The sequence below is a fragment of the Arvicola amphibius genome, chromosome 2 (genome assembly GCF_903992535.2).
Source record: "Arvicola amphibius chromosome 2, mArvAmp1.2, whole genome shotgun sequence".
Classification (NCBI taxonomy): domain Eukaryota; kingdom Metazoa; phylum Chordata; class Mammalia; order Rodentia; family Cricetidae; genus Arvicola; species Arvicola amphibius.
In genome coordinates, this window is record NC_052048.2 from 23,191,920 (window position 1) to 23,336,098 (window position 144,179).

At 46.2% G+C, this 144,179-nt stretch overlaps 1 protein-coding gene, 1 non-coding gene and 1 pseudogene across 3 annotated transcripts; 2 read left to right on the plus strand and 1 right to left on the minus strand.

Annotated features, from left to right (window-relative positions):
• Positions 1-9,135: 9,135 nt before the first annotated feature.
• Positions 9,136-19,322, minus strand: LOC119807119 (annotated as a pseudogene).
• Positions 19,323-40,879: 21,557 nt separating this feature from the next.
• Ntf3 (neurotrophin 3) lies at positions 40,880-110,810 on the plus strand. Of its 2 annotated transcripts, none has more exons than XM_038319985.1 (2): positions 40,880-40,975; positions 109,831-110,810. In XM_038319985.1, exon 2 carries the CDS (start codon positions 109,852-109,854, stop codon positions 110,626-110,628), a length of 777 nt encoding a protein of 258 aa, XP_038175913.1. In that variant the 5' UTR covers positions 40,880-40,975; positions 109,831-109,851; the 3' UTR covers positions 110,629-110,810. The 2 variants fall into 2 exon arrangements, with proteins under 2 accessions (XP_038175913.1, XP_038175912.1); XM_038319984.1 differs by lacking the exon at positions 40,880-40,975 and adding an exon at positions 42,254-42,461.
• Positions 49,681-49,753, plus strand: Trnak-cuu. Its single transcript has one exon. It is a non-coding gene; the product is annotated as a tRNA-Lys (tRNA).
• Positions 110,811-144,179: the final 33,369 nt, after the last annotated feature.

A 144,179-nucleotide genomic window follows, 5' to 3' on the forward strand; every position in this document is an offset into this window, starting at 1 on the left:
AAGGTAGCATGGTGGGTTATTCTAGGCTAAGCAATGATGTGCACAGATTCCTCTATATGCATAATAGGCCTTAAGTCATAGATCCTTGGAAATCTGTTGTCTTAGTTAGGGTTTCAGTTGCTTTGAAGAGACACACATCCACAGCAACTCATATGAAAGAAAACATTTCATTTGGGTGGCATGCATTTTCAGAGGCTTAGTCCTTTATCATCATAGCAGGAAAAATGGTAGCATGCATGAGGGCAGTGCTGGAGAAGGAGCTGAGAGTTCTGCATCTTGATCTGCAGGCAACAGGAAGTGACCTATGTCACTGGGAATAGCTTGAGCATAGGAGACCTCAAAGCCTGCCCTCAAAGTGGTACACTTCCTCCTACAAGCATACCTACTCCAACAAAGTTATACCTCCTAATAGTGCCACTCCCTTTGGGGACCATTTTTTCAAGTCAATACATATATTGAGCCACTAGATACTTCTGCCCAATTTCTCAACTTTGGCATTTTACAGTGAGCTGCACAGGGACACCTGGTACAATGTCAGTCCATCATCATATCACAATGCACAGTTGGCTTTAGTGGAAAGCTGGTAAAGATGGCATCAACCAGGACATGGAATGGGGGATTATATTAGAAGAATGAGTGGGAAGGATTCTAGAGGTTTGGCTCTTCTTCAGGACTTGGGGCTCTTCTTTCTGTTCAGCTTCCATTTCTTGTTTCCCTAAGACTCTTGCTTTTGAGACTAAGGGTTGCTTTATGGTCACACCCTTTCTCCTTTCCTTTTGCTTCTCCATGTGCCTACTACAGTCCTGTTTCTTTGAGATCCATCCACAGCATGGCTATATTTACTTTAAAAATAAAAGAAAGTAAAGAATGAATTTCACATTAAAGAATTTATCTCTATATAAGTAAAGTCTTTTCAGGGATTTTCCAAGCCACCTGCTATAAGAGCTTTGATGTGGCCCTAAGACTTGAGGTTCAAAAACACTACTACTACTACAGTAGGCCCCTTTAACAGCCTGGTGACATCTATGGATGGAGCAATCTTCTCAAATACATAAAACAAAATTCATCAAGTTAAAAATGGATATTAGTTTTATTGATACACAGCTGTCAATACAATAATAAAACAAATTAATGATTCACCGACAGCTATGCTTTTTGTAACACATGAAATAGTATGAATTGCAGCAATACTGAATGACTTTAAATTCTGAAGCAGAGAAGGAAATAAAGAATATTTATATTTTAATGTATAATATATATGAAAACATTTTATCGTTGTCAGTCTCAGTTACTGCTAATGGATTGTTGCCTATTTAATAATTAAAGGGAATGCTAAATTTGGGGTAGAGATTAGTGAAAAGGGGGTGTCACTTTCATAAAGTAAAGTTATTAGTCTCCTGGATTGTCTGAGAGAAACATGTGATTATTTTCCTCACAATATTAGGTGCTGAATGCAGACAGCTTTCTGGTGACACTTGCTATCGTGTGAAGGTGTCCTTAAAGCCCACATATTGGAACTCAGTCCCAGTGTGTTGAGAGGTGGGACCTTGCTGTCTAGACTGTCAAAAATAAGTGACAGTTGAGTACTTAGCTCTGAACATTCATTTAGGTCCGCCCTTGTAGGGCTCAGGTGACACCTAGGAAGAGGAAAAGACAACAATGTAAGAGCCCCAAGGCAAGGAGGACTAAGAGATTTTCTGGGAACGAGAAATCTCACAGGGACCCGGCTGCCTATACTGAGCCTACACAAGACTCGGCCTGGCAGAAGTCAGTCAGGGATCAGGGAGGGTTCACTGGGCCCTGCCCCTTCCAGCTGGGCTATCAGCTACTGATAAATTCTGAGGGAGGGAAAGTCATTGTTGCAACTGCATATCCAATGTGAACCCCATAAGCTCCAACCTTCTGGTCACAAAGAAGGCCCCAGTTAAAGTCAGTGGATCAGAAAACAAAACAAAAGGACATAAACATGGTGAAAGGGTTATGAAGGGAGGGGGAGAAGAGAGAGTGGAGGTGAGAGCAGTCAATATGCATTATACTCATATGAAATTGCTTAAGAACAAATTTAATTAACAAAAAAGAAGTGTGCCCTTGAATAGAGGAGCAGTGCATGACGAATGGATTACTGTATCGCCGCTGGAGCCTGTCAATTATAAAAGTGGGCTAAGGGCTGACAAGATGGCTTGGCAACTAAGGTGCTTGTTGCTCAGGCCTGGCGACCTGAGGATGATCCCTGGAACTCAGGTGAAGGTAGGAGAGAAGTGATTCTGGGAAGTTGTCCACTGGCCTCCATTCAAGTTCCTTAACACATGAGTCCCCATGACACACACAGCACACACACGCACACTGATGATGATGATGATGATGATGATGATGATGATGATGATGTACAATAAAAGTAGATTCTATCCCTTTTTGTTCTCTTGCCCTCTGGCATAAAGATGCTATAGTAGGAGGACCCTAATGGCGCATGGGACCCCCAGTCTTGGAGTTTCCCACCTCCACCCATTTAGTATGTAAATCTCTGTCCTCTGTAAGGGAACCATCCTTGGGCATTGTGCTCATGGGCACAAAGCAGACTATGGGCATCTGATGTGAGAGGGTCTTCTCTTTTGTGTTGATTCCATTGGTTAATAAAGAAACTGCCTTGGCCATTTGATAAGCCAGCCCTTAGGTAGGTAGAGTAGACAGAACAGAATGCTGGGAGGAAGGGGGAAGTGAGGCAATCGCCATGCCTCTCCTCTCTGGACCAGACGCCATGGATCCAGCCACCAAGTCAGACATGCTGAATCTTTCCCGGTAAGCCACCATCTCGTGGTGCTACATACATTAATAGAAATGGGTTAATCAAGATGTAAGAGTTAGCCAATAAGAGGCTAGAGCTAATGGGCCAGGCAGTGTTTAAATGAATACTATTTGTGTGTTGTTATTTCCGGGGTTAAGCTAGCCGTGTGGGAGCTGGGTGGGATGAAGAGCAGGCCTGCTCGCCTCATCACTACAGGCATCACTCTTTGTTGGAAGCTGTTACTAGAAGTACAGGGAAGGAGGCAAGCATACGGTGCCAAGTGCACCAGCTGCCTCTGTTCCCTCTAGATCGCATCCTGACCTTTCAGCCCCTCACCAACCAGCCTCAACTGCCATTTTTTTTCCTGTCTATTGGGCCCTGGGAGTAGAAGTCCTTGAGTATTCCTTCCTCAACAATCCAGTCTCTCCAGGGTTGGATGAGTCTCCATAACTCTGTACCATCCACCAGAATCAACTAACAGATGTGAGAGGAGGTCACTAGTTAGTTCCCAGCTGCTTAGCCCCAAAATAATCTTACAGAAACTATATTATTTAAATCACTGCTTGGCCCATTAGTTCTAGTTTCTTATTGGCTAACTCTTACATATTGATTTAACCCATCTCCATTAATCTGTATCGCTCGTGGCTCGAGTTCTGGCATCTGTCTCTGGCAGGGCTCCATGGCTTCTCTCTGACTCCACCTCCTTTCTTCCAGCATTCAATTTAGTTTTTCCCACCCACCTCTATTCCCCTATAGCTCTGCTATAGGCCCAAAGCAGTTCCTTTGTTAACCAATGGTAATCACAGCATACTAAGGGGAATCACACATCACAGATGCAGGGCAAGAAAGCTAGAGGAGTTCTATCCATGAAACCTACTCACTGTGAACTGGATTGCTGAACTCTGCACAGCCTCAAGTTCCTTGTCTGTTAATGTTGATAGCGACCTCTGCTCCACCTGTGTGCAGGGCATTGTGAGGATCCCATTATATCACATAAATCCTGCTCAAATGCAAATGGTACTAATAGACATTTGGTAAGTCAATGGCAGCAGATAGTGCTGACCCTTGTTCAATAGCAGCGCCAGAGAGGTACAGAGAGAATACAGAATCCTCAGACCAGCCCTTCTGCCTTCCTGTGGTCTCTTTTGTGGCTGCATGTCAGATGTTAAGTTGAATTAAGATATCAAGCTACAGGCCATCCTTCAGTCTGCTTCTGCACTCCACTGGCTCTCCGAGAACCAGAGGAAAGAGGCCCCAGCCTAAGCCCTCTCAGACTCAGCCTGAAACTTTCCAAAGGAGAAGTGCCGCTGCACTCCTATGGAGACTAGGGAAAGGCTGCACTGAGTCAGCACCACCACTGACTGTCAGCTGTTGAGAAAGGACACAATGAGGGGAACAGGGCCACAGGCATCACATAGGAAGGAGGCCAGCTTCCTGAAATAACTTCCTGGGTACCTGTAGCTATACTTTTGAGCCTCCTTTCCAGGCCCCATTCCCCAAAGGATCCACAACCTTCCCGAACAGCCCATCAACTGGGGGCCCAGTGATCAAACCTGAGTCTGTGGGGGACATTGCAGATTCAAACCATAACACTGCTCCGTCTAGTCTGTCATCACCCCTCAAACCTTCCACTGCTTTAAACAGATGCAGCAAATAGAGGCAAATTAATAGTATATTTTAAAAAGCAGACTAATCAAACCAATAAAGCAAACAGGAGAAGGTTCTCTATAAACAGAGCGAAGATAGGCAAGAATGGATTGTTGCGTTATCTTCTACTATCGGAAAACTGTGCCCTTGTTTAAAAATGATTAAGTCTCTCCCTGAGAGGGTCAGGTGCACTTTGACCCACATGTCTCAGACAGCAGGGACCTGTGATTCACAGCCCATGCCACACTTGTTCTGGGCCAGTCCCACCCACTTCTGTGGAGCAGTGTGTCCCACTGAACTGATCGATGTTTTCAGAGACCCCTAAGACCTTTCTGGGAGCAAGGTTGTTAGTAATCAGGCATCTGCACTAGCCTGCCCTTAGGGTCCTGGAAGGATACATCCTCAGCAGCAGCCACTAAGAACACATTCTGTGCACATTCTCTCAGTTCCCTTTTGAAAGGTGGCCCTTGCCCATCTCCTGTCTCTTCATTTCTCTCACTCCTTCTGCATCTCTGCCTATCTTTCTGTCTCTCTCTCTCACACACACTCTCTCTGTCTTTCTTCTGCCACTCCTGTCCCCAGAGGCCAGTCTTCCCTCTCCCCTCCTCCGTTTCTCATTCACTTTCCCCCAATAAAAACCCTCTCCACCTGAGCTCTGTGGAATGGCGTCTTTCTCTCATGCACTACTTTTTTATTTTTTTCTAAATTCCAGTTTCAATGAAGCATTAATTAATGGAAGATTGTGATGTGAATCCCACCTCAGGATGCACTGACACTGTGTGTGCCTCAGTGTGGGTCATTGCACCCGGGTCCCATGGACCATGGGCCCCTGTCACTGACACTGTGTTTGCCTCAGTGTGGGGCAATACACCCAGGTCCCATGGACCATGGACCCCTGTTTCTGCCCCTTGCCTCCATCTCCCACAACTACAATGTCCAATATTGATGGTCACATCACTTCCCGAGAATGGTTTCACATTTGTGGGCAGTCTTGGAACAGGGTGCTCCTTTGCCCTGAATCTCTGTTTTTCACATGCCCGAAGCAATGCAAGTTGTTAGATGGTGAGAGTAAAGAAACTATATTTTTCTTTTTTAAAAAAAATTTTTTGTTGTTGTTTTTGTTCTGTTTTAGTTTTTCTGTTTGCTCGTTTGTTTTTGAGACAAGAGCACTCTATATAGCACTGATTGTCTTCAAGTTTTCTGTGTAGCCCAGAATGGCCTCAAACCTAAGATAGCCCCCCTGCCTTAGCCCCACAAGTATTAGAAACACACATAGGAGCCTCCGTCAACAACACATTTATGCAATTAAAACATAACTCGATAGACAAGAATTAGACCAGTTGTTCAAGAGACTGCCTAGCATATGTGAGCAGGTTCCACCCCCAGCATGAAAAGAAAAGGAGAGAGAGAAACGGGAGCTTTGTGAAGATATGCTGATGCCAAAGATCTGAAGGTAGGACTATCCGAATTTCATGCAAGAGAGTTCATCCTGAAAGCAAGGAACCAGGCTTGTAGCCAGATGAAGACAAATGCCGTAGAATCAAGCTGCCCCAGATGAAGAAAACCTCAGGTTTTTTGAAGTCACAGTGGGCAACAAACAGGCAATGGAGTATTCCTGTTTGTTGGTGATTTCAGACTTCTGGTCTCTGGGGCTGTAAGACAACATATCTGTTTTCTTCAAAAACAACAAGTTTGAAGGCACGCATTATGACAGTCATACACAGCCACATATGGAGAAGATACTCAGCACCAGACAGGACAATTTCATCTTACTAAACACCCCAGGCTGTCAGGGAAATGTGAACTTGGATCTCCGCTGTACCATTTCTCAAAGAATGTTCTGAGATGAGTTACAAAAATCCCATTTGAAGGAAGAGGAAATAAGGTTTGTCTTAGTACATTATGGATGCTAAGGGCATGCTGCTTTTCCTCAAGCTTCCTCCTCACTTCCTCTTCTTTTCCTCCTGCTCAGAAAGCCTTGTTGGGTCTCCTGGTAGTTTGTAATATCAAATTCAAATGTTGCAGGCTGTTGTTCAGAACCCATGTAGTTTGGGGTTCTCATTTCCACCCATGTCTCTTTAGACACCTCTTCAACAAGCACTTACTTATGCCTGAGCTATGGTACCAAATGTCACCTTCAAGTCTTCACACATGTTTACCTGTCCCTGCCAGTATGCTAGCTGTACCCTCTTCATCACGTCCCCCCTCAAGATCCCCTGCATCGCTTCCTGGGTATTTCAGAGTTAGAGTGAATGGCCTAAACCCTGCCATGGAGCACTAGGATTGACATGGTAGGGAAGCAATGTGTCTGCATCTGTGTTCTCATCCCACTTGCTCCTCTGTTAGTCTCCTCTTCCTTTCCCCAAACACAGCTTCTTCCTATGAACAAAAAGCTCCTCCCATAGTTTTTTCACACTGTGCTGCTTAATAATGACAAAGATGTAAAAGACAGCTCAGGGAAGAGCTTCAAAGTCCTAAACATAAGTAAGAAAGTTGATGCATCGTCAAACACGGAGATGATGGGGATGATGGAGATGATGGAGGTGATGGAGGTGATGGGGATAATGGGGATGATGGAGGTGATGGGGATGATGGAGAGGATGGGGATGATGGGGGTGATGGGGATGATGGAGATGATGGGGATGATGGGGATGATGGAGGTGATGGGGATGATGGAGATGATGGAGGTGATGGAGATGATGGGGATGATGGAGATGATGGAGATGATGGAGATGATGGGGATGATGGAGATGATGGGGATGATGGAGGTGATGGGGATGATGGGGATGATGGAGGTGATGGGGATGATGGAGATGATGGTGATGATGGAGATGATGGGGATGATGGAGATGATGGGGATGATGGAGATGATGGAGATGATGGAGATGATGGGGATGATGGAGGTGATGGGGACGATGGAGATGATGGGGATGATGAAAATGGGTGATGGAGATGGATGGTGGTACGAAGAGAGACAGGAGAGTCATCCTAAATCCCACTCAGCTGCCCCTGCCCTCTAGATACTCCTATTAGGACTGCAAGACAGCCACTCCTTCCCCACCCTCTACCTCTGTGGCTGGGATGGTAAGAAGACTTTAAGATCTGAACTTCACTGTTTTATTCCAGCTTCTGTTTCTCTTTCTCAGCTCAGCCTTTTCCCTCCTAATTTTTTTCCTTGCTAGTTCATGTTCTAATTGCTCTCTGGTGGAACCATCCATCTTCTTCACTGGGTATTCAATTAGAGCAAACCTTAGCAGCCCATCTTCCTTCCCCCCTCCCAACATGCTACCCTTCAGGAAGCAATATATAACACCTTCTATCCACAGCAGTCTACTGGCCTCCCGCCATCCCCACCCCAAGTCCCCATTAGCTTCACGGAGGCAACTGAACAAATAAATCTCTCAAAAGGAAAGAAAAGGGAGGAAGTACTGCTTCAGAACTAATGAAGGTCACCTCCCAGCCAGACTTCCCACTCCCACTCCTGTGAAATGGAGCCCGGGACGAAGGAGGCAAATTCCTCCTCAGACAAGAATCCGGCATGCATCCATCTGTGCATGGATGCCCTGGGTCCCTTCCAGGACTGTATTATATTATCATGGCCCTGCTCCTGAGAACGTGACTGAGTTTGGCCATCACCCGCAGCACAAGCTTAGGTGTTAAAAGGCACACTGACTCTTCCAGAGGCAGAGCAACATCTGCTCAGAGGCCCAGGCAGACATGCACCTGGTGATGTGACAGAAAGGAGTCAGTGTGCCACTGTGGACTGGAAGCTGAATCAATACCTTCATCATGACAGGACAGAGAACATCATCCCACCCAAGACTGGAGGGGATGAAAAATCAGATCTATTTATTTATTTTGACTTGGATTTTTACTCATTGACATTTCTCAGATAGGGCGGACTCAACTCTAGGCATGCTTAGTTTTCTGCCAGGAGTAAGTAAGAGACCAGAGTGTCAATAAAACATCTCTTGGCTCATCAGTTTCCTTTGTTATAAATAATTTGAGACAATTTATTACTAATGATGTCGATATTCCTATATTATAGCTACACATTTTGCAACAGGTCATATATACATAGAAAACAGAAAAACATGGGGCTGGGGAGATAGCTCAGCTACTAGCTACTCTCACAGAGGGTCTGAGGTTAGTTGGAGGAACCCACACAGCAGCTCACAACTGTCTGTAATTCCAATTCCAGAGGATCCAAAGCCCTCTTCTGACTTCGGCAGGTACCAAGTTGACTTACATACATGCAAGTAAACACACATCCACATAAAATAAAAATAAATACAACTTTAAAAGTTAAAAAAATGTATCTATTTTTATGATAAAAAGCAAGCAATTGCTAGCTGTTTTCTTTCTGTACACCAGGAGTATAGCACAGATTTCCAGGGGATACCTGGTTACTCTCCCCTGACTTGCTGACAGCAGTCAGCCCTGGGCTGATCCAGTAAAGGAGGCAAACCCAGAGTCTTTCTACATAACCTAATGCAGCTAAGAAGCTAAGTCTTCCTCCATGGGCCCATGGCAGATCTCCCTGTTGAAGCCAATGTTGTCTCCCTTGCTTTCTCTCATGGCATTGCCCTGAAAGTACTTGGCCTGGTTCACACATGTGCAGCTATTCCTATTGGTTTTTTTTTTTAAGTCCAAGTTCCATTTTATGTTTCTAAGGTGTTTTCTTCTGTCTTTATGAAGCCACATCTTCACATGGGCCTTGGCGGAGGTCGTGGTGCAGCACGAGCAGGTCTAAATCGTGCTGGGGCTGTTCGGTCCTTCCCAGCTTCCCAAGATCGATTCCTGACTACCTTGCTATGAATAGCACAGCTCACACAGTAATGCAGCCTGACATAGGGTTTGGGGAGCACATAGGCGTCGAAGACACTTGCTTCGGATATGTCCCTGACGGCAGCCACCTCTGCGATGTTCCGAATGATGAACTTTTTTAATGGCCTTGTCCTTGGGCACACAGCAGGCACAGTTAGTGCAGCAAATTGGCTGCACATGGCTGCGGCTCTTTTCGGCACGACCGTTGTTTCTCCTTTTCTGGTCATCTTGGAGCCAAGAATCGAAAGAGGCTCCAATTGATGTTTTTATTTGTCCTATTATCAATGTGCAGATCCCCTTTTACTTCACAAGGTCCTAAAGAACTCCGACCACATCTGATTAGCTCAGCATTGAATATAATGCTACTATTAGCCTTGGACCTATCACAGGGGTACAGTGTTGTTTGTGATGAATGGATGAATGAATTGCCTGAGTGCCATCTTGAAAGCACAGGTTTCATCAAGTGAACCCACCATCCTAGCACTTTTTAAACATGAAGAGGAAGTAGAAACTGAGGAACAGCAGGGACGGGATGGTGGTCTGAGTCATCTTACTCCATAAGAGTGGTCAGTCTTCATGACAAATCTTAAAGAAATTTATATATCAAAGGTCCAGATTTCAGTGTGAGTCCTGAACTTGTCATTGGTTGATTCAAAGCCTCAGTTTCCCTGAAGGAAAATAAACAAGTGTCTAAGTTGCAAGGTAATCATAAGCATTGAATGTTATAATACCTGTACAACACTCAGCCAAGGCTTTGGCTTTCACCACACAGTCAGGAAAGAAAACCACTGTTGCTTCTCTTATAAATAAGGCTCAAAACAATGCATAGTTCCTCAGTTGCTGTGCTAGCATGAGACAACTGCACAGCTGCTTATTTTTTCATTTGTTTTAATAATGGGACCAATAGCACAACTTTTCACAAAACACACATACACACACACACACACACACACACTCACACACATACATTGGCTGAATACATAGCCAGTCTGTAGATAAGAATAGTCAGTGTTTCAAGTGCACACACGTGATTTCCATGCCACTCCATTAAAGACATTTCCTGACTTCACTTATTTTCTGAAAGAGAGACATAGTCAAGACCGCTTCCTAGTTCACAGGGAAATGGCAGAGCCACAATAGGAAAAGGATGTGGCTTCTTATATAACCAGAAGTCAAATCTTGCCAGCATTACCTGCTCAGTGCTGGACTGTTGAGAGTAAAGAAGACACTTCTAGCTTATTCAAGAAATGCATCTCCAGGATACCTCATGATGGCAAATAGCCTAATTTATTGGAATCCTTACTTGACCAATCTCACTCATGAACCGTGATGCAAAAATACTCAATAAAATGCTGGCAAACCGAATCCAAGAACACATCAGAAAAGTCATTCACCATGATCAAGTCAGCTTCATCCCAGAGATATAGGGATGATTCAACATATGAAAATCTGTCAATGTATTCCACCATATAAACAAGCTGAAAAAATCCACATGATCATCTCATTAGATGAAAAAAAAGCCTTCAACAAAATACAATATCTCCTCATGATAAAGGCCTTGGAGAGATCAAGGATACAAGAAACATACCTCAATACAATAAAGGCAATATACAGCAAGCCAACCACCAACATCAAACTAAATGAAGAGAAACTCAAAGTGATCCCACTGAAATCAGGAACAAGACAAGGTTGTCCACTCTCTCCATATCTATTCAATATAGTACTTGAGGTTCTAGCTAAAGCAATAAGACAACAAAAGGAGATCAAGAGGTACAAATCAGAAAAGAAGGAATCAAACTCTCACTATTTGCTGATGATATGAGAGTTTACATAAGGGACTCCAACAATTCTACCAAGGAACTTCTACAGCTCATAAACACCTTCAGTAATGTAGCAGAATACAAGATTAACTCAAAAAATTAGTAGCCCTCCTTTACAAAGATGATATAAGGGCTGAGAAAGAAATCAGAGAAACATCGCTCTTCACAATAACCACACATAGCATAAAACATTTAAAAATAACTCTAACCAAATAAGTGGAAGACCTGTATGTCAAGAACCTTAAAGCTTTGAAGAAAGAAATTGATGAAAACACCAGAAAATGGAATGATTTCCTATGCTCTGGTGTAGGTAGAATTAACATACTAAAAATGGCAATTTTACAAAAAAAATCTACCAATTCAATGCAATGGCCATTAAAATCCCAGCAAAATTCTTCACAGACCTTGAAAGAACAATACTCAACTTCATGTGGAAAAGCAAAAAACCTAAGATAGCCAAAACAATCCTGTACAATAAAGGAACCTCTAGAGGCATCACAATTCCTGACTTCAAACTCTACTACAGAGCTACAGTACTGAAAACAGCCTGGTATTGGCATAAAAACAGACAGGAGGACCAATGAAACCGAATCAAAGACCCAAATATCAATCCGCACACCTACAAACACCTGATTTTTAACAAAGAAGCAAAAAAATATAAAATGAAAAAAGAAAGCATATTAAACAAATGGTGCTGGCATAACTGGATATCAACATGTAGCAAAATGAAAATAGATCCATATCTATTGCCATGCACAAAACTTAAGTCCAAATGGATCAAAGACCTCAACATAAAACCAACCACACTGAACTTAGTGTGAGAACTTAGAAGAGAAAGTGGGAAGTATACTTGAACTCATTTGGTACAGGAGACCACTTTCTAAATATAGCCCCAATAGTACAGACACTAAGAGAAGCAATTAATAAATGGGACCTCCTGAAACTGAAAAGCTTCTGTAAAGCAAAGGACAGAGTCAACAAGACAAAATGGCAGCCTACAGAATGGAAAAAGATCTTCTCCAACCCCACATCAGACAGAGAGCTGATCTCCAAAATAGACAGAGAACTCAAGAAATTTCTTTTTTGAATTGGTCATCAAAAGAATAAATAATCCAATAAAAAATGGAGTAAAGACCTAAACAGAGAACTCTCAACAGAGGAATCTAAAATGGCTGAAAGATACTTATGAAAATGCTCAACATCCTTAGCTATCAGAGAAATACAAATCAAAACAACTCAGAGATTCCATCTTACATCTGTAAGAATGGCCAAGATCAAAAACACTGATTACAACTTATGCTGGAGAGGATTTTGGGTAAAGGGAACATGCCTGCATTGCTGGTGGGAGTACAAACTGGTACAGCCCCTTCGGGTTTCAGTATGATGATTTTTCAGAAAATTAGGAAACAACCTACCTCAAGACCCAGCATTTGTGGGTATATACATAAAGAATGCTCAGTCATACCACAAGGACATGTGCTTAACTCTGTTTATACCAAAATTGTTTGCTATAACCAGTACCTGCAAGCAACCTAAATGCCCCTCGACCAAAGAATGAGTAAGGAAAATGTGGTACATTTATACAATGGAGTACTACACAGCAGAAAAAAATAACAACATCTTGAAATTTGTAGGCAAAGGGATAGATCTAGAAAACATCATATTGAGTGAGGTAACCCAGACCCAGAAAAACAAATATTGTATTACTCACTCATAAAGAGCTTTCAGACATAAGGCAAAGAAAAACCAGCCTATAATTCACAATCCCAGAGAACCTAGACAACAAAGAGGACCCTAAGAGAGACATACATAGATCTACATACATAGGAAGTAGAAAAAGACAAGATCTCCTGAGTAAATTGGGAGCATGGGGACTATGGAAGAGGGTAGAACGGGAGGGGAGAGAAAGGGAAGGGAGCAGAGAAATATATATATATATATATATATATATATATATATATATATTATAGCTCAATAAAAACAATTAAAAAAAACAAAGAAAATGGCTAGGAACTAAGAACATCTGTATTGGAACCCACAATTCTTCCAGTCTAACTCTGTTTCTCATACTGTGCTGTTAAGGAATATGGTATGGAAGGTATTCGTCGTTCTTTTGACACCAGCCCTGGACATTAAAGATGTCCATTCATCGTAATAAGCATCTTAAGTCCATCATCAAGGCTGATCCTCATTCTACCATAGAACCATATGATCATGACCAGGTCACTCTGACTACTGGGCCTCATTAAGGGTGAGTTGTATTATTCTTGCCGACCTCACAGATGCATGAGTAGCCTGAGAGGGAGCAGAGGGCTGGAAGGTGCCATGCACTGAGGGATGGCCCTGATGCTTTCTGTTGAATCCCTGGTTCAATCCTCTGAAACTGTGAGGGAGCTGGCTCGCACTCATGGGCCCCAGCAGTTAGAGGGAAAACAGGCGTGTCTTTCAGTACACACGATTACCTGAGCTGTGCCCACCTGCCATTCTCCCAGCTGCTTAAGCTGCTTCTAATGAGAGTGCCACCCTGGAGCAGACCACAGCGTGAGCTTGCAAAGTGACTCCTGGAACATATTTTCCAAGTTGGGAGCCAAGGTGAAAGACATTCCCCGGGGAACACACAGAACAGGGGGATGATAGAAAAACTCTTGCTGCTGGAATCCCGTCTCAGCCCCGACACTGGGGCATCCTCTGACCATTTACCCCAATTATGCTGTCTCCAGACTCCATTCTGGAAGGACACATGGGTTGAATCTTGTAATCTGGAAGTTTCTCTTCTAGTTTTACACTTCTGTATGGTGCACCATGGAGAAAAGCATTTAGGATTTAGAATTCGGATGCCAGCAGCTGGCGACTCGTTCATTCCTGTGCTTGTTTAGTTTCTTTAGTAGGGTCCTATTAGTTCTTACTAAGTGGGAAGCACTGTGTGGATGAGAAAGAGGGGACCAATCAATTTCCTAGGGACTGAGGTGGGGTGGAGGGGTGGGGGGTGGGGTGACTACTCTCAGCCTGACACATAAAAAAAAAAAAAAAACAGAAAAAATACCTGAAAAAAAATTGTTGCTGTGTAATTAATTATATCCATGGAAGTAGCCACACAGCACATCTGTGTACCCGATTCGATGACTCCATTCATTCATCTGTTTTTCCGCATGACCCTGAAGCAATGATGCCTGCAATGAGAGAAAGCACCCATGTTTAACGATCAGCGATGGCTACGAACCTCAGCAGGTTGAAGTGCAAAGACTAGAGAATTTCCATGCAAGAACAGAAGAGATAAGACCATAACACGTGCACGACGGCGCCGGAACCAGACTTCTGGGCTGCTGCCCGCGATCTGTCACTAGTTGTGAGATCTATGCAACCCTGACCCGAGTACTTTCCCTCTTCGAGCCTTGGCTTCCTGTCCTTTAAAGTTTGCATTAAACTCGGTGGTCTCCTAGGACACTTTGGGGTCTGATGTTACATGAGGCGGCCCCTGATGTTATCCTGGGAGGGACGGCTGCCTTCTAATAACAGCAAAATGGGAGCTCCCCAAAGCCAAGGGCAACACTTGGGCTTCCTATACATGCCTGATTAAATTACTAAAAGCCGAGCAGGTCCTGACTGGGGAGTCTAGGAAATTGCTGGCTATCCGGAACAGATTTCTGAGGTTAGTGTGCGAGAGTTGTCCTTGGCTCACGTGCACAGCCCTCCAGAGGTCCCTTGGCGTTGTGATAAAGTGTGATGAAGTTCAGCTCCGCAGAAAACAAGCCTGAACTTCCTCTCAGGCGGAACGCTCCTCTGCTAAGGAGCCCTTCACTGCGTGGAGTGAAGGAAGTGGGTTTATACTTTGATTCTGTTTTTTTTTTCCTCTGTAGTCATTTTTTTTTAATTGTACAGAGCTACAGAAGCAAACCTGAAAAAAGGGCTGTGAGTCTCACCTGACAGTTACAGGTTATTTGTGTTGTACCAGGGACTGCCTTGGAGCATCTGGTAACGGTGTACATGCGTGCGTGAGTGCGTGCGTGCGTGCGTGCGTGCGTGGGTGTGCGTGCGTGTGCGTGTGTGTGTGTGTGTGTGTGTGTGTGTGTGTGTGTGTGTGTGTGTGTACAGACATGCTCATGCGCTGTTGTTGAGAGAAGGACTGGGTGGGAATCTCCTGTGAGATTCTCCGAGATGGTGGGACATATCAAGCGGGTCACACAAGGACTTCCAGCATTTTGTTTTTGCTGGCCTTCAAGTCCACATAAAAGCCAGCTAAAGCCAGGGTGTCAGTCCTGATACCAAGAGGGAGATGTGGATTAGGTTCATTCCGACTCAGGATGGAAATTTGGAGGACACAGCAGTTCAGCATCATCAGAAACCTATTGTGCTTTTACCTACAGAGATAAGAATTTTGTAGGCATTTTCTTGTCCTTAAGATTTATTTTTGTGTTATTAAATGAAATATATGTATTTGTGTCTGAATGTGGGCATGTGCACATGACTATCATTGTCCCTGGAAATGACAGCATTTGTCAAGACTGACCCAGTCACTAGCACAAAGGGCTTAAGGAAGGGAAGATTTATTTGGGATCATGGTCCAGAGGGTTCGTTTGGTCTATGTCTGCTTGGCCTCATGTGTTTATGAAGAGTGTCCTGGTGTGACAATCTGTGTTATGGAACATGCAACAAGCAGGAAACAGAGACAAAGAGGAAAGAATCATTAAGAAGATATCCCTAAAGATCCACACCTCTCCCCCGGCAGTGACCTTTGTAGATGCAACTTCAAAAGCTTCCGGTGCCTCCCCAACAGAGTCATCACATAAAGACCAAGTCTTTCATACACGTTTTTTGAAGGATATACATTCTATCTAAATCACAACATCACATTGACACATGCACTTCTTTATAGCTCTTCAACGTGTGCATATTTGTGTTGATTATACAGATAAGGAAACCAGAGCTTAGAGATATGATCTGAAATTTGTAAAGGGAAAAAAATGAAACTCGTACCTTGGTGACTTGTAAACCTGAGTTTTCCTACAAGACCAACCCAGTGTACAATGAAGGTGTGGGGACACAAATTTGAAGAAGCCATAGACACCACAGCATCGGTGATCTAAAAGATGACCTGAACTGTCTGAGCCCGTGAGAACAACTGGCAGGAAAAGAAGGCAGAATGGGACATGTCCTCATCTGGCAGAGTTAAAATCAGGAGGCCGATTTTTAGTCTTGCTTCTTCTGCCTCTTATTTCTGAGCCCGGCAGATTTTGACTTCTCTGTATTTCAAGGCTATGTCAGGATCTCCTTGACAAAATGAAAACAAAGGTGCTTGTGGGTAAATAGATGGCGAATGAATGAATTACCATAAGCCGTTCGTTCCGAGTTCATTAATTAATGTCGCCTCATTCATCAGCTATGCTGCCTAATTTACTAGAGAGGGTCAGCTGTCATCAACTCCCGAGAGTTTACACAAGATTGAAATAATTAGTCCCCGAGCCTGGGGGGATGTGGAGACTGTCTTGCTCTTTTAAAGAACTGCACCCTACAAAACCGGAAGCCAGTATCAACATGAGCTATTGCTTGACAATGAGTGGAGGGACTGACCCTTATGCAATTTCAGAACTGCACGGATCTAGAAGAGGGTATGTTTTGAAAAGATGAGATAGGATGTTCACTTCAGTATGTTGAAGGACATGAATCTAATTAGCCTTCTCTCCAAATTTTTACTAGGGCAGAAGAAATTTTGTGATAAGCTACCCATAGCCTAATGTATTAAAGCCAGGCAACCTACCATGCAAGAAACAACTCTGGGATGGACTGAGGAAACCCCTTCCCATTTGCTCCCTACAGTAGTTGGCTGCCAAGTCATTCCTTTGAGCTGAATTTTTATTGTTATTCTGGAACAGGGGCAACTGATGGAATAAGAAGTAGTGAGAGGCGAGTTCTAATGGGATTGAAGGTGATGGAGGAGGGTCATCTGTCTATGTGTTACTTTCATTGGTTAATAAAGAAACTGCATTGGCCCTTTGATAGGACAGAAAATTATGTAGGCAGAGTAAACAGAGCAGAATGCTGGGAGAAGGCAATGAGGCAGTTGCCATGACTCTCCTCTCCGAGATGGACGCAGGTTAAGATCTTTCCCGGTAAGCTACCACCTCGTGGTACTACACAGATTATTAGAAATGGGTTAATCAAGATGTGAGAGTTAGCCATTAAGAGACTGAAACTAATGAGCCAGGCAGTGTTTAAAAGAATACAATTTGTGTGTTGTTATTTTGGGGCATAAGCTAGCCAGGCATGCGGGAGTTGGGCGGGAACGCAGCCCGCTGCTCCTTCTACATGAAGGGGATTTGCAGTTCAGAACATAAAGCCTGGGCATGTTCAGAGACTGCCAGCACTGACGGGCAGCTGGCTGGGAAACTTCTCAAACTGTTCAAATGTTGTTCTCTGCATTTCTCTCTGTCTCTCTCTCTGTCTTTCTCTGTCTTTCTCTCTCTCTTTCTCTCTCTCCCTCTCCCTCTGTCCCTCCACACAGAAACATACACACAAATAGTTGTGCATTTTGTATTTGTAATTTGCTTGCACATTACTCTCCCACTTGCCCAGCAGAGTCTTGGCAACACGTCCCCCAACTGTGTGTAGAATCACTTGAAAGCATATTACATAGACTTCAGGAATTCTGCATGGTAGCAAACTAGTTCCCCAAAACAAGGTAGGCTTTAAGGACCGGCAGAGCAAGCCCAGAACAGAATAGGAAGTTAAGAGTTTTCTGTCAGGCTCTTTGAATGGTGATGAATAACCTTTGCTCCTCGAAAGCGTTTAATGACTGTTGTGGTTATTTTTTTTAATCAGCATGACACAAGCTGGGGTCATCTGAGAAGAGAAAACCTCACCTGAAAAATGCTTCTGTCTGACTGTGTTGTAGGCAAGTCTGTGGGCAATATCTTAATTAGTGATTGGTGTGGAAGGGCCTACCCTCCCACGGGTGACTCCATCCCTAGGTAGGTAGTCCTAGGTTGTACATGGAAGCAAGTTGAATAATTCATGGTCTCTACTTCAGTTCCTATGTTCAGGTTCCTGCCTTGAGCTCATACCATGACTTTTCTGGGTGATGGATGACTATGATCAGAAAGTCCAAACCAAATGAGCCATTTCCTTCCCAAGTTTTATCATAGCCTTGGAAAGCAATCTAGGACAATGGCACTCACTGGGTATGAGCATCTCTGTTCAATGTTTTCCACAGTGTCTTGAGGATATACATTTGAACCAAAACAAAATGCTTCTAGCTGTAGGCAAAACACAAAACTAGGGTGTGTATACAGAAGTACATAATCGTGTGTGTGTGTGTATGTGTGTGTGTGTGTGTGTGTGTGTGCGTGCAGGCACACATGCATAGTATGGACACAAAAAAGAAAAGCTTAATCTTTCTTTCATTCATACTGTCCATGTTCACCTGTGGCCATCAGATGCTACACTAAAGCATCACCTTAAAACTAGATATCTGTGAGGCTGTTTTGACCATCCTAACCTGTATAGAAACCTGCAGAACTTAGGAGACTGCACAAGTGAACTTGGGGTAAGGGCATATGTAGAAGAACATTGTAATAGACAGGGTGAAATAGGAACAGCAATCCCAGAACACATTCTGGAAATGTAGCTTGAGGAGGAAGAGAGGGAAAGGTCACTCTGGGCATAATTTGGCTTCAACATCAATTTTCCTTCTAGGAGAAGTTGGCCAAGTAAAAAACAGAGTCCTTGCTTTTTCCCTATAAATGGGCTGGGATATTTCCCCAAAGCACCATTATGCCTTCAAACATTCTTTTACTATATTTATGTGGGAAAGAAAGAAAATAATTCACAGCCTCCCCAGTTCTTTTTCTCGCTGCTCTCCATTTGTCTGTGTTGCTGGCATGTTATTTCACTGGAGAGGAATGTCCTATTTTAAGGGGTGGAAGGCAGTATGTGGGGTGGAGGTTATACTAATAAATTTTGACATGGAAAGAAAAGAGTCCTTCTCTTGTTTCCTTATGATAAAGGGAAATGAATCCAATAATCTTGAAACCAAATGTCATCACAAAGTGATGTGAGGACCTTCAGAAAGAAGGACATGTCTCTGAGCATGCCAATGATGTGCTCAGATAGCAGGAGGGGACAGCAGTACCTGAAGTCCCTCCCCCATTTCATTAATTCTCTAGATCCCTGGGGATCTTCTGGAAGTCCTCTGTTTTTCCTTCTCCCCAGAATGTGGTGCCTCTCTGCAACTCACCTTCAATGATGCCCATCACAGGTTCTCAGTGTCATTTGCAGTAGATGCCTTGATTGTTTCCAGGGGTCTGTGAAGCTTGAAACATTCAAAGATTAATTAAGAAAAGTTTTCCAGTAGTTTAAATGTAGTGGTTTGCTAGGGCTACTGTGGAAAACAACACAGAACCAGTGACTTTAGCTAACAACAGTCTCTATACAACAATTCTGGAGGCTGGGAATTAAAGATGAAAGTGTTGGTAGTTTTGGTTTCTGTGAGACTTTCCTCCTTAGTCTGCAGAGGACTGCCTTCTTGCTACACACTGTGTCCTTTCTTCTCTTTCTTCTGTCTGCATGCATCCCTGGTTTCCTTCTCTACATACAAATGTCCTCATCCTCGTGTGTGTGTGTGTGTGTGTGTGTGTGTGTGTGTGTGTGTGTGGTTACAGGGCCTTGTGTGTTAGCAGGCAAGTATTGAACCACTGAGCTTAAATCTCTTACCCCTTTTTTAAAAAGTGTTAACTAGTTTTGAATTTGAGACAGTGTCTTGTTACATTTCCCAGGCTGGTGTTGAATGGGCTGTGTAGCACTGGCAATCCCTGAACTCATAGCTACTCTCTCAGGAGGCTGATTATGGGGCATATTTCCTCTTCTTGTGAAGATCCAATGTAGATCGGATAAGGCCCATGTGAAGGGTTTCATTTTAACTCAATCCACCCTTTAAAAATCGTCTTCAGCCAAACATGTCACGTTCTGAATGCCAACATTAGAACTCCAACATGCAGGTTGAGAAAGGGCACAATTTAGCAATTCAGTGATAAGAGGACACTCTCCATACTCAGCAAAAGAGGCATCTTCAGCCAACTCACATGAAAAAGGAAAACAACAGCCTCAATTCTGTGTCAAGAGCTGACAGATGGAATGGATCTTCTGGAAAGAAGTGGGTGTTTCAAACAAATGTGGTGATGGTATCTGCACAACTCCAGACAGTTTCTGATTATATTACATGTTTAGTGTGCAAAGACAGCTCCACCGAGGGAACAGTAGATACAAAACACAGAGAGCTCCCTATGAGAAAATGAGGGTTAAACAGTGTCATGTAGTGGGAAGTGGGGGTTGGGTGACTAGGTTGGGTACAGAGTGTAAAAGTCTGTAAATATGCTAATGATTCACATTTACCCTCTTTATGTAGTGAGGCTGGAGCTTTGGGCCCACATGCCTCTGACTCTCTAGGCAGATTTTGATGTACAGTACTGTGAGAAATGGGCCAAAGAATGAGAGGACCTAGACAGAGCTCTCATTTAGAAAGTGGCCCACCAAGGCCAGAATGAAGGCAGAGGTCTCCCTCACTGCAACAGTGTCTAAGTAGTGATGTGGGATAACTTTCTTTTTGTGTTGCTTTTATTGGTTGATGAATAAAACTTCTTTGGCCTATGGAAGGACAGAATATACCAAGGCTGGAAGAGATATAGAGAGTAAGCAGAGTCAAACAGATACCAAAGGAGGCAGATGCCATATAGCTGCCAAAGGAGACAGACACTCAGAACTTTTCTGGTAGGTCACAGCCTCGTGGTGATACATAGATTGATAAAAATGGGTTAATTTATATGTAAAAGTTGGTTAATAAGAATCTTGAGCTAATAGGCCAAGCAATGTTGTAATTAATATAGTTTCTGTGTGATTATTTGAGTCTGGGCAGCTGGGAAATGAATGAGCAGGCTCTGTTTATAAAATGGTGCCCAATGTGGAGCATGGATTCACATAAGACCTAAAAAAAATGCTTACAGAAAAGGCTTCTAGATGCACAAGCCAAGCCAAGTGCAGTTCCTTGATAGCTACATTTTTTTTTCAGATAGGCTCTGTTTGCTGGTGGCAAGCAGAGGCACAAATTCTTTTTTTTGTTTCCAGTTTATTTATTTTTTATTAAAAATTGCCATCTCCTCCCATCTCCTCCCCTCCTCCTCTCCCTTCCCTCCCCTCCCCTCCACCCATACCCCCACTCCCTCCCTCTCCAGGCCAAAGAGCCATCAGGGTTCTCTACACTATGTTGAGTCCAAGGTCCTCCCAACTCCCTCCAGGTCCAGGAAGGTGAGCAACCAAACTGACAAGGCTCACACAGAGCCCGTCCATGTCGTAGAGACCAAGCCCATCGCCATTGTCCTTGGCTTCTCGGTCAGCCTCCACCATCAGCCACTTTCAGAGAGTCCGATTTGGTAGGCTTCCTGACTCAGCATTAGCAACAAAAACTGTGCAGCCTCTTTAAGATCCAGCTTCCTGGTTTGTGCTGATGCAGTTGTAGAGCATTTGAATGGGGTCTAAGAGCAGAATGTTACAAATTGCTTAATGGTGACAGAACTACTGCAACCCTGAGCTATGAGCATGGCTCACAGAGGTGGTGAACCTACCTCTGCCATGTTGGACTGGGTGTAGCAAACAGGTAGGGCTGCAGAGTTGGTCCTAGCCACACCTGCTTACCATTTCAGAAAAGGCACTCTTGGTTAGAAAATGATTACAGATACACAATAAAGACAGATTCAGATGACAAAAAAAAATTGACCTCTAAATGGGTCACAGTGCTGGATAAATGTAATGGATTTTAGAAAGAATACATAGATTAAAGGAGTAAAGATAACAAAATAAATATTGAAAGTAATAAAATAATATTTTTAAGCCACATAAAGATGGAATATATAAAGAAAGTCTGGATTATGTATATTGTTGTGTTTTCTTTGAATTTTTGTTTGCAGAGAAAAATTTAATTCTGGGGGCTGCAAAGCTAAACCAACACATATATTTTAAAGGTACCTTGACTTCAAAATTTAAGTCTAAGTATATGTTACTTTGGAAAAGAGGTTCTGCTTTTTTTTTCACAGAAGATGAGAATCTATGGATTCCTCCCAAGATTATGTGGTTTGATGGAACAAGACCCCCTAAAAGATCTCTGTGAACCATAAGAATATTTTCCCAACAATAAGCAGAAAGTAGTCTAGAAAATGATGCCCAAATTCCCAAATATTGTTTATAAATGTTTGTTTTTAATTAAAGGAGGTTGGTTATAAACTGTTAATGGTCACAATCAAGGTTTTTCTTAAGAAAAATGGGGGATATAATACAGAGATGAATATTTTGCATTAGTATGAACTTTGGTCTATTGATACAAATTTAAGGTCAATTTTGTCACACTGTGTACATGTATTTCTGCTCTTGTTTAAGATATTGTGTTTATATAGCTCATTTAAAGTGTAATACATATTTAAAAATACAGATTAGTAGATAGTCATCTGTAATAATCAAACTTATAGTCATGTTAGTTAGGCTTTCTAGAGGTATAAAAATATATTTCAGATGGATAGGTATTCTCCAAATCTTTCAAAACCTACACAATATGGCATTTAAAATGTTTTATGATTTTTAGACTTTTCTCAACAATGAGCATGACTGATTCTGGCAGCACCAATTACTTCAAGAGGATAATGGGCTTCAAAGAACTTTCTTATACTGTTTGCTAGCCATTTGGGAAAGAAAATATTCTTACCTGGACTGCTTGATGTAATGCTGTGTGAACTGGACATGCAGGACCCACAGAAAAAATGACTGTTGAACTTGCCTAAAGGTAAAACAGACCTTCAAGTTTCTTGTTTTATGGAAGAGTCTGTATGACATTCTGCAGGACACAGAAGAAAGTTACTTACAAACTGCCAATATAGGAAAACAGCTTTTCAAATTTCCTGCTTCATGAAAAAGTCTGCCAGATACTATGAGCCTGTAGGCTAATGATGGATGACTGAACATTACAGAAGAACTTTGGGTGACTGTCTAGGCAGCAAGATAGCTCTAACAATTTTAGAATTTCAGAAGTTGCTTATAATGCACTTCCTGCTTACTTAGGTAATATTATATTCTTCTGAGGTCTTTGAAGAGTTGAAGACAGATAGTTATAATTATAGTTTTCCTTAATTATGATAAAGGATAAATTATATATATAATTTAAACTCATAAAGAAATATTGTAACTCTAATTCTTGTTTGATACCTATTTTGTTATACATAGTTTTACTGTTTTCAAGTTAAAGCCTTACTTTTTATTTAGGCAGAAAGAGGGAGATGATGTAGGATGTCGTTCTGCATATGTGTTACTTTTATTGGTTGATGAATAAAACCACTTTGGCCTATGGCAGGCTGGAATAGCTATAGAGAGAGAGTAGGCAGAGTCAAAGAGATGCCATGTAGCTGCCAAAGGAGGCAGATGCCATGTAGCTGCCCAAGAAGCAAGAGGTAACAAACCATGGGCCTAATAGTAAAATATAAAATAATAAAAGTGGGTTAATTTAAGATGTAAAAGCTAGCTAAAAATGCACCTAAGCTATTAACCAAACAGTGTTGTAATTAATAAAGTGTGATTATTGGGGTCAGGGCATTTGGGAAATGAATGAGTGGTCACCTACTACAAACTGGAACTCTTTTATTCTTTCAGACCAGACAAAGGCCTGTCAAGTCAGAGTTTGGGAAGATCATTGGTAGAGATGATACACCCTTTTCTGTAGAGGCCAATAGGCAGAATACCATCAGTTTCCCTTATATTTGAACTAAAACTATAAAGAATAGAAAGGAATAAAATCAGAGGCCCCTAACATCTATATGGAGAATCTCCATGGTCATGTGAATACTTTGAATTAGTTTCTTGGGAAGTGTCATATAATGTCTCTTTCTTGTGTAGCACTCTTGGGAGAGAATGTGGATCTTCTACTGAATATTAGCTCAATTTAATACTAAGCTTCCCCGCCAAGTCCTAACATCAGGGTTTGAAGTTCATTTGTCTATGATGTGGGTCAGTATGTGTCTTGCCTGCCAGATAAGATGAGGCTCCTCTACTTCTAAAAACAAATCCCATCCCATGTTCTGGGAGTTTCTATGCTCCATCCTGTATGTGTCAGCACCAGTGTAACAATGATGACAGTGACTCTCAGGGCCCTGGCTTTGTGGTAGGAATCAGGCAGATATCAGTGGGTGACACAATGTCCTGCTGAACCTGTCTTCCAAAGGACCCGAGGAAGAACCAAACCTGAGCAGTGGCTGTCTTTAAACAAAAGATATCACAGGGTTTGTGTAACAGTGATCCTCCAAGGTGCAAAGGCCAAAGAATTATTGGTTGGCCTGTGAAGGTGCCTGGAAGTTCAGTTTAGTCTCTTAAAAGAACCATGTACCCAGAGTGTATCATGACAGCTAACCTCGGATGTCAACTTGACCACATCTGGAATCCACGAAAGCCCAAGTTGTTGGGTGCACCTGTGAGTGATCTTCTTGATCACATTGCTTTCTGTGGGCCCTGTTTTCTAGTGCCAGCCCATATAAAACATGGGGAAGAGGGAGGCTTTTGCTTTTTGTCTGTTTGCCCTCACTCTTACTGAAAAGTTTGTCTATCCTATTGCAGCAGAAAGTAATTGGTGTAGGTGTGTCTTCTATCTATCTGTTGATTTCATTTGTTAATAAAGAAACTGCCTTGGCCAGCCCTTAGGTGGGTGGAGTAGACAGAACAGGAAGAAGGAAGTGAGGCAGATGGCTCAGACAGTTGCCCTGCCTCTCCTCTCTGGGGCAGACTGCCATGCCTCTCCTGAGAGAGACAAATGCGATGAAGCCAGCTACCAGGTCAGACATGCTGAATCTTTCCCGGTAAGACACCATTCGTGGTGTTACATAGATTATTAGATATGGGTTAGTCAAGATGTGAGTTAGAGGCTGGAAATAATAGGCCAGGCAGTGTTTAAAAGAATACAATTTGTGTGTTGTTATTTTGGGGCATAAACTAGCCAGGCAGCCAGGAGCCGGGCAGGATGAAAAGCAGGCCTGCCCGCACCTCATCACTACAAGTAATAAATGCACTTTCTTCAGAATTCTACCATAGCCTGAAAAAAAAATAGTTCTTTGGGAACCCTCCCGGACTCCAGCACCAGATCAAGACTGCAGAGCTTGGAAGACTGAACAGGATTCTTGGCCTTTCCGTTGTGAAACAACCGTTGTTAGACTGCTGGGACCATAGCCTGTAAATCAGTTGTAGTCAGGGGCTGGCCACATTCCCGCCACCCCGCTCCTGGCTGCCTGGCTAGCTTATGCCCCAAAATAACAACACACAAATTGTATTCATTTAAACACTGCTTGGCCCATTAGCTCTAGCCTCTTACTGGCTATCTCACATCTTGACTAACCCATATCGAATAATCTGTGTAACACCACGAGTGGTGTCTTACTGGGAAAGATTCAGCATGTCTGACCTGGCGGCTAGCTCCATCGCATCTGTCTCAGGTCAGAGCATCATGGCGACTGCCCCAGGGAAGAGAGGCAGGACAATTGCCCGAGGCATCTGCCTCACTCCCAGCATCCTGTTCTGTCTACTCCACCCACCTATGTTCTAACCTCTCAGGCCAAGCAGTTTCTTTATTAATTAACCAATGAAACAGCAGATAGATAGAAACACTCCTACATCAATCAAACAAATCCCCTATATATTATATTATATTATTATATTATACTTATTATATTCTTATATTCATTCTATCACTTCTGTTTCTTTAGAGAGCCCTAGCAATTCATCTACCACCCATTATATAACCATTGGCTGTTATACAAAGTGAACTGGAATTTAGCACTATAGGGGATAAGGGACACAGTCAAAATGAGAAGAGAATGGAGAAAAGTTGGGGAGTTGGCCCCCATTAGCTCTTAGACATTCCATGGAGTATTTGACATATACCATTTACTGATGAAAGGAAGGCGTGACTTTCTATTCCACACAAGAACTGGGGAACTGACGCTACATGAATTGTGCAGGTTCACGTAGGCATCAAAAGGTAAGACCTTGAAATTTCAAACCCACATTTAGTCTATCACCTCTGGTATGGAATTATCAGGGTTATGTTTGATAATAAAAGGGAGGGGGTGGAAAAGCCTTGCCTTCGAGGACTGCAGAGCCCACTCCCACTGCAGCTAAACACACAGAAGTGTATCCATCAGCCAATGTATTTGTAGTCTTCCTGGGGTCTTATGTAAGTGTCACATTTATTTCTTTTTATTGCTGTGACCAAATTGCTGACAAGAAGAAACTTAGGGGTAAAGTCATTTATTTGGTTTTGTCATTCAAGAAAGGATACAGACCATCATAGAATAGAAGGCATAGAGACAGGAACCTGAGGCAGACGGTTCTGGTTTTGTCCCCGTTTAGGAGGAGAGAACAGACGAAATAAACCCAGGCTGTCCAATCTCAAGCTCTGCCATAGCAGCTCACTTCTACCAGAGAGGCTCCCCTCCCCACACCTCCTCAAGTTACAGTCTTCCAACCGGCATCTCTAGCTGGGGACCAGGTGTTCAAACACATGAGCCCAGTGGGGCACATTTAACACGCAAACCGCAGTGCCGGGTGTGTGGACTGCTACAGACATGTCTATATGGTACTCGCATGCATGTGTTACTACTTTGTAGCAGCTGTACTTGCTGGGATTGCCAAGATCAACATCTACGTGAAAGAGCTGTTAAAGGGCTTGTTCTCATCTTAAGCGTTCCCTGTCAGTGGCGATTAGCAGACCACTTGCTTTCCGGATAAGATAACAGTGCTTTTTATGAATTTTGACGCTAGAACAGTAGTGTTATTTTGGAAGAGGTTATTTGCCAAAGGCCTAGGGCATAGGTGTGGTTTCCTTCCATTAGAATTTATCAGGCTTACACACCAGGTGCAATGGCTACAGCCTTGTGTTGGTATCTTACTGGCCGGACAGTAATTGGGGAAAGTAGAGCACACCATCTTTAGTTTGTGTGAGAAGCAGCTCAGGGCAGATATGTGAGTCACTTGAGGCCCTTCAGCTTATTGCCTCATTGAGACAGAACTCACAGGAAGTTTGTACTATTATCACCCACCTTCCTTCTCTCAAGGACTTGCCCCACGCCACACGGCTGATAAGACCTTGAGCTGGAATTTGACCCCAATGTCCATCAACCTCATTTCTTTACCTTAAGTCTCTTGCCAATCCAATAAGTCAAAACCTCTGCTTCCTCAGACTCTAGATGATGGGTGGTTTCATGTCACAGCCTGCCTTCCCTTTGAGAGTGTGAAAAGGACCCTCCTCCACATCCCCTGAGCTAGAGAGCACCTTGCTTCTAAAGCTTATTGGCGTCGCATCTAGGCTCTTTTCAGAAACAGTCATTCAGTAACCAGGGCCACTTTCCGTATGATTCCTTTACCATTCTAAGGGGCTCGAGCACTAGACATATTCGTACATGAGATAACATAACCAGGTACCAGAAGAGGAAATTCTTTGCCTTCAAAGCCAAAAGACATCAAGATGGACTCTGGACTCTTAAGGACTCTTTACTAACTGATTGTGGGGGATTTAGGGACCCAGAGACCTCTGCCAGGAGATCAGCCCTAGCTCCAACATTTGGCCAGTTCAGGGCCCCCAGAGATCAACTTTTGTTCAGTGGACCTGAGGTTCTTTCAACACAGCTGAAGGTCCCACTTGCTTCAGCCTGGGTCTTCTACAATCTGCTCATTTCCAGGGAACTGCTCACCAGCCAGCCAGCCTGCTACATGCCCTGCCTGGCAGAAGTGCCTTTTAAATCTAAGCCTGGATTTGGAAGTGTTATCTTTTTATCTCATTTCAGCTTGGCGTTGCTAGTTTTTTTACCCCACCTTACAAATCTCAAGATTATTTTTAATACTCTACTTGTAATTCACTATATCCCTATTGCTAAGAACTGAGCAATCTACAAGCTTAGAAATCAAGAACTCTGTTCTTCTTCCAAGGCCCTGATGAAAAGTAAGAGACGCAGACACACATACAGGGTTCCCTAGATGTTGCTCACACCTGATGCAAGCTGGCCCCAGCCTTTGAGACAAACCAGCCTCAAGCCAGTCCGTCTTCTTTGGCACATTGTCTAGTGTACACTCTCTAGATCTGGAGAGCCACAGCTTCTAGTCTAAGAACTAAGAACCGCTGATTAATCACCTAGTCCAGAATAGATCTACAACCTCTGCTTCTTTGTCTCATCAGGAACAGACTCATAAGATTTCATAACATTCTAGGATATTTGCCAATGTGTAATATAATATTTAGCTATTTAATTTAGTTTGTGATTATCTTTCTTTCCATTTGCCCATTTCCAGTATCCATTCAACTTTGTGGCACACTTCAAAGCTTGTAAGATTCTAACCCCTGATTCACTCAGTATGTTGATAGATGCTTTATCAGATCAGATCTGCCTGGTTGTTCTTGTGGCTGTTTGTCTATTCTTCCATGGCGGGCTCTAGTAGACACATTTGGAGTCTATTAATTGGACTCCAGCTCGCGCACAATGCACATGGAAACTTCCCTCCCTCCTTGCTCTCTTTCTGGGGAGCACAAAGCTGTACTCTCAGGACCACCCAGTGAGGTCAGCAGGCAGCAGCATCCTCTTGTCAAGCCATGTCCCCCACACCTTCATTAGTTTCCACCCTGAAACCAATTAGCAAGTTATAAAAGATTCTACAATTTTAGGAGTGGGAGGGGATTCTGAGAATCTTAGTGCAGCCCTCGCCTTGGGTCCCTCACAGAGGGAACAAGGCCTAAAGAGTTTTACACAGTGCATCCATGATGGAGACAAGTGCCAGTCTCTTTCACCTGACTCCTGGCAGGTGCTTCGCCCTATACACGGACACTTTGCTAACCTTAGCAGTTGGCCTATTAGATATAGTTCATTGCACGTGTCTGTGTTTGATTCCCAGATCCCAGTGGAAGGAGAGAATTAGCTCCCAAAGGCTGTCCTTTGACGTCTGTGTGCCCAACCATCGCACATGTACTGTGGCGGGGGCACAACATACACAAACACAAAACATTTCTATTAAGTAGAATAGAAATGAAAAACTCGGTAGTATGTTAGAAGCCGTTATCAATGAGGCAACTGATTTTGGTTGAGTAAAAGTAACATTTTAAGAAACTCTGACTTGAGGACACTCTAAGTAAGGGGCCTGAAGCAGAAGCAAGCACAGCTGTGCTAAGACTGGCCCTGCTCCTCCTCTTCACTCCTCCAATTATCCTAGTCTTTCCTCACTAAAGTAACAAACAGCTGGGAAGTACTAAGTGCACAGCAGGCGCTGTTTCTGGGTTCTTTACTGTAATAATCTATGTTCCGTTCCTAACACCCTTGTGAAATAAGCATTGGTATAATCATTTCTGCTTTATAGATATGGAAAATGGGCCACAACAAAGGTCAGTAAGTGCTCTAAACCGGCACAGTGCTAAAGGGATTCCTCCCCGCAAAGGCACAGATCCCCACACTGTGATTTTTAACTGTTCTGGAAAGGGCTTCCTCCTGCTCATAGGTGACTTAGAAGGACATCCTTATCAAGGTGTCTGTCTCTTCCAACAGAATGTGGCTTCAGCTGATGCAGCTGAGCTGATAGGTTGCTGGGCACTAAGGAAGGCAAAAGGTGTGTCTGAGAGGGTGTCTTCTGACAGGGGCTGCTGGAGCAGTTGTGCCTGAATGAACGTCTTAGTCGACCTTGCTCGCATGCTGGTGCCATGGGGGACATAGGGAGGATTTTCTCAGGAGAGCTAACCTTGCCTTCTTCCTCACATAATAATGCCACATGCCCAGTGCTCTGAGAACATAAGGCCCTGTGCCCCAAATGACCTGACGATCATTTCTTTCTTCTTGAATCCCTCCATGCAAGCAATTTCAAACTGAAGCAATGCAGTACCTTCTCCTCAGTGGTGCCCAGACATTGACCAAGGCATCATGCGTGTTGACTAAATATGACCTTCACAACCTCATTTCACACATGGGGGACTTCTCAGAGAATCCACTACATGTTATCAAACATCTCCATCAAGAGCCACTAGGTTTGGTTTTAAAGCCCTGGCTTCCCCCTTTCCTCTCATCCCCCCACTTCCCTTTCTCTCTTTTCCCCATGGTTCCTCCCCCCTCTTGGCTGCTCCGCTGCCATTATTTTTGAATTCTCTTATATGGTCTCACATCTCTTAGCCTACTTTAGGGCGCAAGTCCTCCAGGTGTGTTCCTGGTACCCACAGAGGACGGCTCAGATAGCCTCTGGCACTGGCTACAGTGAGCCTCCTCATGGGTGCTGCAAACTGAACCTGGGTTCTCTGCAAAAGCAGCAAGTGTTCCAAACCACTGGGCATTCTCTCCAGTCCATAAACTCCAGTCATTAAAGTCTAATACATACAAGTGTTCTTATCACTTCCCAAGGAATGCAAGGCCACCTGAATCCTCCACCCATTCACAGCTGACTTCTCTTTCATGCTGTTATGGTCATTTAATTCTACAGGACATGGCACAGCTCCGTCGCTAACACACAGTCATATTCCTCTCATCCTTAAATTTTATGTTGCCTTCTGTCGCTTTCTTTCTCATCTCTATGAAATCATTTTCCCCATGCTGGAACAACCGCCATTAACATTCCATTACTGCATATCCTTTAGGAATGAACTACTCCAATTTCAATAGTCTGGGAGGAACTTTATTTCAACTATTTTGAAGACTACGTTTTCCTAGATAAAAGACTTGAGATAGCCAGGTATTTTCTGTTGTACCTTAATGCCCGCTGTTGTCTCAGCACTGAATCTTCTGGCTGTAATCGAATATAAGGTGTATTTTACCTTTGATGGCTTTTTCTTTTTCTTTTTGGTTTCAATAGAGTTGCTAAAATTTACCAGAAGCAATATGCTTTCCTTTTCATTTATACAAATTCAGCATGGCTTAATCTCCTGGGTATATGAATTGGTGTCTTTTGCCAATTTGTAAACATTTTGATACTGTCTGTTGCCTCCCCTAGTGGGACTCCGATTATACATGTATTAGCCCTTTGCTCTGTGCATCATGTTTTATGTTTTTTTTTTCTGTATTTTCTAATGCTTTTGGGTAATGTATTTGCCAGGATATTTTCTACTGACCTTTTGCCTGCTGCCTAGTCCTTCTTCCATGTTACAATAAAATATGAATGATTAATTTCTGTTGGAGCTTTTCAGCTCTAGTATTTACATCTTGTTATGGTTTAGATAAATGTCTCTCTAAAGATCCACATATTCAAGGGTGGGTCCAAAGAGTGGGGACAGTGGAAGGTGGCGAAGTCCATATCTGATGAGGACTAGTTAGAGACCTTAGGTCACTGGGGAGCCTAACCCCTCTTCATTCATAGTCACTGTTTCTTGAAGCAGGTAGTTTTGTTCACCCACATGCTTCTGCTGTGATCGCCCTGAAACTGTGGCAATAGGCAACTAAACAACACACATTTGATTGTTTTACATTCCTATTCTCATTAAACTCTTCATCCTACTATACATGGATTTTCAACATGGTAAATTGCTTTAAAGTCTGTGTGTAATAAGTTCAATATGGAACTATTCTGAGTATTCGTTTTGTTGTGAGATTTTTCTTTTCCTTTTGGTCCTCAATAATTTGGAGCTATTTCTTGATGAGTCATAACTAAGGATAGAGATTGCATAGAAAGAATTATACAAATCATTTTAAGTAGGCTATTCTTTTTTTCCTTAACTTCTTTTTTTTTACTTTACCACACAATAAGACTGAGAAAAATTTATCTTTGGCTAGAAATGGTTAATACCTGAATTTCTTCCATTGTAAAAGTGTTTCTGCTTTGTTTCCCTGCTGGCACTAAAGAGTGGTGTCCTCAGTATTCAACACTACCAAGAGCCATTCCTCTTCAGTGACTCTTAACTCCAATTTCCATGTCTGGATCTTGGGGAAATTATTCAAGGTTCATGTCGGTCATGTGTTCTCGGTCACTACTTACAAATCCACTGTGTGGTGAGGTTGACCCTCCGTCTTCCTGCACCTCCCCTTCCCAGAGTTCCCATTCTCTCACATTCATGATACTTTGGTTGCTGTATGCTTGTTTCAAAATGCCCTAATCTTCACTCAACTCTTTATTGTGGGAATTTCAAACAGAAGGGAAAGGTTATATTATAACGAACCATCATAGACACAAAACAGACTCCAACATTTGAATTTTATAGTTCTCGAATTTGTATGTGCCTCACCATCTTCTTATCCCTCTGTTTACCAATTCACATCATGTTTTGGTGAATTTCAGGATAAATAAATGACATTAAGACTTTTCTCTTTAAATACTTCTGTGTGCATTTAATTAAGCTGAGTTCAATATTGCTTAATGGATATTTCTCATTAGATACAACATATACATAAATTAAATTGCACAAACCTAGAGGAATACTGTTTTGACAAATGTGGGCACTGCAATCTAAGGCTCTATCATTCCAGGAAATACCTTAGCGCCTCTTTCCAGTAGATTCTCACTCCTTGCACCACAGAAGTAGAAATATAATATTTTTGCACACTAGATTCCTCCTGCTGGCTATTATAAGAATGGCGTCCTAAGAATGACACTGGGGAGTTAGACATGGCTCAAAGGTTAAGAGCATGTATTGTTTTCACAGAAGACTCAAGTTCAATTCCCAATTCCCACACCAGGCAGCTTCAGAAGATCTGGCGCTCTCCTCTAGTCTCCGTGGACATCTTCACTCCCATCTGAACATATCTACACACAGTCAAACATATATATACACATAATTTTTTAAAACCAGTTTTTAAGAAAAGAATGGAGTCAGATAAAATGCTTTCTATAAGACATCTTTGACCTGACATAGCGTCTTTGAAATTCGCTCTTATTATTCTGTGTCTTCATCGTTCTCGTTATTGCTGAGAAAGTTTTCTAGTCCTCATATCTAAGAGTTTGTTTGCCATTTTTCCTCTTATGGATTTCTAACTTCACTCTCTATTCATTCTTGAATTGACTAGGACATGACTGCTGTCCAGAACACGGGTTGTTGTGCTAAACAGACCACACATCCTTGACCAGCATGTGTATCTGGCAGACCTCAGTGTCGTGTTCTGCAAATGGCCATTGCATCAGAGTTGCTCATGGGACGATCTTTCTCTTTCCTGACATTTTTTTACTTTTTGTTCTTGTTTCCTAAAGAAGACTACTGAAATTTTAAATAGGACTGGGAATTTTCTTTTTCTTCCTCATCCATAAGTTTTTGCTACTTCATGTAGTCGTAACCGTGACCTGCTCTTAAACTAGAAATCTAAAACCCTAAACCACAAGAGAAAGACAAAGACAGAAAGAACTTTTACCCTGTAACCAGCTTCTTTGAAATGCTAGCCTTCATTGCAGAATCCATTCACCTTCAGCCTTGAGCAAGACATAGTTTTAACTGTTGGAGAACTGGCCTTCAGAGCTTCTGTGGCCAGGCCATACGCTGAACCTTCAAATAAGTTTTAAAGTATTTTTCCCAGCCCAGCTTTTAAAGAAGTTCTTGATGGAAGGCTTCACATATTACAAATTAGCCTACATTGCCAGAAGTCAAGTTTCACAATAAATTTAGGAAAGATTTATATCTCCATAAATAGATTTAATGCATTAACACAACATAAATATCACTATTAAATTTAAAAATGTTTATCCATGCACAACCTAAAATAGTTCTATATAACATCAGTGGCACAGACTTTGACAAAGTACCCATGATCTGAAAGGAATAGATCAATAGCATGTGAATCTCACATTAAGAAGGTATTTTGACTGATCAGATACCCAGACAGCCCTGAACCAACTACACAGCATCACTTCAAGGCAGTTTTTGTTTGTTTGTTTTATAATTTATTTATGTTTATCCTATGTGCATTGGTGTTTTTTCCATATGTTTGTCTGTGTAAGGATGTCAGATCTTCAAGTTATAGACAGTTGTGTGTTGGGGGAGGCTGCTCATTCGTTCCCTGCTGCTTAGACACAAAATAATCACACAGAACTCTGTCTCAATTGCAATATTGTTTGGCCAATAACTTAAGCGTATTTTTAGCTAGCTCATATCTTAAATTAACCAATTTCTATTATTTTATACTTTACCATGAGGCTCATGGTTTATCGGCAAGGTTTTGGCATGTCTGTCTCGAATGGGGCAGCTACATGGCTTCTTCTTGACTCTGCCTTCTTTCTCCCAGCATTCAGTTTAGTTTTCTCAACTAGCTCTATTTTGCTAAGCCACTGGCTGAAACAGCTTTATTCACTGGCCAATAAAAGCAACACATCTACAGATGGACTTCCCATACCAGTTGTGAACTTCCATGTGGGTACTGGAAATTGAACCTGGGTCCTCAGAAGAGCAGCCAGTGCTCTTAACCACTGAGCCATCTCTCTAGCCCCTCAAGGCAGAGAACAACTCAAGAGCTGTTGAGGCAAGAGGTTCTATTTTGGGAAATTCTGCACATCAGAAACACCACCTTTGACTTCAGTTGACATCAGTACCCTAGAGCTCCCACCCACCTACATGAGCCCTACTCTGGAAATCTTGTTGATCAGCCAGTTTGTAGGAAAATGAAACTAAAAGTTCTACCAAGTATTCCTTTAGTAAAATGGATCTTCTTGTTTATTTTAATATGGAGAAAAGAAGACGAAGAAGCAAGAAAAAGATGGTTGAAAGGTTTTTTATAAAATGGGAACCTTCTAAGGTCATCTGCAATAACAATCAAAAAATTAGACAGAGGTTATCTGAGGGGAGAGGTCACCCGGGGGGGCTACTTATCTAAGGTTCTACTTCCTCCATTGTGATTACTCATGGCCAACAACAATCTGAACGTCTTAGATGGAAAATTCCAGAAATACAAGACTCGTAAATTTTAAATAGCTTTTACAACAGTCTATTGCTGTGATTGTTTTAGTTTGCTGTTGGTTATTAATCTTACTGCATCTTATTTGCATGTTAAATTTTATCATAGGCATATATACATAGAAAACAACTGAAGAGAGGGCTTTACAGTGGTTCTGCCTCATTCTCAGGGATTTCAAGACCCCTAGAGGATGCCTGAAACCTCTATGTAGTTCATAATGAGAACAGCATAAAGGAAATGAAGTATTAAAATAAATTGAAATAAGAGAAAGAAGGGACTAAAAAGGAATGGCGGGAGATCAAGGATGGTTCACAGAATGTACCCTGGAGGAAGCAGCCATGTGTTTCTTGGGGCTGTATGGGAAGAACAGAGAGCATTCTGGGAGTGAGGAGCATGGGTACCACTCACTCACTGATGAGTCTGATTTTCTGTGTGCTCCCAGATCAGTCCCTTCATTTTCCTGTATGATGATGATTTCCTCTGTGAAACTGAGGACTTTGACTAGGGAACAGGGCACCATCCAACTCTAAAAGAATGCAAGCCATTCATGCGCCCGGTCCACACGGCAGCCAGTCTCTGTTTTCCAACTTGAGATAAGGGGTGTGGACCAGTGTGTCATCTTGTGATCCTCTGCCAGGTCTGATTCCATTGTCATTAACCACAGACTCCCTGCTAACTCTAGACAAAACTCATTGCTTTTCATTTGTGAATGTCTGTGTATTTCCAATTCTGCTGTTTGTCTCTCCAGTAATAAATAGCTTTATTCCAAAGGTGTCCCTAGGGTCGGATTCGGAGGTGAACAAGGGGGGAGAGACAAGTACTATTGGTACTATTGTCATTGGTAAAGCAATCCTCTCTACTTCAAAGGATCTAATGTCCAAGTTTTGGACTTGTTATTGCAAATAGCTTGTGGGAGACTTCTTTCAGACTGGGAGAAGAACCAGTAGAAGCTTCTCGTTCTTATTTGGAGGCAGAGAAGAGGATGGAGCAGTGACATGCAGATCGTGTGCTCCAAAAGCAGCTCCGGATTCTGAAGCTTGGCCACGGGAAGGGCTTTGAACACTGACAATTAAATCTGTGTCTACAGTAGATGGGCAGACCTTTGTATGAGTGTCCAGTTGCTACTGGATGGGATTCAAATGAAACACGTAAAACAAAACGTTGGTTGTCCACAGGTTCAGGTTCAAATTCTATAGTTTCTGGGTAGGCATAGTCACTTATTACAGTCTTAAGGCTCAACTACTTTCTTCTTCCATATCGTGATTCTGCAAATGCGACTACTTTTGATTTAGATGTCTTTTCAACCACTGGACCAAAGCCAACGGTCTAACCCCTTAGACAAATTTATTAGAACCCTGGCACTAGCAGCTTTGTCTAGCATGCCTCTGAGAGCTCTTAGCCAAGCTGTCTTGAAAAGTTAGGTAGGTGTGTCCTACACAATGAAACCAACAGGGAGGTTGGATCAATGCTGAAATCACCCTTTCTTCGGTATGTCAAGTCAGTGCCACAACTTGACATGTTTACCTATATGGTCCATAGATCGACTGAACCGAATCCTACTCACAGCCTGTTGCCTCCCTTCTCTCAAACTCCCAGACAACCTTAAACCATGACAAACGTCTTCTGTCAGTTCTGTAACACACTCCTCTAGCCCCCAGGGGTACTTGATCATGTGTATACGCAGAGTATATATATATACGCAGTATATACGCAGAGGGATGCACACATACACACCAATGAAAATAAATCTGAAAATAAATCTGAAAGAAACTCTACATGGGACAGTCTAGTAAGAACTTTTCTGGTGACAAAATATTTCAGAATCCCTGCTCTCCTTATAAGAGAGCTGAACCTTAAGTTCTCTCCACCTACAGCCTTTCTGGTTCCTTTTAAGTGTTCAAGGTATTCCTCAGCAGACAAACATCTCTCATAGCACAGAAAAGACAATTAAGTTAGGGATTTAGAAATTAGCTGTTCCTATTGAGTCAACTCTCAAGTCTCTACCTTCTACGGTTGCGCCAAGGTTCTCGGAGTCTGAGTCCATGATGATCAAAAGCACGTGCATGTTTCAAAATATCTCAATTGAATTTTCCCTTCCATCCTGACATTTGGCGGCATCTAAATGCAACTAGTGGAAGGCTCAGGTTAGCATTCTCAGAGTGGATTCAGCTCAGCAGTTGAATAGTAGGGCTCGGGGTTTCTCAGTTTACATAATCGAATCTGCAAAGAGAAACATTGGCCTATGTGATAGGCGGGCAGTCTATGGGGTATTTTATTGACCAAGGATGGAATTAATGGCAATGCCACATCTATGTCAAACACACACAGTAAAACTTTATGGTTCCTCCTCTGAAATATTCTGTTTGCATCACATGGATCCAATCTAATTTTTTTTTTTTGGTTTTTACATTTTTTCTTCCCCTCCCCCACCCTCTTCCCTGTCCTCTTTGTCTCCTGAGACCTGTTCCCTTTGGAAATGCATTAGTTACCTAGGAAACCTTAATGTCATTTTCTTTATGAGTGGAGTTTGGTACAGCATAAAGCTAATTTATAGGGTGGTTAGGAATTCATGTCGTAACTAGTGAAACAGGAGTCTGCATTATGACTTCTAGATCCACCTGTGTGGCAGGGCTGCATACCTTCACTCTATCATTACGGGTAATTTTTGAAGCCTAATTATAAATATGCATTCTAGTTCACCAAATGAGTTGATTCATTGTTGTTCCATGTAATGCATTATAGTGTTCAGCACAAGTCCCAGAACATAATTAGTGATAAAAAACAGGGCAGTAATACACTAGGAAATCTGTTAACAGTGGAAGGATGTGCTGGAATTTCCTCTTAGATGATGAGGTGATTCAGCCCCAGAGGCGGGGAATGAATGAGAATTTTAAACCCTTCGTCTATGTCGCTCATGAGGTCCACATTAGGAAATTAAGTAAATTCTAGGTATGTCCACTACTTCATTCTGCTCATTTCTTACTGTCTGGGAACACACGCACAATTATACTAATGAAATATGGATGGAACCCAAATAATAAGCATCTCTCTTTCTGATGGCCGCTATCACTTACCAGTCGGGTGGCAAAGATGTCACTGTAAGGGCTGAGGAGCTTGGATCCGAGGCTCCCGCTATGTCAGGCACTGTGGGGAGAGTTTCAGATTGCGGAGTGCATTTAGTCTTCACAGTGCACCTGTGGGACGTGCACGATTTCAACAACTCTGGCTGGGTTCTGATGAGTAGGAACCCTGTGCAAAACACATCTAGTAGGGTTGAGAGGGCAGCCAGGAAACTCAGGTTTGTCAGACTACAAAAGAGACCTTTGCAAGGAATTCTACCTCCTGGTCTCTTAATGGGACCTTTTGTTTGCTTGTGAGAAGATGTTAGATGTGAGAAGATGTTTGAGTATCACCTGTAATATCTCCACTAGATGGAGTGGAGTCCTTGAAGCCAAGATAGGCTTGGAAGACATCTTAGAGCGAGCTTTACTTACTGAATAAGCATAGACACACTACCCAGCTTCCAGGGACAACTGATCTCCCTGCCGGTGTGGGGGAATCCCCGGGGAATCACGGCTCCTAAAGGCTCCAGGGCATCTGGGAAGAGCTGCTAACTGGCAAGGTAAGACTCCTAAATGCTCTAGGGCATCTGGGAAGAGCTGCTAACTGGCAAGTTAGCCCGAGTGCCTACTGCTTAACGAAGGTGTAGCTGCACGTACTGCCTATTGCCTGGAGAGCCAAGATAAGGTAATGCATCAAACTCCCCTGACCCTAAATTCCCATTTCTAATGCAAATGCCTTTTGCACTCACTTCCTCTTAGAACTGTAGACTTTCTGACTCCAGCATCTGGATGAGCAGGGCACAGGAGTGGGGGGCACGAGTGGGGCCAAAAGCAAGCACCGGAGCTGTAGCCAGTCAGCCTTAGGACCCTCCGGCAATACAGGCCACTTGCAGATAGCCTAGGGTCAGCGAAGGTTTGTTATTTATACAAAGGCCAGTGAAAGCATTGAATGAATGCGTGCTATGCAGGCTAAGGCTAGCTGCATAATGAAGCTTGTCTTTGTAAGGTATAGTCAAACAGGACCATTATGTCTAATATGTCCACTTCCTGGGTCACTATTTCACTGTGAATTAACCATGACCATGCTGCACGACGGACCCCCTTCCACCCCAGGGAGACATACAGGAGCCGAAACAGGAGAAAATGCAGGTTTTCCAAGCAGCCCAGACTCATTTCTACCTTTCCATTTTATTTCTGTTTTGCGTTTCAACCACATTGTGGCGCTATTACAAAAGATAAGGGTAGGCCAAAGGCAAGCTCTAGGAATTTGCCTTGGGAGAGAGTTTAAAGGGGGCTTTTCAAAACTGGACCTGGCCCCTGTTCTCAACACACTGCTTTCGGGAATCAGAGTTGCAGATGCAACCGGGAGAAAAAGCAAGTCTATTGACCCGAAGGTGCTGTCACCAGATCAGTGCCCAAAACCAGGGACTCTGCTTAGAGAGGCCTCTACCCAGCTAGCAAAGACCCAGCTGTCTAAGGACTCCATTGCTTCCTGGGGTCTTCTCTTAACTCTGGTTATCCACATGGCTCTTAGAGCTGGCCTTTCGATAAACACTTCAACTCTCTATTTAGAAACTTGGGTTTGCCCAGAAGTCACTATGACTCTGACCGGCTTGTATCTGCCTGTAAACAAGTGAACCTTTCTGCCTCTTTTCTGCCCAGCCTCCTCTGAGCTCCTCTGGAGTTCAAGATGCCTTTGCTTTGTATCTACTAAGGGAAGGGAGGACCTTTAGCTCTTCAGTGGAAAGAAACAAGGAAGGAGACATTGGACTGCGTTCTGGGGGAAGAAAATCCTCAAATAGGTCTTGCAAAAAGAAAATGAGGATCCTTCTCTATCGGATGGGGGTTGAGGGGTGTGGATCAGTTCTCTGAGGAAAATGCATCTTCTGCCCCCCCCCCCCCGCTCTTGGCTGGGTCTCTCCCTGCCCCCCACCCCAGACACCGCACATATTTGGCAAGATTAAGGTGTCACCTCTCATATTACAAGGCCTGTTGATTGCAGGCGGAGACAGACCCTCCTGCACCCTTGAGTTGGAAACAATGCTCTCTTCCTGCCGTCGCCCGGGTCTGGCAAAGGGAGGCAGCCAGCCAGTGCACCGCATCTGCAGAACAAATCGGAGTCTTGAACTCTGAAGCCTTTTCTTTCGCCTGTTCATATTTAAGCTTGCCCCTCTTAGACCCCTCCTCCCTCCAGACCGCCAGTGACCTGGGAGCAGCCGGCGGAGCAGCCCACACGTGTATTTAACCCGTTCCTCCCTGCCCGGCAGTCAAGCACCCCTTTGGTTGCAGTCTTTTGAGCCCCAGGACCAGGAGCTTGAGAAATGAGCCCCTAGAACTCGGCCGGCAGAGAGACTGAAGGGAGAGGCGGGGGAGGGGACGCGGGGGGGGGAGGCAAGTGCGGGAAGTGGGGGAGGGCAGGGGCGGGCCAGAGGACCGCGAGAAAACCAGAACCCCACAGAGCACGCCCAAGCCAAACCTTCAAAGTGCTGTGTGGCAGGGTGAGGGGGAAACTCGGCCGCCCGATCGGATCCGGAGGAAGAAGGAGATATTTTGGCAGGAGGGGAACCTTTGAAGGAGGACTCAGCCCTTCTGTGGGACCGTTGGAGGTGACGTCCTTGGGCCTCTGTGGGTGCTGCAGGCCATTTTCGATGTGGCAGCCCCCGTCAGCCAGGATAATGATGAGGCAGGTACAATCTATCTAGTATGCAGCCCCCCAGACTCTCCGTCCTTTCTGGCCTCCCTTTACCCTGCAACTTCTCTCAGCCTCAACCGGTGGGTGCAATTCTGGCGCTCCTGGGTGTGGACCAAAGGCACACAACTCCAAGGAATTTTCAGGTTTTGAACCTGGAACCTTGCTAAACTACACTGCGGGTTGCTTATCAGACACTTTAATGGAAGGCAAGGAAGAGGGGAACTATTAAATCGCCTCTTCTAGTGCCTGTGAGTCAAATGTCCTGACAAGAGGGGGCTGCGGTGGGAGTGGGTGGGTAGGGTGAGGAGGCGCTTGGACTTTGCATTCCACCTTGCAAGAACCAGGGAAGGAGTGAAGGAGCAATGCTCTACTCTCAATTTCACCTCACCACTCCCTCCTGCCTTTCTCTTGGACAGCGATAGAGCAAAATCTTGATGCGGTGACCGCTGTACATTCTGAGAGAACCAGCTCGGAACAAGTGGGGTCTAATGGCTAGCTAAAATTATCTTCAAATAAAACCTCTGCCTGGGATCTTTTCTCGAATAAATCTAGCGGTTGTAGAAGAGAGCGTCGCTACTTTCGGGGAGACAGACGGGAAGAGGTGTGTTGCTTGCCTTTTCTTCTGGGCGAGCTGTGTTTGTGCAGAGCGGCTGTCCTGGCCAAGTGCTCAGCTCCAGGGCCGGGTTCTACTTTGGAAGGAAGGGGTAGGGAAGTTGGAGACTGAGTAAAATGCGGGGCTTGGCCTCGTGCCTCTAGTTTTCTTCCACGCACGCGCCGCCCAAGCAAGCCAACCCCTCCCTTGGTTGCTCAGGACCCCCACCCCCCACCTTACCTCGGTGAATTAACCTCCCTAAGACAGTGTGCCCTGCGCCTTGGGAACTGGTTCTCCGGACCAGAGAGTTCAGTTGAGAGAGAGCAATTGTTCTTGGGCGAGCTCCTGCGGCGGCGGTGAGAGAACCAAAGCTAGAAAGGTCTGACGGAGGTTTGGAGGCAGAGTTTAAGGTTGAGAACCAAGCTTTCCTGGACCAGGGGGGCAAGAAAGGCCTTCTGCCTCAATAAAAGAAAAAATAGAGAGAGGGGGGAAAAAGAAAGGAAAGAAAGATAAAAGAATCTTAAAAGAAAAAAGATCAAAAAGAAAAAATTCAAGAATAAGACAGATCGAAGATATTAACGTGTAAATATAATGATAAACTGAATGTTTTCTACGACTCCTCCCCATGACAAAAAGGGAAATCAAATATAGGAGGTACTGAAGAATAGGCTATTTTGGAAGCGTTTGTTTGTTTGTTCGTTCGTTCGTTTGTTTTCCTTTAAAGAGGACTAGGAGAATTGACCCTGTCTTCCTTTTGATCTCAAGAGCAAACTCCAAAGTGCTGGGCGCAGGCTTGCGAATCACCGCGGGCGGGGCTCGGGGGCTCGGGCTCGGCGCGGAAGGGGTTAAGGCGCTGAGCGCGGAGCCATCTGGCCGGGTTGGCTGGTTATAACCACGCAGATTATGTTCACGGGACTCAGAGTTGAAGGCTCCTCTCCTTACCCAGCAGCTCTGCGCACCGCCCCGCGAGAGAGCCAGGCGCAACTTTCTTCCCTCTTTCTTCCTCTCTCGTTTTTCCCACCGCTGGGTAGTAGCTGCGGCAGGGGTGGGCGAGACTGAATGACCGAACTCGAGTCCACCTTTCTCTTCATGTCGACGTCTCTGGAAATAGTCACACGGATGCCATGGTTACTTCTGCCACGGTAAGGGGATGTGGCGGGCACGCTAGGTGGGCAGCAGGGAGGGGACTGGGGATCGCGGAGGGGGGATTTTCCTGAGGATCCCCGTGGTGGTGGGCAACTCTGCACCCAGCCCCACCCCCATCGTGTAACAAGCTCTTAACTTTCCGGTTCTTGTGCCTTCTTCAAAGTTTGCGTTGGGATCTGCCCAGGCCTAGGCGCAATCGCCACCACCCCCCTTCCACATGCATGCACACGCGCGTGCGGATACGGCTCCCCACCTCCTCCTCCCTCTAGTCCCCTGGCTGCCCAAGAAACCGCCCTCAGTCTGGGAAAGTGATCAGGTTTAAGAAACCTGCATTGGAAAGGGAGGGAGGTGGAGGAGAGGGAAAATGGGGACCACGAAAAGGCAGGAAGGAGTTTCTGCACCCCCTGCCCTTCCACCTCAGGCGTGCACACCTCCAACCCTCCTACCTAGTTTTCCCAGAAGGCCCCCGCGCATCGTCTAACAAAAGGGGGTAGGAGACAAAACCGAAGCTGGGAAGAGGCCAGGATCCCGGCATTCGCCCTGCACCCCGCTGGCCACCGGGCACTGTTCGACAGCTCCACTACACAGCCAGGCAGGGCGTGGGCTGGGGGAGGGGACGCAAAGCTCAGGACCCCCACAGTCTCTTCTCAGGTTGGGGGAGTTGGAATTCCCCGCCCAGAAGTGCATACCTGCGCCAGTATCCCACATAAGTCTTTTCTCTGAGAAGGTCTCCAGCCCCAGGCTACTCTGGGGAGCGCCTACCCTACGGCTACCCACCCCGGGTCTTCCCACAGATGTTGGAGCTAGCGCTCAGCCCGCCCGTCTGGGACCCGGCCAGGGAACGGTGGGTACCGGGGCGGGGCCATCGGTAGAGATTTGGTAGCAGTTTCTCGAAACCCGTTTTAGCACCCCCTCACTCCCCCTCCAGAAGTGGTGTAGGAAAGCCGAGAGAGCATCGGAGACCCTCAAAGCTAGGTAGGAGTTAAAAGAACCCACAGCGGACTGTTTCCATTGCCACCGGTCTCTGCACAGTGGTGGATACTTCTAATGAAATTTGGCACGCTTGGGAACTGAAGGTGCGGAATGGGGGGCTGGTGTGGGGTGCGGGGAGGATCGCTCTGCTTGTCGCTTTCGGGTGTGAGTGGGTGTGCATCCAAAAGGCGCTACTGCTTTGCGCAATTTTGGCGTTCTTCCGCACCGCTCAGATGCGCCCCACTGGGACCCCAGCACCGTACGGTGTGGACGCAGTTGATTAGAGAAGTCGCAGGCGGGAACTGGAATTGAGGCTCGCGTTTTCCAGGTGGGGGAAGCACCCACCAGATTGATCCCGACCTCTTGCTGCGACCGGCGGGTAGCAGGTTGAGAGTCCGAATGGAGGCTGCTCTAGGACGCGGTCCCAGCCAGTGCAGGCTGCTAAGCTTGGAGAGCTGGAGCCCCTGAGCCGGGACTTGTTTATGAGTGTGAAGAGGTTGGGGGCGGGGACCTGCTGGGGGAGGGGAAGGGAGACTGTAAGGGTGTGTGTTACTAGCTGAGTCTGATGTTGGAAATTCTGCGGGTTACGGAGTGTGCTGGCAAACCTGCTTTTCAGTAAAGGGTTGCCTTTCCACTGCAAACCAGCAAGCAAGGAAATAACCTAAGCACAGTGCCCTAAACGTCAGGATGAGAAAAGAGTGTACCTGAGGGGTGGGTTATACAGGGGAGCTTTAAATCGGTTCTGTTTTCTAAATAGGCTGAACTTTGCCCGCTTTCTCAGCCTCCCCTGATCCTGACGTGTTGCTCAAAGAAATTTGAGAGGAGGAATCCAGACGATAAACCCCAACTACCTCCGCCTTAGGCTCAAACAGACCCGAGTGTAACGTTGGGAGAGAGTGGGGGCGGGGGAAGCTGGCTGCAGGCTGCTGTAGCATAGCAGGCAATACATAGGGACAGAAGAAAGTTTACTGGCGGCGTTCTCCTCAGGGAGAGCAAGTAGGATTGCGCTTTGCTGAGGTCTGTGTAGAAGATGGCCTTGAGAAAATTGTATCTGTATGAATCGGGTCTGATTTCCCGAGGAGGGAGACTGATCCTTGGGTGGCCAGCGAACAACTGGGAGGGCCCTCTCAAGTCTCTGTAAGAAAGGGGGGCGGAGGTTGGGGGTGGTAGCGTAGGGAAGGAGGTGGAGCTGATTCCAGCTTCCTCCAGCCCTGCTGGCCCTGGAGGGGTCGGGAGCCTGTGTGATGGGCATCTGTGTGCATAGCAGGAGAGGAGAGCTTGTGGGAACATAGGTGTAGCTAATGAGAAATCTGTGCCTGGGAAGGGTGTCGGAGCTGGAGAAGTGCAGTGTGCCGAAGACAGATGGCTCGTGCGTGCCTGCACAGACACATGGGGTGGGTGTGGCGTGGGAGGGCGGCTGGGTTCGGTGTGTGAAAGGTGGACATGTGTGGGAGCTGGCCGCTTGAAGATTACCAAAGGGATGCGGAGGGGAGATCAGCTGAGGAGAGGGGATTGCTAACTTTATGAGCATGTGCAGTCTGGGATTCGACTGGAAGGGCACCGGGGCACGGGAGATAAAGACGTGTGGGCCCTGGCATTCTTGCAGAGAGCAGTACAAGGAAGGGATGGCTTTAGCCTCTCCCCCTTCCTTGCCTTCCAGTTGAAAGGACAGGAGAAGGCTTAAAGGCGGGTTGCACATTTAACGGGGAAAGTCCTTGTGTGTTGGCACAGGGTCCAGTGACAGCAAGTGCTGTGTGCACAAGACTCCCGAGTAAGGAATACATTTGCCATTTGCTTGCCAAGTGGCAAGGATGCACATTGTCTAATATCATCTCAGTAGATGTTGGTAGAAGGACACACTACCACCAGTTACTGTTGATTATTATTTTAAAATTAATGGCATGCCTACTAGATGCTCAGCTGGTTGTTGGGTGCTGGGATGTGGCACACAGCCTTGGAAAAATCCCTTCTTTATGCTCAGCTGACTGTTGCAGTGTTGCCAGGAAGAGAGAGAGTACGGTGCCTGGTTAGGTTTTTTTCTAGAGTTGTTCGTGGATCAGGGGAGTCAAAGGGAAGCTGACTTGAAATTTATCTATGGTTTTGTGAAAAGGGTTCGATAAAGGTGAAGGATGGTGGATACTTCTGTGGGTGGGAAGGGAGCTGGAGGGTGTTACTGCTGCTTTGCTGGAGTACAGGCTAGGCTGGGAATTGGAAGGTGGGGCATTCTAGGTAGAAAGCAAGAGTCCGGATCCATACTCCAGGATGGAGTGTGCCAGAATGAATCTTGATACACAGACCTGGGGAAAGGCGCAGGGATGCAAATGACAGACTGGGTCAGTAGTGAGTGCTTGCTCCTCTTTGAGGCTTCTGCACTATGAACCTAAAGCTATACCCGAGTATGTGCTAATGCTTTTGTCTCTGAGCTTGCTGGTGGCTAAAGCAGCTATGAGAAAACTAGCCAGCAGGGTGGAGAAATGCATTTAATATTCTGACCCCAGTGAAGGAATATGCCATGTGTTTTTGCAGGAATTCTGTGAGTCTGGGGAAGGGGCTGGTCTTGGGTGCTGAGACCTGTGTCTTAAGGGAACAAAGGCGTGGTTAAAGGAAGAGCTGTGGGCTACAGAGAGTGAGAGCAAGGAGAAGCCTCTTGAGTTCACTGAGGTGTGAGGTACCTGGGACTAAGCAGAAAGAAGGTTATGTACTTTAGGGCTACACACAGCTGTCCACCTGGGCCAGGTGACAGGGAAACCCTTTTGATCATGTGAGGGCATCCGGGTAAGACAGTATTCGGCTAGGGGCCGTCTTGATTCATGAACTTGAGGCTGTGCTATTTTGAGGCACTCTCTGCATGTTTCAGGGAAAAGTTCATCTCCCTGAGCAATAGCTGATCTTAGGCAGAGCTACTGCCCACTGTTCTCTGAGAGCACAATGACGGACAAGGTAGAAGACTCCCAGTTGGAAATGTCTGCATTTAGTCTGCCGCTTTGCAAGAGGGGAGCTCTCAAGTTTTCTGATGTGTAGGACTTTCTACATTTGTCTGGAGAGTGCCTGTGTTGAGGAGGACTGGGAAAGAAGGGAAATTCATTCCTCTTTAGCCAGCAAGGCTCAAAGGGACTAGTTGTAAAAAGCTGTACAGAGAGGCAGTCTACTTGGACACAGGTGCAGACATCTGTCAGTCACTGGTAAAATGGGATCTTAGTCTCTCTGTCTGCAAAATGCATCGTAAATTTAGCTAGCAGTCACATCTCCACTACTTATCCTCTGTGGAAAAGAACTGCCCATGGCTGCCTCAGTTTATCCATCCACCCATAAACTGGAAGGAACTGAAGTTAGAGTTTCATTTATGGAAGTCTGATAGGTCTTTGAATTATTTAGGAAGAGAGGCAACACAGGAATCGGTTATTAATTTTCACACAAATTTTATTTTAGCATCAGCTATGCAAGCCACAATGACAAAATAAATGTGACTTTGAAAGCACAGAGCATAGTAATTGTCCTTGGCATCGGCACGGTTTGTGTAAGAGGGAAGCAAAGTCCAGCCGCCCTGTGTTACTGTCAAGGTCTGTGTTTTTCTAGACGATAAGTCCTTGGCAGGCCCCAGCCTGCCTGGAGAGAAGAACCCCGGGGCCGGGAGTTGTGAAATGTAGCATGCCCAGTGCAGCGAGTTGGGCACAGCCACTTTCCTCGGAGACTAGGCCCAGAGGCCCTGAAACATCCCAGTCCTCCCAGAAGTTAGCACACGCTGTCAACTCCTGGCTCAAAGTCAAGGTTCCCATCCTTGAGTTCAGTGGCCATAAATAGTCAGGAGCTAAGCTATTTCCATGAGGCACTAAACCAATTCTTTTGCTTTTTTTGGCGAGATTGGGCCAATTAAGTTGATTGGAAGAGGTCACTGCTGATGGGACTCACATTCCCCAAGCAGGACAGGCCAGCAGAGTTTAATTACATAACATTTCCCATCCCTGCCATTGCGCTCCCAGATGTATCAGATGTTCAGGCCTTTCCTCTTCCCTTCCATTCAAGATGCCTAATTGAGCAGGCTGCTTCTGCTGCAAGCTCCTCCAGACCTTTTCCTGAGCTCCAAGGCTCCTGCCCTAAGGGGAGCGGTTGCACATCCAGGTGCTGGCTGGAGGTGAGAGATCTTTTAAACCTGCCACGCTGTATCAAGACCTCAGCAGCTGCTGTTCAACTCATCAACGAGGCAGGCAGTCTCTGACACTGGGGATGCTGAGCTAAATGACTGTTGGATTGAGCTCTATATGACTGACCTGGTTGGAAAAGAACCAAATCTTTTACTGGAGAAAGTCTGTGGCCCATGTGGCATTGCTGATAAGGCCAGTGGATACACTTGGTGCATGGGCAAGCATGTGGCGATGAGATGTGTGTGTGTGTGTGTGTGTGTGTGTGTGTGTGTGTGTGTGTGTGTGAATGCACATGAAAACAGAAGCTGTCCTGGAAAGGCAGGAGCATTGGTAGGGCTTATGAATATAGGTGGGCAGGCATGTGGGTACTAGCTCAGATTCCATTGTCACCAAATTGCTTCTCGTGGTGAGAAAATAAGGACAGTTTCTTTCAGATCACTTGCATATGGGGTTTGAGCTTTGAAGTGTGAGGCCAATGTCAATACTACTTTCATCCTTGCCTGGAAAGATTTCTAAGTTAAAAAAAAAAGACAGGAAAGGAAGGAAGGAATGAAGGAAGGAAGGGAGAGAAAGATATATATATATGCCTTCTGAATTCTCACTTTTAAACCATGTAGATAGTTCAAGAGTTTTTGACAGTTTTCTATGAAGCCAACTCTGATTTTACCTACAAATACGTGGAGCTAGGTAGAGGTAGTATTTTCATGAGATCAGAATGCACCTGCTGTTTGTCCATGTCCTTATCTGTCATAGTGCGCCTCTGGCAATCTTGATTAGGAGCTCCTGAGATCTCTAGGATGCTCGCATCCTCACAGGACAGACCTCTGACTCAGAGGAGTTCACAGATTTTGACGCAAAATTTGGTGTGGTCTGTTATGATTGCTCATTCCCTAACAGCATCACTCAAAAGAAGACTTTTGAGGAAGTGATTTTCAAATGAAGCCAAGAACTTAATAGCTTACTGATCTCAGAAGACTTCATTCGGTACAAGGTGATCTTAAGCAGCACGAGGCGGCAGATGGCCTGCTGACATGGAGGTGGGGATCAAGCCTTCAACAGAGCTCCGTCACTAATTGGCTGTTGCTATGTCACCCTGAACATTCTCTTCGGGCTGTTATTTCCCTGACTATAAATGAAAGGCTTCAATTAGAAGATCTCAAAGCCTCACTGCAGCTCCACCACCCTAAGATTCGGCGTTAATCCTGTCCTATCTAATCTTTGCTCATATGCCTTACTTGGAGCGTGCCATGGCATATTCTAAGGGGCTTCTGTTTTTATCTTTGGGGAAAGGCAGAAAAGCATGCAAAGAATTTACCAGAATTTTTTTTCCCCAAGAATGCTCAAGATGTTGCCTTGGTCTGTACAGTATGCACTGCACGGAGCTGATAATAGCTGGGTTTGACTTTCTGGTAGACCTGGTGCTGATCATTCAGAAGTTTCCTGTCAAATAGCTTTCATCGTCAACATTTCTAATAAAGACGGAGTGCCAATCTTCAAGACAATGGTATTGGAGTAGTTAGTGGGGGCCGGGCAGTATGGCAAATGTTACATGAAATGACTTCAATATCCCCAGATAATCCCATGTATAATTGGGGATACTGAGTCGATGTGAAGCTAAGGGAGAGGGTCATAGATACACAACAGGAAGCAGGTATACTTTCCTTCCTGCAGCCAACAGTGGGTGTCATGTCCAACTGATGGAGGAGAGTTATCTGTCTATGTTTTTTTTATTGGTTAATTAATAAAGAAAACTGCCTTGGCCCTTTAAGAGAGGTGGAGTAGACAGAACAGAATTGTGGGAACAAGGAAGTAGAGTTAGGAAGACGCTTCAGGCAGTCTCCATAGGGAGTCTCCATGCTTCTCCTCTCCGAGATGGACGCAGGTTAAGATCTCTCCTGGTAAGCCACACCTCGTGGTGCTACCCAGATAACTAAATATGGGTTAAAGAAAGATGTGAAAATTAGCCAATAAGAGGCTAAAATTATGGGCCAGGCAGTGTTTTAAAAAAAATACAGTTTCCGTGTAATTATTTTGGGTAAAGCTAGCCGGGTGGCGGGACACAGCCCGCCGCTTCACACTACAGTTTGGCGCCCAACGTGGGGCCCGGCTAACTCAGTCGGTAGAGCATGAGACTCTTAATCTCAGGGTCGTGGGTTCGAGCCCCACGTTGGGCGCCAGATGATGCGGCGAAGATTGGAAATAACCAAAAATAGTCCTTTTATAATTATTCAAGTTTAATACAAAGGGAGATAAGGGAACTTACAGAACCAAGGGTCCAGCGGAGTGAGCGCGGGGCAAACGAACGGGGCGCCTTCCGGCTCCCCAATCCTATTTAAGGGGCATGGCTACCCCGCTGGAGCAGCCACGCCCCTGAACGCAGGGATTGGGCCAGCTGCCCCAACATCCAACAGATTGTGTTCTCGGTCTTCTGTGACATCATCCAGGAGCTGGTTCTACAGCCCTTTGTGATGTTTGTCACCATGCAGGATAGCCTGCTCCACCAGAAGCTTCGTTATCATGTGCAAGACAAATGTTTAGGTTTGCTAGCCACCTGCTGGCAAGCGTGTGTCAAATCTGTCATAGCTTCCATTACCCCACCCCCATCTCCCTTACTGTTGGCAAGGGAGTTTGCCCTTCCAGCACACAGGTATTGATTTAAGCCACAATTGCCTCCTTGTAAGTTCTCTAAGAGGGGAGCTGGACATCTGGTTTTGATCCACACGCCCATAAGAGGTAGTGGGTCCCAGCATTCCTGAGTGCCAGGATGAGGACTGCACAAATTCTAAATGTAAATGGAGAGCAGGACATCTCTTCAGAGTTTGGAAGGTGGCCTTCTTTGATAGGCTAGAGAGCTCAACCATTTAGACTCAGGCTTTGACTAGGCAGACTTTCTTGCTGGAGGGTTGGCGATTATGGGTTGCTATGAGGGATTGAGTCCCCAAGCTGTGTTTTGTACAGAATAAAGCAGACCTTCCTGACCTCTAGCCCTGGTATCTGCCTTGGTGGTCCACTCTCTGGGCAGAAGTACTTGCAAGAATGGGAAACAAAAGACTTCTTGGAGGTAACTCCCATCCTCTTCGAAGGATGTGACTGAATGAATGCTAGTGATCTCCCCTCCCTTTATCTCCCCACTACAGCTAACACACACACACACAAGCACACGTGCACACAAGCACACACACACACACACACACACAAGCACATGTGCACACAAGCACACACACACATCAAGGCCAATAGAGAGGTGACTTTGTTGTGTTGCTTGAAGGTATTTTCTGTGCAGCAAAAAACACCAAATGCCTATTGAATTGTTTTACAATATTTATGCTTCTAATACATGTGTTTACTTTATTTTGAACTTTTCACATTTAGGATGATGCATTTCTTCTCAACATAGGAGATATTGTCTCCCTCTCTTTCTCTCTTTAAGTGATTGCCAAGAACTTGAAACTTACTACAATTTACTGTTCCCTTCTGTTTCTAGACCTAAGCCTCCATCATTTAAAAATATCCTCCCTCCCCCTCTGGCTCCCCGTTGTCCCTTGAGGAATGTATTTCATGTTCTCAGTCTGGGATTAGTTCCATCCTGTGTCTAGCAGACCTGTTCCTGCTGTTTATAAGGTACTTCCACTGGGTTCAAGAGGGAGATGTAGTCGTAAAGCTCACCTGATTTCCCAACAGGTGTGTCCCACTGTTGAGAAGTAGCTTGGCCATCCTGACACTCAGTAGGTTATGCGGAAGAGACTGTCTCCTTCTTCCTGGCTTAGGACTGACTCAGACTAGCGGTGAATCTTAAACAGAGCCTTTTCCTTCCCTGATCCTCTGTTTCCTGGTCTGGAAAAGAAGGGAACTGGAGTTACTGGCTGATCCAAAGGAGCCTGAAGGTTGTGACTATTCCGATGTTCCATGGCTCTGCTGTTCCCTCTGTCTCACCATGGTCCATGCCTGGGATTTCCAGGTACTCCCTCTGGCCTGGAGTACTTATGTACAGAAATGTGGAGGGGGTGGAGGAGGAAATTAAGTTATGTGATGCCAGATAAGTTATTGAACATATGGATGAGTGAATGTTTATAGAGTGCTGAAGAAGCAAGCTTGCCAGATTTGTGGCGGATCTTGGATTGCTAGCTGGGAGCATGGCGGAGAGGTTTATGTGGGATAAAATTGTCTGTGGGTAGCTGAGTTCGCTAAGCCAAATCCGAATGATCCCAAACTATGTTCCACAAGGCCAATCCTGCCTCTGACAGTACCAGAGACTGGTGCCCACTTGGACATCCTTGCGCCACCCTGGGTCTTGCTTTCCATGCCTATTAAATGGCAGAGTTAAGAACTTTGATGACTGCTAAAGTCCTTCCGGCCTTCTCATTAGATTGTGGGAATTTAAGGCTAGAAGTAAAACCTAAATAGACAGATGGATCAAGAAAAGGACACCTGAAATAGTCTTTGTGTAATGGGAAATAGCCTCATGAAAAGTGGGTAGAAGTGGTTAAAACATACATCTGCTCTTGAACTGGAGATGGCAACAGAACCTGTGGGGTTTGTGTGTGTATTTTGAATGCTCACTTCTCCATCTTCACCAACGATATTAAAATCATCTTATACATGTTTGTTTCTCCATTACCTTCCTTGAGAAACCTCCCTGTACCCCTGCCTCCCTCAGAGCCTGCGGCTCCCTTCCCAGTCTTTGTCATAACACTTAGCAGCCTGAGCTGCATCTGCATCCCTGTCTTCTTACTAGAGAATGATTCCCTTGAAGAAGGGTCTGTCATCTTTGTGTTCACCAACACCTGGACTAGTGTCTGCCACGGAATTGTGTTGAGTGAATGTATGAACCTCTGAGGGAATCATGGGTGAACTCACTAGTAGATGACACAGGAAATGGGCTCAGAGATGTGAAGTGCCTCACCAAGGGTCCCAAACTGTGTCCTCTTGTGTTTCCATTTCGCTCTGCCCCAACGGGTAGGACATCAGTGCTGGCTGCTTACTTGCCAGGAAAGGTTATTCTGGCTCCCCTTTGGACCTTTTCCCTCATCTCCTAACCTACCTAGTTCTGCATATTTGGACTCTTGGGAATTGGGTCTTGGAGAATTGTTCATGGATTGGCGTAATCCCCCTTAAGACACTCTGAAGGCAGATTTGAATGCATGTGTAAAGATGGCTTAGTACAGGTCCTGTTGGTGGCTCTGTGCTAGATGTTAGAGGAGATGTAGAGATGGAGGAGAGGATTAGAAGTGGGTAGGAACAAGTCACACTCTAACGGGGCTCCAAGAGAGAGAAAGGTGAATATTGAAGCCAGAAGGCAGGCTCTCTGACCGTGGAATTTTAGCATAAACACGACAGGGAGTCCTCTCAGTTCAGGGGCAGGCTGGTTTTCGGTTCTGTGTGGCAGGGGTGTTATTGCATCTGAATCTTAGCACCAGGCTGGGGTTAAGGGGAGGATGCTCACTCTGAGCCCTTGGTTCTTTCTGGCAGTAGTTTAGGGAGCACTGTGCAGAGTTTGAAAGGCAGTATTGTGGGAGTGTACTAGCTCCCAAGATGACTTTGAGAAGTGTCCCCATTCACTGATATCAGCAGCATGAGGAGGAAGTGGGAAGGAGGTGGAACCTCCTCTAAGAGTAGCTTCCCCTGCCCCCTCCCCATGTATTGTCTCTGCGGCCACTTCTCACACAGGGACAGACTGCCATCTACTGTCCACTTCTGTCCTCTGAGTCCCTCTTTCTCAGCCAGCTTGTCATCCCCTGCCACACACACATCTCATTTTTAATGGGTGCAGATACCAGGGAGAAACAGACAGTACATACTTGTTCAACAGATTCTGCAGATCTTAGAAGGAAGTCTTTCTAAAACCATAACATTTTAGGTGGTTATCTTCTCTGTTTTATGACATATTATTTGAAGGGGACCGCCTGGCATCTCCCGAGATCCTCGAGCTAGGTTGCGGCAGGAGTACCAGGTGAAAGGCAGGGTTTCACCATCAGTGTGACCTTGAGGTATCCTTGGGGGTACAGAGAGCTAGCCGGTAGGATGAAGCACCACGATCTGAAAAGGCAATGACAGCAGAGACTGCAGTGGCTGTAGGGCTTAGAGGAAGGTCCTTGAAGGGGAAAATGTATGGACAGTCTGTGCTGCACCTTCTCTTAGTAACTCCAGTGATAGGAAAGAGGGTCCTGAAAGCCGTGATGTCCTGAGATAGTCCCCGAGCCAGCTGCTGTTGGTCTCCTCTGGCACGCAGGGGAATCAGGGCACTGTTCAGATAGCAGGAATGAACTTCTCTATGCCGCTCCTTCATATCCCTTCCTCTGACCCTCCTAAACTTCTCTTTCAAAATCCCACCTGCCCAGTGCTGGAATCAGAGCTTCTCTTAAAGAAGCTGCAGCCATGTTCCGAGATTCCTTCATGTTAGAATTCACTTTCCCCAGTAAGCGTTCGAGACTTTGTTGGTGTTCATTTTAGGCTTGTTTATTTGATTGATTTTCTTTTTTCTGTGAGACAGGACCTCCCTCGAGCACAGAGTGGCAAGGGACTCACTTTGTAGCTGAGGATGGCCTTGAGTTCGTGGCGATTCCTCAGTCTCAGCCTCCCAGGCACTGGAGCTAGAGGCATGTACCACTCTGGCTTGTGTCTTTTGCATGTGTGTGCGGTGTCTGTATGGGGGGGGGGTGATTTTTCAGTAATTCTTTGTTATATTCTCCAGGTGCTTTTTTTCTTATTGTTAAAATTGACACCAAGAAAATTTCCAAAGTGTGTCTTTCATGTTCTTGTCCTTAGATATGAACATGTGCTTATGGCAGAGGGCAGGGACGGAGGTGTGACAGGAGTAGAGGGGATGGTCTATTGAGGTCTAGGAAATCCACTTCATTTTGAGGATTTGGGTTCCCAGTGACAAGGTCTCAGTCCTCATAACAGTCCTCTCACATTTTCTTTTTGGCACCTCAGTGCCTGTCAGTGTCTATATCCCCTTTCTGTTCTGCTACAGAGTCACATCTCTAGATTACAAATATTCTGAATTTTGAGGGGACCTTTGACAGAAATAAAGCTGACCATGGGACCATTGGAAAACCAAGTTTAAAATGTATCCATTTTTATGTGTATGGGTATTTTGTCTGCATGTATGTATGCCTGTGCCCCATGTGCTCATGGTGCCCACAGAGAACAGAAAAGGGTGTTGGATCTGGGATGTGGAAGCTGGGACTTGAACCCAGATCCTCTGAAAGAGCAGAAAGTACTCTTAACTGTTGAGCCTTACTCCCTGCCCCAAAGATTAAGGTTTTGACTGGGAGTGATTAAGGGCTGGGAGTGGGGTCTGTGAGAGGGTTAGAGCAGGATTCCCGATATTTATCATGTGATAAAATGGTTATCAGTGGTTATGGTCCAAAAAAGATAGTGAGTCAAGGTTGGGTAGAGATAAAGGGGAACTTCTCTCACACCAACCAGTGTAGAATGAGATAATCAGTTCCCAGCACCAGGAAATGGTGGTGGTTTTCTGCCACCCTAGGATGTGACTTGTAATGCCTGGGGAGAGCAGGAGATGGGGGCACAACTCCAGAGAGAGGAAGGCGACAGCAAGTCTGGATGAGAAATGCCCAGTCACAGAGCACGATGGGATCATAAGGTGGAGAGGCGGAAAGAGGCCGTGTGAGCCCGGAAAAACTGGCAGTCAGTATGGGGAGGGCACCAGAACACTGGGCAACTAAAACGCTTTCTCAGTGTAGAAGACATCTATATTAAATGGTATTCAATGGAAGGAAGGGGGGCAAATGTCTGGGTGGTCAAAACCGTAAATGAACGAGTGAGCCAATGAATGCAGGACAGAGGGGCAACGGCAAAATGGACTGATCTGGAGGCTTCCTTGCAAGTCCTCTGCCAGTTCTTTCTCTGGGGAGATGATGCCAGCCTGCTGAACAGGGCCTGATACAAATGCTTAGGGTGTCGCCAGCTGAGCGGAAATGGAGTTAAGAGAGTAACAGAGTAACACTGGTGCTGAGCCTAGGAAGCTGACGGGCCGGCCAGTCATTCGCCTTGTGTCTTCTCTCAGCCTAACTTGATTTCATTCACATGGGAATTTCTTTGCAAGGTCTCCTTGCTTACTGTGTATACAGTCATTCGGACACCCGACATGCCACCCAGCAACTTTGGAGGTGGGAGTACTAGAACTCTCCTTGGTGAAGCCAGTAAGAGCCAAAGATGAATCTTGGACACCTAGTGTCATCTTCAGTGATTTTGCCCATAATGGCTGCCCATATTCTGCCTAGCCCGTTCTTGCCCTCTAATCCGGGACCTGTGAACTCTCGCTGACGGTGCTTGCTCAGATGCTCTTCAGTCCAGCTGAGTATGCACATAAAGATCCTCAGGGGCCTAACGCGTAGCACAGATTAGGAGGCACTGTCTTAGAGAACTCAGCAACCATGCCTTCCCCCTCCTTCCCTGCAGCCTTGTCAGGCATCTGACTTCTTCTGGCCCTTGGTGCACTTCAGAATTCACTTTGTTAAGAATGCCAAGCTCATTCGGGCTGAGGCCGCTGCTGACTTACTCAGCCAGTGTTTGCCTTAGAATTCAGAAGAAATAAGGTTCCCAACATATTCTAAAATGCTACCCTTTCCGGTCTACCGGAAGGAGTACTGAGGGTGAATGGTGGCATAGAAAGGGGCAGGGGAAGAAAACAAACCAACATCCATTGATCATTATTGGTGGAGCAGACATTTTTGTCTCATTAGTTCTCCCAGCAGCCCTCGGGGCAATCCATTTGTTTAATGTGTTTGTATTGCAGACAGGTTATGGTCACCTTTCCTATAATAGCTCTTCCTAGGAAAAGCAGTCAAATGCCCTTAACCATGGATGAAATCAGCCTTTTACTGACTCTGGTGGCTCAACCCAAGCATCAGTCTTGGGATGGTCCTTCCAAGAAACACACCTGAGCCCATGTCTTAACCCCAGCCTTCCCTGTGAAGGAAGCACTTGTTACTTGGAAGTTTGGGAGGCATGGGAAGCAGAGGTTTAAGGAAAGAGACTCACACACAAAGCCTGGGAAAGTTTGTTCCCACCCATACATTCTCGATTTGTGAAGTGAACCATATGGAGCTATTTGCAATCCCCGGGCTTTTCTCTCACAGCTCTGTGAAAGCTACTGTTGTGGGTGCCATCAGGCATGCTGGGCAGAATGTGTGGCACCCACTGCTGAGTGTGTTCTGAAGAGCCTCAGGCTTGGAATTCTCAGGACTGCTGAGCGGGTCAAATGAAGCCTAGGAATTGCCGCACTGTGGAAGGAGTCGCGCTAACCAAATGGATGGTTGTTCAAGACAGTAGACATGGTGATGCCACCATGACCTGTAGGGTGGGCGGAGGGGCTGGGACACACTTGCTCTGAAAGAGGGGAAACTGCATATCACAGAGACAAGTTCTACAAAGGGCTGTGGAATCAAGAGAAGCCAGGACTATCCCTCCCGTATGTCACGCAGACTATACCAAAGACATTCTCGGCTATGAATGCTAACATTCTCCTGGCTCCAGATGTATAGCAATCACCTGCAAAAATGACCTTTGTCCTTCTTTCAGTCTTCTTTCAGGGAACACCCTGAGTGTGGTGTTCCCAGGAGCAGTAGAGAGATGGATAGAAGCAGTCACTCTCAACACTAGGTGATGTACTTTCTTTTTATAGGTTCTAATACAGGACATGTTGACAGGGACCATGAGCTAAAAGAAGTTGGCTGTGGCATTGAGGAATAGAAAATGCATGGCTGTAACAATCAATAACAATGATTCTCTGATAACTCACCTATGGATGATTCCATAATGGATGACATTTACGCACAAGAGTCCTCTGGGCTGTTTGTGCCTTCAGTTAGTGGTGAATGAGTCTAAGCCCCACAGAGGAGGATATAGACATCTAAGAATCACACCAAGGAGCCAGGCTCTTCCCCTTGTGCTGCCCATTAACTCATGTCCCAACCTCTTAAAGCCTCGATTTTATCTTGAAAAAAAAATTGATATAATAAAATAAACCGTATCTCTACAACATTAAAGTGGAGTTTCGGATGAGATCACACACAGGAAAGAGCTTTTCAAGTTTCAAATTGCAATTACATGTCATGGTTTAACCTGGGACATTTGTGTGTGTGTGTGTGTGTGTGTGTGTGTGTGTGTGTGTGTGTTTATGGCTGTCCCACTTGGCTTCCTACCCCTATGATAAAAATCATGACCAAAACTAATGTGGAGAGGACCGGGTTTATTTTATCTTTTACTTTACCGTCCATCATTGAGGGAAGCTGAAGTAGGAACTTGAGGCAGAAATTGAAGCCAGGGCTAAGGAAGATGCTGCTCACTGGCTGGCCCCTCACTGCACTCTCAGTTCGCCTTCTTAAAGTGATGGAGGACTCCCATTGGCTAATAAAGGAACTGCCTGGCCCATTTGATTGGCCAGCCCTTAGGTGGGTGGAGTAGACAGAACAGGAAGAAGGAAGTGAGGTAGATGGCTCAGTCAGATGCCACGCCTCTCCTAAGTTAGTCAGACCACCATGCCTCTCCTTAGAGAGCCAGAGATGCGATGAAGCCAGCTGCCAGGTCAGAGATGCTGAATCTTTCCGGGTAAGACACCATTCATGGTGTTACACAGATTATTCGATATGGGTTAGTCAAGATGTGAGTAAGAGGCTGAAAATAATGGGCCAGGCAGTGTTGAAAAGAATACAATTTGTGTGTTGTTATTTCGCATGTTAAGCTAGCAGGCGGCTGGGAGCCGGGTGGGAATGCAGCCCACCGCTCCGAATCACTACATTAAAGCACCCAGGACACCTGCCCAGGAGTGGCGCCACCCGCAGTGGGCTGGGTCTTCTCACGTTGATGCCCATGACCTCATTTGTATATATGCAGTGCTCCTGTGTCTTTGAGGTGTTTAAGTATTCAAATTCCTCCTCAAGGGCTCTTCTAATGTTGTTGTTGGGGGTCAAAGTTTTGGAGTAGGGTTTCCTCCGTACTCATGAAGCTGGCTTTCTTATTTGGACAGCTGCTCATTCTGGTTTCAGCTAGTCTTCTGAGACTTGTAGTCGGTGATGCACCTGAGTACGGCTTCAGTGTTTGGTATCAGTTTATTGAATTCTCAGCGGCCTCTTACTGTGACTGTCTTAGTTAAGGTGTCTATGGCTGTGATGAAACACCATGACAAAGAAGCAAGTTGGGGAGGAAAGGGTTTATTCAGCTCACACTTCCACAGCGCTATTCCTCATTGAAGGAAGTCTGGACAGGAATTCAAACGGTGGAAACCTGGGGACGGGAGCTGATGCAGAGGCCATGGAGGGGTGCTGCTCACTGGCTTGCACAACCTGCTTTCTTTTAGAGCCCAGGACCATCAGCCCAGGTATGGAACCACCCACAATGATTTGGGTCCTCCCCCATCGATCACTAATTAAGAACGTTTGCAGCATATTCTTCTCTTATGGAGGCTTTTTCTCAATTGAGGTTCCCTCCTTTCGGATAGTTCGACTTTGTGTGTCAAGTTGACATAATACCAGCCAACCCAGTTAACTTCTTGTAGGGATCCCCTCAGGCAGTAAAGATCTCTTTTCCTATTTCTATGCTTGGGCCTTTAGGAATTTATCTTTAGTATATTTTCTGTGTGTGTGTGTGTGTGTGTGTGTGTGTGTGTGTGTGTGTAAAAATGGATAAACTGTAGTGAGCATTCAGTTCAGCATGCTTTGTTGACATGCGAACCTCTTCAAAGTTCTTAAGAATGTTCCTATCTCATAAGAAATGAAATCTTTCTATCACAGTAGGATGAGGCATGATGTGAAAAGATGAGCCCCTTACACAACGCCTGTCCCATTGCAACGCCTGGATTAAGAGAGACAAAACTATATAATTTGATATACATTGTTGTATTTTAAATACACATTTTTTATTTATGAAATGTGTGCCTGCATAAATTTTTTGTGCACTGTGTGCTTGCAGATTCCTAAAGAGGCCAGAGGGCATTGAATCCCCTGGAATGGGTGGTTGGGAGCCTTCTGATGTGGGTGCAGTGAGCCAAACCCAGGTCCTCTGCACTAGCAGTCAGCGCTCCTCACTGGCCAGCCACACGTTGTTGTGTTTTAAGACAGCAGTTCTGTTGACTATCAGCTTGGGTTTAAATCTTCCTCTGACCTCTTCTTAGAGGAGGGAGGTGGGCAGCAGTCTCAAGAGTCAGCCAGAGATTGAAGTCTAAAGTGACCTGAGGACAGATAACAGTGGTGCTTGTCCCCGTGTATTGTTAAGAGTCCTCAATAAGATGGAGTCACTGTGACTTATGAGTCTGGAATGTGGTTAGGGCTCAAGGGATGTTAGCCAACACTGTCCTGAGAAGATTGCTTAGAATATTATAAAACAAACCCAAAGAGAAAATAAAGGATCTGGTGCCATCTTAAGGAATGCAAAGACAGGAACTCCAAACTCCAACTTTCTAAGAGTCTAAACCAGGAACCAGAGCACCACTGTCCACCTGCACAATAATGTGTGCTCTGAGCTCTGCATCCATCTGCCTGTCTGGCTCTAGGCTTTTTGACTGATTCTCCCAGAGCCTTGCATTCCAGATCCATTACAATGAGATTCTGATGGGCCCAGGCTGAGTCTGAGGCTCACACTAGTTCAACGAGCTGTGGATCAGAGAAACAACCCAACCATATCAGGCCAACAAAATAGATGTTCATTCCAGAGACCCACCTTTCAATGAATGGACAGTTGTTCTTCATACATAGCTGGTAGCCTGAGAATGCCCCACAGTGCTTCGTGTTAAATGATGTCCTAACCAGAAGCAGATGTGAGTGATGAGGAGATTCTAGGTTAAATGGGAGCAACCTGAAGGAAGTCAGTCTTTTCCGGGCTGCACGCAGTGCCTGTGTTGAACTGTAATGCAGGGTCTCTGCTTCTTCTTAGCAGATTCTACCCGAAGCATAGTAGGGACTCTGACCAAGACACAGACCAATATGGGTGGCAAATAAGCAGGTGACCTAGAGCATCCAGCCAGCAAGGGGAAAGTCAGCCTACAGGGCTCCAACTATTACTGAGCCTTAAGGCATAGCAAGGATGTCCTTATCCTTTACCTCTGAAGAGTGGTTTGGTCAGGACGATTGACCATCGGACGTTTATGGGGTAAATTAGCATGGAATGGTTCTGCATAGTAGTTTAGGAAGACTAGCTTGCCCCATGAGACCCACTAAGGATGGCAGATCCTAACCTCAGGACCGCCTGGCTCAAGACAGCTCCTCTATTACACGCCTTCATTTTTCATATGCACATCCTATGTTCTTCTTTAGAAAATGCCCTGAGCCCTACCTCTTACGTTCAAAGAGTCCTACAATCCTCATTGTATAGATTTCATGGCCAACCTGTATAAAGCTCCAGTTGTTAGCTTCCTGTAGTTTTTAAGCTAAACAGGAGCTTAACAATGAAAGCCTTAGAGGAGACCCCAAACAATAAAGACTTAGATCCTTAAATCCTAGGCAATTAGATCATCATTCTGATCCAATATGATGATTTTTAATGCAGTAATTTTTAAAAATACATTTGGGATTTACTGGCTTACTTATTTGCATATGAGGACCTGAGTCCTCTTATTGCACTGTGGTGTCTTACGTATGTAAGTTCAGTCCCACCGCTCCTCTGTAAGATAAACTTCATTTCTTTGAGCCAGAGAGCAGGATGCTGGAAATTCTAAGAAGTTCTGCTTTGAGTCAGGCACTGTTCTGGATACAATGGACAGAGTAGCAAATGGGAGTCACCCTCAGCCCTTACACAGTTCCCCTTCCAGTAGGCAGCATTCATAAATACAAGCCTATAAATAGGTACACACATTTTTTCCTTGTGGGGATTGGTACCCTGCTGAAAAATCAAACAGTGGGAGAAAGGCTGTGTGTCTGAGACAGAAAGGCAGAGGGGTGGGGGAACTGGGAGGGCTTTAGTGATGAAGTATGAAAAGTGTGCTTTGCTGGTCATCTTGAACATGTGATGGACAGAGGCATTTGGTAAGTGTGAAAAGTGCGCTTTGCAGGGTTCCGTGTGATGAACAGAGGCATTTGGTAGGAACCTGACAACCTCCACCCAGTTGCTTCCCTTCAGCAAACCAGGAAGTCAATGCTCAGTCCTCCTCTCCAGTAGGATAGGAAGCAATCTTTGGGGCAAACAAGACTGAGAATAATGTCATTTGATTAACATCTTTTTAAAGGTCACATGACTTCCTTGGCCGGAGATGGGCTGTGGAGAGAGGTAGGCAAGTTTATGCAAATACAATGGCTAAGACAGAACAGAGGCCTTGGTCTGGGGCGTCAGGAGGAAGGACTGAAGAAGCCAGGACACCAAGGGCCTGTTTGGAAGCAGAGCTGGAAGGATTTGTTAATGGATGACTAGTGGAACGTGGGAGAAAGAAAACCTTGGAAGAAGCAGAAACCAGGACTTCAGAGGGGAGCTAGGACATTGTTCTTCTTAGGCCCCCCCAAAGACCTTACTTTCCATGCCTGAGAACGGTGTGCTGTTTCCAGGAGCCCAGCAGAAGAGAAATAGAATGTTCAGTATGCATCATTTATCTAATCTGAAAAATGAACTCTGCCCACTGACCTAATGGACATAAACTCCGCTGTTAAAATGCTGCTCACTCAGCGGCTTGTCTCCGAGGGCCTGATATGGTAAGGTATTGTGTTCTGGGCAGTGAGGAATCTTTTAAAAATGTGTGTTTCCTTACCTCCTGGGACTGATGGTACGTGTAGGGAAAGCAGACATCTCCAACAGAGTAACACGCAAGAGAAGAGTTAGGGCATGGGAATGGAGCCCAAGAATGGCAGTGAGTATTCCAGAAACTTCTGGTAGGTGATGGATGAGCCCTGGATTAGGTGAGAACATTGTGGGGGCTGAGGATAACATGGGTAGGAACCCAAAGATGCAGAGAGGCGTGAAGTAGAGCAGTACAACGTGCCCCAAAGAAAAGTCATGCAGAGAACTGACTGGAACCATGTTAGGGTTGCTTCACTGATTCCTCACAGAGCTATGGTCTGGTAAAGAGTAAAGAGCCCATTGCATCCCTTGGTTTTTCTCCTCTTGGCTTGGGTTTCTACTGTTTCCTCCCTAAGGAGACAGAACGGGAGAGAGGCATGCAAGCCTCTTTGGACTTGGGGGAAACCTCTCTTGGACCTTCTTCCTCATTTAATGTTGTTCCATCTGGTGGGGTTCTGCTGTGGAGGTTGCAATGTTTGAGGTTTAGCTCTCCCTAGGTTTTCTTCTGACCTGTGTATTCCATATGCGTTTTCTGTTTTCCTGCCGTCTCAGCCCCAAGAGAGCGAAAGCTTACCTGGATTGCAGGCAGGGTTTTATAAAAAACCCATACAGCTTTCCCATGCTTAGCCAAACTAGGTCATGCAGGGAAGGGGACCTGCACAAAGCTTCCCCTTTGGTGTCAAGTGCAAACAAAATCATGGGCCACCACCCATCAGCTACTGTCTGTATTTACTCAGGTGAAATCTTCTAGAGCGTGGGTTTGCTAACATGTGTACATGCAAATGCAAAATGTATTTATCTCTTATTGTTCTCCCCCGGCCTTCTTCTCTGACAGACTGGGATCCAACACATATTATATATGACCTCTAGAAAGCTTGTCCTTCTTGTACGTGTTGGCTTATTTTGTGGGTACGATAAATAGCCAGACCAGCTCAAGAACAACAGATGTAATTTAATAATTGAAAAAGGGGGAACTCACGCTACAAGAGTGGGAGGTCCGAAGTCCAAAATGGTCTGGCGAGCACCGCACAAAGAGAGCACACACCTACCTACCCTGTTTTGTTTTGTTATTTTTTTAACCTGGGCTCCCAGCGGCCACACCCTAACCAGATGTGATTGGTTGAGCTTCCCCATCACCTTCTGTCCCATCAGGGTGTCATTCCTTTCCTTCCCAGAAAAACTGCCTTCTCTTGCTCCACTGGAAGAGCCAAGGTCAGCATTGCCTTTGTATTCTGGAGGGCTGGCCCTGGAGCCGGAATGGGCATCTTCCAGGTGCTCTACAGTCTGCTGCAGGCTTTGGAAGAATTTGTGTCAATCACGTGGCCTGGAATGTTTGGTCTCAGAGGACCAACAGAGTCCTTTCATCTAGGCTACGGGGAAAGCTCAGCTGGGTATGGAGCCACCAATAGGGACCTGGCAGAGAAGGTCTTGGCGAAGCAGCATCTTTCTAGATGACACCTAGACCCGTTCCTTGGAGTGAGAGACACTGAAGAACAGACAGTGTATTTATGAAGTGACCGTGAAGTTAGGTCCATTCCACAGGGAAGGAAACACTGCTCTTAACTTCAGTCATTATGAACCCCCAAATCCTGCCACAGTGTTTTTGACAATTTCTCTCATCACTTTGCCTCCGTCGTTTCCGAATGGCTGCTCCTATTAGAGTTTCACCTTATTACCGTGCAGGCAAGAACTGTAAGGCTAGCTTAGTCAATATCTCAAGAATGGAGATGATTGCTCCCCGTCTGGTGAGAGACTGTGTGGACTCTGGCTCTGCAGAAGAACCCATGAAATGCCTCTTTTATTATCCCATTCCAATCTGCAGAGGAGACCGCCGAGGCTTCCAGTGATTTTTCAAACTTGCACCTAGGATCTCCGACAAACGACACATTACTCACCCTTCGGATGCACACGCTGTTCTGTTCTCTCTAATAGAATGTGCATTCCAGCAGGCAGAGCACGCCCATCCGTGTTCCGTGCTGTCTCCAGCAGCTGGAATGCGCAGTAATTTGTGGAATGACAAAGGAACTCTCCTGGAGTTGAGTGGTTCGATAGAGGTGGCCTGGAGCTTGGGGTCACTCTTCTGATCCAGGGGTTCAAGCAGTCTTAACCAGTTTTTCACATCCCCTGCTTGTCTGCTTGTGAGCAATTCTCCTTTTTCTCCCACTCTACTCTTCCCCCTCCCCTTTGTCTTCCTTCCTGGCGTTTGTGAGACATGGTAAGCCACCTGCTTCTCTGTGGGTCACGTCTTCGATCCCATCTCTTCAACAAAGTCCTCGGGACAGGGTTAAGGCATTTCATTTGTTCTTTTGTCTTATCAGAAATATAAAATATTGGCTTCCCTAATTCACCAGTTTTGACTTTTCCTATGTTAATAATGAGGATGAAACAATCCTTATAGAATAGGTTGTCCCTGCTAGAATTTTGCTTTCCCGGTCCCTGAGACGGGGTTTCTCTGTGTAACATTTCTGGTTGTCCTGGAACTCACTTCTTAGACCAGGTGATTTTGTTCTTTCTTTAACTGAAGTGGGGGAAGCGAAAAAGACAGAGTTCTAGCATTGGAGAGTGTGTGGGTCAGTTTCTGTTGGCCGATACTAACTAGGAAGCTCGGGAAGGGGGAGCCTCAATGAGACCTAACCTCCATCAGATTGGCCTGCCAGTATATGGGGCAGGGAGGCATTTTCTTGATGACTAGCTGATGAAGAAAGACCCAGCGCACTAGGGGTAGTGCCACTTCTGGGCAGGTGGTCCTAAGTTGTGTAAGAAAGACAGCTGAAACTAAACCTGTAAGGAAGCCAGTGAACAGCCTTACTATATCACCTCTGCTCCAGTTCCCGACTCCAGGCTCTGGTCCCGGCCTCACTCAGTGATGGACTCTGACCCGTAAGCAGAGTAAATCCTTTGCTCTCATAGGAGCTTGGTCAAGCTTTATCATAGCACAAGAAAGATGAACTAGAGCAGGGGTCTGGAAGAAACTGTAACTAATATTGCTGATTTTTTTCTTTTTCTTTTCTTTCTTTCTTTCCTTCCTTCCTTTTTTATTTGGTTTGTTTTTTGAGACAGGGTTTCTCTTTGTATCTTTGGTACCTGTCCTGGAACTAGCTCTTGTAGACCAGGCTGGCCTTGAACTCACAGAGATCTGTCTGCCTCTGTCTCCTGAGTGCTGAGATTAAAGGCATGCGCCACCACCGCCTCGCTAGCATTTTTGATCATGCATTAAGTGTCTTTTCTAATATGTTTTCAGGGTGCAGAACTTGTAAAATGTTAAAAATAAATAAATAAGTGACAATCCTATCCAGAAGCACGGGCGTGACAGCATACCTTCTTCTCAGGTCTTCCCCTTCTGTGTGCATATTGAGACAGGGTTACACTTAACCCAGGCTAGCCTTGAACTCTTCGTGGATCCAAGGATGGCCTTGAATGTCTGTTTCTCTGTCTCCACCTTCTGAGAGCTGGAATTACAGGGGTGTGCCCCATACCCTACTCTTTTTAACGTAGCATTGGATATCAAGCCAATGGCCTTGTGCATGCTAAGCATTCACCCAAAAGTCCTCATTCTTTTAAAAATGATGACCCCATCATACTACACACAGCATTTTTGCCTGGTCTCTTCTACGTACAGTTGCATTGATTATTACCGAACATCATTCTCCCGTGCGCCGTATTTAACCATCCCCTGACAGGCGCACACTGCACACATCCATTCTTGTCCCAACCCCTGTACTGCAATTGCCATCTCTTTACATTGCATTTATAGGCACACCTGTTCATTCACTTCGAGGAAGTTTCTAGAAGGTTTATCTGTCTGATCTTAGGGATGTCAACATTACAAAGAAAGATGTAAATCTCAAAAGCTGTGGCACTGCTGAGTTGGGGGGGGGGCACCTAGCATAATGGCCTTCACAGGACAGTGGAGAGGCCCCCAGTTAAGTCACACAGGGGCCATCTAATGCATAGCATTATAGATTATGAGGAAAGGACAGTCCCTTCCCCTTTGCTCTAGGATCTTGATGATCTAGATGTACACTCTTTCTTCATCCAATCTTTGAATGCTTCTCCTCCTGTCTCTTGGGCCTCATGTGCCTGTACCCAGGATATTAGCTAAGTACATAGCTTCCATTTTGTGGGGGTAAAGCACCTTGGGGGCAGAAGCCACCCTGGCTTGGCCTTGAATCCAGATCCATCACTTAAATGTAGCAGTATTTAGAGTAAGACACGATGCCTATATCGGCCTCATTTTCTTCATATGTAAGGTACTAATAGAACTAGTTATGCCTTGTATCAGGGCTAAATGATAAATATACACAGAGACATTAGAACTGCAATGATATAAGAGACAGTTACAAGACAGTAGCTACAGATAAGCATTATTATCTATATTCATATTGTCTGGCATCAAAGTCTGTTGCAAGTATATGACTGGCTTACTGACGACACCACCCCGATACTGGTCCCTTTCTCCCCTGCTTTCTATTCTCTCTCCTCTCCACTGTGGGGCTTGCTGCTTTGCAAAGTGTGGGTTTTTCTGGCTCCCGGCTCTGCCCACATGCACATGTTTCTCTTTCCCATCCCTGCCGGGCCTTCTCTCCTTATCAACTTATTTGTTCCACTTAGGAGGAACTGGAGCCTGGCCGGCAGCTCTTACAGTTGGCTTTACCTCTGTGCCACATTGTAAAAACCTTTCCCTCTGTTGCTTAGAAAACTCTTTGATCCCTCTTTAGCTGTAGCTTTTCTCCCAGCAGATGTTTCTAAGCAGTTAGAGGTTTTTTTTTTTCTTCTCCCAGTTGCCTAGCCTTGTGCCCCTTCAAGCCTGTGCTCAGAGCATGTCTCTAGCTGACCACGGAGAAGAGCCATCTGTTGTTTGGATTTCCCAGGCCCGACCGTACCAGAAGCAGCCTGACAACCCAGGACTTTCTGAGGTGTTGGCTTCAAGGGAGGAGGAGGGAAGATGCTAGAGATCCCTGCAGGGTGCAGATGGAGTTTCCTAGACACATTCCAGGAGCGCTTTTGATCCGGGGTAGACATGATATGGCGTGTTAGCAGAAACATCACCTTACCTGGCCTGCTATAGACCGTCACAGAAGCAGTAAGACTGGGCAGACAACCGAGAGTTGGGACATGCATGTGTTTACTGGGGTTACCATGGCAAAGCCCCACACATTGTGCACTTAAAGGTAACAGAAACTTATTTTGAATAGTTCTAGAGTTCAAGGTGTGAGCAGGGCCATGCTCCATCTAAAAACACCAAGATAAACGCTGTCCCTGCCTTTTTCTGGTAGCCATGGATGTTTCCTAGTTTATCATTCCAGCCCTGATATCCTTTGTGGTGTTGTCTCACATCCCTTCCCGCTGTACATACTTGTTTCCGTGTTTATAAAGACACCGGTCTTACTGGATTCGGATCTATGTCCCTGACTTGATGCTAACTGGATTCTTCTACACAGAATTTGCTTGTGCATGAGGCAGCATTCTGAGGTTCTGAACTTGGAGGAGGATGCCTCTATAAATGCTTTGAGGACCAACTCAACTTAGGATGGAAAGAGAGAGGTTAAGGACCTGTCACTCCTGTGAAGCACGCGGTGGGCTGTGTGGAGTCACACAGCCAATTCTTTTTCAAATGACGCTTACCAGGAGCAAAGCCCCCAGAGAGCCGGGTGTTTTTTCAATCCCAGAACAGCAGTGCCAGAGAGGAAAGGTGCTTTTCCTCCTGGACTCAGTCCAGCTCTTTACACTTCCAACACCACTTCTGCCTCTTTCTGTTGACAATTGGGGAAAGTGAGGCTTGTGAAGGAAGCCAGTGGGCCACTGTGGGAGAGTGGAGGGTAGCATGAGGCAGAAGGAAGGAACCGTGTGGAGGAGGTGAGAGCAGAAACATGCAAAGGGTTGAGTGGAAGTTTGGGGAGGTTACGAAGGTTTAAGGTGACTGTGAATTCTTACCCTGGCCCTGCCTCTGGGCTGCATGGGCTTGGCCTTGAACTACCTAGGATAACAGCTTCTGTGAGGAAGACTAAGGCAGATGGTGTTGCCTAGAATCCCTTCCTGGCCAAAACAGAATTCTCAGCTGGAGAGCATAAGGAGCAAAGGGGCACTCTGGGTCGGCCCCCTGCAGAGAGCACAGCCTGCCTTCCTGTGGAAACATCTTCAAGTGGGAATGGGGAGCAAGACTGCCCTGCCCACGGGGTCATACAGCACGCATCTGGCGCCTGCCTGCGTGTCTTTAAACTGCCCCCACCGCTCCCCTCCCAGCTCCTGGCTCTCTCCACATGGAAGCTCGCTACTCCTTTTCATGATTCCCATTCCTCTCTGACTGTACACATCTGTCTTCGATCGCTGTCAGCTCTGGGAGACTACGCCAAGCTTCTTGAGTGCAGCCCAAGACTGCCTGGGTTATATACTGTGAGGCAACCAGGAGGTGAGAGGAAGACGCTTGTGACTCGGGGCTGTGAGTAGCAGTGCCAGGGCCTGGCCTCCCCTCAGACTCCAGGAGGAGGAGGGGAACCACCATGGAAAAAAATGGATCCTTGGACCATGTCTACCCCGTCACAGTGTTATACCCATACACAGAGACATACATGAAACCCCTCCACACACACACACACACACACACACAGAGAGAGAGAGAGAGAGACAGAGAGAGAGAGAGAGAGAGTCATACACCTCATATGCAGGGACCCTAAGCCCTATCCATGCCATTCTAATGTACATGTACTCTTCTTCATAAATAGTCGAGACTTGAACACTGTTCACATGGAAGATGGAAAAAGGGAGCAGGGTTTAACTCTCAGAAGTTCCCATCTGGTTCAGAGCACTCAATAGCTAAACTTGGATGTGCCGCTGACTAAATGATGCAGATTCTAAGACAGGGACCTCTGTTTTTCCTTCCCCCAAAGCCCCTTGGATGTTGTTGGGGATGGTGATGGAGAAGCAGACAGACGCATCAGAAATGAGGCAGGTGTTAGAGAAGGCCGGTGCGGAGGGCTTAGGACAGCAGTGTTCCCTCTGGTAGGTGGAGGGTGATGAAGCCCACCCCAACCTGGTAGACATCATCACCATATAAGCAGAGAGGCGAAGGAAAGGTGTGGTCCAACACAAGGAAGGCACGCTATTCTGTCCTGGTAGCGTCTTCCTGCCATGGCTGGGAATTTGTTCAGCTAGTGATAGGCCATCAGTGGGCAAATGGAACTGAGCTATAGAGAGACATTTGGGTCCCTTAGAGTGAGGTGGTTCCTGCTAGCACAAGGTACACCATATGGCCAATGCCGAGTAAGTAGCATTAGCTGCCCCAGTCACCATGACAACCAGAAACACCTGTATGCATTTCAAAGTGCCTTTTAATGGGGCAATATCAGCCCTTCTGGGGATCACCTCGGTCAACATGAATGACTGAGTGAAAAGGGAAAGATAGCCCACTGTGTGATTTTTTTTTTTTTTTGCAATTTTTCAGCCTCAACAATTATCAAATGCCAAGATCTGTCAACTCTTATACTCCAGGTAGAACTTCAGGCATTTTCTTTCACTCACTTCCTGCTTAGGACCAACGGCATCAATTCCTGAGGCAGAGCTGAAGCTCACTGTCTCCAGTCCGGTGTACAGCATCCATGTTCCACACCTTTGGTTTTTATCCCTGACCGTGAACTCTGGGGGCACCTCCCCCTCCTCCAGCCTCACTGGCTTAACTCCTGAGGTCAGAGCTCTGACACGAATCTGTCAAGTGTCTGGCTGTTGTTGGGGAGGTTTCAATAAGATCCCCTTCCTGTAGCTCTGCTCTCATGGGATGACAAGGACTAGATTCGGTATCTGAGCGCTGATATTTGCCAAGACTTTTCCCAGGCTTCCCGGAATAGACAGAGAAACAGAGCAAGCGTCATTAGGACGAGTGACTTGGGCCCAGGTTGACCGCCTGGGTGTTCCTAAATGACTGCCCTGTGTCCAGTGAGTATGATTCATGCAAGAGAAGAGGCCGCAGGGAGAGAATGGCAGGAAGAGTGGCCTGTGGTCCCCACCCCTGACCCCGTGATGGCTTCAGGGCTGAGACAGTCTGTGACTGGGTCCACATACTTGCAGGGGGCACAGAGTTACCATCTCTCTGCTGTCACCACGGAGCATAGTGTCTTCTGGAATTTAGAATGGACAACCACAGTATAGCTCCTGGCTCATTCTCAGATGAGACGTGCGTGGCCAGAAGCTAGACATTACCCAGGTCTGGGAAGCTGTGGTTCCGGGCTCTAGTGTCCCCTCCAAGGGCTGGGCTCTCTCCAATCAGGTCCTACTGTAATTCTTTTCATCTTTACGGAGAAGTTCAGAGCTCTCTATTTCCCCATCCCTGTTTGGTGTTGGGACCCACAGCCCCCTGGCTAGCACCAGCGGACATTGTACCCTGCCTGGCCTTTGGGGATGGAATCTTTCTCAAAGTCTTCCCTCTCCCTGGTGGGGTTCCACCTCCCCGGCGTCATCTTCCTCTGCACTTTCTCACACTCTTCCCCAAGGACTCTGATCCCCCACACACACCCCCAGGCTCACGCCTCTTTCCATAGACCCTGCCCTCCACTCCAGGGTAACACTAAAGATTCCAACAGTCATGGCCTTCATGAGGAGGACTCTCAAATGCTCTAGGATTTTCCATATAGTTACACATTCACATATCCAACTGATCCATAGGTGCCCCCCAAGTATCTGATAGACCCCCTTCAATTCAGTACTATGCAAATTAAGTTAGGGATCCCAAGTCTCTCCACCTCCAGTGAATCTTCTCCATCATTTTCCATTGTAATAAAGGAACCACCTGCTCATATTTATGGTTAGGTTAGGACCATGGGAGGCATCTACAGGTTGTCTCCCTTTCTACCGTCGGATAACGCCAAAGCCTCAGAACCACAGTCTCCAACATTATCTCTTTCATTTCTTGTGTCATGACCCCAGTAAAAACTACCTTTGACAAAGGCCACCATCTCTCGCCATCCTCCACCCTTGGCAAAACCCAGCGGCTCATTTTCCTACTTGAAACACATAGCATTGCTTTAGTACCATCACCACCATCCTCTCCTCCTCATGCTCCTCCCTCTCCACCGCTTGACCTCTGCACCTCAGCACCTAGGTTTCCATTCTTGGAGTAGATGACCAAGCACCCCTCTTTCCTTCCATGTGTACTGTACCCGACTTTGATCATCCTCAAGATGGCAATTTGATCACCACTGTCCTGGAGGCTTCCCCAATCCTGTCTTAGCTCCAGCTCCTTGCTACGTGCTCCTTAACATAACACCTTAAAATTCCCCCAACTCCCCACATTTCTTATTGTAACACCTGGCCCAACACCCATGTCACTGATGCAAGGCTTCTCAAAGGCAGGACACGTTGCTGCTGTTGGCAGCAGTGGATGCCACTGTGAACACACCACCAGCCATACCCGGTCCCTGGTGCATCCCGAACAGTCTACACACAAACGCTGAATGAGCCGGTGGGCGAATGAAAGGGGCTTTCCTAGCAGAGGCCTGCAAGAGGACGACAGGCTGGGGCTGGATTAAGGAAACACGTCCTCTGTGTAACATTATGAATTCCCAGAACAGGTGACTAACCTTCATTCACTCTAACAAATATGTACTCCATGCGCCATCGCCAGGAAAAAGCAGAATGAGGATTAATCCCTTCTCACAAAGAACTTAGGCTTCTCTTGAGAATCCTTTAAAACTCTAGACTGCTCTTTGTGGTGTGCAGAAAAGGAGCATGCAAACACACTCGCACACACACACACACTCACACCACACCACATACATACACAATTCATACCACACACACACATAATCCCACACCACACACACACACACACACACACTACACCACATACATATACAATCCACACCACACAAGCACATACAATCCCACACCACACACATAGACACACACCACATCACATACATACACAGTCCATACCACACAAATACACACCATCCCACAATACACACACATACCACACACACACACACACACCACACAATCCCACACCACACACACATCACACCACATACATACACAGTCCATAACACACACGCACATACACACACACACCACACAATCCCACACCACACACACATCACACCACATACATACACAATCCATACCACACAAGCACATACAATCCCACACCACACACACACACACACACACACACACACACACACTGATGGGCATCCATGCTCATCAATAAGCATGCCCTAACCTCTCTTCTATTTCACAGGATGGGAACCTTGCTGCAGCCTGGACTCTGTGGCATGCCGGGGAGGGTCTCGTTAGCTGTAGCTCTCAGGGAGGGGTCAGCCTGGTTCCTACCAGGAAGTCTGTATAGCACTCTTCTCGTCACAGCCACTTGGGAGTGAGCATCTCTCTGGCTCTCTCCTTCCTTTCATGCCACATTTGACTCTACATGTCTAGGACTCTGTCTAAAGACTTCTGTGCGTAGAACTTTCCTTTTTTTTTTTTTTGTCTGACTTATCAGGTGGGATTGAGGTTAAAAATCTGAAGGTGACCCCTGGATCCCAAGAAAGCTTCTTCGGAACTTTGTACCCAGAGGCAGCCAGTTCCGTAAACAATGGAAGGCCTGGAAGAAGGCCTTGGGGAATCTCAATCTCCCAGTCGGGCCACATCTGTCCCTCACACCCAAGGATTTTGCTGTGACTCTTTCTCTAGGGTGACACACGGCTCTCACCCAAGCTCCCACACACACCAACAGGCACTCACACCTTCCAGCAGGCGGCCGTTTCCTGGAGGTCCTTAAAGCCGTTCCATCCTGACCTGAGCTGTTTGCGGGTTTCAGTGGTCTGCAGGGAAGACTGTGCCTGTTGGATGGCTGCCTGGCCGTGAAATTTCATTTCCATTTCTCACACCTGCAGTTACAATAAGAGAGAAAAAAAGACCAGAGCTCCTGGACGCCGGGTTATCAAGGTGCTAAGGCTGTCGTTGCCTGAGAGACTTGTGGTCCTAAGCAGGCTGTCAACAGGGAATTGAAGGGTTTGTGTCTCTTCTCTTGAGCTGCCTTCTCTGCTGGCTCCCTGCTTTCAGTCTTTGTTCTTCTGTGCATTGGGTGCATGACTTAACAAGCCCTTCCAGACACTGACTGGGATTTGCAAGGTGTCCCGAAAGACCAGCTTATCCTCTTGCCAATTCCTTTGTCCTGACCCTGCCTAATCACTACACACACACACACACACACACACACACACACACACACTACCTCATAGGGGCAGAACTCACCTGTTTCATGCTTTTACCCCCACAAGTTTGGTCACACAAGAGACCTTTTCTCTGTGTGCCATCACTCGGCATGTATTAGATGCACAGTTAATGATTTGCCTCTTGTGTGACCTGGGGCACTTTCCAAAGGACAACACTATTGGAAAAGGCTCTCTTACTGCCAGAGCCTCCCATTCCACCTTCAACCTCACGTTCCCTTCTTTCCACAGCACACTGGATTGGAACCAGCAACTCTGGCGGAGTGTGTTCCTTTGCTTGATATCAGACCCCAGGGAGCATTCGATTCCTTGGCACTGCAGTGGAGCCTTAATTAACTTTTTGGTTTTCTTCTTTGAACTTCTTGGGATAGACACATACTTGTGTCCTTGCACAACTGGGTGTAAAGAACTTTATTGGCAGGTGGTGTTAGGTTTTAGCTTCTTCCTACAGGCCGGGGATTTTCCCATCTGTACTTTCTAGCTTGACCTAGGAATACTGACTTCCTAACCATTTGGATTTGGGTGTAGCGAGCAGAATGGGACACAAGGAAGAAGGATCAAGGGGGAAATATACGTGTGTATAAATCACACGTGAAGGCGGTTTTGAAGTCATTATTGTTTCAGGGTGTGCGAACTGTAATTATGTTTTAGGCTCTTGATTTGCCCTGTGAGCATTGCTCAGGGTTGCTGCTTCGAGCATGGAGCATGACGTCTTTGCTGTTGGGGGAGGGGAAGGTCCAGTCTGGTCTGACACACGTTAAATCATTTAGGAAGGGTCTAGGGTGGGATCTGGTTTCTCCACGTGTTCAGCTGCAGACAACTCGGCGTGCGGCGTGTTCAAATGACTCAGACTATTAAGACAATGGAGTTGAAGTGGAGGAGAGCTGGGTTTCCTCTCTGTGCTCCTAGCTTTTCTCTAATGGCTGGCTATGTACAGCAGTAGATTCCTCTAAGACCGAATGGGCAATTGGTTGTTAAACATGCTCTCTGCTCAAATCAGGCAGCACTGTCTGGCCCAAACTCAGTGTCTACTCAGCTTCCTTCTTTCTACCCAGCGACCCTAATCTCCTCTCCACCACCTCCTTCACGTGCGCACACGCTGTACTCTCCTTGATTCAACTCCTCATGTCTCATCAGCAGCAGCCTTCAGCCAATAATGACCGCTCCAGAGAGCAGTTTCCAAGGGTCACACAAAACATGCCCCTTCTGTGTCCTGAGAATAGTTTCCATCCCCAGAGGGCCTTTCTCGATAATGAGGAAGGTCAAACTGGAGCAGCCTCCAGGAAGAAGTCCTTAGAGAGGAAATCTGTGGCAGTAAGCCATCCTGATCTGGGATATATTTTTTTTTTGTTCGGGCTAGTTATTTAAAGAGAACTGTGAAGAACTTGAAAGACAATGAAAATTCTTGATTTTTAAAGAGCCTGCTGAAATGATCTGCAGAGTGTATGGATGGGGAGATTTTAAATGACATGGTAGAGAATCAGATTTGCAGTAAACTTTGCAACGTAGAGGCCTGTCCTTTCACAAGACTGACAAATGAATGCAGCTCATGTGCTTCCAGGGCAGACATCACTAATCAGTCATAACATTATTCCTCTCCTGCACCTTTGCCAACAGCAGACATCACTAATCAATCACAGTATTCTTTTTTCACTGGGTTCCAAAAGTTCTTTTCTCCTTTACACAGTCATCTAGATCACTCTACACTAATCAGATTTTATTGAAACTGGGAACAAGGCCCACTTGCCACACCTACTGCAATGCAAAGGCCATTCAGTTTAGCAGCAGCGAACCTAGATTTGAGTATCCAGTTGAAAGAAAAATGACTCTCCATTCTCAGTGTTTCCATAATTTAAAAAAAAATGTTAATCACAGAGGCCCCATGTAATAATTAAGTAAGGTAATACTTCAGACATAAGAAAGCAGATATGGTGGTGCCCAGATGGTGTCTGGGACGTTGCCTGCACTCAGCCAGTGATAGCCACATACAGATGTGTGGTATTTCAGGTCCATCAGCTTGCCGCTGTCTGCCTAATAATAAGATGTACATCTTCCAGTCTCACGATTGCTTCTCTTAGCATCCTCACTGGAGGTAGATGGAGAACAGTTGGATCTCCCATTCTTCCTTACTTTAACCTAACATTCTTAGGGCTCCTGAGATCTCTTATTGCCACCTTGTTGCCCTGGGAAGGCGGGCACAGAATTAATGCATCTCTCGGTGATGCCAACGGTGTTCTGAAAGACACACTGCTTAGGTTCTCTCAGCTGTGCACTAATGCCAGGCTTGCCTTAACCCTCCGCTTCCAGTGGGACCAAGAAGAGCAATTGCTAGTTGATGATAGAACTCACTTTTGTGATGTTTCCATCGGTAGAGAAAAGCCAAGAACTTGTGGGATACTGGGGCAGGACAGACCTCTCCAGAAGAGGTTTCACTGCTGTTCCCTGTGGTCCAAGGTCAGAAAATTGGAAAGTAGTCTGCTGGACCCCAAACAGACTTCCCTGGCCCTGGGCCTGCCTCCCAAAGAAAGGGAATCTTTTCATAGCAACAAACTCAGAGAGCATTCATTAATCAATTCAAATTACCACTCTTATAAACTTCCACATCCCGAGGCTGACTGACTTCCCAACGCCTGTCTCAGTGGATGGTTGCCTGCATTTTCCCCTCTCAGTACCTGCTGAGTTTTGGAGGAGGGGACTTGGTACCAGCAGGTACTGAGAAGAATCTAGTGTGTAGAACATTTTGACCAGTTTCATTAGACCACACTTAAGGCAATGTCACCCTGCTTTGTGACTGTACATGGTTGCCTGTCTCTGGGCCTCCAGTTTCATGTCTATAAGACTAAAACGATGAATGAGCCTATTCTAGGTCTTTGTTTTTGTGATTATAATGAAAAGCTTACAGAAGTATAATTTTATAAGCATATATTTATTTGAATATTTCCCTGCAAATGGAGTATGAAAAAACTGTATCTACTGCCAGCAAAAGTAGAAGTGTAGAAGTCTGAGGGCCGATTCAGGGCTCTGCTAGAGCTGGGCTTAATCTGTTTCTTTGTGCAGGTTCAGTACTTAGACTTCACCAAAGTGTAAGTCTTTGCAGAGGACGCAAGGCTGCTGCTTCCCACATGGAGGATGCAGAAGATTCTGTATTGCTCCAGCTTAGAGTCCTAGTTCCAAGGGTATTTTTGCTGCCTCCTGTGCTGTGTTGCCTTGGAATAGTGAGGTGGGGAAGCTCAAGGCTTGGGAGGGCACCCATGGCTCAGACTTGATGGTTATTGAGATCCACATAGGACGAGGTTGCTTTAGCAAACATTCCCGAGTCACATCCTTGTGGATGGTAGACCAGCGAGTGAACCAAGGGGACCTCGAGAATCTGTTCTACCAGCTGTTGCAGAAGACTGTGGTTCTAGGCCAAGTTTAGAAGTGCCTGATCCAAAGGAAATACTCGTGTTCCAGCTTGCTTGCATTTTAATGAATTTATGTGCATTCATATAATATAATAATATGAAGTAATTATTGTTACATAAATTTACTAAGTACCCTGTATGCCTGATGCTGGCATATATACATTCTGGGGATGATGTGTATATGGAAAACACAAACCAGACCATGTTAGGACACACACTTCTGAGTACCCGGACCACCCACTGCCTTGCTCGGAAGGGAAGATAGTGATCACATATAAATTTCAGGTATCATTTTATTCCTTACTCAAAATTCACAGTTCATCGGTAGAAACAGAAAAATATCCCTAAAATGGAGATTGATGCATCCTGATGTTCCAGCTTACATCTCCTTCCATTAGTTCAGGATGGCTCCCTACTCCACAGCAAGTGGAAAAAAACAAAAACCCTTCCACTCGAGTGGTTGTAACCTGACTCTGGAAGGGGGTAGTGTAGCCTGGAGTCCTTAGGGACAGCTTTCTGGTGAGCAAGGTTCAGCAAGGTAGAGTAGTCTGGCTGTGGCTCTCACTAGGAACAGAGCAGGTTGCACTGTTTTGATCTACACCGACTCTTGTTGCTGAGGACGGCTTCCGTGTCTGTGTTCTGAGGTAGCCCCTCCTTGGAGCGCGTGTTCGTTATTTCATCTGTTTCGTGATGCAGAGAGGAGGCAAACTTTGTCCTCAGAAGTACACCAGTGGGAGACCGAGGCCTGAGGTAGGTTGCCTACTGAAGGAAAAGGCCAGACTGCTCCTTCGTAGAGGCACCCTGCACCAGGCAGTAGGCACAGCGGGCATATGCTGTGAAATGCTTCTCTTATTCTTCGTAACTACTGCCAGCTTTATGGAGTTTGCAAACTCCAAGGTTTACCATGATCGCCTCGCCGTCTGAGGGATGATGATGGCGCAGCAAGTTTGGAGTTCAGGGACTGTCCACCCCGGCAATGTGCAGCTCATCTGCTAGATCTGGGTTCCAAGTCAGTGATCTCTCTTATTCAGCTTTATCAAGGGAGTCCCTGCAGCAGCAGCAGCAGCAGCAGCAGCAGCAGTAGCTGCTGCTTCTGCAGCAAGGACTTGGCATGGATCATGCACCAGCATCTGTGTTCATCTAATAGGACCCATGCAGGAGCATATGTTTAAGAAACATTCCCACCAGAAACTTCCCTTCTTAGCTCCACACCGAGATTTGGAGAGCCTGGAAACCATAGAGTCCGAGTTCAAAGACAGGTCCCAGCCACTCAGACATCCTCCCACCTAGGCCTCTTGAAGGGTCAAGATGACCAAATGCAGGATCGGGACCAGATATGGGTCCCTGATATCATGTGGACCACACTATAGCCTCTCTTAACACCACAATTAGGAAGTTTCTTCTGAGTGGCTGGTACAGAGCTTTTCTGCACTGCCGATGAGCTAGAAACAGCCAGAGGCTCCGACTGGCACACAGAGCAGTAACAGAAAGAAGGCCTGTCCTGTTTCTGTGGCTTTGACTTTTAAAGCCAGTTTGCAGGCATGACAATAGAAGAATGTCCTCTAAGTCCCAGGGATGTCTGTGTGTCATGTCCCCTCAGAACTCTTCTGATAAAATCTCCCCTTAACCCAAACTTCTCACAGCACCCGCCTGTTCCAGAAGTGCCTGTATGCACACATGCATACCTCATGGCAGGGTGGGGGCGACAGAGGGGAGAGAAGAGGGGACTGGAACTCAGTCTGCTCAGACGTTGGGGAGAAATGTCTCCAGAAAGCACTGCCCACCAACCCAAATACTGTCTGCATTTTTTGGTTTTGGTAGTCTTCTTTTGTGAAGAAAATTTCCTGTTCAAACTTGAAAATGGAAACGTCTCCACTTCAATATGAACAGGCAAGAGATGTCACAGGTTGACTTTTCCCAGGGAGATGACTGACTGGGGCTAACTGTAGAGCCTGAATACTGGGTGCTTGTGGGATTTGTTTGTGGAAGGGATTAGGGGACGGGTAGAGCATCAACATTCTCCTATCCCTAGAAAATCCACCCTGGGGACATGCCATACTCGAGTCTCTGAAAAAAAAGTAGTCTTAGAATTGAGGTTTCTGAGTCCTTTGCCTGCCCTCTCTCCAACTCAGGATGGAAAACACAGAACTGTATTTAAATCATCATTATCATCATCATCACCATCATAGTGATTCCCCAAACTTAGGCATCTCGGTGGCTGGGAGGAAAATGCTTCTAAAGGACTCATGGCTCCTTCTGTTTGAGATTCTCATGTTCCGAGATGCTCCCTGGGGCATCTTCTGTCATTTCATTGGTCCATTGATTAGGACACAGTTATTATAAAAAGAACACAAACTTTGAAAGGGAAAAAAGATAGAGTAGACATTTTTGTCTAACTGGGGACCCAAAACCCAGTTCTGCTGTCACTGTTTGCTGGCTGTGTGATCTCAGACATCCCAGGTCTGATGTCACTGTTCGCTGGCTGTGACGTCCCAGGTCTGATGTCGCTGTTCACTGGCTGTGTGAGCTCAGACATCCCAGATCTCATGTCACTGTTTGCTGACCATATGATCTCAGACATCCCAGGTATGCTATTACTGTTCTCTCGCTGTGTGATCTCAGGATTTTACTTTAGTCTGTCAGACCTTATTCAGTCTTTCAAATGAAGACTGAAGAGACTTGACGATATCCAAATGTTCCCCTGACCGCTAAGTGCCACCGTATTTCAGAGCATGCAATTGTGGCGATCCCTCAGATGAGTGTGAGCTTGTGCTGCCATGGCGTTCTGCCCTTTGGTGGGACTCTGGTCACCACAATAGCAGCACATGACTTTGAGTGGCTTAGAGGGGTGGAATTTCAAATTTGCTGTTTTCTTTTCCCAGGAGTTGGCCAAATGCCAGGTTTTGCTATCTTCCTCCTCATGTGATTCCATCTGAAGGGATTCTTTTGATGCTCCCTGTTAGACTTGCCCATTAATCTTCCTTCTTTCTAACCTCCATGTGATGAGCATCCATCCTGGAATCCCGACTGTTAGCATGAGATCGCTCCACAGCTCGGCCAGGCTTCTCAGATGCGCAGTACGGTAAAGGGCCCATTCCTTCTGACAGCCTTTCCTGCCACTTCTCGCTCTTCTTCCAAGTGTCATTTTTCCCCATCACTGTCTCCCAGGTTCATCATGTCTGTGCCTCAAACAACCTTGGATTTTGAGAATCAGTTTCACTTCCCAGACACTGTCATAAGCCACAGGTACCCTTGTCGTGGTCCTGGTGTGTGGGACCCCATTTGTTTCTAATACTGAGATTTGTCTCTGAAGGATAGTCTGGTCATTTCTTCTGCTCCCATATGAACATACCTGGTCCCTTTAAATCTGACGTCCATTAACTTCATCACAATCTTTTCCATACTACCAACTAACTCTGCCTTGATTTGGTCATGTGACTCATGGGGTATGTATATGTGTAAGTATGTGTGAATATGGTAAAGTGAGATCCCTTTGGTCATGTCTGTACTTGCCATTTATATCTCTCGAAATCAATATTTTAATGTAGCTCATCTAAACTGGCTTCTTTTTATGGACACCCGGGGGACTTTTTATTTTTTAAGTATACCTATGTAATGCCATATCAAAAAACTGGTGATATTCTGGAGATAGATTTCTATGCCCATCATAATTCCCAGCCACAGAATGGACCTATGATGGGGGAGGATCAGAGTATCCATATGAGGCCCCCTTTGCCAATACCGCAGAGTGTGTTCGCCCTTGTCCTGTGGTAAATGATTCCTATTTGTGGGGGAACAAAAAGGGCCTATTTGTCAAGTGGCCAAGAAGGTTTTGTGAGTAGAGGCCACTAGCAGCACCAGGGTTCTAAACTCAAAAGTGCTGACTTAATGATGTCTCCATGTGAATGACCGTCTACTGAGTTCTGTTGGGCATGCTGGGATGAAGGGATTGAGGTGACAGAGAAGTCCCCCAAACCAACACTCATCTCTTAGATAAGAATGATGTCACCTACAAGAGAAAAGTCTGCAGAATTGGCCACCCCTTCTGCAAGTCTTTAACAGAAATTCTGTCAAGCTGTGGCTTTTAACTTTGGAGCAAGGCACTTAAGAGGAAAAAAAGTGTTTTGTAGAGTCTAAAACTTTAGCTTTACTCATTGAGAGAGTAGTAGTCTGGGGAGGTCACAAAATCATGTCCTAAGAGCCATTCTTCCAACTAGCTGCCTGGAAAGAAAGGTTGAACATCAATCACCATAATGAGGTTGTATGAACATTCCATAGGACACAGGGAAAGGCATACAGTGTACAACATAAGGAAGAAACTTGACCCCTTACTTAACTATAAGCAAACACAAGCTTTTGTATTTAATCTACAGCTAATCCCTATCAATAAAGTAAAATTTAGAAGGTTTTTTTTCAACGTCACAGATCTGGCCAAATGTATTTCTCCTGCACTTTTTGAGACAATATAAAACTAACCTTTGATTCATGTGCTTTGTTATTACTGAAGCATGTATAGAATGCTTCTCATTACCTTCACCTCCCAACCTTGTCACCTTTCCCCTTCTCCCTCCTTCCGCCCCCCCATATCCTTTGGCTTCTTTTTGTGACCTGAGCTTAAACGAGGCCATCTGTGTGACCCTGGGTTTAGAAGTACCATGTGCCTTTTAACACTGAAACGTTTTACTTGGAGATCATCTTGGGCTCACAGCATCCATGCGTTTCTGGTGACCGCTGCCTTTGATTTAGTGAGACTTGATCTTATTAAAACGAAGAAACAACAAACAGACCCCACTTCCTTCTTGCCTCAATAGTGGTTTTAAGAATTCTGCTGTAGTTTTCCCTAGGGAAGAATGACAGGCAGGCTCTGAATTCTCCTGCAATAGAGATGGGAATTTGCTCTCTCCTCCTGACCAAGAGCAAAAAGCTGTACTGACTGCCACAAACTTCAAGGGGAATGTCTACAATATTCAAGATAGACAATAAGAAGACAACCCCTCGTGTGTGTACCATGAACTCCACATGGATGCCCCTCTTCTTCCTGATAGGTAAGACCAAACAATGCAAACCAGACTCGAGATTATAGGAGCAGAGACCTAAACATCTGGAACAGCCACTTGGAGTTGTGTCAACTCTTAATATTAATAGTGCTACAGGTGGCAGTCATGGTGACTTGAGAGAATGGGACTGACAGATGCTTAATAGAAGGAACCATTTCCGTAATGTTTCAAACTGGTAAATGGATACAAGAAAAATCCGAGGCGGGTTTCAACTTAACAGAGGACAGAAAGTCAGTGGCTGGAATTTCAGGTTATTCAAGATAATTCACGTTTGGTTTCTCACGGGTCTAGCTTGGGGGTAGTGTCCAAAATAAGACCTGCTGCTCTCTGCAAAGTGGACCAAGTCCTTGCCCTCTTCCTCTGTGCGTGAGCCCAGATTTTCCCTTTCTTGAACAAGAACAATGTATCACAGATTGGAGACAGACATTTTCTAAAATGTTAAACAATGTTATTTTTCTAATTTGGAGAAAGGAGTGCTGTGTTTTTCTGGTAAGTGTGCTCTGATAAGAAGTGTTGGGTTTACCAATTTCTTCCAAATACACTTGTCTGTAGTTTAAAAAAAAAAGAGATGAAAATTAAAAACAACCCTTCAAGCTGATGCCTAATTACCAAGTTCTGTGTCCAGACTCCAAGACAGAAGCAGGGGCATCTGAGTCCTGGAGTATCTGCTGCTAAATCCCCTAAGCCACTTCATCCTCCAGGGTGGCTGGATGCAGCCATGACCTCCTCTTCACTTCCTGTCCCCAGGCGAAGGTGTCCCTGCTTTCTCCCTGGTCCGAGGGACCAGCCTGACCTTAAATGTCATTCAGTGTTGTCAGTCCTTCTCGCCTGCCCCTTCTGGCTTCTACTTCTCAGAACTGTGAGCCCACAATGTCACAGCACCTCGCTTGCCTGTGAGGACCACGTATGTCATTAGCCCACGCTGCTTAGTCACGTGATTTTACAATGAAATGGCTGTGGGATGTGCCCAGATGACTTCCGATAAAATCTGTTATTTTAAATACAAAATGCGTGTCTTTCAGCCACTGACATTCACAAAAGCTGGGCACACTGTCAGCACCTGCTCTGGTGTCTTCCTTTCTCCACCCTTTCCCGTGACAGCACAAGCTTCAATTCAAGTTCCTCCCCACCCTAACCCTCTTTCCTCTCCCTATTACCAGTTCTTGAGATAAACATTTTAAACAGTTTAATTGTCTACCGGATAATTCGTGATAAGAAATCTGAACTTCCTGACTGCTAGGGTCCTCCAGCACTAGACATTCCTCTGGCTTTTATAGACTGTTTCATGGTCTATTAATGGGGAACAGACAGCCCTTGGAAACAGCCGTGCACAGGGGCTGGGGAGACATAGGTTCAGATTTCCTGCATGTCCCTGACCAGCACGCCTCGGATAGGTCACTTTCTTTGTAGGGTAGGGCCTCAGTTTCCTTGTCTGTAAAATAGAAGATCAGTGTGGGTTTGGGGAACTCCAGTGGAATAAAATGGTCCCATGTATGAAGTATCAATAGTATGGAAGGATGATCATGTTGAAGCGCTGTCCTCTGAAAGCGTACAGAAACAGAAGGGGCGGCTTTTCATCCAGAAGTTTCTGTGCAAACAGTGGGGAGAAACACCGACGCACAGGGCCTGGACTGTCCTGTAGCAGGGCCTCTCAGAAGGGTTAGCCTCTCAGTTCACCGTGTGCCATTTCACCTCTTCTCGTGGTTTTCGGGAGGTCTTCTTTGGGGACAAGGCAGGGGCTGTGAGTGAAGGGTGTGTAGAAGAGTGGATTTCCCTGGAGAGGTGTGGACAGAGACCCGACTCAGCTCAGGACTGTCAGGATCTGTAGAACTGAAATGTAGATTCTTTTCTTTTTCTTTCTAATGTGAAGGAGAACGTGGGCCTCAGGCATCTGGAGGTCTTCCCTCCTGGCCAGGGTTACAGAGAGAAGAATCAGATCCCTGACACAGTGTGTAACCTCTGCAGGGGTGATGCTGGGGCTCTCTGCTCCAGGCAGAGAATCAGCCTGGAAGCCTTGGAGTGTTTGTGTATTGTCCATGTTTACCTGGTTTCATTTTGATATATGTGACACCTGAGATCTTGGCCAAGGAAGTGTCATCCGACGAGAAGTATGCGTGGCTGGTGGGAAAGTTATCATCTGAGCATAAACAGGCTCAGAGAAGGCTTGGTCTTATAAAAATGTATTCATGGCAACAATGTGAGGTTCCTATATGCATGTTTACTGTTCTGGAATAGCTAAGAGTCCCAGGGCCCTGTTGGGTCAAGAGGTCTGTGTGGTGGGAAGGTGGGGTGTGAACGGACCTGTAGTGAGACTATAGAAACACCACGGGTCAGAGGATGGCAAATTTACTTCATTTAACCTTCCCAAGATGCAGTAAATGTAAAGAAGATTTATTATTATTATTATTATTATTATTATTATTATTATTATTCCTTCAGCTACTGTAGTGATTGACTTAAAAATATACAGCAATGGGCTCAGAAGCAACTGACATAGTTGTTACTCTCTTGATGCTGGGACAAAATGCTTTGACCAAGGCAGCTTAAAAATAAGCTCATTTTTTGCTTAGGGCTCCAGGGGGCTAAGATGCCACCATGGTGAAGAAGCATGGCAGCAAGTGGCAGGGGCAGGAAACTGGTGCTTACATTCCCAACCACAAGCACAGAGCAGTCGGGGCGAGCTGGGTGCAAGATGTGACTACGTTCACTCAAATACCACTCCCACAACATACTTCCTTCAGAAAGGCCACGCCTCCTAAACATTTCCAAGCAGTGCCACCAACTGGAGGCCAAGTGTTCAAATATCTGAGCAGGTGCAGGACATTCTTATTCACAGCACTATAAGGACTATGATATTTGGGCCACTAGCTGCCACCAGCTGGTCTTTCCTCTCCAATGAGGATCTACCACTCTTTGTCTCTCTGATTCTGATCTTTCGTGGTTACAGTTGAGGACTTGCCTAAGGTGAGGGAGGTGCTGATCTCCTAGGATCTCCTAGGAGACAGGATGGCAGACAGGAGGGTCTTGGAAGTGGGTCTGACCGGTACTGTTGCCCCTTCCTCACTGGCACCCACTTTCCCTTCCTAAATCCAGTGCTCCCGCAGGAATGACACTATGGCACCAATAAGTGGCAGGGTCAGAGGCCATGACTGTCACAGAGTAGTCTCTGAACTGGATTTCCTATTCCTCTTGAGAACCAGTGACCTCGTACTTCTGCTACTGCTTGAATTCATTCCTTCTAAGAGTTGTTATCCAGTTAATTTCTTGAAAACCAACAAACAAATCTATCCCTCTCCAGTTTGCTTAGGGCCCTACCCTTAAGAGGCCCAGAAGCCAAGATCTGAGGTGTATTATTTAGTTTCAAAAAGCAGCTTTCTTCCTTTGTCTAGGCCATCTTGCTAATACCATCTCCCCTACTCCAGACCCAACCTAGCGCCTAAGCCTGGAGTCCTCTCATGTTGTCACCAGGAGGAAGTTGGGCCTGTTTCTCCTTTGATCTTTGCCTACTCAGCTATTCCCAGATCCTGTGTAGCTTTCAGAGATTGCACGGCTTTCGGTCCTCACACTAACTGTGTGACATGTGGTGGATGAAGCTCTGGTTCCACGATGGGCTCTATAGAGAGAGAAGAAACATGGTCCTTTAAGGAATGGAACCCAGAAAAAGATTCAGGTCATCGGCAGTGTGACTTGCAAGGGGACTATAGGATACCAAACCCTCATTGACTTTTCTTCCCAAATGACACAAGGAGGTGAGTGGCCATTCTCCACCACGTACCCAGACCTCACAGACTGCTTGACATGGTCTGAAAGGTGATAGGCCAACTGACTGTGGGCTGAGTCTCTGAAACTATGACCTGAATTAACTTTTCCTCTTTTTGAGTAGATCATCTTCTAGTTTGCTCTAGTGATGGAAAGTTGGCTGGTGCATCTTGGCCTTCCATTCCCACTTGCTTTTGTGTGCCAGTCTTTTATCTAGTCAGGTGCCCTCTCTCTTAAACCTAGGAATTTCAGGTCTAATCCTGATCCAGTGTCCAGAAACGTCTTGGAGTAACGATAGTCTAGCAAGTGGAATAGGAAGCGAGTAAAACTTGGGACTGAAACAGACAAGAGAAGGACTTCTACACAGGCCCTTCCCACTTCAACTGTTGTTTTCTGTCCATTAGAAAGCTACCATCCCCCTTTCTGCTCAGAGAGAGGCGACATGCTGATCCAGACCCTGAACTAAGGTCACTGGAAGTGAAATGCTATTTCTGTCCTAGGCATCTGAGACCATCCTGGACAGTTGGGGACACAATTTCTTTGCAGACGTCATCTCCCATGATATCCCTGACCTCTTCATGCTCATGTAGCCCCCTCAGTGCTGTGCCTTATGCTTCGCCTATCTACTTGATCTCCCTTAACTCAGAATCCACAGAGGTGAAGGGGACCCATAGCATCATCTTTGCCAAAGGGTGGGCATGAAATCCATTATTTGAAGTGGGAAACCCTAAAGGCTGAAGATGCGTACTTGCAAAGGTTATGCCAGGGCAGAATTGACAGTGGGCATATGTCTTCAGAGCGTTCTGCTTCTCAGCCATTGAGTTTGTTCCTGGTGTCTTCCTAGGGATCTGGGCATCGTTGCATCGTTGCAGAGGTGGAGGGTTTCATAATGCTCGAGTGCAAAGGCAGCTTGCAGTTAAGTGGAGGGGATGTGTAAGGAAAAGCCTGACTGTAAAAGTACAAGGCATGCTGGGAAGTTTCCTGGGTCAGAAGGACAAAAGAAGTTGGCCAGAGAAGGAGGGGGCAGAAGAATGCTCCAGAAGTCAGGATCAGTCAGAATGCTACAGAGATGAGCAGGCACCTGCTATGGTTAGAGAACTCAATGTCCCTTAGTGTAGCTGCTGTGTGCAGGATGAGAGAACTGGCCAGAGGCAAACAAGGTGTGGGGAGAGGGGCCTATGGAAGGATCTCATGACCTACTGACTCATTTTGGCTTATTCATAAAGGTTACAAAGAAGAAACAAAATTTCCCTAGCAGAAAAGTGATCTAATTTAGTTTATCTTTACAAGGATCATTCCATTCCAGTGTACAGAAAAACATCAGAGGGAAGCCAGGAGAATACAGTCCTGGAAGCCACTGAAGAGCTTTGATAGAATCCAGGGGAGAGAAAGCATGGGTTGTGGAGGGAAAAGGACCAGTTTCTGTAGGAAGAGGCAGAACGGACTAGAATTTAAAATCAATTTTATATGAGGACTGGAAAGAAAAAGGACCCAAATATCATCTCTGGTGCTGCCCTCTCAGTAGAGAAAACAGAGGAATTGTGTGAAAAGGTGTTTGAGAGAACTCGGTGACTGTGGCTATGAAAACACTGCCCTTGGGCTGCTCCCAAAGCTTCCTTGAGGTGTTCTGCAGCCAGCTGCAGCCCTGGCCCTGAAGATTAGAATGAACACCTCTGCTGAGATGTAGATGTGAGGGAAAGTGGGACTGACTGTGTGTTCACAGCCGAGAGAGAGAGAGAGAGAGAGAGAGAGAGAGAGAGAGAGAGAGAGAGAGAGAGAGAGAGAGAGAGAGGAGTTAACATGGACATGGCGCTAGAGCCAAGGTAAGTACTGATGCTAATTTAATGCTGGCAAGTGGAAAACCAAGAGGCAGGAAGAGTGGCAGTGGATTTTCTGGTCATGTCCTAAAGGAATGCTTCACTACCTGCTGCTACCTGCGAGGAAAGATGCAGGTGTTGCCTGTTTGCAAGTGGGATGGCAGACACAGTGCTCTCCTGATGTCCTGGAATTGGGTTCTCATCACTAGAGGGCAATTGCTTCCCTTTTGTTTCCTAAGATTGACAGCGCTCGAACATCATATGCTAAGAAAGGGGATCCTGCAGACCCAGGCTGGTTCTGCTGTAGCTGGCGTGGTGGTGCTGATGCTGATAGTGACGGGGATGGCAGTGAAACATCCGAGGGAACAGGCATTTGAGCCCATACATGTCTGTGTAGAGCGTGGAGGGAGAAGAAGATCCCCAAGAAGAGTTGCAGGTTCTTTGCAGGGTGAAATACATTCCTAGTGACCCAGAGCAAAATGACTAATAGTGTGCCCTTTTAATATGCGGAAGAGCTGGCTTGCTTCTGGATGCATGGTCCCATGGCTCCAGCTTTGTCCAAAAAGAAAGAGCCTTATTGAAGGCCAACCAGGAGAATGACTGGGGAGTAACCGGGGAACAAAAGCAGGCTGGAGCAGGAAGAGTTAAAGGGCTACTTAATTGTTACAGTAGTGGGCCCTGTGTGTGGTCTGTCTGGAACTTGGGGACACTTTTTAACAGGAGGTTCTGGGTCCTTCATTATCCTGGTCCAGTAGGGTTGTCCCTAACGTATCTCCTCAACATTTTGTTGTTATTCCTTACATTCCAGAGTGCAGAGATTTGGGGCCCTGCTGCCTCTCGGGGCCACATGTGGCCAGGGTTCCTCAGGTTCAGAACCTGTGGCCTGACAAACAAGCTTGCATGACTGTTTGCAGGAGCCGGCCTTTGTCACTTAATGGTTCTGCTTCACTGGCTGTCATAATTCTACTGTTTTAGAAGCCAAAGTACCCAGCCACTTCAGCTACACCCATTCAAGTAGATTTGGAGGTGGGATTTAAAATTGGAAAAGGCTCCTACGTTCAGCGTTCTGGTGTTATTATGGTGTGTGTGTGTGTGTGTGTGTGTGTGTGTGTGTGTCTGTGTGTGTGTGTGTGTGTGTGTGTGCAGTAGGGAGCAAGAACTTCTTTCTGCATTGTAATGTGAGAATGTTGAAGAACGATTCACTTTGGGAAGAAGGATAACACACTGTTGACCCACTTAAAGCAATGGCCCCCTGACCCTGAGAGCTACACTTTGCTGGGGCACCCCATTCCATGTGTGCCGGTTCCCCATCTCCTCCAGGCAAGTGTCAGTGTGGAGAACATGTTTGAGCTGGTCTGAAGAGGCAAGCGCTCAGGCAGATGTGACTTTAGTGTAAGGGAATGGCCAGAGCAATGGGCCATGAGAATTACTCAGGTCCTCGGTGAGCTATGCTCAGGAAGATATTTATTGCTTCATTGTATATGAGTGGAGAATTAAAAATAACAAATGTCCAGCAAGGGAACGTCAGCCGGTAAATTATGGTCTACTTTTATAAAATTAATTGTTTTTGAGTTAGCATAGAAAGTAATGGATTTCTCGATGGCATTTCCATGCATGTAAGTCATTACACTTGGTTCTTATCCGTCTTCCTTTTCTGCTGCTCTCCCATCCCTCATTCTCCGACCAGCTCTCCCTTCTGTTGCATGTCACATGTATTCCACTGCCATTTTAAAAATGTGGGGGTGGGGGTGAACGTGTATGTATGTGTCTCTGTGTACCTTTCTGTGTGAGAATATGCATGTGGAAGCCACGGGTTGATGTTGGATGCCTTCCTCATTCTCTGTCCACCTTATCTTTGATATGGGCTCTCTCCCTAAGGTTGGAGCTCATCAATATGCTGAGCCAGGTTGACGAGCCGAGTGAGAGAAAAATACTAAAGATAGGCAGCCGAGGGGCTGAGCAGGCAGAACATCAAGGTCATCTACTTAAGATTCAGATGTTGTAATCTTAGCACTCAAAAGACTAAGACAAGAGGATCCTGAGCTCAAAGGCAGACCTGGGCTACATAGCGAAACCTCGTCTTCCTGAAAACAAAGCACAAAACCAGATCCTGAAATCCTAAGAATTGGCCCAGAGGTAGCCTGGGAGAGGAGATTAGTGAGACAGGAGCTAAAATACTCAAGAAGGGAGGGATGACAGAGTTAGAGCATGCACACTCTAAGGGATAGAAGTCACATGACCCCCAAATGGCAGGTGTCGGGAGAGGGAGGTTTTACAGGTAACCACAGGGAAGCAGGGGCCATCCATCCTACTTAGTAGTTGAAGGGACTGAGGGAGTCACTGCTCAGGAGGGTTGCAGAAGAAGCAGTGTTGTAGAGGAGTGCCAAGTCTCAGTCACCATGGAGTGGACCTCGGTGGGAATTTCCCAGCAGTCACCAGTGCCAATCAACCATAAGAATGCTGGCAACTAAGTCCTGCCTTTATCTCTACTTCCTTGATTCAGAGTAGCTAAACCTCACTTTGATATTTATTTATATGCTAGATTTTATTGGTGGGAAACATCTATGTCTAACTATGCTAAATCTAAACTTCATCTCTCTTGGTCACGAGCATTTATTTAATCCCAGCTTTGCAGCAGGCTGAGGCAGGAGGATGACATGTTTAGGGCCAGCTTGGAAAACAAGTGCTCTCTCAAAGCTAATAAATTAATGAATTCATACCACGTTCTGTCGCTCTTCATATTTTTTCCTTTTATTTTTTATTGTTTTATTGAGCTACATATTTTCCTCCCCTCCCACCTCAAACCCTCTTCTTAAAAGCCAAATGAAAGTGTCCCTGACTTTCAGCTTTCAGGTGTGAGGCTGTGATGGGTGGTATTTCTTCATAGCTGCCCAAAGTGCTGGGAAGACCCGAGAAAGGACATTATTCCTTATTATTCATGACTACCTTCTTAACTGTAAGAAGTGTGTTTTTACAAAGACCCTAAGCTGAAAGATTCTGGGTTTTTTTGTTGTTGTTGTTGTTGTTGTTGTTGTTTTGGTTGGTTTTGGTTTTTTGAGTCAGGGGTTTCTATGTGTAGCTTTGGAACCTGTCCTAAACTCGCTCTGTTGACCAGGCTGGCCTTGAACTCACAGAGAGTCACCTGCCTCTGCCTCCTGAGTGCTGGGATTAAAGGTGTGATCCACCACCACTCAGCAAGATTCTGTATTCTTTTTTTAAATTGTTTTTATTGAGCTATATATTTTCCTCCACTTCCCTCCCTTCCTTCCCCCCCCCTTCTATCCTCTCCCATGGTACTCAGGAGATCTTGTCTTTTTCTATTTCCCATTAGATCAGTGTATGTCTCTCTTAGGGACCTCTTTGTTGTCTAGGTTCTCTGGGATTGTGATTTGTAGGCTAGGTTATTTTTTTTTTAATTTTTTTGCTCTATGTCTAAAAACTACTTCTGAGTGAGTACATATGATATTTGCCTTTCTGGGTCTGGGTTGCCTCACTCAATATGTTTTCTAGATCCATCCATTTGCCCACAAATTTCAAGATGTCATTAATTTTCTTTGCTGTGTAGTACTCCATTGTGTAAATGTACTACATTTTCCTTATCCATTCTTGGGTAGAGGGGCATTTAGGTTGTTTCCAGGTTCTGGCTATGACAAACAATGTTACTTTGAACACAGTTGAGCACATGTCCTTGTGGTACGATTAAGCATCCTTTGGATATATACCCAAAAGTGGTATTACTGGGTCTTTAGGAAGGTTGTTTCTTATTTTCCTGAGAAATTGCTATACAGAAACCCAAAGTGGTTGTATTAGTTTGCACTCCCACCAGCAATGCAGAAGTGTTCCCCTTACACCACATCCTCTCCAACAGTTGTCATCAGTGTTTTTGATCTTGGCCATTCTCACAGGTGTAAGATGGAATCTCAGAGTTGTTTTGATTTGCATTTCTCTGATGGCTAAGGATGTGGGGCATTTTCGTAAGTGTCTTTCAGCTATTTTAGATTCATCTGTTGAGAGTTCTCTGTTTAGGTCTGTACCACATAAACATATGTGAGAGGAGCAAAGATCGACTGGTCAGTAAGCTCTAGGGATCCCTTTATTGCTGCCTCCCTGGACTAGAATTCTAGGCAAGTGCCACCATGTCTGGCTTTTTACATGAATGCGGAAGATCCGAACTCAGGTCCTCGTGTCTGTGCATCAAGCATCCAAGCATCCGCATCCCCACCATTACCCTCCCCTATTTCTCTCTCTCTCTTTGATCTCTTTTACTGTACGAGCTTGTTGAGTCAGACATTTTTGAGTTCCTGAAGTCTTTAAATGTGCTTGTAATACTTTTATAATAAGGCCAAATAAAATCCAAGAAAAAATATTTGAGGAAAAAAATCTTTAAATATATAAAGGAGTTTATGCAACTACAGTTTAACTTGACATCTGGAGAGAACTTTTCCCACTGTCTTTGTCTCCAGCATGGAGACTATCGGGGTGGCATTAAGAGTTTGGGTTTAGATGTCCAGCATGCCTGGATTTGCAGCCTGACTCTGCTGTCAAAGCTATGGTCAGGGAATGGGGACACCTCAAGCTTGCTTTCTTCATTTGTGACATATAGCAGGGTGCATCCCAGCGCTGTTCTTTACAATTTGGAAACACAGAAAGCTCTGAAAACCGATCACTTGGCCACAAAAATCTAACCTGAACTGACACGGTCACTGTTTCACGTACATAAATATTTACAATTTTGCAGTGGAAATATTAATTTTTTATTGTAGGGCACTGCCCAGAGTCTCAACTTTCAGGGTTTGAAAGATGAGATTGGACAGTAGGCCGGGCATCCTAAGGGTGCTGGGCTAAATCAGACTGTGCCTCGAGAATTCCTAGCAGACAAAAAGAGGTCCATGATGCTGCATGGCCACCACAGCACGGATGTCAGCATCTGTTACAGACTGGGCACCTTCTGCTTGCCTTCTTGCTGTGGGGAGATGGGAGACGGCTGAAGTGGCCCGTGTGATGGACAGGAGTAGACAGACATAACCAACAGTGAACCATCTTGCCTCCTTTCCTCTCCAGGTTTCTGGAATTTTTGGAACTAGGCACATGAAGCAAATCGCATGACCAGTTGCCTAAGTTGGGTTTTTATCATTGTGATAAAACTCCATGACCAAAGTCAATTTGGAGAGGAAAGGGTTTTTTGTCTTACCAGTCTCACGCCACAGGCTCTCACGGAGGGAAGTCAGGGTAGGGACTCTAAAGCAAGGGCTTGAACGCAGGAACTGAAGCAGAAGCCATGGAGAGATGCTGCTTACTGCCTTGCTAGCTGAGGCTTGCTCAGCCTGCCTTCTTATGCGACTCAGGACCACCTGCCCAGGGGTGGCACCACCCACAGTAGCCTGGGCCCTCCCACATCAATCTCTGCTAAAGAAAATGCCCCCACAAAACTGCCTTACAGACATCTGGATGTAATCTGGATGTAGGCATTTTCTCAATTGAGGTTCCTCTTTCTAGATAATTCTAACTTATGTCAAGTTGACAGGACAAAAAAGAAGAGAGAAAGGAAGAAAACAGGACACCAGGATACCTAAGCAGTTGAAAGCAGCTAAGCAGCTAAGCAGCTGAAGAGACCAAAAAATAGTTTCATTTTCCTAACAAAGATTTTAATCTCAGAAACTCTTTACTCAAAGTGAAATTGTAATGTATTTATAGCATATCTGTTCTACATTTTCAGCATTACCTTGTTTTGAGCTAAAACTAGCTCAGGATGTAATTTGTATATGTTCATGATGTGTGTATGTGTGTGTGTGTGTGTGCACACTTGCAGGTGTGATGTGTGTGCTTGTGTGTTTGGAGGCCTGAGGCTGACATCTAGCGTCATCCTCAATTGCTCTCAGCTGATGGTACCGAGACAAATCCCATGCTATGCCTGGAATGAGACTGTCCTTTCCTCTTCCTGGGTTTCCCTCTTTCTGCCTCCTGTATACTTTGAAAGCAGGTGGAATTCTGCACTCACCTGGAGTGCATGCTGGGGTCTGAACTATGACCCTCACACTTGAACACCAAACACTTTGCTCACTGGGCCATCTCCTCAGCTCAGTAAGCATTTTTTTTAAATAAAATAAAATAAACAAATAGTTTTATACTTTAGGTAAAAGCTCATAATTAAATTTCTCTTATAAAGTTTCTAATACCACTGCACTATAATTGAATTAACAAAACCCGATGCACACTCGAGCTTTGCAGATACCTACATGAAGCAAAAGCGGAGGTTCACCTGCACAGCCTTAGGACTGCTGTTTCTTTTTCTTGGAAGAGACCACAAGTCATAAATTCTGTTACTGTGGGCATCAGCCAACTCCATTATTAACACCACCAAGGGGAATTTAAATGTATCATGTTATAGGATCAAAAGTTTCACTCTCTGAATTGGTGCCAGCAACACAAAGAATTTCCAGACCCTTTGGTCCAACCACAGGCAGCAGGGACCTCTTCCCACCAGCCCTATGACTCACTCCCTTGTGGGGTGAAGGTCACTCCATGCTCTCCCAAGGCCACGGCCCATCTGCCTCCTGTGGTGAAGGATTTTGTGTTCACAGTGTGAACCTAGAACCGCAGACCCTCACTAAAGTCTCCAGGGACCTTCTTTGCCATTTCTCTTGCCTAATTCAGTGATGTAGGCTGCATCCTAGAAACCTGCTCTAGTGTTCTTGAAAGGAAGCCAAACTAGATCTTCCTGAACTAGATGGCTTCAGCATTTTACTCATTGGTCCAATGGCCTAAGAGCTAGCCTAATGGCCGGAAATGACTGCCTGCTAGAAGGGCTGCAGCCTCCTTGAACTTCAATGTATCAGGGCCATTGTTTGGCACCACATGAGAAGTGCTCACCGCAGTCTTGGGGCACATTCCTACATATCCTTGACTTCTAACTTATCCTCCTTGTTAATCCATTCATTAGCACCAAATCGCAGGGCGTCTTGCCAAGCCCATGGGCATGATCAGAGCTTGTGAAGTCAGATTCCCCCAGCCACATGAGTTCAGTCATCTCATTAGTTCCCCGGCGCTACCCAAACCCATCATCAAGTGTGTTTGTTTCACGTTGTTGCCATTTTCTCAATACAGGTATTGTTGAATAGGATTGTTTTTAATACCCGCTTTGGCTTAACTGTTGTTTGATCTTCATAATACAGTAAATCTGCAGACTAAATAGAACTGAGTTCGGGAGAAGAGGAGGGGAAAATAGCAGGGAGGCCGCCCGCAGACATCCCTCTCCTTAGAATTAGAGATGAACAGATACAGAACCTGAACAGACAGCTCTCATCTGCCTCTCTGGGCAGGAGACAGAGTCTTGCAACCAACAGTGGTCCAGCTTTGGGGATGAATCCACTTGGTGTAAACTGCTACATCAAATGATAGCGTGAGAACAGAGAAAAAGAGCAGCCTGTGTTTTTCAGGCAGCATGCCCTGCCCTGCACTCACAGCTGGATGAAGGGTCACTGCTTCTTTCCCAAGCCTGGGTTTTGTTCTGGCCCTTAGGGTTCTGATCCTAGAAAGAGATCTTTTTTGGAAAAGTACAGTCTCAGGAGTCTGAAAGCAAGGCTTCAGGGTTGTACTTTACCTCAGCTATGGCACCTTTTGTTGTTGTTGCTCAATCCCATCTTTGTCCCAAAGCTAGCGATATTATGAAACAAGTGTGGAAATACAGTCCTCAGCTCATAGTAAGTGTGCAGTCTCATCATTTCTAAGAGTTGATGCCTCTGTTTAAGAGCTGTCTCTCAGTGGAGACCACAAGTCCCTTTGGAAGCCCTGGGTGCCCTCTGTCTGGTCCCTGGCATAGCAGGATTGCCCCACCCCCCTGTGCCACGTCGAATGGAAGCCCCCTGCTTTTTCAAGGTGGCAATTGCTTGGTCCCTGGAACATCCCTGGGAACTGGATGCATTAAGGACCACAGTGCTTCCAAGGACGGGGAACTTCAGGCTACTCTCAGGCTTCCGTGACTGATAAGAAGTCCTTCTGCCGTGGTAGCCCCGCTCCTCTAGCATCACTGAAGCCCACCCTCTCATTGCAGGGAAGCCACAGATACACGCATGCGGCTGTGCTCAGCATTGAGCTCAAGCCATCAAGGTGTATCAGCAAGGTGGGGGGTGGGGGAGTGCTGATGTGGGGGCTGGAGGTGGCAGCAAGAAGGATGTCTGTTGACATTCACAAAGGGAATCATGGACGCTATGGGGGAAAAAAATCCTTAGCCTCTGTTTACCGTTGTAGGTAGCCACGGGGAAGAGAGGGGGCGGGGTGGGAAAAGGAGACAATAGAATTCTGTGTTGCCTGCTATAAAAGTCTGCTTTCCCAAACGATGTGGCAAGCTGCTCAGAGCACTGCTCAATTAGCCCCAGTGCTTAAAGGAGGGTCTCCCTGCAGCTGTTGGTGGCGGGCAGGAGTGGAGGCGGGCAGCTCTCCACAGCTCTGGGACAGTGGGGAGGCAAACCTGCGGGATTCTGAACTGGAAGAGATGGGGGAGGGAAGGAAAGAGATGCTGGTCCGTGCTTCTTGGACCTAAGGCCTCACGGGAGGTTAAGGAGCTGTGCTGGAGTGAGGCATTGCCTGGCAGACCTCGGAGGAGATGGCCAGAAAAGTGAGCGGGCGCGTCTCTTGAGCAGAGTGACCGACATATGGATCGCGTTATCTGGAAGGGTTACAGTCTGAAGGAGTTCCTAGGGGTTTTCAGGGCGTGGGGTGGGGGAAGGGAGCCTCTGGAAACTCAAGGAGCTTTCTAAACAAAAGGAATTTGAGAAGGCTTGGGGAAATAATGAGAAATGCAAACTTGACCCAGCGTTTTCTTGTATCTCTCTGGCTTTTCTTCTGCCCCTGCCGTTTTCACATTTCCAGTTCCTGGGACCCAGGAAGGCCCCTAGATGCCAGTGTCTTGTTCAGTGTGGACAGCACAACTGGCCTGGGGGTAAGAAGGACGCTGGAACAGTCTCATTCCTTTGTGCTAGAGGAAAAGGGAGCTTAACCTTAGAACCTTGAGGACAGGCAAGCTGCTTGGAATGGATTGGCCCTAGGGACGGCTTTCATACAAGAGCAAACTGGTATCCCCTGTGGTGTGGGAAAGCCCCACCCAAGAACTCACTGGATTGTGAGGGACTCCAGGTGGGAAGCTCAGTTCGAGTACCTAACTTCTGCCCTCTCAATGTCCCTTCCAAACATATAACACACAATATACATACAGACACACTTACAGGCCTCCATACATACATACATAAGCACACATACACACATGCTTATTCAGACACACACTACACAGACATGCACCACACACACACACATTCTCATGTATATATCACACACATGCTCACAATTTTCGATACATACACCACATACACAAAGACTTATATACTATATACATGGGAATTCAGACCCTACACTTATGTCCAATATACTCATACATTTACTCTCACACACCGACATCTATATACAACACTGTTACACACATACCATACACACAGAGATAAACACTCACATAGAAACACACACACATACGTTCCCCCAACACACACATCACTCACCCAGAAAGAAGCTGCCTGCCTGTGTCCCAGTGTGCATGTATTCTCTGAGACCTTAGTCCTCCCAGCCTTGGATTAGCGTCCCCTTGTCTACTCTCGAGAAGAGCTTCAGATGAACTGTGTAGCCATGGCTTTCCCATTGGGCTTCTTCATTCCTATGGTTCCTGGTCTGCGTACCCTGCTGTGTCTTCAGAGCCAGTGGCTGTGTCTCTGGAGCTAGGAAGAAAATGTAAACAGTGTAGAGCTTGGGTGATGGTTTTGGTCAACCGTGGCAGAGCAGAACAGTTGCAAATCTGAATATCCCTCTGGAACAATAGTGGTTGAGATTTTGTTGGTGCTGTCTCTCATCACCCTCTCCCCCGGGACAAGTAGCAAAACACTTGTCTAGGGGACTTTGGGACAACTAAAAAACTGCATGTCCTGTTCATAAAGAAAAAAAAAAAGCCAGCCTTTCTTTACAAACATGCACATACACAGACACTCGCACACACATACACACACACACATATATACACACACACAATTCCCTCTTCTAAGGTGGCTAGTTTGTGTCAAGTTGTTAAAAATCATCACAACTTCACCTGGATACGGAAGGAGGGGACATATTTACCATCATGAATAGGGACAAGTGTCAAAAATCTACTGTCGTGTTTTAAAATTAGCAACATACTTGTGCAAGGAACTGGACAGAATGCATGCTCTCTTTTCCTTTCTTATTTTATTTTGTGTATGGATTGTCCTCATGTGTTGAGTGCCTGCTCTGTCTTCTGTAAGAACACAAGTGCTCCTCACTTAATGCTGTGGGCTGTAGCACGGGAACCCCTGTCTATGCTACAGCCGCCTCCTTCAGGTTGTCCAGGGGTGTCTCCTGAGACAAGCAACCTGTGGCCACCCTGCCCCATTTGCTTTCTCTCAAGAGACTGTACATTACATCCTCCATGTCAATGGCAGAGGACTGGGACGAAAAGGGGCCCTTCAGGATGGGTGGCGTCTTCTAACATGAGAAGGATGGTTGCCTGGAGTTCACTGAGCAGCACAGAGATCAAAGAGATGAAAAAGCCATTGAGTAGGCAAGGAAGCCATCCAGAGTGCAGAAAGTGAATCAGAACATGCAGACTTCCAGAGCATGCAGGAGAGTTTCTGTGTCATAGATATAGCACAAACTACATGGCTGCCTCTGTGGCTAGGTCAGTGCACTATCTCACATAGTGTTATACATTATACGCTGTTTACATTCACCTGTGGCCCCATGCTCCCTCCTCAAGAAAATCTTGCTGGCCATGAGTGGTTTTTGGAATGGCCATGTTTATGGCCTTGGACAGTCAGCACAGGGCTGGTTCCATGGCTTTCCACTGACTATTTACTTTACATTAGCCAGGCCCTTTCCCTCCATACCCATCCTGTTATACAAGAATCCTAACAGATGAGCATGCCAGTTCCTGCCTCCATGTCTTCAAGGAGACAGAGAACTAGGGCCAGAAAATGAGACTAACAATAGGGATCACTTGATCTGGGGAGGAAGCGACTGGGGATTAGCATGGAACAACAGAAACACGGGATGTTCCAGTTAAGAAAATCTTAGACATTCTTTAGTTCAAGAATTTTAGGGCTGGACAGATGACTCAGTAGGTAAAGTACTTGCTTTGCAAACATGAAGGTATGTATGTATTTGAATCCCCAGAATCCATATAAATGTCTGGTGGCTATGGTGGCACTTGGAAGGCAGGTCTGGAATCCCTGAGCAAGTTGGCTATCTAGACTAGTCAAATCAGTGAGCCTCGGGCTCAAGGCAAAGGCTCTACTTCAATATGCAAGGTTGAGCATGATCAAGGTAGACCTTCTTTATCATTCTGTCTCCATACATATAAGCACACACATTCATGTGAACCCATGCATTTATGAATATGTATACATGTGTATGTGCAATACTTATGCTTGTAAAATTAGCAATCAAAACCTAAGATCTGTGGGCCACTAAGTTGGGCTTAAGGGAGTCTACAAACCACACTGAAATTATTTTGCAAAATGTTTCCTTTGTGTATCTGTGTGTGCATTTCAAGCCCCAAACTCTTCATCTTTAATCACAGTTCTGAATCATGTCCACCTACATCCTTAACCAAGAATGAGTAGGCCTTCCATATAGTGTTTAGAAAAGTGCGCATTGCTGGGGGTTGTCACCAGTACTGGGGAAAGTGACAGGTAGTTAGCAGCTGGGAATCCAAGCTTCATGTGTGTGGAATGCCAGCTGACCTGCCTAAAATGCAAGCAGCATCCCTGTTGGAGGAACTACAAGGAACTGAGATGCCTCCCATCACCAGATCATCAATGATTCACTCTCAGCCCCAAAGCTAGTTAGTGGCACATATTAATCAATCAAAGCATGAGACATGCTCAAGTCCACATATTTTAATTCCCATCTCTTACATACTGCAATCTCTGAAAACCAAGAGTCCAGAACATATCATCTCAGAAAATCTAGCCCATCTGGGTGCTGAGGATTGAACCTGTGACTCTGCATGTGTGGGCAAGCATCTACCACTACGTCAGATCTGCAGGCTGGGTCCTCTTGCACTTGGTTTTCTTTACAGCTGAATAAGGAGAGGGATACTTTAACTTCGAGAAATGAAAGCGCAAGCCGTGACACTGCAAACAAGTTGAACAAACACTCTTTCCAGGCAGTGTGAATCAGGGGTGCCAGCCTCAGCCTGTGGAATGTCCTCCTGACACTTCGGAGGACCTGGCTAGAGTGTCTCTTTTCTCTAACCATGGAACAAAGCATTGAAAACATCATGGTGTTGCTGCCAGTTTGCTGCGAAGAAGTAACAGGTGCCTTGGATTCGGAGCTAAGTGGGAGGAATTATGCAATATTAGCTGAATGTTAGGGCAGTGAGGTCAGAGAGATGGCTGCTTAAATCCCGGCTCTGTATCTCAATTGATGTATGAGCTTTGGGCAAAATTATTTAATCCCTCTGAGCCTCAGTTTCCTCGGCTGCAAAGTGGGCATAACAATCGTATCTAGAAGGATTAATTGAGATAATCCATGCAAAGTGTCTCACACAGTCTAGCATGTGGGAAGGCTCACCAAAGGTTAGCAGTTATTACAAGTGATTATTGTGACTTGTGTCTGTGATTAAACACAGCTTTGAGTTCAGTGTGTTTGTGCCAGAATTGCTTTCAGAGGAGAAACTCTGGGCTGATTTTTTTTTTTCTTTGAGTCTTGCCATGCTGCCCAGAAAGTCTCTAGACGGTCTGGGATTGGAGTCATAATGTTTAGTAAGTGCCTGCCTCGCACTCCAGCTTGGATGAAAGACTGGTTATCTTCCTGAGCACATGCCCCGACATTGCTGGGCGAGCGGGTGAGAACAGACCCATAAAATCACCAAATAGACACCTCCTCTGTTTCTGCCTCTTGGATTGTAAAAGTGTTCCAATGAATGATGGTGGCCACAGTGAGTATAAAGAGAGACTGCCACCAAATGAAAAGAGAGCTCCTAGGCAGACTGAAAGGTGACCACAACTCCCATGGTCTTCAGGCAGCAAAGTTTCCTAGCAGAGAGCATCCTACCTAAGATAACCACAGACCAACATCTCAGTATGGCATGTCCCATCCTCACGGAAGGAGTCTGGCCTTGGGGTAAGGGAGATCTGTGAGGGGCTATGCTTGGTATCAGCCACGTATCAAGCATAGAGGAGAAAGCCTGCCATCTGATCACATTTTCTACAGCCAAGTACTCTCAGGGCCAAACCAGGATGGTTTCTTGATCTTACACTTCCTCCTGCCACTATGGTTGCAGAAATCAGGATGGGCATTGCCAAGCCAGCTGTGGTCTTGGTTTAGAAGAGAGGACAGGAGTTTGCATTGAACAGAAGCCATACCTTGGGAATTCCCTCAGGCAGCTACTTCATCCTTTGGATTCGAGGCCTATCGTTTGCTGGGTAGACAAGAGTCCAGAGCTTTATTGTGATTCATCTCATTATTGTACATTGTAATATAATTCATTGTAATGATTACAAAGCCATTTCTCAGCCGTCACTGACTTGTGATGGCATTCCTCTTAGTTGCCTAACACTTGCCCACAACCAGAGGATCAGCACAAGCCTAATGCAAACACTAGGCATAAATTTAAATCAAAAGTATTGATTTGGGAAAGGTTATCTTCCGAAGCTAAAGTCAGTCTCTAGTGCCCACTTTCTCTCAGCTGTTGGGCACAGCACCTAACCTCGTGTGTCTTAGCCCTTAGAAAATGGAGTTAACACAGACATAGAAAATCATCTTCCAAATCAACATGTACCAGGGCATTAAATGAATTGAAAAAGCCTAACATGTGATGGGGATGTGGTTCAGTTGGTAGAGTACTTGTCTAACTAGTGATGGGGATGTAGTTCAGTTGGTGGAGTACTTGCCTAACATGTTCAAAGTCCTGAAAATGATCCCACAACACGACATAAACCCAGTGTGGTACCACACAGCTGTAATCCCTACACTTGGGAGGTGGAGGCCAGGAGATCAGAAGTTCAAGGTCACCCTCAGTGATATGGTGAATTTGAGACCACCGTCTTAGAGACAAGGAAGAAGGAAGGAAGGAAGGAAGGAAGGAAGGAAGGAAGGAAGGAAGGAAGGAAGGAAGGAAGGAGAAAATGAGACTAATTATTAGCCGTCCATCCTTATCAAGAGGGCAATACCATTTGTACATGTGTTCACAATCCTATGAATGCAGCATGTCTGCGAAAAGTGGCAGCCACCGTGTCGAAAGCAGAGCAAGATTTACTAGGCAGGCCCGGTATGACCAGTAGCTGGGTGGACTCATTTTCTCTGCAATCTCTTTCTAGTCCACCGTCTGACCATGAAAAGAGCCATACAAAGAGTAATGTAACCGAGAATTTCCTGGGGGCTCCTATGAACCTACCAGGCTCCCTTCAGAGCTTCTGCCAAGATGGGGCCAAGTGAGAGGGCTCCTGTCCTGGGAACACATACTACCTTCCTGCTCAGTGCTGCGGTGCACATTGTTTTGACATGTGCGTGCCTTCCATCTCACGTTGCCTGAGGGCCTGAGGAAGGCATGCTCCCCAAGCATCTGCACATAGCAAACTCCTGGCTTCCCACCTCCTCCCCGCAGTTAGCTTTCCCAGGGGCAGGGACGGAGGTACAGGTTCCTAGTCCACAATGAGGGTTCTGTTTCTCTCAGCCCGATCTTGGGACAGAATAGTTTGTACAGTCAGAAATGGGTCAGCCTTCTGAGGGTCTCTGGTTTGTTTTGGCTCAGCCTGGCATGTGCCATCTAACTTCACTTGGCTGTGATCTCTGTTGCCACTGGGAAATTAGCCTCACATGAACTAAGAAGCTCTTTTCCTATCTCAGACCTTAGACCCTGGGATAATCATCTACCGTGTTAACCAGTTTCCAAATTCTTACTTTGAAGTGTTGGGGCTTCTTGTTACTGCTCTGTGTGTGTGTGTGTGTGTGTGTGTGTGTGTGTGTGTGTGTGTGTGTGTGTGTGTGTGTTTCAGGGTTATCACCTTTGCATCTCAGGCTGATTTCCAACTCATCCTCCTCCTGCCTTGGTCTTCAGGTCCTGGGATTGCTGGCACGAGCCACCACGCCTGACTAGTGTAAGATTTAACAAGGAACAGTCATGCAGAACCTGATCTTAAAGAACAGGCTAAGAATCCACTTTCTGGCCCCGGCCAGCCTGCCCTCACTGGCTGGTGCTGACCTGCCTAACTCTCAGGGACACCCAGATGGGTTACCACCAAACACAGGCAGAGAGCATGCCTTGTCTTGATCGCTGATGTCGCTTGGTTTTCTATGAATGCTTCAAGCATTCCTCTGCATCTTCCCAGGCTAGTCCCTGGGTCCTTCTTTGATCACAGCTCTGTTCCTTACCCTCCTGGTTTCTGTTTTTAAGTTTTTCTTTTTGCATCCCTCTATGGAGCTGTGACAACCAAACAACACCAGGTATCAGAGCATGCCTATGTCTACAGTGATGAATGTCATCTCATTATCCCGGCGCTAGGATACCGAGTGTTTTGGAAGACACATACATAAGCATGTAAGATGGCCACGCCAAATAACTTCCTATTTCCTCCCATTGGGGAATCCTATGTTTCTTTAATCACTAATAATCACGCAATCTCACTGTTAACAGACCTGTAAATGATCTGAGTGATGGGGTGGCATCTTTCAACTGTTACATGGAAGAGTTGTTGTTCCTTATTGGACATTGTAAGAGAGAGAGTGCCCAGCTTGTGCTGAGACTGAGTAAGGATAGTGCCAGTGTTGCACTAGACGGGAAGGCAGAAGGGGCTGTGGACACTCAGACAGCCCCATGGATGTGAGTTTATTTCTCATTCACTCTTCTACCAACTCCAAGTTCCTTCCTTCACCCTCTTCAAGCATTTCCTTTCCTAGTTGATTCTGGATTCCTCCTCCCTCCAGAGAGCTGGCCTGCGTGTTTTCAGTTTGAGTTTTACTATTTCCAGGTTGCCCATTCCTCATGGATGGTAGAGCCTAATCGGTCTGTTCTCATCAGCATCTTCAGAGCCTTTCCTTTAGGTGTCAACTGTGCATTTGAATTAATCTGCCTCTCTTCCCCCATCCCTGTTTCCAGTTCCCTAGGAACACTAGCAGACATCTTCGGAAGGCTTCGTCAGAGTCTCTCTCTGGCCAACCTCATTGCCTTGTCATAGGTCAGAGCATCTTTGTGTGACTCTGTTGACTCATCCTGAAGCCTGAGGACCTGTGAGCAGAACAAAGCCAGGGTGAATTAATGTGTGGTTAGGCAGTGGGGAACAAGCTGGGCCTTTGCTATGGTCCTGATTTCATGTTTCCGCCACATTCCTTTCCTTTTTATCATTTAACTTGAAATCCACCACTTTCCCATCGCTCCCCTGTCCACTGCCTGCACGAGATATGAAAGTTATCTGGCAGGACACAGCCCTAGAGGCCCTGAGCCTTAGTCAGAGGCCATGTCACAGAGGCTGAGGTCCTCCGGGGAATTAGCCATCTGGGTACAGCTGGACAGCTTCGTCTCTAACCCCAGCCACAACAATGCACTTGCTTCCAGCAGACCATGGGTGTATAAGAAATAAAAAATCCCGTGAATACTCATATTGCAGTGTTGTCAATAAAAATTAAAAGCTGATGTCAGGCTGATCTTCTCCCCTCTGAGGAATGCCAATGTCACCTCTTTGTCTTCTCTGAAGCCTCCCGAGTTTCTAGAGATGGCTGCAAACCCAGGACATGAGGTGGCATGCCCAGTGCTCTGACCCTTACAACATTCAACCTCTGCAAGAATTGGTGACCTCCAGAGGGATTGACTTGCAAAATTCCAGATCCAGAAGGGATAGGGGACAACTGGCTTATTTATTTTCATGAGTAATGGTTTCATAAGAAATACAGAGAGGAGGAAACAGAAGTGGTGGCCTCAAATCCCTAGAAACTGGTTTTATGGCTGAGACATCTTTGGGAGGTACTTAACCTGCTGGACAGCAGCTGTCGTGGCTGCACTTAACTCTTAGAACATGCAAGAGTAGGGAAGGGAAAGAGGCCACAGATGTAATCTCGAGGAACATGAGCCTAGTGTGCTCAAACCCTAGTTCTCCTGCTTATTATTTATTTAACCTCACTCCTCAGTTTCCCCAGAATGGGATATATGAGACTACTTACCTCAGTGGGGTGGGTCTCAGGATTAACAATATCACAGGTATTAATCTCTGACTCCTGGCATTTTTATAGTCAAGGGGCTCACCATAAATGTACCCCACACACGCCACTCACCATGTTAAGCGAGAGAAGTCGGACTTGGACAGACACCTATCACACGGTTTTTCTCACATCACAGAGATGTGCAAACAGAAGGGTTGACACTTGGGAGTGGACAAATAAAGGTAATGAGAGGTGACTATGCTCAGAATCCATGGCATTGGTGGATAAGAAAGTCATAATGAAATCCATCACTTTATGCAATGACTGACTGTATGCTAGTCTGGTTTTTTTTTTTTTTAAATCTGTGCATGTTTGACAAGAGTGGTTTGCAGGTGTGTAGTCAGGAGCCGGCTCCTGGGTGGGGAAACTGGTCCTCGGAAGGTGAAACCCCCTCTGCAAGGGCCAGCCCAGATACAGGCTGTTGTCTCCAGTGCTCTACTGCCTCGTGGCCCAGCTCCCTTTCCCATTTCAGTCACTTGCTGAATACCCAGAAATCCTCTGTATGTGTTGTAAACTGAGCCAAAAAGAGGGAATCAGAAATTGCTCTCTTTTGAGTATTTTGAAGGATGGTGAAACCTTGTTAGGAATGTTGCTCTAGGGACTGAGAAAACACCATATGTGGGAAAGCATTGCTAAGCGAGGAGAATAGCGTGCGCGCGCTGGAGATGGGCACGAGGGAGAGGGTAGGAAGGGGGTTTTACTGAGGCCTTTAACAGGTCTTTTTCTAATTATAGCCAAGAAGAGCCTGGGGACTAAGGCCTGCTTCAGAGCCAAGGCCTATATTTTCTTTGGGAAAAGAAGGCAGAGTTGATTGGCTTCCAATCCAGGCTTGGCAGAAGCCCACGCAGGATTGCAAGCCAGTAAGCAATGCCTTGGGTAGGTCTTGATTGGTGTCGGTGCCCATTCAGTCAGCAGATCCTGAAGCTCTGCAGCGATGGTGAGCTCCAGGCTGGGCTTGTAGGATTAAATAGACAAGCTTCCCCATGGTGGAGGAGGAGACCTACCGCTAATAACAGCCGTAGACGGTTGCTGAAGCCGAACCTTGTTCAGATGACTGTGAACGTTTCATAAGGCAAAGCAAATCCACTGTTGTGCCCAGCTTATCTGACACCGCTTTCCTGTTTCCATTCCCCATTCCGGGGAAATAATCCCCTAGAGAAACTCCTACCCCAAGAGACACGGTAGGAAGTGAAGGGAATCTGACCAAAAAAGGGCCAGAGATCACATTTTGCCTCTCCTCGTGGCCAGCAGAATCACAAACCTCACTTCCTACTTTTCGCACTTGCTTCCTTAATCTCCTGTCCCTGTGTATCCAATTCATGGGGTTCCTTGTCTCCCACAACCAGCATGGCTGGCTGGAGCTCCAAGCACGTGTAAGCAATAACAATTGGGAGCAACCATACTGGTATAGACGGCTGGGAGCCAGATGTAGAAAGAGGAATTTTCCAGATGTTTGGTCCTCTATATGTACATGCAGCAGAGACAGGCATGCAGCCCGTTACCTGTTACCATGGACAACTCAAGTTTGTGTTCAACTGCCATTTCTAGTACACTCTGTGTGTGCCTGATCGTGCCCTCTCCGTTACGTGATTATGAAAAAGCCTTGTCGCGCTTGAGAAAGGATCGAGTGTCCTCTAACCCCTGATGTTAACTAGCGGTCCATCAGGGCCTCTGAAGTATCTAGGAGTCTTTGCAACCTGGAATGTGTTGCTTTGGAAAATTCTTGTCCCAGTATTCTTGGGATTGCTTTCTCCAGAAACGAAGAAAGGTAAGAAGGAAGGAAGAAAGGAAAAAATAAAAGTAGATTTCCAAAATGGAGTCCAGAGGATGCCTGCTGGGATTTGAGCAAGTCTTGCAGACAGTTTAGAAACACTTCCCGACCTCACATGGCGCACTCTCAGAACTCCCTCCCAGGTGGATAGATGGTAAGGAACGGTGTGGACGAGGGCGTGTGAAGGATGCTAGACCTCCTAAAGTAGCCATTTGGAGGATAGACTGACAGAACGGAAAGGAAGCATGTTGCTGTTGTGGAAGGCAGTTGGAGAACGTCAGAGAAAGGCCAGCTTAGGAAGCCAGCGGCGAGGATCGGGAACAGTCTCCACATAAGTGGTCATGAAAATGGCAAGGATGGAAGCTTTGCCCGTAAGTCACAAAGCTTGCAGAGAAACAGTGAATCGGGTTAGAGTGGAGGGCATGAGAACAGTACAACTGATGGGAAACGGGAACAGGGGCAAAGACACCGCCCCACCTCCTCTTCGTCTTAGCACCTCCGTGTACAGTACCTGGAATTGCTCTCAAAGGCCCAGGTATTCAAGGTTTGATTCTGGCTCCGCAGGTACTGGGAGCTTGCGAGAGGCCTTCATGGCGCTGGAGACACGTCCTGAGATAGGGTTCTCTCCTCCTTGCCTCCTTCACTTTTCTTTAGCTCCAGGCCATGGTTGATTTTTTTTTTTTTTTTTTTTTACTCAAGCACACTCTTTTTGACCGTATCACCAGAACCAAAGCACAAGGCCAATTCATCACGAACTGAAGCCTCGAAAGCTGTGAGCCAAGAAACCTCTCCTTTTCCTTTACATATTGATCAACTTCGGTATTTGTTATAGTAGTTAACTAGCAAATCAGCGAAGGTACGAGGTCAAATGTGCTTTTGCTCTTAAAAGTTGCTTTCATTTTTATTCGTATGTGCATGTCTGCGTGTGTGACACATGTGTGCTGGTGTCCGTGGAAGTCAGCAGAGGATGTTAGCTCCCCTAGAATTATAGTTACCTGCAGTTGTGAACCACCCAACATGGGAGCTGGCCTGAAACTTAGGTCCTCTAGGAGAACAGCAAGCACTTTGACTTCCAGAGCCAATTTTCCAGCCCTCAATAGAGCTTTTGTTGTTGCTGTTGTTTTGTTTTGTTTCTGTTTTTTTTCCAGACAGGGTTTCTCTGTAGCTTTGGAGATTGTCCTGGAACTAGGCTGGCCTCAAACTCAGAGATCAACCTCCCTCTACCTCCCAAGTGCTAGGATTAAAGGCCTGCGCCACCATTGCCCCGCTCAATAGGGTTTTTCTAGCACTAGCTTTGGCTTCAAAATTCATGCTTCCATCCCAAAGACTTCCTTCTTAGCCCAACTCCATCATACCATCCAATACCCAGCTTGCCAAGTCATCCTCATAATTACCTTTCCCACCTCTGTGTGGTCCTTTTGCTCTACAAGAGAGGCCCTGCATGTAAAGATATCACCCCCATGTGCCGCCCTGTGAGCGAGGATGCTCATGTGTCGGGGACAACCTGGTAAACTGTCTTTAGATAGACTTCCAGTCTTACATGGTCTTCTTGCAGCTGCACTGGGGCGAGGGTGGAGGCTGTGCTGCTGTTTATCTTGTGGTCTTCAAGTTTCATTTCCTTAGGTTTGTATGCAAGATTGACAGAAATGTCTCTTCTCTGCAGAGTGGGAGGGAGATTAATTCCCCTGTGGGAACCATTTTCCTGGGACAGCACAGTTCCTGGTGTGGTGTCTAGGGCAGGCAGCCATGTTACAATCCTTCCCTTGGCTTTGCCCTTGAAGGAATCAGTCATCCTAAGAGTGGTTCCCAGGGGAGGAAGATGGTCCCCTTATTCACAGAGGCAGGCCAGGAAGCAGAGGGTAGACGTCCGGTTAATGACTGAACCTTTGTCAGCCTTTGGGGGATGAGAGAAGAGATGAGGAGGTAGCTGTGTGGTAATTCTGGGGACAGGCTCCTCGATGAAGATTCAGAATCGGGACTTCTTTTCCACAGCTTGTGCCAACCTTGTTTGTTCCTTTTGTTTTCCCCCTGGGTTCTGTAAGATCTTTCTGAAAATACCAACACTGAACCAAGGGAAAGGATTTTATTTTCCATGTGAAGACAGAACTCTGAAGAGAAAACACCCATGGGACCGCTGGGGTGGCCGCAGCGGGGATTAAAACGTGGATGCTCTGGGCGTGGGGTGAAGGAACTGCCAGGTCAGGGTCACCAGCTCAGCTGGCTTTCCACCTGAGAGTCTCCCCCTTGGGCTAACCTCCCGGAAACATGGGCTTGGCCCTAGCGCAGGAGAGGTGTGTGAGGAAGATCTCCAGATCGCTCTGCAATTCCACAAGGACTCTCCAGGAGCCCTGTGCTGAGGTTCTGTTATGGCAACAGAAGAGAGCGGTGGGTTAAAGAACCATTTCAGGAGGGAGGTGGTGGAATCAGATGGAGGACTACAAAAAGTAGTAGAAAAATAGAAACTAAAAATCCTTAGGAGGAAAAAAAAATGAAAAATCAACCCTTGCTTCTCAGAGAAGGTAGAGCCATTCATTTGAGTTGTGTTTTGCTGGGTCTCTCTCTGCAGCAAGGGGTGCTTCACAGAGCTGTGGGTTTTAGGGTTGATGGATAAGAGGGGTGCGCTGGTGACACACAGCCTTCTGGGAGCCTGACAGAGCACCTTGGCACTTAGGCCCTCTCAGCAGGTGCCTGGTGGCCTTGTGTTTGTTTCCAAGGACAGGAGGAGCCAGGAATGAGCCTCTCTCTGATTCCACACTATAAAAACAACAGACCCAATGGCCAGCCTCAGTGTGTCCTTCTGGAAGGCCCTACAGGCTAGAATTAGACTCATAGCACCACATGTCTTGAGGAAATTACAAGGCCCTGAACTGAGAAAGCAGTACACTGACGCAGTCCTCAACGCTGCCTCAGTAGAGTGGGCCATGTATCTTTCCCAAGCTCAAGGGACTTGTCAGGATGTCACCCGTGCACAGCAGGAGGCTGGGGAGCAATGCAGACATCTAATGTAGAAACAACTGGTGCTGTCAGTCTAGAAAGCCATCCAGAGCCCGGTGCTGCATTCCCCAGGATTTCTCAGGGGCTGGGGGAGGAAGCTGCCCCTTCTAAATAGCAGGAAGGAGCTGTGCTGCTTCCTTAAATGGTGGTGCCCTCTCGTTACTCTCAGAGATGGCAGCCTCCGGCAGCTGACACCAGAAAGACCCGGCCCCTCTCGCAGCCAGCCCTTAACACCTGTGTTTCCTCTTTTCAGATCTTACAGGTGAACAAGGTGATGTCCATCTTGTTTTATGTGATATTTCTCGCTTATCTCCGTGGCATCCAAGGTAACAACATGGATCAAAGGAGTTTGCCAGAAGACTCGCTCAATTCCCTCATTATAAAGCTGATCCAGGCAGATATTTTGAAAAACAAGCTCTCCAAGCAAATGGTGGATGTTAAGGAAAATTACCAGAGCACCCTGCCCAAAGCGGAAGCCCCCAGAGAACCGGAGCAGGAAGAGTCCACCAGGTCGGAATTCCAGCCCATGATCGCAACGGACACAGAACTACTGCGGCAACAGAGACGCTACAATTCGCCCCGGGTCCTGCTCAGTGACAGCACCCCTTTGGAGCCCCCTCCCTTGTATCTCACGGAGGATTATGTGGGCAACCCGGTGGTAGCCAACAGAACATCCTCACGGCGGAAACGGTATGCGGAGCATAAGAGTCACCGCGGGGAGTACTCGGTGTGTGACAGTGAGAGTCTGTGGGTGACCGACAAGTCCTCAGCCATTGACATTCGGGGACACCAGGTCACAGTGCTGGGGGAGATCAAGACCGGCAACTCCCCTGTCAAACAATACTTTTATGAAACAAGATGCAAAGAGGCCAGGCCAGTTAAGAACGGTTGCAGGGGAATTGATGACAAACACTGGAACTCTCAGTGCAAAACGTCCCAGACCTACGTCCGAGCACTGACCTCAGAAAACAACAAACTCGTAGGCTGGCGCTGGATACGAATAGACACTTCCTGTGTGTGTGCCTTGTCGAGAAAAATTGGAAGAACATGAATTGGCGTCTGTCCCCACATATAAATTATTACTTTAAATTATATGATATGCATGTAGCATATAAATGTTTATATTGTTTTTATATATTATAAGTTGACCTTTATTTATTAAACTTCGGCAACCCTTACAGTATATAAGCTTTTTTTCTCAATAAAATTCGTGTGCTTGCCTTCCCTCAGGCCTCTCCCATCTGTTAGCCTTGCTCTGTGACCGGGCTCTTGGGAACCCTTCTGTAAAAACCTGTCTACACCAGTATTTTGCCTTCAGTATTGTCAAGGCCATGATTGTGGTTTTAGTAAACTTCTTAAAATCAGACGATGTCAGAGTTGTGTATAAACAGAGTTCTATCCCCTTCTGGTGTGTTCCACATTGGATTAATGAATTAAAAGAACCGCTATGGCCTCCGTTGAAAACGGTACCTTGTAGCCCGCGGCTTGGCATTCTCCTCTGGACAGCAAGCTCACGATCAGGTCCTCACTTCCTCTTTTCAGCTATGGGGCCTGCCAATTAGAGCTGTGGTCTGCGCCAATAATAACGAACCTGGCACTTTTACTTTTCAGCGCATTTGTTGTTTGGGGATTGTGTAAGGGTTGGAATATATTTTTTTTTCTTTTCGTTTGGCTTTGGTTTTGTTTTTGCTTTTGGTGAGTGGTTTTCATCCTTTTAGACAGGGAGGAAAAAAATTGCCTAACTATTCCTAACAGATTTTATGTGTATGAGGGTGTGTGTGTGGTTCTGGGGTTCAAACTGTAACAGAAAAATTATAGATCTACCCAGGAGCAAACTGAAATGGCTCATGAATAATCCATACACAGAAGATAAATGTAGTCATTACAGATTCTCTTGGCTCAGGGCCTTTTCCATGAGCAGTTGTAAATGGGTAGGCTTGGGAGAATGAGCTGGTTCAAACTCCAGACCCTCTCCTATGACCTTGCAAAGGGTTTGAAGACTACCAGAGCCTGGGTTTCCTGGGGATGCAGTCACTCTGAGATTCCCAGAATCGCTGACCCGTCAGTCAAGTCCCCATTATAAACTTAGTAGCCAGGAGTAGGCCTCTGAGAGCGTCATGGCCTTGTCCATTGCTTCCTTCTTTCCAGGGTACTGCGGTCAACCTTGTATCACTGTTAATTGATGCAACCATGAAACGCAAACGGTCCACATGGAAAGGACTTTCTTGGAGCCTGCTGAGTCTTGGCAAGGGATCACTGTGGTGATAACCTCTGGTTCTTGTGAGAATAGGGACATTAGTCAGGCCTTGCCCCAAAGAGTTTCTTAATGTCCTTTTCCCACGGTGACACAGTTCATCCTGTTGGGGCTGCAGCGTAAGTACTCCGGAGGTACAGCTTAGAAGCTTCTCTGATAGCCCTAAAGCCTGCTGCATGCCTGCTCTGACTTGGGTTGCTCTGTCTCAGTTTAAGGCCTATGTGTGCTCTCTCTTCAAGGCCTCTAACATGTACAGAGAAAGGACGTGTCCTCTGTATGACATGAGCGTTTGAAACACATACAGCAAGTAAAACATTATTTTATATACGATTCTGGGTCCTAAACTGTGAGGACAGAAAACAAGAAACCTACTATGTCCCCACAAAGCAATGGACACTTTCAAAGACGGTTGACATTATTTGCCAAAGAAAGGAGGAAGGGAGGGAAGTAAGGAGGGATGGAGGGAGGAAGGAAACTTGAGGATGGTGTTGTCATCTCAGGGTGAGGGATGAGGGAGGGTGAACTTGACGGTAGTGATTTTGCAGGGAATTGGCAGAGTAAAGAGTTAGGCTCATGTATCAGTGATGACAGCAGGTGCCCGCTGTCTCCCTTCCCTCCTGTCTCTCTTCTGGTAGGACAGCGTTGTGTTTCCATGGCTGCTGAAGTGCTGGGGATGAGAGGCACAGTTGTCTCATGGAGACCCGCTGTGGCCTGTGTTTTGCTTCTGCCTGTGTTCAGAACAGGGAGACCAGCAGTTAGTCAAGAGGGGTCTGATGGACAGCAGAGCTCGGTTCTAGGATCTCCTCATTGTGGGGAGACCCCATGAGTGTTTCTAAGGAAAACGTAGCACGCCCCGCTGCTGGAGGCCACCACACTGAAGGCGTATAAAGAGCTGAGGTCTGGGTGTGAGAGGCAGTGGTGACAGGGAGAGGGTGGGCACAGAAACTCTCGTTCTGGGGTTCTAGAGGAGTTCCATGGAGCAGAATATTTATTAAGTCTTATCCATCACCTACGGAATAAGAGGGGACCTTTAGAGAGCACCTGCTAATTTCCCTTTTCTCGGGTCTCTCACCAAGCCTCCTTCTCCATGGACACAATGGGGGAGGGGGTGGTATTGCCAACCCTCCACTCAGTGCAACAATATTCTGTTGGCCGTTATGCCTGGTTCCTTTCTGAAGGGATGGATTTCGCTCTTCCTCCACCTCTAATGCTTTTTCCAGGATATTGTTGTTACCCCGGGTTTGGAATTTGTTACATGACTGTTTGTTGCCCCCTTTCTCTGTGTGGGTGCGTGTGTGTCTATGTGCCCGTCATCGTTCATTTAGTCAGCGGGAATGCTCTCCACTGAGGCTGGGGAGACCATTTGCATCGGTGGTTACCATCGCTGACATCTCTGGACACGTGTTCAAGAATGAAGCCTATGTGTCAGTTCACGCTCTCCAGAGACTGACACGGCTTTACACTGAGACTCACCTCCAGGCCTCAAGCTCTGGCGGCCAGCTTGGGTATGCAAAGCCAGTGCTGAGGGCCTGCACTTAGGTCCTGCTCCGCTTCCCAAGCTCCAGCTTTGTCCAGGGATACCACGGCTTCTGCCTCAACCAGAGTACCGTGAAACCCAGGAAGAGCCTGTCCACAGCAACAGCCCCTCACTCTGCGACCCTGGCTCCTGGACTGAGATCTGAATTCTCTGCAGTCTCGTACATCTGAAAACTCCTGAATCTGGAAGCTTCTTCCTCAAGGTCCCTATTCTCACTTCGTCTCAAGTTATGTTCTCATAACTTTCTCAAGTGACAGTGGGCTGGTGGCCTACTTGAGGTACACGCATGTTCCCCAACACCTTGAAATGCAAATACTTCTGTCCTGACTTAAGGCCCTAGGTTTTGGTTCTGGATGGAGGCTGATCCAGCCTTGAAGAGCAGAACGCTGGTATAGATCAAGCACTCTGAAGGACTACGGGTTTGTTTGTATCAATGCTCAACCTTGTGGAATGGCAGGGTATAGATGGGGCTGATGACCCTCTATGGATGTCCCTGTGCGGGGACCCCAAATAGGGAGGGCAAAGAGGTAGGGAAAAAGTTTTCCAAGGTTACCAAATGTCTTTTCTTTCTTTTAAAAAAATGTTATTTGTATGGGTGTTTTGCCTGCATGTATGACTGTGTCCCACATACATGCCTGGTGCCGGGCCAGGAGAAGGGATTAGATCCTTGGGAACTGGAGTTACAGAAAGTTGTGGGTCACCAAGTGGGTGCTAAGAATCCAGGACCCATGGAAGAGTGACCAGTGCTCTGATCTGCTGAGTCATCTCTCCAGCCTCACCAAAGGCCCTTTCTAGAAAGAGCTGATTACTGCCACTGAGTCTGGCTGGGTTGAACTGTTGGGTGGGTCACTGACGGTTCGGGTTAAATTACAGAATGCTCTGCATCAGAAACACATTAAAGTTTATTAGCAATTGGTGAAACACAGCCTAATGAATTAGACATCTATTCATGGAGATGGATGAGTAGGTATGAATATCTCATGGATACCTGCACCTCTCTCTCTCTCTCTCTCTCTCTCTCTCTCTCTCTCTCTCCCTTTCTTTCTCTCTCCCTCTCTCCCTCTCTCTCTTTCTCTCTCATGTGTGTATGTATGCCTGTGTGTATGAATATGTGTATGTAACTATTTTGATATTCTAACCATTGATGTATTGTATGTTTAAAAGGAATTAATGCTTAAAACTAATGCTTAAAAAAGCATTCAATAACCTTGAGGAATTAATTTAACCTTGAGGAAACTGAGCTGCCAGGCAGCTGGGGAACTTAAGAAAGAGACAAGAAAGTGTAGGTGAGGTGAACATTTGACAAACAGGAAAGATAACAGGCCGAGACTAGGGGTTCTCCTAAGAGCCGTGACAGAAGGACCTGGAATGGTGGCTCTTCTAATCTAGAAAGTAAGTGACAGAAGATGGCACTGGGGGCTGCAGATGAAAACTAGGGTGGAACCAAAGTCAAGGGGGAAACACTAAGAATGATGTCATTTCCTGGCTTCTTTCTTCCCGCTAGGTACTGAGTGTGAATCTCGATGGATTCTCAAGCCATCCCTGGTGTTCTGGCCTCAGTGTACAGCTGAGGGCATTCGTTGACAAAAGCAGCCTTCCTGAGGTCACACAGCCAATAATCAGAGGGAAAAGGCAGATAAGAACCCAAGGAGTCTCCATGGCTTCAAAGCATAGTGCTAAGTGCCTGAGGGGCCCTGGCCGCTGAATTTCAGCGGGGTCACGTGGGGGTGACTGTGCACTTGGCACAGTCAAGGAGATGACAGGGTCAATACTTCTGGGTTCCAAAGACTATTCTGACAGTGTAGCCTCAGTAGCAGGCTCCCAGCCACAGGGATTCTTAGTGCGGTAGAAAGAAAACAAGTGGGGCCTCTTACCAGACCCCTAGATTAGGGGCAAAGTGGCTGTTGCTTCCATTTGAAGTAGAAAGATTGGCAGCCTACAGTAGCCATTTAGGTATTTTGCAAGGAGATGGAAGGCAGGAATTTCTATTTAGACACAAACTTTGAGATCCAGTAATCCATGCTCCCTTATAAGGTAGAAATCTATTTTTATTCATTTGATACTTAAGAAAAAAAATGGCATGCCTACTAGGTAGTGGGCACTCTGCCCAGCTGGATGCTCTGTGCTCTGTGCTCACAGAGGTATCGTCTCCCCTGGAAGAGGAGCGAGTAGAAGGGATGGGGCCTCAGGGAAGGCAGCGTGGAGTCGCCTTGACAATTCCCACGCCTCATGATGAGTGTGCCTCCGCCAGCAGCTTGCTCTATTTTAAAACAGGAGTGACTATCTGATAGAAAGTCTCTCCCGCCACCAAAGCCAAATCGAGAGACAAAAATAGATGCAGCTAGGTTGTCAACAAACGGGCTGCAGGCATCCAGAGTGTGGGCAGCTAGATGCTGCTCAGGACACTCAGGGAAGGCTCCATTGAGACATTTGACCTCCGAGGTGGCTCTTAAGGGATGGGTTGGAGTTCCTGGGAGGAAGGAGCAGGAGAAGGACGCAGCACACAAAGGTGTAGATGGGCAAGAATCTAACACATGTAGGGAGAACGGAAAGGTTTGGTCTTACAATGTCAGGGCTCTGGGAAGTGGGAGAGGGTGGTGGAGATAAGCTAACTCAAGGCCAGGAGGGAAGGGTCTGAAGCTTCTAAAAATTTGCCTACTTAGGTGCTGGAGCCCATGTCAGAATCACCTGAAGGACTTGTTGGGACCCATCCTGATGACTTGGGCCCCATCCCTGAGTTTCTGATTCATTAGGTCTGGGGTGGGGTTGGTGGATTTGCATTTCTAGAATGTTCCAAGGGGCTGTCACTGCACAGAGGAAGATCACTGAGTCATTAGGCAATGAGGAGTGCACAAGAGGTTCTTCAGCCTGCCTTTCAGAAGACGGCTTTGGTGGCAGCCTCGTTAACAGAGAAACAGGAGACAGCATCCTGGAGGCAGAGCTGGGTGACCCACAGCAAACGACACAGAGGAGGCCTGCAGTGAGGAGAAGGCAGTAGGGAGCGAGAGCAAATCAGATTAGAGAAACGGTTTACAGACAGGTGCAGTCAACATTATTCGTGACTAGCTAGGTGTGCAAGGTGAAACTCAGAGGCATTGCAAAGAACATGCCCCTTTAGATCTGGTTCTGAATCCACTCTGAGAACATAACAACATGAAGGAACCATGAGCAATGAGTCCAAGGTGCCCTCCAAGAAAGTCCAAGGCCAGCCTCCAAGAAAGAGGTAACAAACCTGATCCCCCAAATGCATAAATTAATGGTATTTGAAAGTGAGTCCCTTAGAAGGTAATTAAGATGAGATCGGTTTGGTCATGAGGGCAGGTCCTCTCTGAGAGCTTTAGAAGTAAAGGAAGCGAGATCTGAGCTAGCATGCTTGAAGCATCCCATCATCTGAAGCTCTTTGCCATGTTCGGATGCTCGGTGCTGACACCATCCATATTCCTGGGGTCCTCAGCCTCTACCCAGCCTCAGGAATCTCGGTACAGCAGCAGGAAGCTGACCAAGAGAAAAGCTGACACCTACGAGTCTGATCATTCCCTGGGTGAGCGCTTTCCCTAGCTGTGGCTGCAGGAAAGCTGCTTGGTCGACAAAGAAAAGCTTGCAGGAAACAAATACCTTTCTGCTCCAGAGCTCCCAGGCATGCCTATTCTACCTCAGATGCTCTTCCCTTGTCCTAGGTACCACCTTTTATCGGATTCAACCATGCTCTCCCTTTGGTTCTTGGGACTTTGTTTGTTTGCTTGTTTGTTTGTGTGTGTGTGTGTGTGTACGTGCACGAGTGCATGCATGCATGTGTGCAAGTGTGAACATGTACACACATAGGTGTATTTATGTGTTCAAGTATATGTGGCAGCATGCAGGCAGACATGGTGCTAGACAGGTAGCTGAGAGTTCTACATCCAAATCTACAGGCAGTGGGAAGAGAAAGTGAGCCACTGGGTCTGGCTTGAGCTTCTGAAATCTCAAAGCCCACTCCCAGCTGGACACTTCTTCCAACAAAGCCACACCAATCTAACAAGGCCACTCATCCTAATCTTTTCAAATAATGCCACTTCCTATGAGCCTATGGAGGCCATTTTCATTCAAACCACAATGTCCACCTTGTTTTCTGAGACAGAGTTTGTCACTAGGACCCGAGGCTTGCCTGTTAGTTTAGACTAGAAATCCAGGGAGCCCCAGGGATCTACCTGTCTCCACCTCTCCAGCAGTGAGATTATTAGTGTGTAACACATGTGTTTATATGGGTGCTAAGAATCAAACTCGGGTCCTCGTGGATGCTTGGTAAGTACTTTCTGACTGTACTACCTCCCCGGCCCCCAGGGCTTAGGAAAGAAAGAAAGAAAGAAAGAAAGAAAGAAAGAAAGAAAGAAAGAAGAAAGAAAGAGAAAAATAGCCTCCTTTTCCTTAAGGAGCCTCTAAGGGGCCTCTCCTGTCATGTCCAGGAGTTATTTATGGGCAAGCCTTTCTTCTCCCATTTTATATCCTCATAGGAACGAATTATATTTCAACTCACATAGCGCAACTGAAATTATATATGTAAAACTATTTGTGTAATTACTTATCCACCAAGTTGTCCCATTTGGCTCTGTGCCACTGTGTGTCATCCTGTTTGAGTCAGAACTTTATCCCCAAAGCTGTGTCTAGACCACCAGTAAGCACTAAGTCAATACTTGTGCAAAACAATGAATGAGTGCCCTTCATACCTGCAGTTAAGATAGGGAGGGGTCCACCCGTGGAGAGAAGAGGCATTCTGAAGAGGGCTTTGTTATTTTTCATTACTTATACCTCTATTATGAGTTAGCAATGATGATATAGAATAACAATGTCCCTTTCTAGTCAAAGATATTTTTAGATTTTCATTGTTACTTTTAAAAAAATATTGTACAAAATGTGGGTTTACTATATTTTGCTTGTATTTATTTGTTCTCTACTACCCAAGTCCTGTCCCCTCTCCTCCATCTCTGTCTAAAGATGTGAGGCTCCTTTATTTCCATCTGAGTGAAATGTTGGAAATGAGACTCAAATTGGAAGAAAACAAATTTTAAGCATAGCTAAAGAAAGCATTATCCAGGGTTTGCGAATCCAAGACAAAGAACATCTAATGCTGAGCTGGTGGACACTAATCCACCCTCTGTGCACCCATTCTACGAGGTCGTATAGAAGCTCCAGTGTACCTGGTCAACTTTTGAGATGCAGTTAGAAGAAAAGTGACTGATATGGGCAAATCAGAGTCATGCCTTCCTGAAGTTTACTTTAGAGTCTGTGGTAGGGCAAGCTTGGGAAAGCTAGAACACAAGGAAAGGATAGAGGATGAATGGAGAGTTTGCTGGGGTAGCACACAAGGTCAGGATGCCTAAGAGAAGTAGTTCATGCCAAGGAGTAATTCATGGTCCCAATTAAGGCATAGGATCCCTAACCAATCAAAAGCCAAACTTTGACAATAAAAGTGCAAATAGAGCCAGATTTCTGAATCACTTCCCCTTTCTTTAATTCTGTATGAGATGTTCTGTTTTATCTGGGCTTTAGACATTGATTTTTGCAAACAGAGAGCTCAACACTGCTTGCTCCACCCCCACCCTAGGACTTCTACCCATCAAACCTGTTCCTCTGCAGAAGAGCGTGCTGCAAATGAACCATTTTCCTGCCATAGGGCAGGTCTCCTGGTCCCCTTCCAATGTTGAAAGGCCCCAGGAGCAGGCAATAGGCAGGGTCACACCCTCTGAATTCCTATGCCTAGGGCTCCTGCTGGCAGGACTTCAGCCAGAGTAGGTAGGGACCTTGGCCCCACCCAGAGCTAGGTTTCTGCCTCTGACACCCTAAGATTTCCTCTAAAGCAAACACCGAGAAAGCTCTTCTTGGGGATTTTTTCGGAGCTGTCATTGAGTCATTTGTACTCTACAACTTCCAGTTTTCTTTCCTGAAAAAAAAAAGGAGTATAAAAACATTTCTGATTCAGTTACAAAGTGTCCTGGGAGCTAATTCAGATGGCTAGGAGAGTGCTGAGATTTCACCAAAGGTAATTTGAGCTGGATGGGCTCTGGGACACAGGAGAAAGGCCAGACTATAGCCCATCCAAAACTACTAAATTGCCTAGCCTTCGGAGAAGTTAGGCAACACCATCAGAAATCAAACAGCCCATGCGGCATGAGAACCAAGCCTTCCATCTTTTTTTCCATATTGCCTGTGATAAAAATATCCTGACCACAACAACTTGAGTGAGAAGGGCTTCAGTTTAGTTTAAAGTTAAGGTAGAGTCAGTCTTGGTGGGGAAGCTAAATGGCAAAAGCTTGAAACAACGGGTCCCATCACAGCCATAATCAGGAAAGGAGGGCAGTGAACGCATGCTCACGTCATTTGCTTTCTCGACTTTATATAGTCTAAGACTCCTGCAGAGACAATGGTCCTGCCCACAGTCCAGAGCAGTCTTCTCATGACAGCTAAGGCAATCAGGATCATCTCACAGACGCTCCGGAAGCCCATCTTCCTCTGCGGCGTTTCTAGATTCTGCCGACAACACTTATCATCACACTGCCATAGGGCTGGCAGAAGAGCGTCAGGAAGGGCTCAGCAGATCTGTCTCACTGAGCGGCTGCTCTACCCGCCATGGGCTTTTCACTCTTGGTTCCCTTTTAGGGACCTAGATTTTTCCACACGCAGTCTTCAATCCATGGCTAGCAGACCCTACAGACGCCAATTATGTGGTTGGTACTGTGGAGCAGAGACCTGAGTCACACAGGTACAGATGGTACTTCTGGCACTTACCCTCATGTGACCTACCTAAAGCAACTTCTCTCATAGCCTATCCTGTAGAACGCTGCTGCTGCTCAGCCCTGATGAACAACAAAACCTGTATCTTAAACAGGAGCCTAGGGGCTTCTTATGGCATTGAATCCTAGGGATTTCCTGAGAACCTTGGGTGGGCGGGGAGAGGGGAGAGGGGAAGGAGGGGAGGGAGGAAAGGAGGGAGGGGAAGGGGGAGGGGGAAGGGAGGCTCCAGGATGGACAAGCCAGTGGGAGACCACAGAGAAGCTCCTGCAACAGTAGCCACTAACTAATAGAGCAATGGTTTGGTGTTTTAACAACTGACCCAGCTGAAGCACCATGCTGCCTCCTCTGATGTTGTCATCATGGCACACAAACATGCAAGGAAGTCTCTTCCCAAGAAAGACAGCTGAGCACAGAGGGTTTCTTGTGAAACTTGCACGATGAAGCTAGTTGGAAAAAAAACAGTACCACAGAGATGGTAGCCCCAAGCCTCAGCGGCACGGCAGATCATCCTGTGGGACCATTCGCTGCCAGAGCATGAGGAAACCAGGCTGTCGGCAAGCCCCAGAGAGGAAATCCAGCTGCTGGACCCACACAGTATCCTACTGGTTGCTACCTTCCCTCTTAGGAAAATGTTTTGTTTAGTTTAGTTTTTCTAGTATAGCTGAAGTCAGTTGGGTGCTTTGGATTTCTAAATTCAGACTAAATGCAAAAGAAGTTTTCTTAAAATTGCAGCCTCAGAGATGCAAGGAGCAGAGGATCCCTGATGCCAGCAGCTTCCTGTGCAGAGGTTTCCCATCTTCTTGCATGCTATGGCCCACGGTGCTCCCAAAGAACACCCACCCTGCTGCTTGGGGCTGCCGGTGGGGACGGGGGCAGTAGTACAACCTCTGTATTGGTTGTAATTTTACGTACAAAACTCAGAGCCACCTGTGTGTTGCCCAGCCCTGCTAAAAACTGACTGAGTTGGCTGCCGCTCTACTCTTGACCTTTTCTGGCCATCAGACCCCATGCTCCACCACAAGGTAACTGAGATATGAAAGACACACTACAGAGGAGAGAGCGTGGCGTCAGAGGAATCGAATTTCTCTGCACATCATGTCTCCCCTGCCACAGCACCAGCTCTGGACATGTCCCTTCTGCCTTCTTCTCTGATATACATATTGTAGCCCAACCTCCTCAAGGGGGGGCAAGGAGGGGCGGGGATGAACACAAGGTGATTGCCTTTTCGGTAGCTTTGTGACTTGCTTTTAGGAAAAAAGGACCTCTTTATTATGTCGAAGTGAGTTAGGGAAGGGAGATTTTTCCTCCGTAAGCAAGGAAATGGAAGAGTGTTCGGATACTGCAAACTAGAGCTCTGGGCATGCAAAGGCCCACTGGATCTTTCTAGAGAAAATGGATATGGTCTTGAGGAAGAAGGAGATCCTGTGTCCTATGGAAATGAGCCGACAGGCTTTTTTGTTTTTTGGTTTGGGTTTTTTTTTTTTTTTTTTTTTTTTTTGAGACAGCGTTTCTCTGCAGCTTTGGAACCTGTCCTGAAACTGGCTCTTGTAGACTAGGTTGGCCTCGAACTCGCAGAGATCCGCCTGCCTCTGCCTCCTGAGAGCTGAGATTAAAGGGCATGCGCCACCACCGCCCGGCAAGAGAATGGCTTTTAATAGATGGGACACCATAGACCAAAGGGTCTTATCTATCTAGAAAGGTTTTCTTCAGACTGACATAGTGAACTAGCTATGTGGTCGCTCCAGTGTAGATTCCAGGACGTCCCCACCCCATCTCTAGAAACTAGACAGGTTCATAGTCACATAGAAGAGCAAGACCCAAACAAGCATCAATTCCCAGCTTCAGAGGCTGATGGAAGACTCAGGAAATCACAGTTGTTTCTTTGCTTACCCTCTCTCGGGTCAGTACCATTCCAACCATTCGCTAGTCCCCTCATCCTGATGAGAGCCGACTCTGGCCCCTGCCGTTCTCGTCTCTTGCAGCTGGAAATCCAGGTGCTGGATCCCAGTCCCAGGGTAACTATGCTGTCCACATGGTTTCCGCTTTGCCTGTCATGTTTCTGTGTGAACTTTTGACATGAACCCTGCTTCATATCAGCATGATTGTCAGTGACGTCATTATCCTCAGTGCATATTAGAGCCTCTCTCAGTCCCAGGACCCACAGGCCTGGTCCAAGGCAGCAATTCATCCTCTCTTCCTCACCTCATGAGCAAAGCAAGGATGTTACAATTCCTTGGGATATAGGGAGACAGAGAGCTCAGGTCTTGGGCTTTAGGACCACAAGGTTTCTAATTGCCAGCTACCTTGGGCGAGACGCTGAGGAGTGAGGCGAGGGCTTACTCTAACCAGTGCAGGCAGAATAGCTTTTTACAGGAATTAGATGAGACTATTCTAGAAAGGAATTTTCATCACGTCATCCATAGAGATTTGCAGGGATTCCCTACCACTGTCTACAGTCAAAAATTACAAGTTGGGTACCTGGGACCACAGCCTCTCTTCTAACGATTTCTTTGTCTTTAACTGAGCTCAGCACCACCAATTTTCTCCTTCCTCCCCCGCCCTATCAAGCCACACTGGAGTCCAGTCCCACCCAGTACTTCCATAGCCTTTTGCTTTACTAATCACAGCCTTCATTACACCGCAACCTTTCTTCCCTGCAGGCTCAAAAGTGATGCCAAAGTGGCTGAGGAAAAGGCTCCGTGGATAAAGCACTCGCTGCACAAGTGTGAGGACAGGAGTTCAGATCCTCAGGACCCATGTAAAACCGATGTGGAAGCTCACATCTGTAATCCCAGAAGCCTAGGGCAGGGTGGAAAGAGATGAGAGAATCTGCAGAACTTCATAGGGCCGTTAGCCTGGCAAGCAATGGTGAGCGACAACAAACCCTTCTTCAAAGAAGGTGAGGAGCCACAGCTGAGGCCGACATTATCCTCTGACCTTGCCCTTCCCCCACTGTGCTCATATACATACGACATAATAATAATATGTTGAGGTGATGCCAGGATAAAAAAAATAACAAATACATGGAGTTCTGGCTCTCTTTTCTTTTTCTTTTTTCTTATACACTACATCCTGGCCATAGACTCTCCTCCCTTCACTCCTCCCAGCCACTCTCCCCTACCTTCTCTCTCCCCTAGAACCACTGCTCCTCCATTTCCCTTCAGAAAAAAAGCAGGTCTGTCAGGGATAACAACAACAAAAAAGTTACAATAAGATTAGGCATAAACCCTCATATCAAGGCTGGATGAGCCAACCTAGTAGGAGGAAAAAGGTCCCAAGAGCAGGAGAAAGAGTCAGAGACAGCTCCACTCTTGCAGTTAGGAGTCCTACAAAAACCCCAAGTTAAATAACACAACACATATGCAGATGACTTACTACAGACCCATGCAGGCTTGGTGGTTGTCACTTCAGTCTCTGTGAGTCCCTATGAGCCCTGTTAAGTTTTGTGGGCTATGTTCTCCCAATGTCCTTGATCCCTCTGGCTCCTGCAATCCTTCCTTCCTTCTTCCAAGGGGTTCTCTGAGCTCTGCCTAATGTTTGGGTGTGGGTCTCTGCATCTGCTCCCAACAGATGCTAGAGAAAACCTCTCTGATGACAATCAGAGCCCCGTCTGACTCTCAAACTTGGAACTTCTCCATTTGGCCCATTAGAGTCCAAATCTCAGAGGAAGCTTTGACTTCCCCATAGTCATAGATAGTATGGTCAAGGAAACAGCTAACCTCTTCAGAGTTCAAGCCTCAGGGATCACCAGGAGGCTTTTCCCAGTAGACTGCTAAGGGGAAATTCTAGTTCCCACCAACTTAGGGCTCCCTGGCTCCTGTCAAAGGTCTTCACACATGATACTCTCTTTTCTGGAGCTTTGGTCCTCTCACTTTCTTTCTTCTTGTTCCTTCACTTCTTGTGGATGTTTTTGGTATGCCTGTGTGTTTATGGGTTTTATAAATTCATCACGTATATGTACGACATGACTGTGGAAGTCAGTCGTTTATGTCGGGTGTCTTCCCTGATCACTAGTTCTTATCTATGGAGCAGGGTTTCTCACATGAACCCAGAGTTCATCAATGATACATCTAGTCTAGCTAGCTAGCTTATTTCAGGAAACCCCTGTTTCAGCCTCCCAGATGATGTAATGAGGGGTGACCACTGTGCCTGCTCGGCATTTATGTGGGTTCTGTAGGTTCAACCCTCACAATGTGCAGTGAACTCTTTACCTGCCGAGCCTTCTCCCCAGCTACACTCTCTGCTTTTTATTTCCTTGAAGGGAAATGTACAGCTTACTAGCTGCTGCATAATTCTCCTGAAAATCCTCTACAAAACTGCAGAAACTTAAGGCAATTGGCAAGCATGGTGGCCATTGTTCACCGAGAATTAAAAGTTTCAAAATGATGAGAACAAAACCCATGTCCACGGTCTGTCTATACACAGTGCTTGTGTGATTGCCCAGGCCCCTGCCAATGACATCACCCACACCCATGCCTGCTCTGGCATTCAGCACAGCTGACCAAAGGCCAGTGTCAGCAGTACCTAGCATACAGGAGACCCTCACACAGGAGCCTAAGAAAGGGTGGAAAGTAGCAACAGGAGAACCTCCAGAAACTCGCAAGGCATCTGGCCTGGTGTACTCAATGGTAAGCAACAACAAACCCTGCTTGGAGAAGATGGGAAGTGACTGTGGCTACCCGAGAGTGTCTTCTGACTGTCCCCGGCTCTGGAACAGTGTCTTCTGTGTCCATTGGCTCTACCTGGTCAAATTTTCTCTGATTCTGGATGTCAGGCTTGCTCATTTGTCTTTCCGCAGCTTCATCTCCAACCATTTTGTTTTGGTTTCTATCCCACATAGAAGCTCAGTGCACAGCGTTCACTTCAGACCCTGAAGGTCCACACAGTGAGAGCTGTATCCATGTGACTCTCTGACAAAAATAAGAGATGGTCAACAAGATGTGGCTGTGGGCCCTGGAGCCCAACAGGAGCCAGGGCACTGATTTCATCCAGCAGGATCCATGTAAACTGACCTACGTTAGTCCCTCAGTTACTTCCCTTCCTTCTCTGTTTTAGTAGAGAGAAAACACCCAATAACATAGGACAGGTGCACTAAGTCGGCGGTTGCAGGTAATGTGCTGAGCAGAGCCAAGCCCTGCACAGTGACACACCGCAGGATCCTTAAGGCATTTGTTAAGGGTTTCATCCAAGGAATCAGAGAGAATTAGTGGTGGGTGGGAAGGGTCCTGTCCCTGTGTCTGAGTCGCCTGCCATCCCCTTCCTTTGGGACCTGGTTGGGAGCTTCCCCTCTGCAGTATCCCGTCACAGGGGCCTTCCTTCCAGGGAGACTTGGGGCTGCGGCTCTTTCCTGACTGAGCACAAAAAGCAGCTCAAAGGCCAACTGGTGAGGATTTGCATGTAGCCTCAACTATATCCTCAGGCCATCCCTGGCCCACAAAGACTGGGGGGCAAAACTAGAACCACAGTTGCCAAAGATCAGCAATCAGTAGACTATGTCACACAGCCACATCCGAGAAACCTCCCCTGATTTTAGTCTCCTGCCTTGGATCCTATCATTCTCAGTATCTCTCCTAACTCAAGGCTCAATTTGTTTGAAGCTGTCTCCCACATTTCCAGTAAGTTTTTGGAATTGTGTGCCAAAGTCAGCTTTTCAAAAGACCTACATGGCGTAGAGATGAATTTTCCCAGGAACTGAAAAGAAATGGTGAAATCATAATCACCCCTACATTTGTGCGCAATGTTTCAAGTACCTCCCCCACATTTTGAGCCCATTTATTTACTCATTTTTTCTACAGTTTGACATTCATTCATTCACTCAACAGATTTCAAGTTCCTCCTAGACACAAGCCATCATCTGGGTGTTTGGCACACCTCTTGCACACAGCATCCAGTATAGCAATGTCTCCCTTGCTAGATGGGCAATGAGATGTTCAGGCAAGAGTGCTAGATCTGATAAGTGCTAAGGTAAGGGAAAGAGAGAGAGACAGAGACACAGAGACACACATAGAGAAAAAGCTAAACCAGAAACAGCACAGAAGACCCAGTGTATGGCTGCAGTGAAGCACAGGCTCTCCTTTCAAAAGAGAGAAGGAAGGGTCGGGACTAGTCTTGCTGGTAGACTGAGATGTGAGCAGAGGCTTGGGAAGAAGTTGAGAAGTGAGTTGTGTGAAAATCCCAGAGAAGAACATTCTGGGTTAATTGCTCCAAGGCAAGGACATGTCTGGCATGCGTTGGAAAGTCAATCCAATTAATTCTAATGAGCCTCTGCCTGTGACTTTGGTCTTCTGTGGGCATACCTAATAATGCCGCTCTTGTTCCTGTTTGTATTGTGTTTTTGAGATCTGGAATTGCTAGCCTCAGCTTTCCATTTGTTTATGTGAGGCAATAAAGACAATATAAAATGAAATGAACAAAATAATTACCTAGATTGTTGCAGGCTGAGGGTGACCACTGAGGTTCTGAGCGTGGGCTGTGGAGGCTTTGTAAAGTCTGCACCCCGAGGCATGGAACTTTAGACCCCTGGCTCTTAGAAAGAAGTCCCTCTGGGCATCCACACTCAGAGCCCAAACACAAGGGCTGTGCACCTGGAATGCTTATAAAGTTAGGGACAAGAGGGTGGGGTAGGTGCAGTGCTGGTGAGAATGGGAGGTGCTTGCTCCACCCCCCCTCCCAGCTAGGAAGGGATTCCCTATCTTTGAACCACACTACTGAAAGCTTGCCCTAGGCAGCTGTGTGCACAGGGCAGGGCCGTAGGGATTACAGGAGGGCAGGCTGTTCTGGGAGATGTTGGCTGAATGGCCTGTAACGCCAATAAACACTAACACCTCATTGACCAAAGTCCTCCAGGGCTCTGCGTGTGCCTACCCAACCTCCCCTAACCTCCCCCCCCCCCCCCCCCCCGCCCCATCACTGCCACTTTCTGAGGCATCCGGTTTGCGGTTTCTAGAGGCCTAGGGACTGGCTGTGGACATGTGGGTGTCGGAGCTGGCAAGCCTGGGAATTGGGGAGGGGGTGTCGAGCAAGCAAGCCAGCCCACCCTAGTCATAAATGCCGTACTCCTAAGGACATGCAGGAGTATTTTATTGTTTCATTGAAAGCTGAGCCCCCATTGCAGCTGTTCTGCCCATGAGTTCCAGGGGTAGGACCAGGAACAGTGGGAAGGAGGAAAAGTCTCAGGGAAGTGGGGAGAGGGTCTGCTTGCCAAGATCTTGTTACTGGGGTTTGGGGGAAATTGGATGCGGTTCCAGGGTTCAAATCTCTCTTGCCCCACACACCAGGGCGCTGGCTCCACTCAGGGCCATTGAGACTCAGGGGTCTTCGTGTTTATTCCCACAACAGCCGGGCAACCAATTTCTCAGCTAACACTGATCAAGTCTGTCTCCCACGGGAGAAAGAAAGCTGTTTGAGAAACTGTGCTGGTGACAGGTGGCAGGTTGCAGCCTTCTACAGCCAGACCCGTCCACTCCTGGCTTCTGCCTCAACCCTTCAAGGATCATCCTGGGGCTAGAGAGATGGCTCAGTGGCTGAGAGCAATTGCTGTGTTTGCAGAGGACCCGGGCTTAATTCCCAGCTCCATGTAGTTGCTCACATCCCAGTTCCCAGGGCTTGGGAACTCTTCTTCTGGCCTCTGCAGGCAACAGGCATGTATACACATAAAACAAAATAAAATTGATAAACACATAAAGGGATCTCTTTCCTAGCCACTTGTGTAGAGTTGCTGTCCCAGTGCTCAGTCACCTGTCCTCCCTGCATCCCTCCTGCGGGACATATTTTGGGCTCATTCATTGATAGCCTCTGATCCTGAGATCTGAGTGCCCCAAAAGGAGGGCCGGTAGCTCTGAGCACCCAGGAAAACACCAAGCATTTAGCAAGTCTATCTTTTCTTGTATGAATGAATAGATGGTGTTGATTGATTGACCCGGATTCTGCAGCTTATCTCTGAAGAGATGGAGATAGCATAACCTGGTGAAGCAGCGGAGGTTGGGGGGGGGGCTAAGGAAAGACAGCCTCATCAGTGAAGAAAAATGGTGCCCATAGTTTCCTCTAAGGCTGGCTAGTTAAGTAAGAATCCTTGCCGCCAAACCCTAATAGGGTTCCCATCTGGCAGCTTAGAGACACTGGGGGTCTCCCAACACCTGCGTTTTGGGTTCCTTTGTGAACTGTATCTCTATTCTATCCAGTCCTGGAATCCTCTTCGCTGTCCTAGACTGTTGTCCCATAACTGAGTACATTAGTTTTTCTCCTTGTCGTCTTTGGAAAGGTGTTTTCATTTTGCATGCTGAAAGTCAGGAAGACAGTTTTCTTATGTCTCAGACATCTCTGGATTCCCCTAGAGCCATCTGGGGTTGTGTTCCTTTCCCGTCTCTGGGCTTCAGCTCTCTGTAAAGGACAGCGGGCCACGACTGCACTAGAGAGCCGCAAGCTGCCTGGAAAAGACGGACTGTAAACATGGCCTTCGTCTCTTCCCCTCCAAATGCAAGTTCTCTGCATCTGTGTGTTCCTAGCACTCCCATCACAGGGTGGAGCTCCAGCTCCATGCCTTCCATTAGCACTGCCTTCTTATCTGCTTTGGCCCAAAGAAAATGCTACAAGTACCAGTCTATAAGCTTTCAGCCCAGTATAAGGCCTTGCTCATCCCTTCTCTTCTTCTGCACCCTCTCTACCAGAAAGGTTGACTTTGCCCGTGTACGGGTGAGAGATATGGAACCTTGCTGGCTGAGCTGTGGTCCAGCCAAGGTCTTCCTAGATCACCCAAGCCAAATGAGCATCAGGCATGTGAGCAAGCCCCAGCCTAGGACAGAAGAGCCACCCAGCCAAGGTCAGGCTAGAACCAAGCCAAAATCAGGCTAGACCAAGAGTGCCCAGTTCCAATCAGTAGAAACATACAGCTTCCTTACAGACTTATATACTTATCTGTGATGATTACGTGGTTATTTTAGGGTAGTTTGATACACAGCAATAATGGTTAAGTGACACACCCTGGGTCTGCCACCATTGTCTTCCAACTAATCCCTATTGTTTTTCCCTCATTATACTTGCTTTTACAGTACTTGAAGATCTACCCTTCCTGCCCCTGAGCTGCCTAAGTTAACTTTTAAACATTGTCTAACTTTCTTCCTTTGGAATGGTGAGGTAGTATATTTGATGTATTTTTGCACCAGATTCTCTCCCTGTATATAAAGGCGTATAAGCAACTTTCTACATGACATGATTTTGCTCTTTCAGGATATCATAAAAACTGGGTGGCACAAAATATCAGCTACTGGGGCCAGGCTTGTGTCTGAATTTGTGGCTCAAATTACAATATACATTCTGCACATCATATAGATGAACTCACATCCACTTCTTGGCCCTGTAGCATGAGCCACCTATCACCACACTCGTGCTTGGAAGGTTTTACTGGATTTGTATAGGCAGCAGAAGCAGGAACCCTAAGGTGTACCAACACCCCTCTTTATCATCCGGAGATTGATCCTGGTTTTCTGGGCGAGCATTCCATTTCCTTCCAATAAGGTAATACTTTTAAAAGCCTGTTACAAGTTAGGTAGATACTACTACACACAATAATGACAAGATAATAAAGCAGTCCCCCCTTCAAAGGACCTTCTAGCTCATAATCCCCAAAAGGCAGAAAACCACTAAGCAAATAAGCCAATAAACCCTTGGATTCAGATTGACTTATTGAATAAAAGTCTGAAACTAAAAATTCCTTAAGAGTTTATCATTCTTTTTAGGGTTTTATTTTAGATTTATTCTTTATGGATATGAGTGTTTGCCTGGATCTATGCCTGTGTGTCTATGTCCATGGAGGTCAGATCCCCTGGAACTGGAGTTACAGATGGTGTGACCCAACATGAGAAGGCTGGGGACCCAACTCGGGTCCTCTGCATGAGCAGCAAGTCCTCTTAGCTACTGATCCCTGTCTCCAGTTATTCTTCAACTTGTCCTCAAATCGCTTTTCACATGCCATTCTTACTCAACGCCAAGGTCTTGGGTTCCAGGCCTCTTAGCAACCTCATCCCCCACTTCTTTACCAACCTCGAGAAATGCTTGAAACCTCTATGCCTTGTATCTGAAATGTATCCTAGAGAGTCATGTCCTCAGGGCTTGATTATCAGCTTGTGGCATGATTAGGAGGTGTGAGGACTCTAGGGAGTTGGCCAGAGTGTGAGGAACTGACCTCAATGGGGCATGCCCTTCAACGGGATATTGGAACCCCAGTAATTTCCTGTTCCTTTCTGTCCTTCCTGGCTGGCATGAGATGGTTAGGCCCCCCTGCCTGTGGTGCCACAACTGTGCTGCCACAGCCACAAAGCAATAGGGTCAAATGGTCGGGAATTTCTGAATCAGAGACCCATAAGCCAAAGTTTTCCTCCTTACGTGTCATTATCTCGGGCATTTTATTGTATGGTAACAGAAAACTGACCAGCACACCTCCGCTCACCTAGACACTGTAATTTACACTATACACTGAAATCCTGTAGCTCTGCTCTTAGCGCACACAGAACCTGACTAATTTTCCTTTGTTTACAATCCCTTCCCTGGGGAAGACAGGCATACTTCTCACCTGCCAGTTTGCAAAACAAAATCTCAACTAGCCTTCCTTCTTTTATTGGTTAAAGCTTGTTGCTGTGACCAAAATGCCCAAGCAACCAGCCTGAAGGTACAACGTTTCTCTTTTGTTAGGTAGCTAGTCAGATGGCAGCAGGCTCGGAGGTCCCTGGAGATGGAGCCCTCTCTCCCACTCAGCAGCCTATGAATCCAGGGCCTGAAGCTGCGGGCCTTTGATCACTGGCCCAAAGTATGGAACGCGCATCAGCTCTCTGGCCCGGGATGGAGGCGTTGCATTTGAAATTGCTGAAAAGATTGTGACTGTCTAGTCTGTGGTTTTCTGGTAAAGAGTAAAGATACACCACTGTCTCCTCCCTTACGAGTTAGCTCAAGTGAGCCTGTCATAGAAACGCCACACGGAAACTAAGAAATCCTGTGACTGCTGCCTAGAAACGAAGGTTGCTGCCGTGGTCTGTCTGGCTAACGTCCTCTTTCGCTCCAGGAGAGTATTTTCCTTTGCAATGTCCTTTTGACTGTTTTTCGCTTTCAACCACGGATGGTATCCAAACTTATTTACAATACAATCTGAATCTTTCATGGCTTCCGGGACCCAGAGGTCCCGACTCTGACTACATCTCTCAGCCTGATTCAGTGCACTCACAGTATGATTTTGCCTTAAATACTTCAGCTATTTCTACCATGGGGACGTCTGGGATTGCTCTGCGCTGAGTAATTTATTTCTTAAAATACAACTTCTTTCCATCAAAGTCAGCTCTGTATGGAAAGATATAACCTTCACAGACATAAGGCATCTGCCACCACATCACCGTTGAGGCCTTTACCATCTCCTCTCAGGTTCTACCTTTCTTGCCCTCTGGAGCCAAAGCAGTCACCGTCACCAATATGACTACTCCCTATCCCAGAAATAACGTGGTTCCCTCTCTCTTGGCTCTGTCCATTCCTTTATACTGCTTACCCCTACCTTAGATGATGGTATTGGTGCATGTCTTTCCCAGAGAGATGTGAAAAAATGTCTATTCACCCCAAATTGCACACTGACAAACCAAAGAAGCAATTCTACCAGTGTTCAGTTTGGTCGATGAACCAGCAAGCTTCTTGGTGTTACTTACTATGGGAGCGTGAATGGTTCAAAAGTTGTATTATAGTCAAGTCCCTCTTCTGAACAGGTAGAAACTTCCTGAAAGCTTCATTGATGACACTCAATCCTGCTGACCTTCCTCCCTTAAAATGGTCTAGCACTCCTCAAGACCTTGTAGAGCGAAGGGGTTGGCTGTGGGTACTGGCTAGCATCCCAGGTGAGGGCCTGGTAACTCTTACTCCTCCTTCTTCCAGGACATGTTAACAGCTACTATAGACATAAACTATCACTGAATTGGCTGCTTCACTCTTTTCCAAGGATACAGGCCAAGGATAATTTGTGGGTTGTCAAGGCAGTCTTTGCTCCTGAATGGTAATGGTTGTGTTATGCCCAGACAAATTCTCATACAAATATATGCTTGTTAACTTACTTATTGCCATTGATGTGCTGAGAGCAGAGATCTGGGCTATCTGATATGTTACTATATCTCAGATATAACAATGCCTTGCTGGGAACATCTGCATAATCAATGTTTGTGGGCCATCTCAGTGTTCACATTAATTCTCTTATATTTAATTGTCTTGTTCTGTAAAATAACCATGAAGTAGAATCGGTATCATCGCTTTAGGATTGAAAATACTCCGATTAAATTCCACTGCATTGTTATTGACAAGAAGAAAATTTGGCATTGGACAATTCCCTCTGAATAGATGCCACTTTCTGTGAGGATTAATATTGATTGTTCAACTGGACTAAAAAAAATGAAATCATGTTGAAGACAAACTTCTGATTCCATCTGTGAAGGAATGTCAACACTGGGTTAATTTTTTATTTTATGTGTCTGTATAAGGAAAGGGTGTTGGATCTTCTGGAACTAGAGTTACAGACAGTTGTGAACTGCCATGTGGGTGGTGGAAAATAGAACCCAGGACCTCTGGAAGAGCAGCAAGTGCTCTTAACTGCTAATCCACCTGTCCAACTCCAGACTGTGTTGATATGGGATGATCCACCCTAAAGGTAGGCAGCATCATGCCTTAGGCTCAGGTACTAGACTGAATAAAGAGGAAGAAGTGAGCAGAGCAAAGCTAACCACAAGGCTCTGCTTCCTGACTTCAGGTGCTGTCCAGCCACCCATTCAAGCTCCTGCTACCATGCCTTTCATGCTGCTATGGGCTGTGCCCTCAGATGGCAAACCAAAATAAACCCTTAAATGCTTTCTTAGGATATTTTCATCACAGCCCTTGAGACTGGATCTTATAGTTCCTTCCATTTTGGCTAGTGAAGAAACTGAAGCCCAGATCACATGTTATTTCACCAAGAGGACTGCCTTCTCATTGGTAAATTTGTCCTAGGAATTGTAGCTAAAAAAAGACATTCTGCTGTTGGTCATGTGATACCCTCGCTTATCCCCAGTGCTCATGAGGCTTGGGCAGGAGGATTACAGTTTGAGGTCAACCTAGGCTTCATAGTAAGATTCTGTCTCAAAACAACAAGCAAAACCACTTTGCTGACAGCTTTTCTATTACTTTCCCATGTTTGTGGCATTCATGTGTGTATGCATGTCTTACACGTATGTGGGTGGGGAGAACATGCCCTTTGTTACTGGTCCATGTATAGTGTGTAGGCCTGAGATTGATGTCTGGTATCATGTGTCATTACTGTTCTACATTATTCTTTGAGACCGGGTAGACACTCAGTCACATGGAGAGCTTCCAGACAGGGCTGGTTTGGCTAGCCAACTCTCCCTGGTGATCCTGTCCCTGTGCCCTGTGACTGCAGTTCAGGCTGGAACTCACACTTACCCAGCACCGATGAAGGTTCCGTGGATCCCAACTCCAGTCCTCATGTTTGCAATAAAAGCACTTTAATTAACCACTGAGCCCTCTCTCTAGCTTTACTTAATGTCTTAGCTGCTGGAACATGGGAAAAAAAGAGTCTTCGTCTTGCCTTCTCCAGGCTCGCAGCAGGGCATGGTAGAACTTGTCTCTGCCTCTGAACTCAGGCTGCGCATTTGAGTCTCTGATTTCCTAGGAGCATTTCCAGCCTGTGGGAGCCCCAAGGCTGCATCTCCAGCACCTTATTGTCAAGTGCAGATAAGCAGTCATTAATGTCTTATTGGGCTTGTGTACTTGAGGTCATCCAAGGGAGGTTCTGCATAGACACAGGATGACAGCTGCTTGGGAAGGAAGGGAAGGGCAGGGAAGAGAAAGGCAGGGCAGGGCAGGGCAGGGCAGGGCAGGGAAGGGCAGGGCAGGGCAGGGCAGGGCAGGGCAGGGAAGGGAAGGGAAGGGAAGGGAAGGGAAGGGAAGGGAAGGGAAGGGAAAGGAAGGGAAGGGAAGGAAAAGAAAGAAAGCAGAGAGAGAGAAAGAAAAATGAAGGAAGGAAGGGAGGGGGAAGAGAGAGAGAGAGAGAGAGAGAGAGAGAAAGAGAAAGGTTAAAGATTGATTCAGCATCAAAGCTGTGCTACAGCCCACCTGCCCAGGTCAGGTCTGGAGACTCCCAAAGACCTGTCATTCTGTTTGTAGGGAGAGAACCAATATCGACCTCCATCGAGGGTCATCTGGTAGGATCCTGCAGGGGGCTCAGCTCTGCTTCTGTACACAATAGAAAGCACAGGTGTCTGGGGCTGATGGACCCCTACACAGATTCCTTTCCTGCAGGAGAGGATTCTCACCGGGGAGGTCTCACAGAAGCTAGACCTTGACACCTCAAGGAAGAGGGTGAGAGCACGGGCATCCTCGTCTGCTACCTGCGTGTTCTTGGGCAGGACTCAGCAGGAAGCAGGGGCACAATTGAGCCAGGTTTTTAGCACCAGTATTACTTGACTCCTGTTGAGCGGACCTTAAGTCCGATTAGACAACTGTTGATTACCAGCGACATGTAAGTGGCACTTACGCATGTCTTGCCATGCTGGTCATTGGCGTGCTTCACGTGTGCTGCAGCTGGGAAGGGCTGTGTTGCTGCTTCCTTCCCTCGGCAGCTTGCAGAGCATTTCCTAGGGCCACAGGAAGAGGCTTTCAGTTCAGATCCAGCTCGACTCAGCCAAGGTCTGTGTCCTAAGTGTGTGCTCTCTTCAGCAGTAGGCACCCACCTCCAAGCCGCGAGAGATATCCAAGGGCTGCCTTGATAGTTAAATCAGAGGTTTCTTCAACCTACGGGTCATGACCCCTTTGGGGGTCGCCTAAAACCATCGGAAAAGAGAGACAACTACATTAGGGTTGATAACAGTTGCAAAATGACAGTAATGTAAAGTAGGGATGAAAATAATTTTATGCTTGGGAATCACCACAGCATGGAATTGCCTTAAAAGTCGCAGCATGAGGAAGGTTGAGAACCAATGGTTCATATTGTTTGAGGGGTCACTTGTAACCATTCAAACTGAGACTTCTTAAACCTGGTACTGGTTTCTTTGTTGTTGTTGTTAGTCTATGGTTCATATATATGTGTGTGTGTGTGTGTTTATATACACATACATTAAAAATTATAGCATAGTATATTACAGTATATTATATATTATAATAAAGCATATGACATATGCTACATTATTTAAAATTTCATATAATGATATGTTTATAGACGTAATTTTAGATAAATATAATATGATTCCTTCAGCTTTTATCAAATGACCTTGATGTTATTTGTTCCTCATCTTTCCTTCCCTGGAGCAATGGGAATGTCAACAAACATATTACTGTAGAGGTGGAAATTTTGACAGGGTCCATCCCCTAGACCAAAAACTACAGGCAGCTAATAAGTGTTGGGAGAAGGAAAAGTAGCCCCCACCAGGGATGAGCCCCCTCATTGGTTTCTCAATGCAGTATGGTCAGCTCTGTAACCATATACATGCAGGCAGCAAACAACATATATGTATGTAACAATAATAATAAAATAAAAGAGACTAGTAGAAGAGAGTGGAAAGATATGGGAGGGGCTGGAGGGAGGGAAAGAAAGAAGGGGTGGTGTGATTCTATTTCAATTAAAAAGTATTAAAAAATAAAATTCAATGAATAAGAGAACATTGATTCCAAAAAAGTATTCTTATATCTTTTACTGAAGCTTAACCTTTATCAAGTGTTTTTAAGTTATTTTCTCCCATTTATTATAATTCAAGATTTTTACTTGCAAGAAACCAAGAAAAATTAGATTTTGAAAGCACTGTTGGCAAATTGCGCGCCCATTGAAATGAGGACAATAAAATCATGACACATTCAGTTTGGGCTAAAATGAATTTGTTACACCTCCTTTCCAGACTCATGACACCTTTTCAAGTAACTTTTCTGGAAAGAAAAGCAGCCCCACAAAGACACGTACTGTCGGCCCAGGCTCTTCCTGCCTTGTTCTCTAGTCTCTCCAGCTGGGGCGCTGTCATTGCCCGTCTTGGCTTGCAGAGGTGGATGGAGGAACTCAGAGGAATGTTCAGACTTAGAAGAGGTGTAGAAAGGCTGACTGACAGAGCTGCCAACAGCAGCCGATGCATGCCGAAACCTCTCTCCATCGCTTCCTGGCATCTACCACTGCTCTTTGCACTCCCGAGAGCAGGTAGAGGGTATGGAGGACAGCCCTGGGCGATCGTGTGATCTCTAGAGGGCACTGTCACCATCGGTGCATTTACACAAACACAGATGACAGCAGCAACCGTGCAGAGTCATCACACGGGGAAATGGGTTGATGCCTGGTACAAACATGTGCATTGCGTGAACTGGTTTGACGTCTCCCAGACAGCTGAAGTGGGAGGAACCTACCCCAATAGAGGCAGCAGGAGAGCAAAAGACTTCTGATTGGGGCTGGGGGTGAGGGATGGGACAGTGTCCTGCTGCCACATGGCATCACCTGGACAGGGCTGACCCCGAGAAGAAATTATAGTCTTGGAAGGCAATTAAATCCTTGGTCTTCCCTTCTGCAGAGATGCCCATCTTGCTTGCAGGGTTTCGCAGGCTAAGAGTGATAATGTATGTGAAAATATTTCGTAAACTATGAAACATGTTAATTTTGTATTGGGGTGGGAGGGCTGGGACTTGTTTCATCCTCCAAACAGAAAACCACATGAAAGCTATGGTACATATTGTCTTCTTTACTATGAAATCAGATGCAGAAAATATTTTCCTTACGTTAGGGTGCCATGTGGACTGTGCTTGTTTGACAGAATATTAACCACACAGAAGTAGAGAATTAAGAGAGTCTAATACCAGCTCCGCTCCTGTTCCACTGAGATGTTTCCCTTTCTCTCCCATTTCTCTGGGCTCAGAATATGGTCTACGGTACTCAATGGGGTACTTTCAGCCTTGGGGAAGAAAGGAGCCAGTGCAGGCAATTTAAGAATTTTTTTGTCAGTCTGAGCAATCTCTGCCCCAAGAGGAACACATTCAATGGCGGAGTTCAGAAACACAGAAGAATGCAGATGGAATGGCACATGGAATTATTTTCCAGGGCCCGTCCTCCTGGAGGCAAAATGAGCTGAAAAGATCCCATACTTGGAACCTATTGGCAAGAGCCTGGCACCAGACCCCCTGGGCTGACACAGAGGAAACTAGAAATTGCATGGCCACCCACAGCTTGCCATTGAAAGATGGGACTCCGAGTTGTAATGTGACCTCAGAATCCTTCCCTGAGGCCTACAAGCATACCTGGACACAGGAATGGGCGGGCACTCTATAGGGTGACAGAGATGTAATCACAGGCAACAAGGGAAGAAGGGGTGCTCTCTCTCTCTGGGTACCCTCATGCCCACCAAGCTTAGATCAGACAGTCCCTTCTCTCCATGGCCTACGTAAGTCATCTGGAAGGGGGCTGGACAAGAAAGTCTAACCTGGATGAAGGTTCAAAAGCATGGTCTGAGTGTGTCTGAGAAGCACTCCTTTCCGGTCCTGTTACCCTGGGCACTCAGAGGACCAGGACTGCAATGCAGGATTCTGTATTTTTCCAACCTCTTTGATGCAGCTGAAGAGCAGCCATGCCTGGACCCAAAGCCAAGGTGCTCTCTAAGGATACCTTAGAGTAAGGAATAATTTCACAAACTGCACTCCATCATTATTTTTCTGTGGTTGGAGTCTTAGGAAAGCTAAACTAAAGAAAACAAAATTACAACATTTGGTTTCCTTAAGAGATGATAGATTATGATTTGGTATCCACAGAGGATGTATTTTCTTTTTCTTTTTCTTTCTTTTTTGTTTGTTTGTATTTTTTTTTTTATCAAGACAGGGTTTCTCTGTGTAGCCCCTGCTGTCCTGGAACTAGCTCTGTAGACCAGGTTAACCTCAAACTCAGAGATTCCTAAGTACTGTGATTAAAAGCATGTGCCACAATGCCCAGTTGAAGATGTATATTCTAAATGAAGATTTCACGGGGATATTTTCTTTTAGGATAAATACTCGGGGTGTGTGCTATGTGGATAGTAATCTCTCTCTCTCTCTCTCTCTCTGTGTGTGTGTGTGTGTGTGTGTGTGTGTGTGTGTGTGTATGTGTCTGCATGTGTGTGCATGCGTGTGTGTGTGTGCGCGCGCACACACACACACACACACACACAAAGACTCCAGAGGAGGCTATCAGATGCCTTTGAGCTAGAGTTACAAAATTTGTGAGAGGCCTGACACAGTTGCTGGGAACTGAGCTCGGGTCCTTTGTAAGAGTAGTGCATGCTCTTAACCACAGAGCCATCTCTCCAGTCCTGGAAACTAATTTTTAAATTTTATCTTTTCAGCATCTCCACTGAGTCTTGGCTAGTCTTACTATTGACATTCTGTATGACTACCGTGCTGTCTTGGCACTTCCCATGTTTCAGCTCTCTTCACCTCTCACCTCACCTGAGGGAGCCTAAGCTACCTAGGGGGCAGACAGTCCAGACACTCAAAATATTATCTCCATTTTCTGGGTCACCCAAGTCTTTTAATGTAAGGTGTTTGTGCCCAACTCCAGGTCCGTCATCCAAACGGGGTGTTCCTCTGGGGTTCTGGCTTCACATAAGTCCATTGGTCAAAGGGAGACCGTATGCCTTGGATGGAAGGAAGGGTGACAAAAGATGAGGCCAGGGACAACCGTGTGCAGACCTGCGTGGAGATTCTGGGAGATTCTGGCATCTGGTAAGACCCAATGGGACATGGCAGGATGGATTGACTCTGCAGAAGCTGGCCCTAAAGAGACTCTGGATGTCTTACACATGAGGCACACATTAGTTGGGCAGGTGACAGGTGGGGACAAGGACTCTAGGAATACGGTAATGCTCCATACCAATGCTTCAGGCAATAGCTAAACATCAAGATCCAGCCGGAGTATGACTAGCTCACCCTGTGTAAAGAATTGGGTAGACTGAGGAGGAAGCCACTCTGAGGAGCTAGCTGCTCTGGATAGTCCTATCTTATGACAACTGCTGGCCCATGTTCGTTTATTCATAGAAACACCTTCAAGTGATGTGGAAGGGAAGCAGAAGGAGAGGTCCAAGGGCCTAGTAGAATGATAAACTTGGTTTCTTTTCTTAATCAATTCTATGTGACTACAAGGTCTGTACTCTTTGCTAGGAAGCAATCGAAAAACCAAGAGAGGGTGGTGGTCAGAAGCCAATCCCTTCTGTGCACCTTAGTAATGTAGTTGGCGGTGAGAAGAGAGGACTACCCAGGTGCCCAGGAACTCCCACCCGTTCTGTGAATCCACAGCGGTACCAGATACTTTGGCGACTAATGCATTGGAGTAAAGGGTAGCTGGGGCTAGCTCTCTCCTCTCTTTCTAGCAGGATGTTCTAAACTTACAAGACTGGGTGGCTCCTCCTAGGAGGGGCTTCAGAGGTCAGAAAAGTGGTGGGGAGATCTGTCTAACAAATGTCTACTGGTAAGAAAACCGAGGCCTCACACCTTCCTCAGCTCCACTCAGCATCGGTCGACGTTAGCTGCCTTCCCTGCAAGGAAATTTCACAGTACAGCCAGTGTGATCTGGCACAGAGCAAGGGCCAGGGGGCTGCTGGAAGACAGTATTCGTGCCACCAGAAGAATGATGCCCGTGAGAGCAGAGGAGGAGAAAGACGCTCCTGGCAAAGAGAAGGGTGGAGGGATGGAGACAGACACTTCACGTTGAGGCAAGTAAGGTGTGTGAGGAGGGTGGAGGTTAGCATGAAATCTGTGCTGGAGTTAGGCCAGCTCCAGTCGGACCCCAGGCCATCACTTGACAGGCTGGATGACTGTGACCCCATCCATGATTTATGTACGTCTCTGTAAAAGTGAACGGAATCATGCCAACTCCCTTTGCCACTGTTTTGAAGAGTAAGTTAGACCATATGTACGTGGCTTCTAGTGTTTGCCATAGACTATGACTCCAAAATCAGCTGCGGTGGGATTGGTGCTGGTGGTGCCAAGATTCCTGGAAGCCAAGTTGAAGGAAGATAAAGGGAAATTCTTCTTAAGGAGGTCACCTTCAACCCCAAGGGACCACAAACAATGTCACACATGAGAGGACTGTCACGCATAAAGTCAGAGGGAAGCGGAGTGCAAGGGTTTGGCCAGCTTGCAGAGGTGAGTCTAAAAGCACAGGAGGAAAGGCCTAACCTTGTCCTGGGGCTGCCGTTCCTCCATGCTTAGTGGCTGTGATACACCTGCCTAGGCTCCTTGGACAGGCTCCAGAATGCCAGGCAGCCAGACATGAGGTCATGTATTTACCACAGGAAGCTGTGCTGCTCGGGTGGGAGAGAGGGGATCATGCAGGACCTTGGCCTCCACTAAAGTTCTCCACAGGGACTTAATCAGAGTCCCTCAGGGCGAATGTCCAGGGTCCCTGCCTCTTTGCCTTCTCCTCTGTTGTCATTCTCTCCTCTTCACTGCCCTGGGTTGGTGGCCTCTCCCGAATGACACTCCTGAGCTGGGTAGATGTTGGTACAGATGTGACCAATGGGTCTGACAGGAACCACATGAGAATACAAGGCTGCTAGGCCAACCTTTCAGTGACACCTCCTGACACCTCAGGCAATTGCGGCTGCCCGGGGAAACAGCAGGAGGTGGGATGGAGAACCTGTTCGCACCCAGACTGGCCCTCCCAGGTTGCAAACAGCAGCAGGGCCAGGGCATCAGGTGACAAAACAAAGCAAACAGAGTCATAGTGATGGAAGGGTTTCCAATGCTGTGTCCAATCCAACCAAGCCTGCCCATGTGCCCCAGGGGGAAGCTGAAGGCCAGAGAGGACAGCATGAGTAGCCAACGGATACAGAATGCTCTTCTCCATGTCCCCTGTGGGGACGCTGAAGGCAAGAGAGGATGGCACGAGTAGCCAGTGGGTGCAAAATGTTCCTCCCCATGTCCCCTGTGGAGATGCTGTAGGCCAGAGAAAGACAGCTTGAGTAGCCAGTGGGTGCAGAGTGTTCTTTCCCATGTCCCATGGGGACACTGAAGGCCAGAGAGAGAGAGACGGCATGAGTAGGCAGTGGGTGAGGAGTGCTTCTCCAAATGACATAAGGCTCTGGTAACACGGCCTGCTAACGGGGCATGGTCTTCACAGGTGCAATCCTACCTGTCCTTATGCGGAGGCAGTCAGGTGGGAGATGGAGCAGAGGGATCAAGGCAGCCTTAGCAACTTAGGATGCTGGAGGTCATCCCAGGACACAAGAGACTGTCTTGGGGGTGGGCAGGAGGAGGAGATTTGAAGGCAGTGTGAAAATGAGTAGAGAGAGAGAAACAAGGTTCTGGTCTTCAAAACTGGGGTTGATAAGCTGGAAATGAGTGGACCCTGAAAATGTATCAAGGAGAAGACCCTGAAAATGTACCATGGAGCGGTGAGAGCTTTCTCATGGGAGGTGGTGGGAGCTGATACTGGGAAACCCAAGAAAAGAGTGGAGGACTCTTCCCTGTGACCAGCAGGGCCTTGGTCAGTCATAGCATCCTGCTGTTAGCCAGATCCTTAATGCAGCCTAAACACAATTTTAATTATTCACATTAATGTTCTCTATTGGGTACATAGAACACTGGATACGTCCTACTCAGTATCTCCTCAAGGCCAAATAAAATATTCAGGAACTGATTTAAGGGGAAAAGGAGGAGGAAGAGGAGGAGAAGAAAAACAAACAAACAAACAAAAAGTAGGAAAATAAGATCTTTTAAGGAAAAAGGTTTAGTTTCTCTTTCTGGCTGAGGTAATCTCAGTTGTCAGCTTTAGGAAAGAGTCCCCCAGGTAGGTCCAGAAGATAGGGGACCCAGTCTGCCTTCACAACCACTAGCTGGGATGTCTTATGAGGTGCTCAGCCTTGGCTGTCATGACAGTTAATGAGAAGCTTGGGAAAGGGCTCATAACCCCACATCCCATCCACTGAGTGGGTTTTCCTAGCCAGGCACACTTGCCTCTGGACCATTCCACCAAAGGCAAAAGAGCAGGGCAAATATTTACTTGGGCCCCCACTTGCACGCGCGTACACACACACACACACACACAGAGAGAGAGAGAGAGAGAGAGAGAGAGAGAGAGAGAGAGAGAGAGACTCAAGGCATTGGGAGCTGGACAGCCTGTTCCCTTGAGACCTATCAATCTAGCCAGGGAATGACCTTACTAGAAAGCAACACATCGAAAAGTGCCAAGTGACACAGCCCAGGCTGAACGTAGAAATGTGTAAGGCACTCACAGCTGGAGCCGAGAGCAGGCACCAGCCAAGCCACAGCATGCGCAGAGCTAGCTCTCTTGACTTTGAGGCCTTGGAGAATGGGAGTACGAGCAGTGTCTGGAGCCGTTATCCTTTGTACTGCTGTAGGAAAAGAAAGAATCTCTGGGTGGCAAGAGAAAATGGGACATGCAGGTCAGTGACACTGTGGTCCCTGTATGTCCCTGGGTCAGGCTAGCAGTCACACAGGTGAGAAGCCCTTAATGATCTTGGTGCTAGACAGGCTGGGCAGAAGAAGGAAGGGATGTGTCAAGAGAACCCGGGCTACTGTGGAGTGCCACCCTGAAGAGCAGGCATGCTGCAGACACACGAGTCACTGTGGAGACAGCAACTCGGCCCGAGCACCAAGTCTTGGCCCCGGGGAAGACTCTATATTTTAGGGGCAGCAAACTATAATTTCACAGGACACTCTCGGTTCTGGCCACAACAGCCAGGCAGGTGCCACAGGACAGGCCCTTGATTAGCAGGAAATTCTCTGGAGACTTGCCTGTTGCTCCCCAGCGACAGAAAGCCAAGTGTCAAGTGTAGAAGCCGTAGCTTACAGTCCTCAGATGGTGTCCCAGTGTGCCCGTGCTAAAGCCCTCAGTGCCTTTAATCGTTTGTCATCTAGTCTGTCCTCGACGTCCAGTCTTTTTTACATGCTTCTCACGTGTTTGGTTTAAAGCTTTAAATAGGGTTGCACCTTCCAATGTATTTTAAATGCATTGGGAGTGTGCACGTGGTGACTGCATATGCATTCAGTACATGACGTTGTGCTGTGAACTTCCTACTTCTCTGTTTCTGATGGTATCCGGATGGTGCGGGAGAATTGTCTGTATTCTGTCAATCATGTTTTAAATAAACGCTGATTGGCCAGGCAGGAGGTAAAAGTGGGAAAACCAGACAGGAAGGAGAAATGATGTAATGAGAACAGGAGAACTCTGGGAAGAAGGAAGTTGATTCTCCCCACTCATGCCCAGATCACCAAAACAGCAGGATGTGATCTGCAACCACTGAAAAAGGTGCTGAGCCACATGGCTATCATAGATCAGAAAAAAATGGGTTAATCAAGATGTGAGAGTTTGCCAGTGAGAGGCTAGAGCTAATGGGCCAATCAGCTTTATAACTTATAGAGATCTCTGTGTTATTTCTTTGGGGCTTGCCAGCTGTGGGGTACTGGGCGAGACAGAAACCCAAACAAGCAGGCCTGGCCCCCTCATGTTACAGTTTTTAATACCTGCCCACAACACAGTGTGTCCATAAGTCTTGGTTTTAACTGGTGCGGTGTGACCACTCTTGGGGTGCACACCTAGCCTGCATCCAGGCCCTTCTTCACTTTTCCTGGTGACTAGGGATCTAACTCACAGCTATAGCACAAGCTTTGTTGTGCTGGCCATTCCCAGATTTAGCTCCAGAATGTCCGCTCCTGTCTATTCCCACACGAAGGGTTCTATTTCTCCACCCTTCCGACATCTTCGACAATTTGTTAGATATGAGGTCTGGGTTGCTTTTGTAGTGACTGACAGTACAGGTTCAAGTTTTCCCCATTCACTAGTTGTGATGGTCAGTCGTGAGTGTCGACTAGACAGGATTCAGACTCCCCATGAGTATTAGTTTCCTTTACTATTCCTGTGATAAAAAAAATACCCTGGCAAAAGCAACTCTAAGGGAGAAAGAGCTTATTTCCCTCAAAATTCCAGGTCCATCATTGCAGGGAAGGCAAGGCAGGAACCGGAATCAGCCAGTCACTTCAGTCAAGAGCAGAAGAAGAAGGAGTACGTACATGTGGGCCT